The 144,179-nt window shown below is 40.8% G+C and overlaps 4 protein-coding genes across 8 annotated transcripts; 1 reads left to right on the forward strand and 3 right to left on the reverse strand.

The window, feature by feature from the left end:
* The first annotated feature begins 45,626 nt into the window (after positions 1–45,626).
* On the forward strand, positions 45,627–75,959 carry snphb (syntaphilin b). 4 transcript variants are annotated; one of them, XM_069526917.1, is made up of 7 exons: positions 45,627–45,873; positions 58,069–58,207; positions 59,754–59,906; positions 64,929–65,108; positions 66,016–66,123; positions 66,833–66,982; positions 67,129–75,959. In XM_069526917.1, the coding sequence occupies exons 2-7, from the start codon at positions 58,158–58,160 to the stop codon at positions 69,152–69,154; spliced, it is 2,667 nt and encodes an 888-aa protein (XP_069383018.1). In that variant the 5' UTR covers positions 45,627–45,873; positions 58,069–58,157; the 3' UTR covers positions 69,155–75,959. The 4 variants fall into 4 exon arrangements, with proteins under 4 accessions (XP_069383018.1, XP_069383019.1, XP_019944543.2 ...); XM_069526918.1 differs by lacking the exon at positions 64,929–65,108; XM_020088984.2 differs by lacking the exon at positions 59,754–59,906.
* Positions 75,206–90,300, reverse strand: sdcbp2 (syndecan binding protein (syntenin) 2). 2 transcript variants are annotated; one of them, XR_011243229.1, is made up of 9 exons: positions 90,073–90,253; positions 86,097–86,148; positions 84,422–84,518; positions 81,975–82,075; positions 81,169–81,333; positions 79,800–79,975; positions 77,782–79,083; positions 77,377–77,733; positions 75,206–76,778 (listed from the first exon to the last, which is right to left on the reverse strand). XR_011243229.1 is itself a non-coding variant. In XM_020089360.2 (9 exons), the coding sequence occupies exons 2-9, from the start codon at positions 86,145–86,147 to the stop codon at positions 76,724–76,726; spliced, it is 909 nt and encodes a 302-aa protein (XP_019944919.2). In that variant the 5' UTR covers position 86,148; positions 90,073–90,300; the 3' UTR covers positions 75,206–76,723. The 2 variants fall into 2 exon arrangements, 1 of the variants encoding a protein (XP_019944919.2); XM_020089360.2 differs by having other exon boundaries at positions 77,377–77,468; positions 78,912–79,083; positions 90,073–90,300.
* A 1,506-nt stretch (positions 90,301–91,806) lies between these two features.
* On the reverse strand, positions 91,807–99,710 carry fkbp1ab (FKBP prolyl isomerase 1Ab). Its single transcript, XM_020088684.2, has 5 exons — positions 99,555–99,710; positions 99,338–99,385; positions 95,524–95,636; positions 94,766–94,933; positions 91,807–93,238 (listed from the first exon to the last, which is right to left on the reverse strand). The coding sequence occupies exons 1-4, from the start codon at positions 99,589–99,591 to the stop codon at positions 94,805–94,807; spliced, it is 327 nt and encodes a 108-aa protein (XP_019944243.1). The 5' UTR covers positions 99,592–99,710; the 3' UTR covers positions 91,807–93,238; positions 94,766–94,804.
* Positions 99,711–103,452: 3,742 nt separating this feature from the next.
* On the reverse strand, positions 103,453–121,202 carry nsfl1c (NSFL1 (p97) cofactor (p47)). Its single transcript, XM_020089413.2, has 10 exons — positions 121,146–121,202; positions 115,093–115,230; positions 113,394–113,494; positions 113,178–113,255; positions 111,804–111,969; positions 111,605–111,700; positions 107,346–107,455; positions 106,801–106,938; positions 105,468–105,638; positions 103,453–104,652 (listed from the first exon to the last, which is right to left on the reverse strand). The coding sequence occupies exons 1-10, from the start codon at positions 121,185–121,187 to the stop codon at positions 104,490–104,492; spliced, it is 1,203 nt and encodes a 400-aa protein (XP_019944972.2). The 5' UTR covers positions 121,188–121,202; the 3' UTR covers positions 103,453–104,489.
* Positions 121,203–144,179: the final 22,977 nt, after the last annotated feature.

Genomic DNA, 144,179 nt, shown 5'->3' on the forward strand with positions numbered 1-144,179 from the left:
TCACTGCTGTAACGTTGCAAACTTCCCCACTGTGGAACAAATGAAGGATCATCTTATTTTATTTATTGACAATTGAGAGTAAGATTTCACTTACCTCAGTGCAGCCTGACATGTACAGGGAGATTTGAAAAAAGTTAAATAAGTCTGATTGCCCGCCTCCCTTGGGGGTTGGTGGAGGTGAATTCTTTAACTCTTTGCTGTGTTGGTTATGGTGCAGAGTTGGTTGACACATCGATCGATGTAATCCTCAAGGTCTTCCACATTGAAGCGTTGTGTAGTTCCAATAAATAAAATACATAAAGAAAAGATATGACAGCTTTATTTTAGGGGAATACAACTGTAGTAGTTTTGTCTATAGTTTATCAGCAGGGGGCTACCAGATTTGATCTTGCATCAGTTTTGTTGGGTCTCTCAGTTACACTATGGTAATCTCAGGAAGGTAGTGACAATCTGCCACCCAGGTGGAGGGAAAACCCTGTCTCTGCTTGTAGTTGACTAACCATTATCAGAAACACCGAAGAACTGAATGCAGCCTGTTCCATCTGCAGCCGCGACTGTCCGGAACATCCCACCCTTGACTGTGTTCCCAGACTCCTTCTCAAGTTAATTCAGTCATCAACAACCATCAATAGATTTACTAATACAGCTCATTTTGTCATTCTGTCCAAGCACCCCTCTTCCAAAGAGACCACAGATCATGTGTTCTCTTTGCTCAACATACTGTACTGATTACTACTATGAAGATTAGAGCACTCATGTTATAACTTCGCAATGACTTCTGAAGACTCAGACACTAGGTCTCTAGTTTAACAATGCTATCCAATAGACTGAGGAAACAACACTACGACTTGAAGTAGTAGGTTAGTTAGCTCGACTTAAACACAACAACCCACACCCATCCTGCACCCATAAAGCTTGGGGCAACAATTGACCCCTTGCCCTCAATTATCTATAAATTCGATCCAGACGTGAGCTGTTAATGCAAGTCCTGCGACCTGACTCACAACAATTACTCAACACATTGGCCACACAGTCACTCCCAATACAACTCATCCAGATTGTATTCGCGAAGTATTTTTATAATGGTTGGTCTGAGGTTCACTGCCGTTCTGTGTAGCGCACTGTCCCATTCAGATGTATAATACACTGTGGTAATCATCTTTCCACATATCCACAGTGGGTCCCTGCCCTTTCCAGGTGGCTGCATTCTCAGTTCCAGAACAATTATGAACCGAGGGGTAATAGTTTCTCAAAGGCCTTCACAATAAAAAATCATGGTGGCTAATTAGGCTTTTTAACATGATGCTGTTTGAGAGGTTTTTTTAAAAATTTATTTTTTTTAAAAAGTGTTTTTTCCTTGTGTTTATGTTTGTTTTATGCCCAGCTGCATTAAATGGTTTTTAACTGTGCAAGCAAATTCATAATAATAAAATTAAACATACAGGTCACCCAGTGCAGGACTCTGAGCTTAAAGCCCCGTTGACAGAACTTTGAGGAGGAGAAATTCTGCACTTAACTGGACCCACTCTACCTAGTCACAACTGCTAAGGCTATAATTGGACATGTGCTAGTGAATAGATCAGGCGGAGTCTCTTGCCTTGCCTTTGTTGTGGAGTAGCATACCAAAATAAAGTTCTTGAGGTTTTTTTTTTCAGATGGGACATATCTTTAATCTGATCATTAATTTAAGTCAGACAAAATGGTGTAAAGAGTCTGGATAAATATGATAATGATCTTGCAGAGAAAAAACTGTGACTAGTGCTCAAGTTTTCCCATTCATTGTTGTAGGCTGGCTTTTCTGTCAAACTTGGACTGAAATAACAGAATGACGATGTAAATATTGACATTCATAATCAGTTAGATTGTTTATTTTTTCATTATATTACACTTGTAGTCAATTTAAAAAAACGCAGATGTTTCCCAATTTGCTTGCTAAATGTGGCTTAAATATCAACCATATTTCAAGTTTAATGTTTTCAAAGGTCCATGCATAGACTTTTCATTTACCCTTATTCTAGTTCATCCAGTTAGATAAATAGGGTCCGCCTCCTCGCTGTGCCATTAGGAGCTGCATGTGAAATTACAATTCCCTCCCTTGTCTCTCCCTGTCCACTCTCTGGTCCATTCTGCCAAATGGAAATTTAAGTACATGGCAGACTACAACTGAAGTCCATATATCACTTCCGAATGAGAGAATGCTTTCTCTGATGACCAACCACGGAATTCAAGTGGCTGAATTTGAATTGCTTTATCACAGCAGGCTGACGTTCACACATGCACACAGACACACCATAATGAAAGTGAGGGAAGAGCTTTTTATCCATTGAAACAAGAATTCTAATAAAACCATTTGTCCAAACAGAAAAACAGCACCTCCTTCTTTGTCTTGTTGATTTTTCCTTCCTTTTTTCCCTCTCTTACTTTCTTCCCTTCGTTACCATGTCAACCTGATTTTAATTTGATACAATCAAACATACCTTGTGGTGTTCTCATTGTAGTAAATAGTGTGTGCTTTACATTTACTGTGTATCTGCAATCTGCAGAATTGTGTATCATGTCAACCTGTATGCACATTATGTGTAGCCTTGAGCACATAATGATATAATTCATAAGATATATTCCAAGATGTATAAAAGGCCACAGCTGACTCGAGGGAAGCGAGTCCACTGCTTCTCACAGAAAGATACTTCTTCAATATCTGACCTTCAGTACAAATTGCACCTGGTCTGAGTGAAATATCGGCTGCTGTGGATAATTGGAAAATTCCACGAGTAAGTACCGAGTTAAAGTTTTGTGAGGCTCAGAAGAACCAGTTTCTTCGATAGAAGGGACCATAATCCCTCCATTCTTGGTCTGTCAATCACATGGTGAGTTCTCCTCACCCAGCTCTGGGGAACACCTGAGCACATTCCTGCAGGGGTAAGCTGTTGTACAGTAAAGACTAATGTTAGGCTTGCTGGTCAGGATGAATGGCATGACATCTTACAGAGGAGCCTTGCAGGCAGTGAGCAGTGATGCACAGCATTTTGTAGGCTGCCTGAGGAGTGAAATTCATGATGATGCATTACAGACCACGAGGAAATGAGCTTTGTAACCCAGTAACACTGATCCATCCAAGAACCACAGAGAATTTACAAGAAATAAAAGAAAATCATAACAGACTCTTTTAATTATGGGAAACCTGTAAAGATAAATAAGCCCCCCCCCCCCCCCCTAGTAACAGGATGTTATCAAAAAACCTGTAAAGAGCCTGTTTTCAAAATAAGCAACCTCTCTTTCACAGGTTTTGTTTTGCCTGTCTTCCAAATCTTCCTCTTTGTGTTAGATTTAAATGTAAATTTTGTGCACACTTGAGGTGAGTCAACTAATGATCCTGTTGCAGGATACTTAAAACATCATATTCATGAATCTGAGTCCAACTAAAGCTGCATAAATTGCCTTAAGGAGAAGGAGAGTCAGCCACGTGCCATATTTTTGATGCCCTTATTTCCCTGACAGAGTGGATGAGCCGTAACTCTCCTTCTCCCCTTCATCCTCCTGCAGGTAGACTTCTCCACGGCGAAGGAAACAACACAGCCTGAAAAACTGAGAAACGTGTGTGAGCAAAGGATTTACAGTCGAGAAAGTAAAAGGAAAGTGGATAAACAAAGTGGAAAAGATCCAGACAGACAGACATACAGAGAGAGGTGGAGAGAAAGAGAGACGTGTTCAAGCGTATGAACAGCATGTTACTGCCCAGTCACTGGACGTAGGTAAATCAACACAGGAGGCATCCAAATCCAGTCCCTGGGAATTTGTACAGCAAATTGTTTTTAGAGCCAACACAGGAGCTTAGAGATGGCTTTCCCACAGGTTTCCATGAGGGAGCCGTCGCTCTCATTAGCTGCAGCCGCACAGAGGAGGGAAAGCAGTCAGATAGAATGGCCGGGTCACGGACAAAACACTCAACATTCCTCACTACTCTGTCAACCGACACAGTTTCCACAAATTGCCAAAAACAAAATCCCTGAAAATAATTTACATCCATCACAGAATATCATAGGACTATAATTACCACACTGCAGTTGTATGACTACGCTAACCAGTGCAGTTTCTGTGTGCATATTTCAACATACCTTTTCCCAGATCATATAAGGTCACTGTGAGCTTTGATCACTGAAACGTAATCACATGTTTGAGTGACAACTGAGCATGGTCATGTGACCTTCACCTTTTGACCTTCGACCACCAAAATCTTATCAGTTCATCTTTGAGTATTAGTGAATGTTTGTACCATACCTGAAGACATTCCCTCAAGCTGGTCTTAAGAAATCAGGTTCAAGAAGAACATGAACACACTTTGTGAGGCCACCGTGACCTTGAGTGATTCAATTCTTGACTCCAAGTGGATGTCTGTGCCAAATGTGAAAACATTCCTTGATGGTGTTTCAGAGATATCCCCTTTATCAGTTTATCAAGTTCAAGTGAATAATTGGACCAACCTTGAAAAAATTCCCTCAAGGGATTCTTGAGATATTGCATTCACGAGAACTGGATGGACGGATGGACCACCCAAAAACACGTCCCAACAGGCACATATTGAAATGACTTTGTTGCATGATGCAGAAAGGAAACTATTGCTAGGTTACGCAAGAATTGCAAGATAACACAACACTTTTGGTCTGGTAATGCAAAAGTATTGCATGGTAATACAAAATATATTGTGAGGAAACGCAGAGGTAATTCTTAGGCGCTCCGTGCCATCAAAAATGACAAGATGTTGCAACACTGAGTATTATATTTGTTGAGGACAGGTAGAGGAGAGAAAATACTGGATGAACAAGCCACTCTATTAAAAAAAAGCACATTTTCAGAAACAGGAAAGCATTTTATTGACTAAAAGATGACACAATCAAATGTAATTGATCCGTGTTTGTTTTCTGACACTGCAGGAGAAAAGTAAATGTCGAGGGGCTTGACATCAGTGTGAATAAGATAAACAAAGATGTCAATATAAAAGGTCTGCTGTAAGATTACAGGAAAGCATTTTATTGACTAAATGATGACACAATCAAATGTAATGCTACCGTAATCTTACAGCAGACCTTTTATATTGACATCTTTTTGTTTATCTTATTCACACTGACGTCAAGTCTTGTTTCTCGTTTTGTTTTACTTTTCTCATGAAAAGTGAACAAGCTGTTCAACACAAGCACCTAAGGTGTGCAAGTGAACATGAGCTAGCAGAATGGCAGGTGGTGGAAGCTGTTATTGAATAGGTGTCAGATGACAAAGTCCAACACAACAAATCATGTCCCTTGATGTCACGTCAGTTTACATGGAGGGTGACTGATTAATCTTGTTGCAAACAATCAACCCGAACTGTGCTGTGTGAATTGAGCTGGACAGGCAGTTTCATAACCACAGAGCGGGGCTGGTGATCTCTCTTGACTTCTCTGTTGTGAACTTGATGAAAGTTTCTGTTTCATAAATGTCTTATTACACAACAGGGCAGTAAAATGTCCTGTATGTCCTGAGTGTGTTTCTATTGCTTTTAAAACATAATCCATTCATGCTGCCAATCATGTGTTATCATGTAGTAAATGATGTCATGATGAGGTCATTATGAAATGGCATTACAATATAGAAAGGTTGATTGATGAGACAGTGTGGGTGCAAGGTATGCATTACCGCTCAGAGGCTTTTTATTGGCTGCTTTGGTTTTGAGTTGTACAATCAATTTGATATTTACCCATAAGAAAGTTATTGCTTGTCTGATTAGTGAGAGCAAAGTTTTGTATCAGAGAAATGATTTTAGGGATATCTAAACTGGTTTGATTAAATGTTGGACAGCTTGCACAGGAGTCAAGATTTGTCTCATAAGGCTTAACAAGGTGGGACATCCCCTGTCCTTAACAAGAGTAAGGAAAAACTATCAAAGGGGGGGGTTAGGGGTTAGAGGGGGTAGAAAATATAGCGGCTCAATTTCATTTTAAATTGGGCCACTATATTTTATACTGTTACTAAGAATACTAAGAATAATCTGCACAACCCTTGTACATATTGGAGTTTTTTTTGTAGAATTAGTGCAGTGCCTGTTCTAGACATGAATGGGCTGTTTGCTTGGCCTGTGTTAATGCTGGTGGCAGCTTTCTTTCGGAATCTGTGAAAGTGACCTGCAGTCATTGAGCTGCAGAAAGTAAAGCCCTGCGGCTGGACTCAGTCCACAGAACCCTGCCACTGTCAAGGACTGTTCATCTGTTTTAATCAAAGTTTGATTCAGTGCACAGAATCCCCGAACTGGAGAATCAGTCGCCATTGTCATGACGGCACTGTTGTCGTGATCAACACGTTGATGAGTCCAAGCTGGCACTGCATGTGTTCCACATATAAATAGAGATACCTGAAATTACATTGTTAAAAATAAATTTGACAAAAAATGTTATAAAAACACATTAAACAGTGTCAAATATGAAATGTACTGATGTTATTATTTTTCCAACTTTCTTATGTCCACAATAGACAACACAACAATAGTTAAGTGAAAATCTCAGAATGCACGTAGCTGTGAACGGTATGTGGTGAAGCAATTTTTCATTAGTTGGCTGAATCTCATACCACTTGGGATTAATGATCTGTGAATATGTATGTGTCTGTTATTTGTCTGTGAGACCTTTTTAATATGCGCCCCAACAAAAAGGTGTCAGCAGCACACTCACACTAAAGGACATAAATTACCCCTGACAGACGAGCTTCCTGTATCTTGTCTTATTGCCAACACTCCATGGAACAGATCCAGCAGAGAGGGAACATAACAGAAAATTGCAGTTAAAGGATGACAGAAGAAAATCGCTGTCAGAACTTGTTTCATTATAGACACAGGGAACAAAACAGTTGACCATGGACAAGTGAATGTCTCACCCTCTGAGATGTTTTCGAAAATACTGAGGTCCTTTGTCCTAGTTTATGGATTGAATATATTTTGCACCATACTGATATTTAGTGTTTCATGGCAGGATGGGGAAATAAAAACTACTCAATCACTCATAAATTTATAAAATAAAGATAACCTTCTATTAATGAATCAATCATGCCCAGATAGCATACAGATGTGGGCCACTTCAGGCAAATATGCAGCTCTTCTGTTCCTATTGCGGCTTTAACAAAATGGATCTAGGTCTAAAGTGGCTTCTTGTAAACAAATGGGAGCTAAATATCCCAAAACAAATGTGGGCCTTTTTTGGCAAACGCACAGTGCTCTAGGCAAGGTGTAATCTGGATGTGAGCCTTAGGTGGCCCATGTGGTAAATGATTAAATAAAAAATCTAAATATCTCCACGTCTCCTGCACAGTGGTGAGTACTAGAGCTTGAGTATTTAACAATTGCATGAGTGTGAGGGTGAACAAATAAATTGTTAAGTAAGACAGAGATGTTCTACTAAATTCAACTTTTTGTTTTAAATCATTACATTTTGTCAATAATTATGCCCTTTTCTCACTTGAGCCCCTGGCCCCCAAAATGTCTGTGCCCGTCCCTGTGCTGTAGCACCAGCTCCATCCAAACTGGAGTAATTCTTCACTGAAAGAAGAACAAAGAACAACACTGACGGCTTTCCTCAATGGAAAAGGTGTGATGGATGGTGATTCATTCTCCCTTCAATCACCTGCCAAGTATCTTTTGAGAGCACCTGCACCCGTTTCCCACAAAGCCCTCCCAGATGGTTTTACACATGAGATACCATCTGCTGCTGCATCAGGTTAATAATAATTGGGATTTCAGGGAATCGGTTCATATTTTCACCATTAGATTTAATGTACCAAACTGTATGGCACTTTTGATTGATAATGTCTGTGCCCATGTCACTGGATTGAAAGAACAAATCTGACACTTGAAGTGCAGACGAGTTGAATATAAAATGTAATTTATCCAGCAGTCAAAATCAATTACCTTACTGCTGCAGGCAGTTTAAGGCACACTGTGGCATCCCCTCTTTACTGAGTGCTGATATTGAGCCTGTGAATGACCTCATCATAGAGGGTGTCACATTGAAAATAAAAAGCAAGCATCAGATTGTGTGGATTGTTAAAGTGGGTGTATGCAGAATGTAATTCAAACTAATGCACCCATTATTGTAACCATGCATTATCTCTGTGTGTGTGTTTATAAAAAAGTTAAACTTATTATAACTGAATAGCTTTAGCACATTTTTCAAGCTTCTATCATCACAGGTTAATATTTAAAAAAAACATTCAGCTGTAATACAAAAGATACAAACACTTAAACTTAAAGGAGAAGCAGGATGGTTCCCAATTCAGGAGTCGCCTCCTTCAGAGGTCGTGGGCTAGCTAGCCAATGAAGGAGGTGGTCTTCGCCAGCTGTGTAGACCCAAAATAAGACTGGTCTATTGAGGCTCTCAGTGATTGGCATCACTAGCTCATTCCGCCCTTAATTGCTAATTTGGACGAGAAACATTTAATGCTCCTTGTTACTGTTTTATTACATGTGTACGTGTACCCTCAGCTGTTCATTTGAGTTGAAGCATGACAGGGTTTTCATTTCATTAAAAAAAAAAAAAATCCTGGGTTAGATGAAAAGAAACAGATTGCAAGCCATCTGGACAGAATTACAGAAAAGGTCTAGCAAAATCAAGCTCAGAAAGTTTGTGCATGTATCTTTGACTTGTCACTCTTGTGTCTGGAGGAACCAAACTTCCAGGAAATGTCAGGAACAAAGCCAGATCTGGAAACATCCACTGTACTGATGTCACGCACCGGCTGTCATCAAAGCTTTGGATAAAAGTTACCAAAGGTTAAATAAAGGTTAAGGCAAATAGATAAATTTTGAGTGAGCCATGCTTTGCATTAATGTGTTTCTATGGTGCATCAAGTGTCACGGCAAGTTTATAGAAATGCTCAAGAACTGTCCTTAACAACAAGCTGGAGCTTCAGGGAAGGTATCTGATCCTGTTGTTATTTATGGGTCAATATTAAGGGTCAATACTATTATTTAGCTTTCTGTAGCTTTTTCACAATGTAATAGATCATTTAATTTCTGTCACGGCAGAAGTAGCATTATTATTGTGAACATAGAAACACAAACTGAACTCAACTCTGTTATCTTACTGGCAAGAAACATAGAAATTGTAATACATCATTTGAGATCCAGACCTGATTTACTGAAATGACATCAAACCCATGTATTCAGCTTGTCCCATGTTTACAACTGTGAGGTTGGACCCACAGGCTAGACAGGCAGAGAAGTAAGCAGAGTTGAATCAAAATAAAGGCGGGCTTACTGTCTTCAGCTGGTGGCAGACAGGCAGACAAAAGAAAAGCACAAAAGTAAGGCTGGAGCTAAACAGGAGAGAAGCAGGTGAACTAAGCTGATAAACTGACAAAGCAGACTGGGGAGCAGAGAATAAAGGGATCATTGAACAAAGACAATATCAGGAGGAGGGACATCTGACAAAGACAAGAAAACAGGAATCAATAAAGACAATGTCCAAACAACTGAAAAACAAAGTCTATGAATTCAACAATGAGTCCAAACACAAAGTTTCACAAAGTAAAAAACAGATATTCAAAAAGTCCTCAAAGTAATTCTACGACCTTTAATAAGATCCTAATAATGATGTTCATTTGTATGGCAGGGGAGATTATAAAATGCACTGCATGCTGCCTGTTATCATCGCAGTGTTCATGGGATATCTCCTTATCACAAACAAAAATGAAGCCTTTGGGCATTTGTTAATGAGCACAGTGTGATTGCTGTAAAGCAAAAGAATACTGGACAGGGAAATCTGGTTCGTGTGCAGAGTGTAAGATTGTGTAGTGGGACTAGACTTGTAATATTATGAAATGAATGTTGCAATTAAAGGAGAAAATGAGTCACAAGAATAAAAACATTAAAAAATATATATTCAGCAAGGAGACCCCGTTCTAGGTGGAGTTTCACTCCCTCTGGATCCAGCATCAATCTAACTACAAAGCCCCTTTGACATAAACACAGATGTAATGATAACCTCTCAGTCAACCACTGCCAAACATTTCCTTCTCCACAAAAGAGGCAATTTCCTCCAAGTCTGTGTGGATCTTTCTTTAGAATACACACATTTCATTTCACAATCTTTTCAAGGTCCTGACACTTCCTGATATTCTTCCTGTGAAAAGGAAGGTTTTTGAAGTGTTGACTCGTTGTGGGAATGAACCTTGAATATACGGAATGAAACCTTGAATATATTGAATGAAACTTTGAATATATTGAATGAAGTCTGAATATATAGAATGAACCTTGAATATATGGAATGAAACTTGACTACCGTCAGACTTCACCGCAGTGCCTGCGGACATCTTGTGTAACGTGTGGATGCTATAGCTAAAAGTGAGTGACAATGAGCTCACAATCTCGTTGTAGCAATATTAAACTATGAGGACATCATTAACACACTAGCGAATGCGTGTTTGGGCCAAAATCCCCCCGATAGCCCTGCCCAATACTGTTCTTCTGATAAGGAGGTTCGCTCCCTTTTTAATTGTGGCAGATCTACTACAACAGGCGGCTGTTTACCAGGCCAACCTCAGCATGTCTTCAACCTCACAGGAGTGCCCGACAACACCCAGGGTACAATCTCCACCCGTACAGACAGACAAATGCTTAATGAGATAATGCCGAAACGTTGAATACATGGAATGAAACTTATATATTGAATGAAACTTTGAATATATACATTTGTCTGTGTGTCCGCAGACCGCTGTGTGAGTAACGTGCCCAAAGCTGTGTCGTGGGTCATCAAATACGTTCAATACTAAACTAAATATTCAGCCTGCATTGGTCTATGAATGTGGGTGATTCTTATTGTATCTAAACAAATTATTAAGAGCTTCTCTTTCAGTTCATGAAATCCCTGTAGCCGCAGCAGCTTCGCCAGTGCCGGAGAAGTGCCGCGTCAGAGCGCAGTGCCATTACGCACGGCCATTCACTGTGTTTCACCTTCATTAAATCACCTGCAAACTATAGCAAGCTAACCATACAGTGTCTTGGGCCCTTCCTTGTGTACGGGTGGAGATTGTACACTGGGTTGTCGGGCACTCCTGTGAGGTTGAAGACATGCCGAGGTTGGCCTGATAAGCAGCTGCGTGCCTGTTGTAGTAGATCTGCCACGATTAAAAACGGAGCGAACCTCCTTATCAGAAGAACGGTATTGGGCGGGGCTATCGGGGGGATTTTGGCCCATACACGCATTTGCCAGTGTGTTACTGACTCACTTTTAGCTATAGCATCCACACGTTACACAAGATGGTCGCAGACACTGTGGTGAAGTGTGACGTCAGTCAAGTTTCTCTCCATATATTCAAAGTTTCATTAAATATATTCAAAGTTTCTTTCAATATATTCAAAGTTTAATTCCATATATTCCAGGTTCATTCAATATATTCAAAGGTTTAATTTTCTGAACGGCATGCCATAATATGTATATATATATATACGTATAGTGAAATATTGTAAGGTCTCGACCTAAACAGAATGTATATTGTGATTTGGTGCTATACAAATAAAATTCAGTTGTAATTGAACTTGAGTTTGAAACATCTGTGAAGTAAAATCACTGCTGATTGCAAGTAAACTTGTCTTTGTTTGAACACATTAAGGGAAGAGTTTTGCATATACCTTAGTATTAACATCATAAACACCATCTCCACCCAGATGTGTTTCACAGAAAATAATGTAATTATTTAATGAGCGGTAATAACAAGTTCTCTCAGGTGGGGTAGAATTGTTCTCACTCATGAAGTGGGCTATGAGCTCTCCTTGGCTCGCATGTGCGTCACAGAAGCTCAAAGGTAAATTGGTTCTTTATATAGAGCTTTTCTTTTCTTAATGACCACTCAACGCACTTTACAGTACATGTCACACTCACTCATTCAAACACACATTCATAAAGTTCAGCACAACGCTTTGTTTGGGAAAAACAGAGACCTTTGGAAATGATGACGCAGTCATCCAGATTCACTTCCTGATTGGTCCGAGCGGTGAGTGCAAAGCGTTGTATACACTTGTAACAGTTACACCTCATTGTAAGAAGAAAACTAATCCCTCATCTTACATCTTACACCATGTGTAGTTTATCTTTAAATAAGCAACCAACTGCAGAGTAGACAATCTGCTTCCTGTTTACACTGGCACACACGCTCAGTGTCCATGAATGGATGGGTGTCTTAGCAAGGATGACAATTTGTTACTGGTGCAGATGTAGCCCGAGGTCCTCTCCCTCCCTGCCGCTGTACGGCACTGTGCCAGCTTTTCAGCACACTGATTACTGGGCGGTGCCAAGTGCCCTTTTATATACAGGTGGTGGTGGCTGCAGCCTGGCATGGAAGAGTCTCATGATTGGTGTGGCTTTCTTTCGGCGTGGCCCACAATCCTCTCCCATTGCTTCGCTTCATTCCTCTGCCTAAGTATTAATTTTATGTCACTTTATTAGTGTAATTGATCCTGGTGTTTGACATTCTAATTTCTGTTGAAAATTATAAGTTATTTTTGTTGAATAAAGTTCTTCTTTTCTTTTTAACCTGAAACCCGCCCTGTGGTATTTGATGAACCTGTGTGACTTTGCTTATTCAAAATGTAGCTTTATTACCTGGGGGTAAAACTCCCCCATGTGGTGTTGTTACAACAACTTTCATCCCCTGCTCACGCTACACAGATCTAATTGTGTGGATTATGATTATTATAGTTTCAAAACACTTTTAAAATAAGAGCATATATTATGGAGTGTGAAAAAACTCAATGGCCACTATGGTGCACCACTTAAACTATAGTGGTACATTTACACTTTAGATCCTCTTTTAATTCTAGGGGAGTGCTGCATTTTGTCTCCACACGTACAGCACATACACACACAGTGCAGCTTGATTGTGATAAACACACTCTAGTAACATTTACAGTTACCACAACACACTGTGCCCTGCGTCCTCCTGCTTGAGCACAACAAATCAGGGACCCACTTGTATAATGATTGCTATCTAGAGCCACTTGTTGTTATAATCCTCCACTGAATTCCTTGAAACCAATGGTTCCCAAGTTGCTGTTTAGGCCAGACAAATAACTCTGCTACGTGTTTTGACTAACATTGCATCACAACAACCCACTGTCTTCCCCAATGATTCCATGGTAAAGTTAGAGCAAGGATTGTTAATCCTGGAAAAGATAGCAAGAGCAAATGCAATTGATACATTCCACCCCCTCCTATCAGCTCTCTCATCAAAGCTATGCCCACAAAACACAAAACACATGATCGCTAACGTCTGGCTATCGTCTCTGGTTCAGCGGTGTGCATCTCTCCAACATCAGGGTGTGCGCAGGAAGGTAACACTCGATAACAGACAGATACTCCAGTTGTGTTTTTTAAAGGCCTGTTAGTGCTACAGGACAACTTTTTTTTATTTTCAGACAAAGTCATTAATTGATGGCCATCTGGACTTACAAAGGATTTCAACAAATAAGATAAAAAGTCTCACAGAAATAAAATGACGAAACCTGCCTTTAACACGATTGTGTAGATGCTATATTGCCTGATACTGGGTCATTTTTGAGCAAATGGCTGTGTCCAAAATCACCAACTTATCAATATCCAGTCCATTATATAGTGAGTTCACCATTTTGTAGTGCTATCCGAATGTTTAGTAAATTTTTTAAATCCCTATAGTGCTCTTGTTGTTTCCCACATTGCATTATGAAAAGTCGTGTACAACTGATGGTCACTAACAGAACAATATATACCATCATGCATTCTGCTTGCAACAGAGAGATGTGATGAGAGAGGGCAGGAACAGCCCCACCTGTTGTATAAATGATAATGAGAGCAGAGCAGCACATTACAGCGCAAACTGCAGCAGAAACTTCTACATTTCAACAGGATCATTCAAAGTGTTTGTGGGCACAGAGGAGGCTCAGAGCGCCTCCACCTGTACCAGAGGATTGATCGGCGCAGGTGAGAGCTGTTGATTGAGCCTCTGGTACAAAAGGCAGCAGCAGAGCTGCCTCAGGAAGACACACTCAGGACTGAGACACGGAGAGACACACAGAGGACTGCAAAGCATGTCGTCCAACAGAAAGTGCTGGCTATATAACTTCAGTTTTTTTGTGAGTTTATGTTTTCACCTGCGTTAATAAAAGTATGCTGAGAAGCAACAGTTGCGTCCCTGGCTGTGTTTGGGAGACCCTGGTGGCTTGGTCAATTGCCAATGTGTTTTTTACCTAAAAGTATTATACTTTAGGGGAAGATTTTTGGATTTTCCTCAGGCCGTTGATGTTGTAAATCATAATCCTGCAGCAATGACAGAATTACTGGCTCAGAGAAAATGTACCAAGTTGTGTCCCCGGCCTTCCCCATCTGCATGCCAAAGTGTCCTCGGGCAAGACGCTGAACCCCGAATTGGGGTTCAGCGTCAAGCTCAATATAAATACAAAGCATTTAGTGTCTGAAAGTGTTTTTTTCTTTTGCTCATAGTCACCATACATAGATGTCCCTATATTGTTAGTATAGTAGTTAAAAAATGAGTGGGTGATTTTGGACAGAGCCCAAGATTTTCCGCATGAATCTAAAGTGGCAGAAAGCATATATGCAATTTAACTTGTAACAACAACAATGTCACCTGTGTAGAGATTGGAACAATGCAAAGGAAGAAGACAAAGCAATGACCCATCAATCAATTACTGAGTGCTTTTCATGCCAAGTCTGGTCTGAGCCTTGGATATAAAATGCTTGGTTGACCTTCACTATAGCGATCTGTCTCGTTGGTATGGCACTAATGAGACAGTGACTGGGTGTTATAGATTACGTGCCATGACACTGTTAGCACAAATTGGGCTACATGATAGGGAAAGCAGAAAAAAATTTCCAGCTGGGCAAAAACATGGAGTAAAAACAATAAAAGAATGGAGTAAAATAAACAGCGTACAGGATGGCATGAGTCAAAGTGATGGATGAAAAATGAATGTTTGCTTGTAACCGGTGAGAGCTGTGTATACGAGTAGCATAGGAGAGGCAATAATGGGACTGAGTCGAATTCTGGTGTCACATTTTCCCTCACAGCTCATCAGGTTAAATGGTAGATAAACATTCGCTGGTACAAAATTAATCTGTTGTCAGAACTGATAGTGATTCGCGACAGAGCTGGGAAGCCTCCGGTAACACTGAGGAAAATAATTGCTTCTCACTCAATCATAAAATGATCACAGACGCGCCTTGGAAGGGCTTCTGAATAAAAGATGTATTTGGCTTTAATGAAAGTAGGAGTTATTACCATGATAAGCATTTTTTCATCACTTATTAAAGCTTAGTTCATGTTGATAGGAGGAGGCCATCCACAAGCTGAGCAGAGATACTTGAACATTTTCACTGACATAGACAGAGTGGGAATATTAAGTGGAACTCTTTTTGCTTGGCCTGACAGATGACCATGTCCACTTGTAACACACAGATGCTCCAGACACTCGTGAATTGGACAAGTCTGCACTGCACTTTCAGAGCAAGTGGGGGAACTCTGAACAGATAGCAATGTGAGTTTTTACAGGGAGAAGAAAGGAGACAAAGAATCTGAGTTTAGATCTATCTGTGCAGATCATCAAGCCGTGTATAATACAGGATGGAGTACAGTGTCTATACTGGTCCGCAGACACATTTTAATTGCTCAGTCATGGTGAAACTATTTTATTTTATCTTGTCAACAAGTTCGCAACTTTACATCTATTTCCTAATCTCATTCACTTTACTCCCTTCCTTAGCTAATTTTCTTGACATAACCTAATAGACTAGGGTAAGTGGTGAGGAATAATTGCAGCAAATGAGCAAATAGGAAAGACAAATAGGTCACATCCAGAGAGCTGTGAGCTAATCCCTGCAGCTTGAGGTGATTTTGCTGGAAGAAAGGAAAGCCATAGCTTTCACTGAACCAGCAAAAATAAAAAAAAAACCTTCTTGGCTCTCCGCCCAGACAAATGCATAAATTCCCACACTTCCAAAGAGGCACTGTTGATTGCCTCTTGCCATCCAAGAGAAGGTATCATACATTTTGTCAGGTGGTTCCGCCCACTGTAATTAACAGATACCGTATTTAAACATAAGCATCAGCCAACAGTATCTGTGCGTAAATTTAAACACACACACGCAAGCTATTATGTTCTATCTCAGTCATCTCCCATGGTGCGTCAATCACATAGACAGCTCAATTATGTTTATCAGCTAGCCCTGTTTCCTCGGTCGTTTCAGAGTCTCTGCTGGTATAGCAGGAGTTTTCACTTATATTAATGATAGGACAAACAAAATATTGAGAGCAATTTTCTTTTCAAGAGCACTTGGTGGAAGTCCACTTGTATTTGACTTGGAGGTGAAATACATCAGTGTAATAATCACTAGAAGACGAGATATGTTCATTGCAGAGTGGATTTCCACCATTAATACTTAAACTACCAAAATGTAACTGTAAGCGTAAGAGAGAGAGAGATTTTAAATGTAGCGTGATATACTGTTTTATATGGGTTGTATTTGTAATGCTGCCATAAATACATTACAACTTAATGAAAAGTAAAATGGCTGGGTTAGGGGGCATTGTGGGGGGGATAGATGAGACTGAGGAGGGCTCTCACAAAGCCTGGAATAAATAGTGTATTTTTTTTATTTCTGATTATTGTCATAATAATGATAAATTTGTTGAGACTGAGTGTCCCTGCACTACTCCACACTCAGTTAATTCAGCAGTCTGACTGCTTGTGCTAGAGTTGGAGGCTGCAGCACCTGCTGTGAGAAAGAGCTTCCTAAAAGAAAACAAAGAACGGAAAAGGAAAGAAATCAAATTGAGGGAAAATTGTCACACATCAACACCTTTCTGCTCTCTGAATAGGATAATAAAATGAAATGCTTTAATGGGCATATGAGATCCTGGAGCACATGAATGATTTCAGTAATATTTTAAACAGTAAAGTAGTTGTCCAGCAAACAGAAGGTCAGTGGTTCGATCCTCAGCTACCCTAGTCCATGTCCCTAAGTATGAGTGTCCGAATGGGTGGGTGTGACTTGTAGTGTAAAGTGCTCAGAGTGGTCGATAAGAGTAGAAAAGCAACAGGAATAATAATGTCAGATGATCCAGCATCATTTTCAAAAGGTTGAACTTCGGCCAAGAAAACCAAACACTGAAGTGGAGAATAATTCCAATTTTAAGAGCACAGTGATCAATGAGTCTAATTAAAACAAAACTCTACTTTAGCTCTACTTTTCACTTTCAGATTAAATAGGCTTTGGGTCTTGAGGAGTTTCAGCCTGAACTGATTAAACATGTCACTGCTAGTTCACAGCTACAAATCAAACTTCTAAATCTCTGCAGCAGTCACCAGCCTCGCTCTTTCTTGCCCTATTCAACCCACACGACTCACACGACTTAGAAGTCATAAAACCAGCATTTATCTCCAATATTTAAGTGAGGAAACGTTTAAAATATCATGAATTCTTAACAGAGTTTGGTATATAAGAGGCAGCTCTTCTGATACAATAAGCCGAGGATCATGTATCCAGTGTTCAGTTGTGTTTCAGTATAGTGAGTGGGGTTATACAGTCAGAGCTCTCAACACATTGATAGACTGGTATTTTCTCTACATAAATATCAATTCTTGGCTCAGACTCGGTGCCAAACAATGAATGATCACATGTGGCTGCAGAGGGCGCTGTGGCTCAGCAAAAGTTGCATAACTTTAACACTTTAATGCATTAACATTAATGCAAGCAAGATACTTGGATAATGCTTGTTTGTAGCCAACTGTGGTTAGTCATCCGTCCGAGATCCCAAGTTTGATCCTCAACGTGCAAAAGTCCAAATCATGCTGCTCTCTGTGGGGAACATCAGATACTTTATGGGACTGTGCCATGTTCACTAAAGTTTTGTCTTATTGACGTCTACTGCAATCTGCCTAACTTTCCAAACAGCACACCACCGGTCAGACTATTTAAAGATGAAATGTCACAAATTCTCTGACTGTCTGGACATAAAGCAAACATTGTAGAAATGAAGGCCACTCACCTGTGGGCATGAACACACACTCACACACACACAAAGTGCCTCATCATTAGAATCAACACAGCCAATATACGGAAGCAGGAGTTTTGCTCAGATCTTCCATTTCAGTAAATGAGCCTAAGCACAAGTGGTTGTTAAGGATATTTATAAGCACTCACACACTTGAATGTAATTATTTAGCATTATCAGCGATTGTTAGATAGAATTATATAACATTCAAATCTCTCTTGAATAAACATGAGGGGACATAAAATGGAAGAAGAAAAGTAGAGCATGATGAGTGTGACTCACAGGCAGTGGGTTAAAATGGTTATAGTACAGGTCTTAGAAAATAATGGCACTTGGAATGTCTTTCACAGTATCGCTGGAGAGTTTATTGTATGTATTCAGAGGACAATTGTTTTAGTGCAGCTTATGTAGCATTCAGTGGCAGCTGGTCAATACAAGGGAACTGGGGCACCGCTCCCTCCAACATCCTGAGACAAAAAAGCCAGTATAAAAAGGTTTCATAAATTTTAATGATATAATAAAATTTTACATGTACGGTGCTCCTGGTTGACCTCCTACGTGCCTTTGAACATTTAATATAAGTAGCTGGCTTCAGACTCCATTATGTATGTTATGTACAGGAAACCTTCTCTGTTTTCTTCAAATGGGGGAAAAAAAGTGTAAATCTGAAATGATGCACAGAGCAAGGAAGCTATAGTTCACCTACCATTTTTTCACAGACTTTTAGGCAGATATGTACATAACAGAATAGAAATGATTGCCAAAAATATAGTGCGCATCATGCATATTGTAAACTGCATGGTCTCCACTCTATAGTTAATTTTTAAAGGGCTGCTTAGCAAGCTTGCTATACCATCCTGACAGGCTGATCTACAGTCATCTTGCAATATGGCTTAGACACTTTGACCAGCAAGGACTCAACTAAACTATCACACTTTTCAGTGAAGCAAACTGTTTTTAAAGGGTTGTCAGTTTTGAAATGTAATGATTTTAGGGGGCAGTATTTGGATCACCACCTCTTTAAACTGTAACAGTGACTAAATTCAGCTACTAAATTATTGCTACTTATCAAAATTTTGCTCATATGGCTCATGACTTTGATTTGGATTATTACTTTAAAAGGTTTAAAAGCTCTAATGTTCAGAAAACCGATCACTATCCTCATTTTGTCCATTGTTGCAGCTCCTCATTTCAGCCTCTGTCTGAAATGTTTATTGATGTTTATGTTTATGCCCATTTATTGAGATTAGTCAACCTCTTCCAGCACATGTAGGAAATGTTGGTGTTGTATATTGGGGTAGTGATGATGTGAAGATGATGAACTTTAGGGTCTTTGGAGACTGTTCAGACACTAATGCATTGTTTTTTTATACCTATTTTACCACATTAACACTACATTTGCTTTTAGTCTTAACCACTCAAAATGCTTTACACCTTCACCCATTCTGACACATTGATACAGCTCCTCTATCACAGATCACCGACAGAATTGGGGTTAGTGGCAATTTGGTGGTTCATGTATCACTGAACCACCAAATCACCAAGGACATCGCTAAACTTGGATTGGAGGAGCTGAGGACCAAATCCCAAACTTTCTGGTTATTGGACAACCTGCTTTTCCTTCTAAGCCAGAGCCACCATTTTTGAGGCCCCCTCCCCCCTCCAACCTATAGGATATTTGGAAACATGCTGCCTGCATTTTAAATCTCATTCTCTTCCTTATCAGTCACGACTTTTGACCTCTGTTGAGGGATGGTTTCTTCATAGTACCGTCTTTCACTCTTGTTTTATAAAAGGGGCATATAGCAAACCAATTATATAGTTTTATACAAATCAGGATGACCCTGATTCACATCAGACACAGACACCTCAAAATGTATTCACATCTGATGAAAAGGGGACAAATGGTGAAACATTGGGAGTTCAGTTATTGCATTGCTGCAGGCTCTGTAATGATGAAAGAAACAAGTTATTGGTCTCATTCCTTCTTTGAACAGAATTAAAGTAACTAAATTGAGCTGCTTCCTTCTGTTGAGCACAAAAGGGCTTGAGCCAGGAATTGTAACTTGCAGCCATATATTTATCATTGATTTGTGTCAAGGCTGCAGATGTACTGCCTTGAAATTGGATGAAAATAATTTTGGTTGCGTAATAACGACTTTGAGGCATCTGCAGCAGTGCACCCAGTTGTACCCAAGTCATTTTGTTGTGTAAGCTGCTATACCAGGGGAGGACTTGAACCATGATGTCCTATGGATTTACAAGAGACAAAGCAAACTGCGTTTACTCTTTGATTTGCTCCTAAATGAATGAAACAAAGGGGAGCATTTGGTGCAGAATGAGAGATACAATGAACAACGCATACAAATAAACAGGTTTAAAGGGCCACATAAAGAGCGAAGGCTAAACACTGCACTAAGAATTCCTTCTGTCACACCGCGCTCCAGTGATCTCATTACTCTCAGGCAGGGAAGGGGATTAAGACCTTATCCTGTCAAGGATGTCTGCCTGATGTTAAAATTCTCCATCTACTTTACTCCCTGCAGCTAAACTTCATTCTCTAGCCATCAACTCCCACTAAAAAGTGTTGATCTCCACTGCTCTCTCCGGTGCCTCGGCTTGTTTCGACACTAAGCCAATGAGCCATATATATTACAAGACAAGTTTATCAGAGGCAGAATCAAATTTGTGCTTTTTTTTTATTACTTTCTTTTGTATCACCGTCCCTGTGGACTCATTTTATATGTGACAATTCACATAATGAAAGCTACAAAAATCCACAGTTGCCAGCACCCTGAGGAGCTGTTCAGAGGCGCTGATTAAATAAAAACAGGAAATAGAAACATGGCTTTGCACACTGCCAATTGTAAACTTTTCATGTCAAACATTTCCTTTAAAACAGTGCTCATAAGACATCATAAGGACTCCTCAGTGACTGCATTGCTATCTGTCCATATAGCGTGGTAAAGATTTACATCCTCTGGGACAGGGGTTTTGTATACAATCTTTCACGTCTATCAGCTCTAGCAGTAGATAAACATTACAAATGTATTTTCGAGGAAAGAACTGCCAATCCTCCCATCTTGCTGCCTTATGCTGGCAAATGTATTGTTTTTACTATCATGTAAATGAATAGACCAACGGAAAAGGCCTCGTTATGTATTCATTGTGACAGCTCAATGCTGCAGCAAGACATGACATACATTCATAAGCAGCCTTTCTAATGAAATCTTACTCACCTGATTATGATATTGTTTGTTTTGTGGCCATAGATAAATTAACATAAATAAATAGTGAATGACTGAATAATCTGATCATCAAACTGTGTAAAGATGTCATTGAGAAGATGTTTGCTTTTAAAGAGCCTCTGTCGTAGTCTTTGTCTTCCATCTGATGAATGAAGACTATGAAGGCTGTTTTTATTCTTCTTTTCAAGTTTACATCTGGAGAAACAACTGCTGCTGCACTTTGGCCCAAGAAAGATTTCCCCATGGGGACAATTAAGTATGATTTTATTTTATTTGAACTGCACATAACTCATCTGTGTCTTACTGTGATGGAAATATAAGATCTCTAAATTATCTTAAATAGGTAATTTATGTCTACTGAACATATGATTCATTAGATCTCATTCTCAAATATGCCTCAGTTGTTTTCTTGAGCTGTTTAATATATGAACTCTGGACTTTCTGCCTTTCTAGAGATTTCCGTGTTGTGTGATTTCTGCCGTTCAGATGAGGGGTGGTGAAGCACAGGCACCTTCGAAAATGTTTTTGTTTACAGCACATTGGCACCGGTGACTGCTCCTTTCACCATAATCTCTCAAATGCCATTTTCTTTCCAAGTTGACATTTTCCTTTGTGTCTTCTGTATTCTCCTGGTGAGTTTCTAAAGGGGGGCCTGCAAAATAAACTGTGGGGAAAGTCCACAACAACTGACTTGACCCAACATTTGCATTCTCAGAAGTTCAGAACATTATCTGGAGTTTAGTGCATGTCTGAAAACAGATTTATTGAAGTACTTAAATCACATTTTAAAAGTACTTGCACTTGAGTGTTTTCATTTTAGAGGAGTTTTTACTTTTACTCTCTGCATAAAAATTCTGATAGCAGGTCAGATCTTGTTTCAAGAGCAAGTTGTCAAGTTTAATTGATGTATTTGGTATTCCACTGGATATTTCTCAAGTGCTGGGAAATAAACTATAATCACTAAAAGTGAGTCAGTAGTAAACATGTCATTATGACAAATGTTGAAGGCAGTCTGGAACAAATATGTCACCTCTGATGGAGCAATAACTGAAGCCTCCCATTAGACAAATAACTGTGCCTGTACATGCTCACTGCAAATGGTGCATGTTTGTATTGAGGGCATTAGGGTATGTGTATGCTGCAGAAGACAGGACTGCTCTCTTTATACATTGTTTGAGAAACAAACTATTATGCGGTGCCACTTTAATTATTCATCCAGTGATATAATGTCAGAGTCAGCAGAGTGAAGCTAATAAATCGTTTTGCTTGTTATCAGTCAAGAGTGTCTATACAACATAACAAATAACTTTGGGAAGGAACTTGAAGTTTGTTTAAAGTCACAGTTGAATCAAGATCACTTCTAGTTCATCCCAGTTATAGCAGAAGGGGAGTGAATTATAATACAGGTGCTTTCAGCTTTCATTTCAGGTGTGAACATGGAGATGCATCAGGGACTCACTAGAGGTCTGATCACTCAGACCACATTCAGAGGTGATCTGTGTTGTGTGTGCTCTTGTTCCTTTAGCTGTGTGAAAGCAAATATGTCTTGGGCCATACTGAGGTAGCAACTAGTCGGCTGACATCCTCTGACCTGCTATGGATGCATAATGAGATTTATAAAAATAATTTTCAGAGATGCCTGACCATTGCATAGACATGCTCTGTCTCCCAGACTGGTGTCAACATCCACAGCCCAGCCGGAGACGTTGTCGAGGGAAGGCCAGATGCCACACGTTCAGTTGTCTCACTGAGTTCTTTTGGTTGTGGATTAATCCTGCTGTGCACTTCTCTGTAGCCTAATGATAGCTGGCATGGTACATTAGCTTGAAAGATTGTGTTTCCCAAGCAGGAACCTGTGATTGTTGTTGCAACCAATCAATCAAATTATAACACAACGCAAGTGAGAAACATGCAAGTCCAGCGTGAGTGATCATGAACTTTGTGTGTTTCTAGAGGCCAGTTGCTATTGCAACCTTCTCTCTGCTGAAGTCACCAGTGGGATCATGTTGATTGAAAGATGTATTTACAAAGAAAATGTTTATTCAGTTTGCTGTGTTTCATCATCAATACAATTTTAACAGGAGGAACCAGAAACCAGTGAAAATGACAAAGTGGAGGCAGAGAGAGAATCAGAGCCACTGCTGATGGAGTGCTTAGGTCAGAATGCTAAGTAATCTTATTTTAAATCATCTCATGCACCTGGTGCTTGATAGTCACAAATGTTTGCAGAAGCCATTTGAGGAAATTGTCCCTCAGGTGTGAAACAGCCACGGTTTGCAAAATCTATTCATGTGTTTACTAAGGAGTCCTGCCATTAGATAAGTCTGTATAACCAGAGAGAAGTTAATAAGAATAATAATAATACACTTTATTTATATAGCACCTTTCCAAAACAAGGTTTACAAGGTGCTTTACATGATCAAAACAACAGGAATCATAAAAGTGTAATCACAAGAGTATCAATAGAGCAGTATAACAAGCAAAAACTTATTAAGAAAGCAAAATATATAAATACATAAATAAGACATTAAGAGAGGCTCAGAGGAAGGTTAGGAAGGTTAGAGACTTTAACGAGGTGATACATTTCGCCATCCTCCTCAGGCAGGTTGTTCCAAAGTCTGGTGGCATGAATGGCAAATGCTCTGTCACCTTTATGTATAAGCCTGGGCTTTGGAACAACCAGGAGGGCAGCATTTGAGGATCTTAGGGCTCTCGATGGTATATATATATATATGTTCTTAAAAGGTCAGTAATGTAGCTTGGAGTCAGACCATTCAGGGCTTTAAAAGTGATAAGTAAAATCTTAAAATCAATTCTAAACTAACAGGGAGCCAGTGCAAAGATGTCAGAATGGGTGTGATATGTCCACGTTTTCGGGTATCTGTTAAAATCCTGACGGCTGCATTTTGGATGAGCTGAAGGGAGGAGAAAGAATTTGTGCTGCAGACGGAGAGAAGGGAGTTGCAATAATCTTACTGTGTTGCTATAAATGCATTAATGACTGTTTCTAGGTTTCTGGCAGAGAGAAAAGGCCTACATTTTGAAAGTTTCCAGAGTTGAAAGAACCATGGCTGTGTGATAGATTTGATATGGCTGTTGTTGTCAAATATAACACTGAGGTTTCTACACTGAGGAGGAATGAGATGGGATTAAAGACCTGGAATGTTTGTGAGTTCGATGTGTGAGGAGTTTGTCCCCCACACATCGAACAAGTGTAAGGAGAGCAAGTCTTTTTTGGGTTCAGCTGAAAGAAATGATGTGCCATCCAGTTCTGACAATCTGTGAAACAGTTTACAAGTGAAGAGATTTCATTTAAGGGGTGGCTGTGGCTGAGGGGTAGAGCGGTCTTCCTCCAACCAGAAGGTCGGATGTTCGATCCCCAGTCTACCCATCTGCATGCCAAAGTGTCCTTGGGCAAGATGCTGAACCCCAAATTGCCCAATAGAACAACAAAAAAAAGTGCTAGCTATAGAAGCACTGTATGTATGAATGTGTGTGAATGGGTGAATGGAAAACTGTAGTGTACAGCGCTTTGAGTGGTCATCAAGACTAGAAAAGCGCTATATAAATACAACCATTTACCATTTAAGTTATTGGGGTTACAACCGAAGTAGACTTGAGTGTCATCTGCATTAAACTGAAAACCGACGCTGTGAGATCTCATGAGGTGACCAAGTAGTAACATGTACATGATGAACAGAATCGGACTGAGCCCCGAGCCATGAGGAACCCCACAATGCATCGTAGAGGTGGAGGACCTAGCTTCCCCAATGCTGACACAGACAGTCTTGTCTGTGAGGTAAGATTTAAGCCATTTCAGGGCCATACCACTGATGCCCACCCACTCCTGTAAACAAGAGGATGGTGTGATCGATTGTATCGAATGCTCCACTAAGATCCAGGAGTATTAAAATGGAGGGGTGTCCAGCATCGGCAGCTAAAAGCAAGTCATTCATTACTTTCAGAAGGGCAGTTTAAGTGCTGTGGTGGTCTCTAAAACCAGACTGAGGGGATTCAAACAAATGAGTTTTCTGATATAAAAGCTAAAATTTGATTTGCAACGATCTTCTCCAGGACTTTCGCTAAAAAGGGAAGTTCAGAGCTGGGTATAAAATTGTTAAAATCATTGAAGTTAAAAATTGGGTTGAAAACAATTTGGCACAGTCCCAGAGGAGAGGGAGCTATTTAAGATGTTCAATATAAAATTACAGATTGTATTAAAAACTTCTTTAAAGAATCAAGAGGGAAGAGGGTCAAGTGGGCTGGGGGAGGGGTTCATTGTTTTGACTGGAATGAGCAGTGTAGGCTGGAGGACTGGAGTAAACACAGAGAAGCAAATATGAGGCCTAGTTGGTGCAGAAACTGACTGGGGATCCATGGGTTCAATAATACTCTGACGGATGTTGGAGATTTTTTTGGTTAAAGAAGTTTGAAAACTCATTGCAGGCTTGAGGAGCCTCTACAGAGGTGATAGGAGGAACAGCATCGGCACGGCTTACAGTGTTAAAAAGCACCTTGGGGTTTGATTCAACAAGATTTGCAAAAATAGACATGCCTAGAGTTTTTCACCTCTGTACTAAAAGATTCTCAAGGTGGCCCGGGAGCTCAAAGGCCTTCCACTGACGCTCCGTTTGTGCTTTAGAGCGTGAATGTTCTCATTTAGTCAGGGCTGAGATCAGTGCTTAATTTTTCTGCTCTCAAATGGTGCAATTTGATCGAGGATAGAATTGCAGGCAGAATTAAAATGTGTCAGGTGCTCATCAACTGATGCTACGGGTTCTATATGGATAGAGTTAAACGCTTTACTAAAGGAATTGGCAGAGGTAGAATTAAATAGACTCTAGGTTGAGACTGAGTAGGAGAGCTATTAGAACCAGGGTATAAATAACATTAAAACATAAGCGATAGTGATCAGAAATACAACATAAAACATGTCACATCAGATAATGTAAAACCATAGGTTAAAACAAGATCAAGAGTGTGGCCCAGACAATGAGTGGGTCCAGTTTGAAAGAGAGGTAAATTGAAAGAATCAATCAGAGATTAAAAAAAAGGTAAGTCAGGTCATTATTTCCCCTCTCTCCTAAAACAACTTAACACCAACAGCAAATACATTGCGTAGGAAACATAATTGAGCCTTGATTACATTTTCTATAAATGCAATGAGCACATGTAAATACACTGATACGGACTGTATCAGCAAAATGTATTTGTTTTCCACCAAAATATCTGATCTTCCCACATAATGATAATTATAATAATAATAGGAACTACAGCATTGTTCAACTGCTTTGTAGTTATAGTATGTTTTGATTCTGGCAGGGAGAGATCCTGATTCCTGGTTTAATCTGGTTTAATACAAAAAAACAGTGAAAGGAGTGAGGAGTCTCATTCATTCAATATCCTCTCTGACTAAACCAGACAGTGATTATGATTCCTCCCGTGTGTGTGTGTGTGTGTTTTATTTTTGTTTTAGTCATTTATACTGCTCATATCTCTTATGTAGCCAATCTCTTTTTATGCAATTGCCTTGTCTGGATTTGTTACAGCAACCTCAGCTTTCCCATGTGTTTTGCGGTGTTTCCCCTTGTGTTCTTCATTGTGTGTCAGGAGTGTCTTATCAGACTCCTAGCCTGGTTAATCCTCCTCCTCCACCTCCACCGCACCACACAGCTGCTTCCCATCTACATCAATCCTGCAATGTATTTAAACTCAGTCGTTCCATCCGCTCTTCACCAGCTTGTCTGCAGTGGGAGTGAGAGGCAGCCACTTGAATTGTGTATTAAAGATGTCAGTTTGCTTCAGTGTGATTTTTAGCAAGTCTAATGTGTTCTCTTTTTAGTGCCAAGTGTTTTCCTTCCACTCATCCCTCGTCCACCAACTTTACAGGATCAAATCTGCTGCTTCTGTTTTGGTGTGTTGCATTAGGTACAGCTACTATTGTAAAATCATAAAATATTTTTAAAAAATGTTCTTTACTTCTTGTGAAGCATTTTGTAACATTTTGTAATACAGATAACATTAATAATCATTATAATTATTATCACATGGTGATTGAGAAATATCGAATAAACTAACATGTACAAAAAATCCCACAAAACTGCAAGAAGACTATTTGGGAGCAGAAGCACAGCAGCTGCTCCGTGTTCATCTTCAGAAAACACACTCCAGGTTGATAAGAAAAATAAGGGAAAGTAAAGAAATGTTCTGCCACAGTCCCCACTGAGGTTGAAACTATCTATTTGCAAGGAAAGCACTGTTTGCAGTGATGTCTGTGTGTTCTGAGCCAATGTGAATTCCACACAAAATATACAATGAGAAAATGTTGACATTCGACTCACCTCCCTTTAAGGCAGCGTCTTCAGCCCGCATGGAGATTTAACAGCAGAAAGCTATTATGTGAATGTCAGCTTTGATTCAAGGTTCAAGTTCAAGAGTTTTACTGTCATATGCACAACATTTACATTTAGTAGTTGCTGGCAATGACATGCTTGAGTTCCATGCCCCAGTTTAGACATGCTCTGAAATTACGAAAATAAAAATAGAATATGAAATATTTTAAAAAATTAAATAGAATATAAAAATACAAAAGTATTTGCAAATATTGCGCAAATATAGTGGAAGGACAAATTATGACTGATGGGAGGAGTTTAAAAGTCTTATGGCCTGGGGGATGAAACTGTCTCTGGCACCAAATGGTAAATGTGTTGTTCTTATTTTCCTGAGATCCAAGGTGGTATATATTTACTACTTATAGATTCACTGTGTGTGTGCTCCATGGAGCCTCTGAAGATCATGATCACCTGCATCACTATAATTAATGGGAGTATTGGGGGGGATCAGGATGAGGGTGTTTATGCTTTTGTGTTACATATTTGTTTTCACACATTCCTGTGTGTGAGTCCAAGTGAGATGCTCAGAATGAAAGACATAGACAAATAGAATAATACTGAGTTTAGCAGAGGTTTCTTCCAGCAAAGAGGGAAGTTTTTCTCTCCACAGTTGCTTGTTGTGGGAATTGTTGGGATTCTATATTATTTTTAAGGTCTTGAACTTACAACGTTGAGTATATTGAGATATTGTATGTTGTGATTTGGTGCTGTACAAATTAAATTTTTGATCAAACGCAGGAGAGCAAAGGCACAAGCAAAGGCACAAGCAAAGGCTTGTCATGATTAGAGCAGCTCAGCTTGAGTTGGCCACCTGAACTAGCCCACAAGCATTGCTCCATTTCATTTAAATAGATGAATATGGCAAAACCACAACAGGAAGGAAGGTTTATGTGATAATTAACAGCTATTATTAAGGGTAATTTTCAATGTGTGCATAAAAGCCTAAGAGGAAAACATCACTAGGATTATTTTATATTCAATATCTGTAGATTTCACCTAAATCTTACAAACCGGACCTTGTAAAGGGCTCGAAATGAATTTTGGGCTCGAAATCTGTAGCACTTAAATACACCCAACCTTCCAGTTATAAATGGTAACACTATATTTACCCATCTATACTTTATTTACTTTTTTAAGCTTGACGACCAGTCTAAGTGCCTTACAGTACAGTTTTGCCATTCACCTACTCAGGAACATTCATACAGTGCGTCTATGTGCAGGACTTTCTCTATCACACATCACTCAAATGCAGTCAGGGGGAATTTTGTCATGCAGAATGGAGGCGCTGAGGATCGAACCACCGACCTGCTGCAATATTCAGAGGGATTGCACGCAGGGGTCTGTTCATAGCCTGATATAAAAAACATTAATACAAAAATGTTTTATAGCTTATTGATGGATGTGGTAATTGTCTAGTCAGTTATAAACTGGGGAAGTTGTATAGTTATATCTATTAGTTCCATTTTTTACCCTGTTCACCTCTAGTGTCTCTTCCAGTCACTATATCCACTTCCTCCCCCTTTACACCATTTGGACTATGTGCAGACATGAAGCATGAGTTAGTCTCAGCTGTCAATCATTATCTTTTTTTTAAGCATCAAATTATTATTTCAAACTTTGACCTCCATTACGACTAATGCACGATTAATTAAATGTGTTTTAAAAACATGTTTCATAAATTCTCGAGCGAATCAAACAAACAAAGCAAACTTTTGTCTTGTACATGTCGTAATTTCTGATCAGTGTTGGTGCTTATTGTTAAGATGCAAAGTGAGTGCTGCTCAACAGGGGAGTGAGGGTAATACAGCACGGTACAGGGTACCTGAGCAAAATGAATGTAGGGGAAACCTACAGTTTATTAATGCACGTGTCGGGGAAAGTATAAACAGAATGAATCGACATGAGCAAGATTAAGTCGATTAGAGGTTATAAATGTCCAGGTCTCCCCTTTTTTGTAGATTGTGATTAGTTTGACCATACACTAATGTTTACAGGCCTTTTACAGTTTTACTGTTACTGCTCAGCTGCAACACTCTAAAAACACCAGACTGTTCTGTTCTGTGTATCTGCAAAAGTCCGACAGGAATTGAATTTTGCAATAATTATTTCTATTGATCCATTCGTTTAGTTATGGTAGACAATTTACCCTGTGATTCTATCCTGTGCAGGGTAAACAGCAGGGGCAGATCTATAATGTCCATGAGAGAAGAATTGATATTAAGAATACAAAGAAAAAACTGTGTGACTGCGTTTTAGAAGAGAGGGAGTGAAGTATGAGAATGAAACGGATTAAAGGCTGAGCTCCATGGTGAGAAAATTCAACTCCAACTGTGTCATTCATCCACCTAGGAGAAAGACTGTACCACATCAATGGTGAATGGTTTGTATTTATATAGAGCTTTTCTAGTCTTGATGACCACTCAAAGTACAGCTTTACAGTACAGTTTGCCATTCACCTAACAAACACGAACTGGACATTCACTGTGGCCTGTATCTCACACCAAATAACAAATACACACATAGACACACAGTAGTGTCTCCATGTCTTCAGAGGACATCACACTGACCCACAATGATTTCCTGGAGAGTTACACAGAGAATAGTCATATTCCTATAAGCTCCACCACCATGTCCCGTCAGTGGGACCAAGAACACGGGTGGGCTGGTCTCTGGGACTACTGGGGCTTTTCTGTGTTGGCCTCAGCCCAAAGTGGGCAAAGTGGGCTGACTTGCATGCTGTTTTGGTCTGGGTTGTTCTTACACTTATACATGCTGCCTCCAGGAAATATCCATATCCCCTTCCTGACACTTACAAAAGCTCTCCCTTCTCCTGCCTCCTCAACTTTTATATGTTAGCAGACAAACTACCAACCACAAAAACATAAACCCTGGCTTTAGTTACCAGGATAATATTACTGAGCTCAGATTTCAGCTAATTATAAAATGCCCACGAGCAAAAGTTCTGTTTGGCTCTGACTTAATTGACTTACTAAAATAAATGATGTGTGTGATGTGCCATCAAGTTTTAATTCTAATCTTGGTAGTAGTGAGATGGGGTAAGAATATAAATGCTTACACACAAATTACAGTAATGAAATATAATGCAAAAAGAAGTGCAGTAATGTTTAGTCGATTCGGTCTTAAACAGCCTAGTGGGAGATGATTACGCCTCAATTTCTGATGTGTCAGCACGATGAGCAGTTTCTTACCTTAACCAGACACTTGCTGTCGCCTCCCTGGATAAGGAGAGATCTTGACCCAAGAGAGGAGGAAGGAGTACCCAAAAAAGTTTTATGATTTAAAACAAACTTTCAGCAACAGGCCACACACTGAAATTTAACAGAGGTACAGCACCTCGTACTGTCAGCACATAGATCACTGCTGCAGCCCAGAGCAGCACTGCTACAGAGCCACAGGACTAATGCTTATTTGTCTGAACTTGTGCCTCTCAGCCAGCAAATGTAAAGTATGGAGAGAAAAATAGACAGCAGATGTGCTTTCTCATGTTACCTATGTCCTTCCATGTCTCCTTATCTTCTCGTGTGTGTGTTCCTGTACTTATTCCTTTTTGAGGAACATTTTTGGAAAGTGAGGACATTTTGTCCTCACATTTTCAATGAACTGTTTGAAGGTTAAGACTTGGTTTTAGGGTTAGAATTAGGTGTAGTCTAGGTATTTAGTTTGGATGGTTAAGGTTACTATTAGGGACTAGGGAATGTGTTCTGTCAGTTAGTGTCCTCACTAAGATAGAAGTACAAATGTGTGTGTATGTGTTCCACTACTTGACGTCACTTGCTGCCGCCGTCACACAGACCGTCAGACCTCACACGTTTGCGAGCATTTCACTGTAATATGTTTGACTGGAGCTGAAAACCAAAGTGAGGTGGACGTCTGTATACAACACAACACGGTGTGAGAACCTGCAGCCAGAGCATGCTGAAACAGCTTCAATGCCTTATACTGTAGAGAAATGTTCCTAAATTTATGATGAAACTTATTAGATTAGTAGATTGTCTTTAAACGAGAGTTGACAAGGCGTGGAGGGTGTAATTACTCTTCTGATAAATCTGTCACTGGTGTCATTGCTTAACTTATTTCAGTCTTTCTGACATTTTAGTCGGACAAAAAGGTTTGTCTTTTTCTTGCTGTTTGAATATTTCCATAACAGTGTCTCATTTCAAAGCTTCTGTCTGCATCTTGCACACAAAAGACAAAAATAATCAAATGATCCACAAAGCAATGGACTATTATTATTATTATTATTATTACATTTTACAAGAGTACAGTGTCTCAGGTCTGAAATTTATATTTCTCTGAAATATTGGGTCCAACCATGAATTCAACTTCAATTTGAAAGTTTTGGCAGGGGAGTGAAAAATGAGAATATATATCTTTGTTCTCTGTCAAACTCACAGAAGATCTTGTTCTCAGTCTGTCCGGGTGACATAAACAGCCAGCAACATGCAGCATGTGACGCACGCACATACACACATCCATACACACAAACACACACACACACACACACACGCACACACAAACTTCAAAACCTGAGATGAGTAAGCAATTAAAGAGAGCAGGAGAAAAGAGCTGAAATGATCGCTGAGAGAAATATCAGAGGGAGATTATCACTTTGCTGGGAGAGTAAACATAACCTGTTCTCCTGAATTAGGCCTTTGTGCGTACATGACCCGTCAGTTTAAGGGCGACACACACACACACACACACACACACACACACACACACACACACACACACACACAGAGTGTATAAACCTGATCACAATTAAGCTCTACTTTCAGTTCTTCAATAATTCAGCCCAACATGGAGGTGTTTTCAGGGATACTGAGGGAAATAAAACTTTTTTTGACGTTACCATGGGAACGTATTAAGTCCTCAGACCCTCGGATCAAAGTGAATATGATTTTCCGAATGGAGCGGCAGACAGAGGGTCACACATTGATCACAATCGTTTTGAAGGTCACTGCAGTTACAGCGTCTTTCAAGGTTTTATATTTTATCTTTCTGTTGTTTTCACTTCATCACACTTTAGTGTGTTGCACAAATTGAATAAAGAGAAGCCTGTCAAGGTTAGGCTGAAATTAATAAAACAATAATACAAACGTTTATTCCTCCTTTTGAGGTGTTTTTTTAAAAGTAATTTTTCCATTGAAAAAAACATCATATCCTTCCAATACATTGTGTATAAAGTTGAACCAATAGACTCTTTCAGTTATGAAAAAAATTTAATTTGACATAAACAGTGGCTTTTCACCACTGATAAAATTAATAGGACTAAGCGGCCTATCTTACACCAAGTGTCTGGTTTCAGGGCAACACAGTCGTTGCTGTTGTTTAAATTGACAATGCACAAATAGAAAATGAGGTGTGACTAGTTGTTTTGTTGGAGCATCTATCTTGAGGCAGCAGAAGGTGTTTGACCAAACAAAATCTGGACTCAAAACAGTAGAGCTGTGTCTCTGCTGATTTTATCAAGATAGTGATATGAGCCTGTATGATTACTACACATGACAGAAACCACCTTTATGTTGCATTTGTATTTTTTCTTGTGTGTAGAGTATGAATACTCAACCAGAACCTAGAGAGTTCCGATGGGTTGGGTCAGGTCCAGACATAAATGTATAAAGGATGTTGGGGATCAGGTCGAGTTGGGACACATTGGCCAAACAACTCAGGAGTAAACCTTTAAATTATAAGATGGGCTGGCCAACTGAACATGGTGCGTCAACTTCTTTTCTGATTTATAGTTAAATATGTGAGCAATAGCTAAATATACTGCTAATGTTAAACACAGAGCAACTGCAGCCTTCTGTATGTGTGAAAACAATGCTTTGGTCATTCTTCATGGTCATTTACAAGGTCCTCAGTCTGCTCATGCATGTGTGACCAGGGTAAGCAGGAAAGCTGTAACCATGGTAACAAGAATTGCATGATAGTCAGAGATGAAGGAACAGGGACTCGTCAGCGTCAGGCTGAGTCACATCTCTCTCAGGTTTGGGTCAGGTCTGACAGAAAAACCAAAGTGCCTGTCGGGCTCAGATCCAGCTAGAGGCACTATTTGGTCGGGCTCAGGTCGGCCTGAGAAAATTGTGGCCAGAGTGATGCTCAAGTGCGTTGCCCAAATCACATCTATTAATTTGGAAGGGGTGGAGTTTATGACTTGTACTGCAGCCAACCACCATTGAGATGTTTTGGCTTCACTTTTGGGAGCTGTCATGTCATCCATCTTTATACACAGTCACTGAGTCAGACACAAACAGCTGACAGATTGAGCTAATTTATGTGAGTAGTGAAGCTTTTAGCAGCTAAATAGAGAGAGGAGTTGATGGAGCCCATAAATAAACATGAGTGAACACAGCACCGAAGAAATACTAATGTAATTGTTTACCCACAACTTTACTGTATCAAAACAATCAGGTGATAATGTGTCAAGGCCATTTTCACAACTTGTTTCTGATGCACCCAGTGGCAAAAAACAGCTAGTGCAGCTAGTCCATTACTTCTTGCTAAATATTCCATATTATAATGCTCCATCCATCCATGTCAGAAGTTTAAATTACTGTGATGCAATGCTACACATTCACGTCCATGTGGGGATTCCCGGGCTGGATTCAAGTCCCTGACCTGACACTGTGACTAAACCCCCCCCCCCCCCCTTTATTTCCTTTTGTTCCCCTATATTACTTGTTCTTTCTCCATCACCCCAACCAGTCCTGGCAGAGGCCGTCCACACCGAGCCCGGTTCTGCCGGAGGTTTCTTCCACTAGGGAGTTTTTCCTCCCCGCTGTTGCTCATGCTTGCTCGGTGTGGAACAAGTTGGATTTTGTGTTTCTTAAGATCTTGGACTTTTGTGCAGCACCCTGAGACAACTGTTTGTTGTGATACCGTGCTATATAAATACATTTGATTGATTGATTGACATATTGTTTAAGCACATTATGTAATAAAATATCAGTGCATGAGTGGACAAGGCAGATATCACATTAAGAACAGAGGCGAAAGTCAAACCAAACACCTTTCACTTAAATAAAGTTAGTCACTTCAATCCTGAGTCCCATATTAATGATGATTTAAAAAAAACACAATGCTCACTCTTTAATACATGTATGCAACACAAAACGTTTCTCTTCAACTGTGGTCCTCACTGGCTCTCACTGATAACAAGATAATAAAATACATTTTCAGACATGAGCTCTGGAGGATGTTTACAGGATTGGGTCTGGACTTTTTTTGGAGCTGACCTTTTTTTAATCTGTTCTCATACACATATAAAATGGGTGATTGAACTTGTTTGCCTTGTCGCATTTCACACCCATTCAATAGAAATGTAATGTGTTCTGACGATAGGAAGTGTTTTCTCTGTCTCTCTGTAAACATTGACAGAGGAGGACACATTGCGTGTGCACAGAGAAAGGAGGTCAGTCAACTAGGACTACATGAACTATACACCAGCATCTCAGCCATCTTGAAGCTTGAACAGTGCAGTGAATTTGTCTGTTGGTATTTGTATGCATTACAGAGTCAATGCATTTCTCTCAACCAGTCTGTTGACTGCAGAGGCTGCCACATGGAAAGTTGTCATTGCTAACATGATGACAGATGGTCTGTATTTGCAGCCTCATGACATCACATTACATGACTGACGCTCTCAATTTGGGCTAAAAAGGTGATGGGGAATGTTGGAGCTGGGGCTAAATAGCAGAGCATTGTCTTACCAAACACAACACATGCTTATTCCACCACTTTAATTAGCAGCTTGTTTACTTTCTCTTAAAGTCCTGAGCTCCTCTGCCGTTATAAACCTGCCCCCAACTGATAACTTTCTAATTGCTGTCATTATTGCTGCTGTAATGTAACAGCACGATTGTTAATTTGTTTGATTGGATGATTGGAAATTTTCTGTCAAGCCTACAGAGGTGAATGGTTAACTCTAACAATAAAAGCATCAATGATAAATCTGTTCGGTCTCGGACAATGCAGCAACATATTCAGCTCGACATCGATGAGCTGTTTAATAAATGAACCTCCAGAATAGCTACATTCTGAACAATCTATATAAAGAATCAGTTCACACCAGTTCACAGGACTTAAACATGCACTTACCAACAGATGCATATCTTCCATCACATAGCCATCCTGTCTAACACAACCTCTAAGCATCAACCGTTGATTTTGTAGTAAGTTTATTGAATAACCTGCAACAGCACTAAAAGAAGAACTCTCTCCTCCGAATAGCTTAATTATGCAAATATATACAGATATGAGTTAGACAAACTTAGAATATCTAGTGTTAATGTCAAGGCCACTTTAGCAAGGCATAGCAAAAGGGCTACAGACAAGTAGGTCTCTGGAAAACTCTGGAAATATGTTTTTTTCAACATCTGCACCATTAGTTGTAGGGTAAAGTTGAAGCCTTAAATAAAAAAAATGTTTAAGATGTTTCTCCTCCTTTCTCCTCACTGTCAATCCTGGAATATGTTGGAAGGATCAACTGAGTGGAACCTCTGTTGCTCTGGGATGGAAGGACATATTTGTCAATTGCATTTTAAGGAGCCTTCGCATTGGGATGGTTGAGTGAAGACACAAGAGGCCAACAGTACTGATCTCTCAGAATCATATTTGATTGTCCCTGTGTAGGTCAGGAAAGATACTGATCTCTGGAGATGAAGAACATACGATTTCAAATTAGAAATAATTAAGTGGCAGTCTGAGGGCAGTCCATCAACAATAAAACCAGTGAGAGAGAAACAAAAGTAGAATATATAATTGAAACTATGTTCTTGGAGTTTCCATGCTACCACAGCTCAGTTCCCCGTGGCACCCCTTAAGACCCCGTAGGACTACCTAAGGAGGTTGAGTGAGGAGGTTAATAGACACTTGGTGAAAGAAAAACCAATGTGTCCATCTGTGGTAATGGTTTTCCTTTTTCCATCAAACCTCTGATGGCCCCTTTACCCCACACACACAGAGCTATGATCAGAGAATTGTTCCATGAAAAACATCAGCCATGAAATTGAATCTTGCCACGACATGGTGAGATGCATCCAAAAGATGTGCAGGTTTGAAAGGAAATCTTGGGTGTGGACACATATCATGACATAATGCATGTCCCTAATGCAACCTCATAAAACCTTAAAAAATATGGAAGACGTGGAGGATGCTGCAATACAGACCTGTTAAGGTCTAAGATGTCTGAGGCACTGACCCTCTAAGGAAATAAAGCATTTTATTGCTGTGGCGTTTTATTCAACTCTTTTTTCATTAATGTTGTAGCAACTATCGCACACTCCATGTGAACACTCTATGAGAAACTCAACTTACAATATATTCAATAAAATATCTAGTTTTATGTATAAGATACAGTGAAATGACGGAAAATCTACCAGATGGAAATTCTTCCAGATCATTTCTAGTCTTATTATCTTATCGCGATCCTCCCAAACATCTAACGAGCACGGGTCAGTTTTCAGTTACTTACTTTGGTCCTAGCTATTCTCACTTGATTAAAATTGGTCCTCCTTAAAATAGACTTTGATTTTCCATTATTGTAAGTTTCTTTTCTTTAAGTTTTTGGATTTCATATACTATTTTAAATAGTATAAAACAATTTTTTTATTTCTCATCCAAATTTTTCCTTCTTTCTGGTTTTGTTGAAATTAAACAACCACATTATTAAATCAGTAAAGTACACATACGACAGACTTTCTGGTGCTATTTGATTCTTCATGTTAACATACTTACAGAAAAAACACAAAACTATGGAGGCAATTGTAGCAGACACTGATTGACGTTTACAGCAGCCGATAGTGCTCAGTATGTCTCAGTTCCAGATTTCACTGTAGCTCGCAGCTAAACATGGAAAGTCACTGTTGATGACTTCCTACTACCACAGTGACCATGATCTAATGGTTTTTGGAGTGAGGCCATATATGTTCAGCAGAGTACATTTTCCTTGGACACAAAATCAGTAAACACGCCTTAGGGTATGAGTCATTAAACAGTTACACTGTTTTATAGACACAGAAACAGCAGAGAGTTAGACATTAACATAAGCTGATATTGATTGTTTTTTCTATTAACTGAGAGACACAGGATAACAACTGGGAAAAATGTTTTTTTATTTCATTGGGCCTTTAACAATTTATGAGGAATTACATATATTGAGTTTCACACCTATAGTGGCAGCTGATGGTAAAACTATTGTATTTTTGCCATGAATAAAGAATCGTGGTTCAATTGTTCTGCTGTCTTTTTTTCTTACACCTTGACAAATCAAACACTTCATTTCGACGCTGTCGGAGAAGTGCTGCATGTCAAAAACATTCACCCAAACAGTTTTCTGTTGAAGGATAAAGGGTCATTAATTGCAATAGGCTGCTCGTCACAGGGTGCTCCCCAATGAGACAAGTAGCATTGCATGCATTGTAGCCAGAGCTCATTAAAAACAGACTAAAGCCAACTGACACAAACAGAGATGCCATCACCTCCTGATGATGAGAGCACAACCAGGCAGCGACATGTTTACTGAGCATGACTACTGACTGTTTAGGTGACAGTGTCTGTGATAGTTGCATGTGAGTCACATTTTAACAACGTTATTTGCATTTTTAATATTATGAACCCAGGAGTCACATTTATGATGTTTAAACCAGAAACCTATAACCACATTTTCCTTTTACCCATGGCAGAGGATGGAAAATACATTTAAGAATTAAATGTAAAACAGTTATGAAATCAATACAACTCAGCAGGAGAAGTCATTAGCCTGAACATGTGTTGTTGAAAGCGACAGGCTATTTCAGAAGAGCATGGATCTGTCCTCCACGCTTAATTTAATACATTCCGAATCTCATCTATAACTTCAGACAGGACTCACATTACTGTTTGGTTTGAAATACAAAAAGCAGGGGTTTTATAAGAAAATGTTGATATTGGTCGAGTGGTTTGTCATAATTTATTGGAGGAAATCCAATTTATTTGTCTGTGTACTCTATAATTTAATTGAGAACAATTCTAGAATACTAAGTATATGAAGCCTATGCTTCAAATCCCTGAAGAATACAAACCTTTATACTATCTGTTATTTTATTGTTCACCTTTAATTGTTTATGGCTTTAACAAATAGCATACAAATAACTAACTAAAATGAAGGGAAGCAGGTTTTCAGAAAGTTAACAATAATAATAATAAAAAAAATATATTTTTCAGTTGGGTGTTGGACAGTTGCGCTGATCTTACAGAAGCACTGGCTGAAGTCTGGAGAGAGAGAAAGAGATGGTACTGAGGTGATAGATGAACAGGTGAACTGGCCTGAGCCTCACTCTGACTGTGTCCCCCTCCCGAGCTGAGGACATTCTGAACTGTTCTGTTGCTTTACATGAATAACATTGAATATAGTCTATTTAAAAAAGACAAACTTAAAGGTGTGGCTGAAAAGCTTAGAGAAAAGCAGTTAAACACTGTGGCCACTGATCATGCGTGATATCATTGGTTTTACAGGGGAAGCTACATGAGCTTCACTCACCACATATAAAAATGTTCCAAGATCACATATCACATATGTAAATGCGATAACAAATAAATACATAAATAAATAAAGTAGAAACAGGTCTGGAGTCAAGGAGCCTCTGCATTCAGCATACTTATTATATTTAGCAAAAAAAGTTGCTTTATACATTGGTTACATGGTTGCTCTCCCCGTTACTTCTATAGCGCCTCACACAGGGCAAAGCTCAACGTGCAGAGGGTTGGTAAGGAGTACAGGTTTCCATATTTACCAATGAAATACCTTTCACCTGATTAACAACAACACTAAATTCACTCAACCTACTAACTAGATACAGTCTCTGTGGCTAAGGTGCCATTCAATTATTGATGTTTAGGAAAAACACACACAGAGATTTTTAAAATGACTATTTTCTGCTGGGGGTCCAGTGATGGTCAGTGGGTTACAGTTCATCAGAACTGTCTTGAGAGTTGCTGGAAGTCAACAAAGGTGATAAAATGAACAACTGGTTTTAGAATATAATATTCATATGTTGCACCTTTCACAGACACTGTGACATGTTGGACAGAATACAAAAGTAAGATTCGTGCATATGGTCTCAATATGTGCCCGTCTGGCTACAGTTCCAACATCAGTTCCAAATTTTAAATGCAATTTGGAAGAGGTCACCAAGATCCACAGCAATAGGTGATAAATAGTTATTCCAAACATCTTCCATACATTTGTCTGATTAGCTCTTTAGATTATCAATGACTTATATGTGAGTGCTGTTGACACATAAAAAACCATGTCAGAGTAAATGATGTGGTCTGTTTAAAGAATGAAATGATTGAGTGACCTCTGCTGTTGAGGGATTAGCATTACAGTCAGAGAGACAACAGAGAAATGTCTCCACTGTTTATTCATGAACTGTATCTGTGATCTACAGAAGCTTGTATAAACTCATCTACTGAATATATGTCCTTATGTTATAAATAAAACATTTTCTGTATTTCTCTCTATTGAGTGTCGGCAGGCTGCATACAGCTCACCTCAAACTAACAAGCTCCCCGTTCTGTCGTGTGTGCAGCCCTATGTCTAACATGCACATCTGTCTGTCTGTTTGTATGTGGCACGCATATGTTTTGAACCATTCATCTTATCAGCATCACACTTGACGTCTGTTATAATTGCCCAGGGAAGTGCAGTGCTGAGATTGGTGTGATTTGGTGACTTGATGAACGCGTTTACTTCTACGTCCTCAAATAAACTACAGCAGCGGTGGGTAATGGGTCAAACCACAGGTCAAAGCTTTCCGCCAGATATTTGATATAATAATTAAAATAATTTCTTCATATCAGGAGTCGTTGGTGCTGATCTGGCAACAACTTTTATAGAATCACTTCCTCTTAAGCAATTGATCTTCAAGGTAAATGCTCAATATCTGATTTCTTGCTACAGTCCTCAGTAAATCATTCAAACTTATATATAAGCCACACTTGGAGCGACGCTTGCGCCCTAGTCCAGGCGTCTGCACTGCTGCAGTCACGTAACATGACCCACTCTCCACAATCCTCTATAACACACACCCTCCCAATTCAGTGTTCTATTCCAGCTCCGAGTGGACTCTGCCACTGTGCCACAGGGTGGTACACCAGCTGCAGTGCAGAGAACAAAAAGGCCCTGGTCCAGGTTGTGCTCCCAAACCTATGGTGTATGCTAGGCTACACAGCAAGGGTAGCAACATCAGTAAGGACCCAACCCACCCAGGACAGACTCTGTCTGTCCCCTTGCCATTGGGGAAGAGATTCAGAGCCATCAAAGCCTGGACAAGCAGACTGAGCAGCTTCTACCTCAGAGCTGTAGCCTCCATCACTCCCCATCCTCCCATAGCTAGCATTCACATCGCACAATCTGCACTTTTATAAGCTCTATACAGAAAACTATAGAGAAACGCTTACATCAAAATCATCAATTATCATTTTTATCCCGTCTATTTCTGTTGTTTTTATTTACTGCTGCTGAGTCCCCAAACAAATTTCGTTGTATGCCTAAAATGACAATAAAGTATCTAACCATCTATCTACTTAAAAAGCAAAGATTTCCCATCACCCCCTTTGCTTGGCCCCCGCTGCTGCTGCACCAGTACCTCCACCACCCCAGCACCCACCTGTAGGCTCAGATGAGGGTCTATGATATTTAGCTCATCACTTCCATTATGTCATGTAATCATATCTGGGGGGAGTGATGAAGTCAGAGGTTAGAACCCAAACACTAACATGTGCAGGTAAACCAGGTAGGAAAAAAACCACAAAGTTTTCTGACTTCACTCTTCATAGACTCTTTATGAAAAGCTCAGCACACAAACAATAAAAAGTGACAGTATATTGTAGAACTGGTTGAGGAGGACTCATTAATGACAAGGAATAATTCTGAATTAGTTGCAGAGCTTTAACACAGGACAAGAGAACAGAACATTCTGAACAGGCAGGTTTAGAACGGGCACTGTACAAGAACAACCGATAAGCCATGTGTCATAATGAAGTTGACAAATCCTCCCACAAGGAACTAACCTGCAACCTATTGGATATTTGTGCATGTTTTTGCAAAAATGTTACTCAGCCGTTTAGTTACAATTAACTGAAAATGATGTGCAATAGAAATGTGATATGGCAAATTCTCCACATAATATAACACATTCTTTACAGACAGTTTAGTAGAACAGGTCTTGGCTTCCCTCTGAGACATGTTGTTAAAGACTGCTGTTACAAACACACTGAAATATCACACATTTTGTGCATTAATATTAATAATATGCAATTATTTGTAAAACTTCACAGTCGCACCAGGAGCAGTGAATGAGGATATGTTTGGGCACATTTGTTCTGTGTGTAGAGTAGTTAAATGTTGACTAGCTCTGAGATTTATAGCCTTGAGGTGGTGTCACACACTCGGTGGTGATTTCATTAAGATTACAGATTTAATGGAGGATGAAAAATAGTCTAATTGTCACTGACAGATTTATATTCATATGCAATCCATTAACTTTGGATTTATAGCTTGTAAAAGCACTTTGCTTCTGTGGTGAGGGATATAACTAGTTTTCAAGATCAGATTTATACAATACATCTCTCCATGTACTCTCTTGGGCAGAGTACACCATGTACTGTGTCTCATAATGTACTGAGCTCCAGGATGGTGACATTTTGGAGACAGGTAATTCTGACAAGGCTTTTTACAGCCTAGATTTGGCAAAAACTGTTTTCTTAGCATAACAAGCAATTTCAAGAACCCATCTGGAGCATAAAAATCGAGATTTCAAAACTTATTTATTTGCTCAAAAAAGGTTTTCTATGTACATAACAATCCTTTTTTTCAAAAATGAGCAGCAATCAATTAAAAGTAATACAAATATATAAATGAATACAAGAAAACTAAAAAGAACATAAATTAGCCCAAGATAGATGAAAAATCAGGTCGTTAACAGAACAAATAACAAATCTGAATTCTTCCAGATTGTTTGTCAAGCTGTAAAAGTTGTGGTACATCACAGTTTGCATAGTTTTCTATTTTGCTGTTTGTACTGGTGTAGATTGCCATTTTGGATTGACCTACAACAAAGTATAACAGTCGACCTTTAACTTTCTGTTTTTTATGCATTTGTGACCAAGGATGAACACCTGCACAGAAAATGTTTTCCCAAACCTCCTGAATATTTTCTGCAGCAGCTGAAACAGAGGAACCAGTCTGCCACAGTCTAGGAAACAGTGACAGATGGTTTCTCTCTCTGAGCAGAACGAGCATCCATCACTGACATTGGGGTTTATCACAGCTACAAAAGCATTTACAGCTCTAATACCATGCAGGATTCTCCACTGCGTCTCCAACTCTTTAGTCACTGGTAGTTTGTAGATTTCTCTCAGGCTGGACCCCACTGTGAAGGCCTAGGTGGGTTCTCCAGGGAGTGTCAGCTCGACCATTGAGTTTTTTTTGTTGATTTTGACCAGCAGTTTGTACATTCTTTACTTCCAGGACATTGAAACTGTTTCTTCGGGCCCCACTGGATTTCAACAGCTGACCAGTACAGGTTTTGAAAACAGGAACAAGAGTCAGTGCAGGGAAAGGATCATCAGCATTTGGCTGACAGTGTCCATTACAGAATGTGTTTACCGAGAAAAGTTCTGTTTGTATCAGCTCAAACTTCCAAAAGTTGAGCTGGTGATTTATTTGTCTGATGGATCGAACTCCCAAACAAGAGGCCAGCTCTGCAGCATTTGTCAACCGAGGTCCACATACTTCCACCACGTGTCTGAGGGTAACTTACAACCCCTGCCGAGCAAAGCAGCCGCTGCATGGAGGGTCCTGCTGCTCGCTCTGCGTTGAGACGGGTGCTGAAAACAATGGGCTCTTTTAAAAGCCACGTCAGGGAAACACAGTCTTTTTGTCTCTGTTTGAGGAACATCGCCCACACAATCAACAATCCTTGGTAAAATTTTAGAAGATGAGACAGTTTGTGAGAATGATCACCTGCATTCTGGACAGCAGGTTTGCAGGAGGGTCTGTGCACAACAGCCAGTGCCACAACATGGAGGACACAAGGTTGTTGATGATCAAGAGCCGACCTTTAAAAGATAGTTTTGGTAAAATCCATTTCCACTTTTTCAGTTTTCCTTCAACATTTTCTTAAATGCCATCCCAGTTTTGAAAAGAAACTTATCACCAAGAGGAACCCCAAGATTTCTAAAGCCTCCTCTTTTCCACACGATTCCTATAGGTAAAACCAACTTGTTGATCAGTCCTTCACCTACTGCTAAGGCTTCGCTTTTATTCTAGTTCACTTTAGCAGAGGTGAGTTCACTAAAATTAGAACACTTAGAATGTTGATGTCATGTTGGTTTTTTACAAGAAAAATAGCATCGTAGGCATATGCAGATAATTTAAAACAGTTTCCATACCCAGGTGAAGATAGCCCAGACAAACGTGACCTTAGTTTATGTAAAAAAGGCTCAATGGCCAGAAAAAGAGCAACCCTGTCTGATTCCCCTCTGAACACTGAAAGGAACATTTAAACCACCGTTAATCTTAAGTACACTCTCAATGTTAGTTAACAAGACCTGGATCTTGACTATGAGACCAGAGCTGAACCCAAACACTTGCATCGTGTGCCACAAGTACCAGTGTTCAACTCGGTCAAAAGCCTTTTCTTGATCTAGAGAAATGAGACCAAGCTCATGACCAAAAGAAACAGAGGGGTCCAAAATGTCCCGGATTAGAGTAATGTTGTCAGATATCAACCTGCTGGGTACATAGTATTTTTGGTCACTTTCTTTAGTCTTTAGACAGCAGTTTGTAATCTCTGCATAGTGAAGACACGGGACGCCAGTTCTTAATGTCCTGCAGGCCTCTTTTCTTTGGAGGAAAGGTAAGAACAGCTCTCCTGCAGTTCAGGGGCAACCCCCGCTTACTCAGGCTGTCTCTGAGAACAACCAACACGTCTTCACCAATGACCGGCCAGAGAGTCTTGCAAAAATCTGTCGGGAGACCATCTATCCCAGGAACCTTCCCGCTCTGCATGCTCTGCAGGGCCTCCTGCAGCTCCTGAGCAGAGAGCAGCGCCTCCAGCTCTGCATTATTCTCCTCAGAGACTTTAGGAAGGCCTCATAGAAGGACCGCGTTGGTTCATTCTGGAACTCTGTTTTGTAGAGTTCCTGATAAAAGGTAAGGGCACACTGACAAATTTCGGCTGCCTCCTGCAGCAGCTTCCCAGTGTTGGACCGCAGAGAGTGTATCAGGGTTTTTTGTGTTTCCTCTGACTGAGAGGAGTAATACTGTGGTTCTTTCTTTGAAACCTTATTAGTATTTTCAGTATTCAGTTTCAGTTTTCTTCCTTTCCAGACAACTTCATCAACTCATCATCCATCACACATTCTTTATCTATACAAACTCACTCAAACTCACCATCATACCTTTTTCCATATAACCCTACTGCACTCCCAGAATTCAGGCTTACTTGTTGTCACTAAAGTCTCCAAAAGTAGAGCTAGAGCCAGAGCTTTCAGCATACAGCTCCTCTCCTGTGGAATCATCTACCAGTTTTAGTTTGGTGGCACCCCCCAAGAGTTGATTTAAAACTTTCCTTTTTGATAGAACTGAAATAGTTATAATTATATATCATTATATTATTTTTTTTAAATCAGAGCTGGTTCAGGTTCCACAGTGCAGGCCTACACAGGTCACCTGATGAGTGTGTACAAAGACTTTGAGTAATTATAACAATAAAATGAACCAACATTAAAATGCACATTGTTTGTGAAGCTGCTGAATCACAGTGTTCTTGTGAGTGAGGAGCTGTATGGGCCTGAGGCTTTAACAAATGAAGTGGAGTTTCCCTTTAAAAGAAAAGCACGACGTAACGTGACGCACATGCTTCCGTCCACATCCCCTTGTGCCTCTCCTCCTCACGCAGCAACCATCCTCCTCCACCTCCAGCGTCCCCAGCCTCTCCCCTCTCCTCTCCGCCCCTTCTCTCCCCCTCCTCCCCGGGCGTGTGCTCCTGGATCACGGCTCCATCCAGCGGAGCATCCCGGTGAAGAAGCGCAGCGGGGAGACGGTGAAAAGCGAAGCGATGGAGCTACGACAGGAGTGAGAGCCACACGCAGGACAGCGGGCACAGGTAAGGCCAGGGCGCGCGTTGAAATCACCAGTGTCCGCTGCAAAGCTGTCATTTTACAGAGGATGCTGCTGTGGAGTGAGACGTGTAGCGTGCATTAATGATAACCCATGAGTTGAGTATCCTGCGGGAAATGTGTGGAGCATTGCCGTGCGTGTTTCCCATGGCTCAGACTATTTCCTGCAGCGTCTGTTTATTTTGATGCAGCTGATCGAGGGATGCTGCGCACTGCGCTCCTCCAGATGTTTGCGCGTGTTGTCATCCTGTGCGCCCGTGTTCAAGCGCGTAACCTCCTCCAGGGCCTGTGCGTGTCAGAGCCATGTTTGCACCGGAGCAATAACAGGCAGTGTGTTCGTAGTAGTATTCTCTGGTAGATGTCGGTGGCTGGAGAGAGAGCTCCCTGTGTCTTGGAGCCAAAGTAAGTGTCATCCATGTTTGCAGGCAGTGAAGTCGTGACAGGTTGGCCGCCGCTGCAGTTTGACCTTGCAGCATTTCTGTTTTTCAGGAAGGTCTCTGTCCCACCTGACAGAAAACAGAGGTACACCTCTTTTCTCCATGACTGTCAATGTGAACAAGTCACTCTAATCATATCAAAGCTTGATCCAGTTTGGCTGTGTGGGGTTAGGCCAGTGTTCATTGAATTGACTATTTCAGTTCCATGTAGTTATAGAATAAAAGCCTGGCAGTGCATTTTTTAATGAATGAATGACTGGATACAGTGTAAGAACTGAATGTGGCTCTGACTCTGTCAGATCTTCTTGAATAACCTTGACACAAAAACACAGGGTATATTTTAAACAGCTAATGACAACCGATGGTCCTACAGTCTACTTCTCTATGCTTCCAAAATGCTTATCGTCAGAATTAGGCATCAGAGATAGTCTGTTGTAGACCATATACAAGCAAGCATCTGCAAATGAATACATATTATTTTGGGTGGAGAGAATGGTTTGATGGGAACAGACAAGAGACAACATAGGAGCCATAGTCATTTAGTTTTTCCTTGATCATTTTGGAGCTTTTCTTTGTCTGTTGGTCTCTGTGTAGTTGTTTTAAGTCTCTTTGTGAAAGAGAGTGTTTGTTGTTTCTATTCATTTTTTTCTAAGTCTCTATTAAGTAGTTCCCCGTGGTCCTGCACTCGTAGTCCTGTGCTGTAATCCATGCTTTTTATCTATAAGTTATTATACGCTGTGTAGTGTGTGGATGCAGGGAAAGAAAGCAAAACAAGTGTGGAGCTCGGTGTTGTTTACTGTCCTTTGGTGCAGGTCACTCTTGTCCTTTGCAGCATGGCCATCTTGTCGGCAGCAGGTTCCTCCATCCTGCCCCTCAGCATTCACAACCAATGGCAGCTCTCCTACTCACACTCCTCTCAAGTGGTGGACTGACCGTCACCATGGTGACTTGGCATTCATCTGCACAGCATGGTGTTTGATTAGATGCGCCCATGCAGGGAAAATCTCTAATTCAACCCTTCTTTTTTCCTGCAACAATTACCATCACAAACTACAATTGACCCTTAAGGGTGCAACACCATTGCGGTAGTGTCACATATGATCCAGTAAATTTCAGGTCTCTGTCTGTGCAAATTGTTCAAAAATGCATGTACCCATGCAGTCTCCTCTGGATTTGTGTATTGCTCAGCACACCATGGCTGCAATCGCTGCCAGGGAGGAGCATCATTCCCATCTAAGTGGTTTTATCTGAATGAGAGGCAACACGGGTCACTGTTTAACTCAGTTGTTTGCACAATGTTAAATTAGAGAGGATGTTACCTCAAAGCAGAGCAGCTGTGGCTTGGAACAGGGCATGTGTGTGCAAGCTAAATGAGATTGGATTTGTCACCTTTTAAAGACCATCAATGTCTACTCAGGATTCCTGGACAGGACTGAAAAGGTAATTTAAAGGTTGATGTTCTGCTCTCAGACTGTTGTGTTTGAAGAATTTGTCAAAGCCTGAGCAGTTGAAACTATATTTTACTTGTACCTTTCTCGTAGGGGTGCTCTAATATTACATACAAACAGTACAAGAAAAGTTGTGTCTATGTTTTCAAAAATGCCTTCCCAGAAAATTGCAATAACCTGTGAGAAAACAGATACTTTGGTCTCTTGGATGGAGCTGAAACAAGCTGTAAATATAACAGACACATTATCACCTTAATGTTAATATGAGAACTTGGAAGAAAAACCTTTCCTTCACACACATCCAGCAGATGTCGGGCAACATCAGCATGACCACTCAAGGCTCTGTTTTGGTGCTGGCATGATTGTCATAACAACCAACAACCAATCACAGTCTCCCAGACACACAACATATCCAGCATATCACAGGTACATACCAACAAACAACCAACTCACATTCACACTTATAAACATATTTAGAGTCTCTAATTAAGCTAACCCCAATCTGCACGTTTTATAATAATATAAGCACCTTTGTATGGTTTATTTGTGACTCTTAAAGGGGCATTAATAAATATCTTTAAATTATTACAGTTAAACAAATGATTTGTAACATGACTATTATTCCTCTCAGCTCGAGAGTCTATCATTTTAGTGTCTGTGTGCTTTACTTGACTGTTTTGGTTTTACAGTCCACAGCTTCACTGTTTTGGAACAAATCAAATAGTGAGTGAATATGATGCCCTCTCCGCACTAAAGCAGATAATTTACAAAAGGCCAAATGGCATTTTTGAGTCACTAAAACAGGGAATTTTGCAAATGCCTTCTAAAGTGCAGATTTGCAAAAAACTAGTTTCCATGCATGTGTGTGTGCATGTAAAAGGAGTATTTGGAAACAATGATATCACTGCTTTGTGTAATGAGCCTGTGCCAGAAACACCAACAACACTGGCGGTAAATGGGCGGTTTCTCTGATTGGTTTGCACTGCCAGGTCTCGGTTAAGTTTGCAGCAAAATTTTGCATTATTGCACCAACATTCTCAGTCTCCAATGTTATTTGGACCACAGTGTTCTTCTTTGACGGATCATCGATGTAGACTTCATCACCACCTACTAGCATAGCATGTTTTAGCGTTTTCAGTCTTTTTTTAAATGAAGGGGGGAAAAATACCGTGCCATTCAAAAATATCCATTCAAAAATATATCTACATTATTTAAACAAGGCATGAGGCCAGTGGCCATAAACACAACTTCAAATTCTATTGCTGTTCAATGTCTATTGGATGTGCACATAGGCAACATATCTTTGCTATATCATCATGAGGATATGGTTTTACTTTCAGCATGAACATGTCTTCATCCTGAATGGAGCCTGATGAGGAGGAGAGTAATGGGTGTTGCCCCCTGTCTCCTCCCACATGGCATTAATGTGATTGCAAACATTGATTTCCTGTTTTTATCAATGCTTTGATAAAAAATAGTTCACACAAGGCTCTAGCATGATCTCTTAGGCTGCTCAGTCGCACTTTTAACCGCTACTGCTTGTCTCACTAATGACAAACTCATGACTGAAGATATTTTGAGGTTTTGGCCTAATTAAGCTCAGATAGGAGGTTCCAAGATGGCTCACATTAAAGAGCTGCAGTGCCTCTGCAGTCAAACCAATGTCATGTACTTTACCCACAACTTGCTTCCAAATGAGGGTTAATTCCTGTGTGTGTGTGTGTGTGTGTGTGTGTGTGTGTGTGTGTGTGTGTGTGTGTGTGTGTGTGTGCGCGCGCTGTGTTGACTGTTGGCATAGTAGTTGTTATTGCTGTGCTCTGCTGGATCTTAGCTCAGCAGCTCTGCATCTGCTGCAGCATGAGGATGACTCTGCAGGATTGGTCTGATCTGTGTGCACGGCCAAAAACCAAAAGTCATTGTTTGGGCTTTTGTGCTTAACATTATTTCCAACCTGCATTTACAGAGGATGGCTGTGAGTATGTTCTGGACTGTGTGGACGCTTCATGCCGGGACTTAATGCATGTCCACGGAGCAGTCGAGGCTCGTGTAGTTTTTTATTACGCTACTATCCAGCCTACTCAAGTGCTTCATGGTTTCCATTAGAAATGAAGCTGCTTTGGTGGCTTTTAAAATAATTGATATTCCACAGCTCAAATAGCCTTCACTGCAGTGTACATGTACCAGCATGCACTGCACATCAACTGCTCAAAATCAAACAGTTAGAGTCGCCCAGTTTATGTTCCTTATCTTATGAGGAAGCTGGAAAGCATCCCGCTCACTTGGGTGAGAAAACACACGTTCCCTTTACTGTGTACAGCAAATATTGGAATTTTGTTTTTTTATTATGCTGTGCTTCTATTTTGGTTAAAATTACACCTCTGTCTTTGGGGTCTACTTCCTAATCATGTGTTGCTTATGAAGAATTTTATTCTATGAGCCGGCTCCGCTTCTCCGACGGAAGCCTTGCTGCTGTCACACACTGGCAGCTGGACTTGACTAAACAGCTGGTTCATGCCTTGAAGAAAGGCTCTGACTTACAGATTGAAAAATGTTTGCACTAATCTTGAGTGTGTACATGCCTCTTTCCCCTCAGGCTGAGTAAATGACTATTGAGTTCATTATAAGTGCACGAAAGAGGCACCGATTGCTGCATAAACCAACACATTAATACTAATAATCATGTCCAACTTGAATATATGAGAAAAGTGTCAGAATGTGAGACGTCACACAGGCTAAACCAATAAAAGAAGCAAATACACATTTTCAAATGATTCTAAGAGTCAGCTGTGCACATGTACAAATCAAAGGTCATAATATCGCTAAATGTGAGTTGATTATAAAAGTCAACAGTGAATGCAGAGCAGTTTGTGAGCTAAAACTGACTGAGCAGAGACAAATGTAGTAGCTTATTTGAAAGAACCAGAATTCCAATCACGACTACTTCTGGGCAGCAGGTTTTCATGGAGACAGGTGTGTGCACCCTGATGTCATGTTTATATCACTGCCTGATCTTAGCGTCATTAGATCCGCTCACAGGTTTGCGTATTCACAGATGCCGACCAGAAATGTCCGACTCTGTATGGGATGCATTTCAAGGGGATGTCTGCATGACGTGATATTAAGTGTGTGTGGAAATACACGTCTCCGCCGGGGTCTCCCCACGGCAGCCAGAGATGAACAACTCACTCTTTAGCATTTCGACTCGTTTTTATTCTTCATCACAGTGTACTAGTAGTACTAGAAGAAGAGAAGCAGTCTGATGGAACATTGCTCTGATTAGTGTTAGTAAAAGATCCTTGATCACATATTTATAAGGTCTGAGTTTGCGGTCACGAAAATGAAGGATGGCTGAATGAAAGCTCAGGGTCCTGTCACTGTGCATGCTGGCTCACTTGATGTAGACCAGGGGTCTCAAACTCAATTTACCTGGGGGCCGCTGGAGGTAGAGTCTCAATGAGGCTATCGAGTACTTGGCTATCAAGTACTCCACAAAAAATTTTGTCGCCTCAGTAGACATGTTTCACATAAAATTAACTTGACTTGATAAGGAGCAGTTTGTAGGTATTACTGGTCACACAGGCAGCCTGCATGAATGTAAAATATTGATTAGGCAAACATGGTGTTTCGTTTATTTTTTGAACATTTATTTAAATTAAATACTTCAGATCTGAATTTGACAATGCATCCTTGTTCATATTTCACCTTAGATTTAAAAAAAATGCAAATCATTCTCTTCCACACATCAAAACCAATCAGATAAACTCAAAAGTGCACTGTCATAAAATTGAAACACTATTTTAGCATAACTCATTAGATATATATATATATATAAATATCATGATGATTGAACATCATCATTCAAATTATTCAACAAAACAATATGTAACAAAACAATTTGACAGTGACATACTCTGTCACTGTTATCTTGTGTTGTGTTCAGCTGTTAAGTGTCGTTGTTGCTGAAGCACTGTTTTTTCCCACATCATTGAACGTGTCAGAGGCACATGGCCGTTTGGACCAGTGGTAGGGGTGGGATGGCATGGCTGGGTCCCCATTGGCCAGTTGTCAGCAGGTTGGGGCGTGAATGACAAATGGATTCTGCTAATTCACTTTGGCTAACTTGACAACAAACGCCACCGGAAGCTGTCAGGGCACTAACACTAAACTTTGATGTCGAGTAGGGGGCCAAGAAATTGGCCTGCCAGTTTGAGACCCCTGATCTCTGTTGTGAAAAAAGCCCATTCATAAATAGGTTGTTTTATCTGAGAATCAACAGCCGAAATCCAGTGCGTCACCAGATTGTACATTTTATTTCATCTTTTCTTATTTTGTGAGATTATTAAAATATTGCATGTATCATATGTTATCTTCTGCAATTGTTGAATGAAAATTAAATAATAATGTTATCATTTCATTTTTCAATTTTTTGTGACTCCTCTTTGTGCCATCGTGCCAGCAATGGCCAGTGGCCAGAGGCATTATGTTTTCGGGTTGTCAGGTCATCCCAACGTCCGTTCGTCCCTTTCTCGCGAACACGATATCTCAAGAACTACTTGAGGGAATGTCTTCAAATTTGATACTAACATTCACTTGGACTCAAAGATTAATTTATTAGATTTTGGTGCCTGGAGGTCAGAGGTCAAGGTCACAGTGACCTCACATCCATATGAATGTAATATATTAGGACTGCCCGTTGGGAATTTCATTACATCTGTTAGAATTCTACATACATCTGGCCTCTTAAATGTGATATCTCAAAACTATCCGAGATAATTTCTTTTTTTGATCAGTTGTCACTTGGATTCATACATACTTCTATGTACATCAAAACTACACTGGCTGGCGGAGGCATACAACCAAAGTGCGGTAATTCTAGTTTTCTTTTCAATTTATGTAGACTACAAGGACCAAACCTGACTACATGAACTGGCAAACACAATCGCTGCAAGTATTTACAGGAGAAGCACAAATGAAGGGTAACACTGTCGTGTTTCCCTGACAGCATGCTAATAGAAGCTGCTGACTGTGCAGTCTGTCCAGATAAAAGAATGAATCATCATCTCTGCAGACAGAGACACTTAGACTCTGAGAGATGCAGCTCTGCATCCAACTCACGGATGTATTATTAAAGGACCTTCTCAACTTATGGAGTTGAAACATGGGACATGGCGTACAGGAATGGAACAGCTAGCAGGTGACCTGACTAACAGACCAGGGCAGCACAAGATCTATGTATAATGTTTATAGTGTGGGGTCGTTCCTGAAGAGATCATTATTATTGTTGTGTTGTGTTTACAAATGCAGAGTTGGACATATAGAGTAGAATAGAGATTGGGTAGTTTTTGGGTTCAACAGTTTTCATAATTTACAATAAACCAAAAGGCCTAGTTGCAGTTTTCAAACACTTCATTGTATTTCAATTCACTACAAAACAAAGTATTATTTTACTACTTAGTCTTGGGACAAATTTCTAATAAAATCAGTTACGAAAAAGAAACTCCTTTAGTGAAGCACAACGCAAGTCTTGAGTTGCATGCTGGGAAATGTAGTAATGGTATTGAACAGACCTTCCTCACTGTCACGAATGACACTTGTTTTGTTGTTGTGACAGGACATTTTAATTTTATTATGCACATTATGTAAACTTCTGCTGCTCAAGGTTTTTAAGTTAAAACAGCCACAGATGAAGTTTGGTGACATCATAAAGTAGCATGAGATAACTTAATTAAATGTATTTATTTACTATACTGTTACTATACAAGCAACCCCAGTGAGAGAGGATATATGCAGCATCTTAAAACCCAACATCTTAACAACTGCTAGCTCAGTTTACTAATGTCTCATACAACATGGAAGCTTCTGTCAGGCACCACAGCAGCAATAACGAGATGATCAGGCACATGGCTCAATACATGATCAGGCACATGGCAGGAAGGGATCGGTAATAACACCAGAGGAGCACCAGCTACTGGTTGACAGAGCAATCATACGAGACTACAGCTGTAATATATAGAGAAATTAAACAAAAGTTATAAATAAACTAAAGTTTAAATTGTGTTTTAAGAGATAATAACATCATGCACCATGTGACCTCACAGCCCAGCTAATAGGGTTTGTTATCAGTGACTGTTTCTCACATGTCCTATGGCTCCTCTGTCGTGTGCGAGTGGTGACAGCTAATGTCAGCTCCTGTAGGACATGATGACAGGGCACCATGACTTAGCACATTGTTGATCTCTGTTAATACAGACAGGAGGTAAAAAAAAATCCCTGTCACTGATAAGACTCGACACAACACAAACACACACTCATTGTTGAATGGGTCTCTGTTGCTAACAGCAGTGAATCAGTGTCGCAGACCCCGCGGCTGTCTTCCAGTCCCAGATCCCAGTTGGGACTACACAGGTACATCAAGGACTGTAGAGCGGAGCTGCTGTGAGTCACACTTTCCTTTTACACACATGCACAGCTCCTCCCTTCCACACGACCCGATGACACTGCAGTCTGCTCAGTCAGGACGACGAGGGGAACTAACTCTCTGTTGTACATTCTGTGCTCTCAGTTCAACTTGTGTCACTGTCAGCATCATCACCACCAGTATTTGTGTATTCTCATGCATGAAAACAGACCTGCACCAACACTATCTGTTTTGTATGAACTAAGATTAGTCAAGGCCACTTTGATCCTACATGACAAGGACACACTGTCTTTCATAAGAGAAACCGCAGCATCTATGCTGCAGACACAAGGGAACAATGGCCCTGTGTGAGTGTATGCGTGTGTGTGTGTGTGTGTGTCTTTTAAACGTTTCCGACACGTGCCACCTCCTCCTCCTTCCTTCATCTCATTGGCTCCTCTCTCTCTTCCCTGCCTTCTTCTTTACACACAAACACACACACACACACACACACACACACCCTCTCAGTGAATCTCATCCATTCGTGTCGTTGTGTCAGCACAGCAGCTGTGTATGTGTGTGTGGCCCTCAGTCAGGCCGTCTGTGGCTGAGGGCCGAGTTACATAACTTAATAAATCCTGTATGATGTGCTGTCATGTGGTTTGATCTGTTGCGACAGCAGCCAGAGATGGAGAGCAGCTGCCTTCGTGGGCCCACATTAAACTGAGTAAGATTTCATTAAGAAAATTGAAAATAGAGAAAAGTCTGTTTTTAGTCACACTGCCTTGATTCATGATGATTGTTATAGCTCCTTATTACAGACAGAGTGATAATCAATTCAAATGAAAAGGCCAATTAAAACAGGCTGGAGGCATTATCTCTGTTTACTGCAGGTCTAACCAGGTTGAAAACACATGGAAGCACAAAATGTGCAGCACCTAAACTGGCCTGAAGTGTGTTCGTGTGCACATGGGTTTATGTGTGTTTGTTACTCTGTGCATACGATTGCAAGAGGCCTGTGCTTATTTTCTGGTTAGAAATCTGGGGTGGAGGTGTTGTAACAGAGTAGGGAGGTAGGTTGTGTGTGTGTGTGTGTGTTAATATATTTCACTGGTTTGTCTGTAAACATTGAAGCTGTCAGACTGCAGGAATTTTTCTCTCTATGAAAGTATAACCCATTAATGAATCTGGGCTTTTTTGTGGTTGACTGTGCAGAGAATTGATCGTCTGTCTGTATAATGAAAATAGTCTGCGGTGGCTATTGTTTCTGAACTATACCTTCTTCCAGAATACTTGAGGTGTTTCTAATGACTCTATGAGTCTGATGTTGGTCTCATAATATCATAGTAAGGCAGATTTGAAAGTTGAAAGTAGATTTTAATAAGAAATAATCTGTTTGCTGGCAGAAACCAGGGTTGACAAGAGCTGGAGTGAGGTTTGGATGCGTCGGTGGTGGTGGAGTTTTGATGGTGTATGATGATGATGGTGTAGCGACAACTAGCTTTCTTTTTGAAAGCAACAACATTCCCACATAAGCAGCACCTTGCAATGGGAATCTTGTGCATTCCTGCAACAAGCGCTGTGAATGAGTGGGGCGCATCATTGAGGCGAGAAGGAGTCGCTATTATTATTGGAATGTTCATGTGGGTGCACGTCTCTAAATTGGAGAAAATGATTCCTGGGGTACAGTATTTCATGTGAGACAGTCAAAGGATTTGGTCCCTGTCCAAACGTACTTAAAGACCGACAAAGCAGTCAAATGGGCAACAACTGAAACAAGGAGGGAGTTGATTGTCAGCAGAGAGAAAACACAGCTGTTAGAGCCGGTGCCTTCCATCCAACCACCTGCCCCCTCACACACAAACGCAGCTCTGAGGAGCACACTATGTAGTTTATGATGTATTATTGATGCACTCCTGGTTTCCTCTCTTTTTCTTTCCATCTCTGATTCTCAGTCTTGCTCTCCTTCTGACAACTGATGCCGGCAGGGTTTTATTTTTCATTTATTTTGGATCAACATACAACAGAGCTGTGCAGTTGCTCACACATTTTTGCATTTGGCTTCTCCAGCTGCCTTATGAGCTGTGCAAGGTGATGAGCGTAACGATGACATGTTAATGAGAATGGAAGAAAGGCATTTTTCCATCCTTAAACACTGTCTGTGCATGCTTGTGTTTGTGCAAATGTGCCTGTGAAGTCTAGCGACATCTGCGTTGTGTTTATTTGATGGTAAGGTCGGACCATGAATCTCTTTGAAGGCGATCTCCGTTAATTTGGACAAATCTAGCAAAAAATGTAATCCTGGTCAATTTCTACATATGTGGAGCCCCTCTCCCCCTGAGTAAACACGAAAAAGGGGAGATGTGAAATGGGAGTTGCACCCTCATAAGGAGGGGTCCCCCCAAAAAAATTTGACGTAGTTTCATGACTTTACCAAATGATCCACATTGACAATACAGGCCTATACATGCCAGGTTAATATGCACAAAGGTTTTGTGTTAATATGACAATACAATAAAATGCACATTGGATTCTGTGATCTGGGATACTTCTGTATAATCAACATGCTATATGAATAGTTAAGAGGTAGATGGGAGCTCTTGCATAAGGTCGCACACCTTCAACAAACACACTAAACACACTAGCAGTCCACACACACACACACACACACACACACACACACACACACATACATACAGATGCAGGTTCCCTTTGCTCACTTGTCCTGCTGCTTGCACCAGAACTTTACCTGAGATGAGACAGATGAGCAATGATTGGCTACTTCTTCCACACGGCTGGAAGGTGATTGGCTGCTGAATGGTGATGATCTTTGCAAGCATCAGCTTGACTCAGCAGTGTGTGTGTATGTGTGCGTGTATTCACAAATAGCAGTTACGATCCTCAGATGAGGGCTTGACAATTGTTTCTGTATTTCGTTTGACCCCATCGACGGTGATATGCTGTGGCTTCTCTCCTGTGACAAATGTACTTATTGTAAGTCGCTTTGGACAAAAGCGTCTGCTAAATGCCCTAAATGCGTGTGCGTGTGTGAGAGGTATTTTGGAATGTCATATTTATTCAGAGAACAGTAAGTGTAAGATGAGGAGAGAGAGCAGGGAACACACACAGCAAAGGGCCCAGTTGGAACAGAACCTGCGGCCACTGCAGGAGGACTTTTGTATGTGTGGAGCCCTGTGTGCGTACATGTCTCAAATATTCCCTGCTCACATACAAATGTGCTCCTGCTCAGAACTGTTCACTCAGATAAACTTTCACTGCACAAATGTCCTGTGCTATGCTTTGAGTTCATCTCTTCACTTTGTAAAAATCCCCCAACCAATAGAATACCTGGTACAATGCTGACCAATGAAGTTGTCACTTCACAGTTCATTGCGAGTGGCACTTCACTTCTTACGCAACACTCACACGTACATGTTGCTTTCACACTTGACATTGGGAATGGCTGACACAAGCTGCTGGTGAATTGTCTTAAGGACAACACCAAAATCACACTTTGTTATGTTCCTCTGCTTCCTCTCTTCAGGCCTAGTCATACCTACACCACACGTAATGCAAGGAAATCAACAGAAGCACAATAAAAATCTTTATTTGAAGGGGCACATATTTTGGTGAACTGTAAACCAACCTGATTTAGTTTGAAACAACTGAGTACACTTTTAGAGTAAGTATTATATATGAAATCATGCAGCTGTCGCCAAATCTTTAGAAACAAATAGCACAATATCTAATTATTATCTGTGTCCACTGCCTACTAAATTGGTTTCAAGAGGTTAAAAACAATGTGAACTTATATTATATAGATTATGATGACTTTTATAAATGGGCCACTTTTTGTACTGGGTGGGTGTGGTCACTTACCGTATCTGTTTCCTCCTGCAGGCTCCAGGCCATAACCGCTCAACTGAGGAACAGAGAAAGAGAGAGCGTGAGGACCACAGAAGAAACATAAGGTTGTGTTTTCTGACCACATGTCTGCACCTGCTCCAGCCAATCGGAGGTCTGGGTCGGGCTCTCGCCGGTAGGTGGCCAATGAGGAGCCCTTCTTTTCCATCTTCTAGCCCTAACCCTCATATTTCCTAAAAAAGTATAATCCCAGAGAGATTAACATGTTTAATGTGAATAATTTGTTGCCTAATTTTTATGTTTGTTATTTTGTGATGTATTTACGACGGGTTCATGGAAAAAAGTGGTTAAAAAATTAGGATATAAACTGCGATTGTGTGCATTGCATGCATCAACATACACATGGTCCTCCAGACAAAGCCATGGGTTAAATAATACAGCGGAGATGAAAAACAAGGTAAAAGGATGGGTTCAAGTTGTTATCCAATTTCACAGATTTTGATCTTTTTGGTCTAAAACGATCAGTCAATGTCGAACTCACAGATTTTACGGTCCTTGATGACCAGCTTGTTTTGTGTGTGATCTCCACAGTAGAATGAATTTGTTACATCCTGCCTCTGCCCCACCCCTGGCCTGAACATTCCAGATATATCTGTTGTTTTGAACACGGCTGAGCGGAGAATCTCCGGCTGCGTTGTTCATGTGTGAAAGACAAACTCTGGAGAAAGTCTTGACCCAATTCTCCACACCTCCTCCCAAATTCATGTCTAAAGAAACAGCTCCTCTCTCTCACTCTGTCTTCCTTTGCAGTCATGTCGTGTCTGCAGGGTTTATTTTTTTCAGTTTGCTCATCTGATGCTGCTGCTGGAACTGCTCTGATATATTTGACAATGAGGTGGGCTTGATATAAATTAGAGGCACTCAGCTACCTCCTACACGCTGACCAATGAGCACCAAGTTTACTGCAACCTGAACGCAGTTCATCAAGTATGTATGTTGATGTATTTTCTCCCACAGCTACTGGACTTCCTTGGCCGGTTCACTGGACATGGGTTAAAGGATGAGAATACATTATTGAGATTTTATGGTCTGTAGGAAACAGTAATGACTTCTCCATCCATTAGGTCATGTAGGCTCGGACGTCACTATTCTGTCTTTGCAACACAGATGCTCCAGTAACATTGTATAGAGCATGTTTATGTTAGGGCCCGGTCACACATACGTGAACGTATCAGTGGTGAAACTTTGCTTCCCTTAACTTCCAACCCGTGAGAGCAAGGAGGCATATAAAACATTCACTTCCTATGGTGAGGGAAATCATCAGCTTTGACCTGTGATATTCACTTCACATTCACATATGTGTGGACGTGCCCTTATGCTTGATATTTTCAATGATAATAGATATCTTATCATTCAGTTTGACATCATTGACTCAAGAGCTATATAATCACAACCTAAGAAATTCTCACATATTGCCAAAACTCCACCTATAATAAAATTTCTCAAGCAATTGTAAGTGTTTTTATCACTGTTCTCATTCAGGTGTTGTAAGGTGTAAGGTGTTATCTGTGGATTACAGGCAGATACATTCCCTTTAAACAATAGGGCTAAGATGTATATTTGTTATGGTAATAGTGGTTTTATTGCCATGACGATGTTCAGCCATCAACGGCTCACTCTGTAGCTGTGGTGTCCTCCTCTCTCTCGTCTCTCCTCCTCAGATTCAACCCTCTGAAGGTTCTGCAGCCCAAACGGCGCTTGCAGCAAATACTGGCGTCCTCGCCCTCGCCGGTGCCCAAGCCGGCGACAGGGTCGGGGGCGACTGCACCAGCGGCTACGGCACCAGTGGCCATTCCTGTGCCCCCGCCTCCTTCGTGAGACACACTTATAGTTACAGTCTCAGAGAGCATGCTCCGTAGCTGTAGCTCCGGCATGCAATGTAGCCACTAAAACAAGGCCAACAACAGCACACGGACAACGTTCATGCTGCCTGTCTGTCCTAGACATAGATGTCCCTCTATTTTCTAATTGACTAATGAAGCCCAACCTCCTTTACTTAGTGCACCTGTCAAGCTTTCCATCTTAGCACTGTACATCTGCACCATATAATGATGATGGTGATAGGTTGTCAACCTGAAATTCAGAGTGCTTTTGAAACGGTGGGTTCTTGATTTGAGACAGAAGTAGATCCAAAAAAAGGTTCTTATTTCTAGATGACTCAGTCAGTTAAGTTAATATTAGCTACATGAAAACACTGTTTATAGATGACTTTTTAATGTGTCTAATTCTTTTGAAACAAAAATAATGTAAAAGGGTCTTAAACATTCACGTTATTACACACTGAGAGATAAGACATGGAAATAAATCTTGGATTGGAGCACACTACTATTGATGCGCCCCCCCCCCCACACACACACACTTTTGAATGAATGTTTGAATAAAAAGTGTTAGCCCTCACATAGATAAACACTGTTTAATTAATTCTATATCACTTTTACACTAAATTTGTACTTTTAGTCTAAAAGAAAAAAAAGTCTTCCGCACCCTCTTAATGCAGAGTAGCTCTCTCACTGCAGCTTCATGTGAATCTAAAGCTTGACAGGCCTGCCATGCACCAAGGTACGCTCACTACGTGACTGTGACTTGGGGGTGAGGTTTATTGAACAGCTGAACTACCGTCTGAGTTTAAATACCCTCCAGGGTTTGAAGTTAGGTCAAAGTTCCATTGTATGTAACATGAACACAACAGAACTTAGTGTTAATATTCAGCTCAGACCGTTAAACAGCATTCTTCTGTGCTGTGTAACACTGCCCCCGAGTCCGCAGGACAAAAGTGTCACCAAATTCGAACACTAAAATTGGAGGGTTGATTTAGGGTATTCTTTCAAAGCATGACGTTGTTTTTAGCGGCTACATGCACATTAGAAATAGCACTGCTGTTTTGCTGTGGCAGCATAATGTGTTCACTGCAGCCGCTCAATCAACAGCACCACTTTCTTTTACAAACACAAACCAGTTCCACAGCAGATGGCTGGTGAGACACAGACGTTGCCTGAAATGAGAATGTGCTCTTGGAACTATTAAATTTTGTATCTGGGATACTTCTTGAGCAAAGTCTCTGTCTTACTGGAAACAAACCACAGCGTAAAGGAATATCTCTGCACTTCACCAACTCACACTTATCAACACCTGACTCTTGGGAGGCACCTACAGTTTACAGCCAACCACTGCCTCCACCAGACGGATGGGATAGAGTGTCACACCTCAAACACTGTTGTGCTGTTTATTCTGTTCTCCCCCAGGCTCACCGCTTCAGCTGCTTCTCCCGGCCTCTCTCTGATCTGTTGATGTCTTGGCTTCTTGTCACATATTGATCTTCAAAGAGATACCGAGTAGTCAATATCTGGCCTCCTCCCACACACAGGACACGTTCTCTCAGCACAACTCTTGCAAGATACTTGGGAAAGTTGGTGTAGCCCAAGTAAATTTGATTTATTGTGTAAAATTAGATGATATGAAGTCGCAAATAGGTCAGAACCCCAAATCATAGACCTTATTCACACGTCGGCCATTTTCCTGTGCTCAAGCTCAAATGCTGTTATGAACAGAATCTGCTGCTGTGTTCCAGGTTTACAAATCCTATAAACACAGAGAATCTGACAAACTGTTTTAATTTCATAGGTCCATAACTGCTCAGTAACTGAATGCAGAATAAAATAAAATAAAAGGGACATGGGACCATGTTTTAAGGGTAAACTACATATTTAAACTACTATGCACATCTTCAAGTAAAATGGACTGGATGTAATCAAGGTAGCAATGTAACTTTAACTATTGAGTCTTTTCACCTGACCTCAGATATATAGAATACAGTTTACATTAACACAAATGTTAATTTCAACCACTTTAGCATCGGATTGATCATTGTATTGTCTTCCAGGGACATTTCACAACACTGTCAATGTTGTTCATCATTATCATTATTATATTCACATTAACACAGGTAAACAGTCTATATTTCTATTCAACCAGTTTCCGTTAGCAAATTCAGTTAAACACAATGTATGTGACACCGACGCAGATTGTTCACACAGGCCTCACGTAGAGTTTAGCAACATGCTCTTCAGCTGGTAATGCTCCACCCAGTGTTCAGATAATAAATCACATATTGTCGTCAGAGTACTGCATACATATCAAATAAATCAAACAAAAACTATGTCGTGGCTCCAGCATTTAGCATTCGATTTCAAGCTAGATTCCTGTGTTTTTTTCTTCCAGGCTTCAGTCCCAGAAGTGCAGCGATATGAATTTCAGGATTAAAAAGTCTTTCTCATTGTATCGCGTTATGGTATTGAACAGTGATGTCAGCAAAGAAGTGGTTGAAGGCTATTGTTAGCTGTTTTTTCATGGAAGCTAGAGCTATATGTTGATTATCCTTGAAACATATAACCTTGAGAATTTCAACTATCCATTGTCTTTTCAGTTCCTGATCCACTAGGGGCAGTGAAATGAGAATAGTTTGTCAGATTCTCTGTTTAAATGACTTGCAGCAGTACAACATCTGAGCTTCCCACGCCGTGCATGGTATCAGAGGAAAATGGCCGCAATGTGAATTGTTAATTGTGTTAGTGCCTCAAACATATGATTGTGTGTTTCCATGTTTTGCTCTTTTGCTGAGTTATCGTGTCCTGTGTGCAAATCACCCATGGCTGCTGATTGGCCTGCTTGTCCCTCCCTCTATGGAGGCCAGTGATTGGGCAACAGTCATGTCTTAAAGTAACAGATCATTAACATTCACTATGTGTCTTGCAGTGTCACTGATTATTAAAACATGATGATAATTTATATGGTCAGCAAGTAATGTCCTGACAGAAGTTGCCCATCACAGATCACCCTTCCCTGTAGTGGCTACCACGTATGTAACTGTACTGTGATGCCCAACAACTTTAACAGGAGAGTATCATTGGTTGAAGTGTGTGGTTAGTTAATATTTTTCGACATTGTGAATGTGTGCATTGTTTAGCATCAAATAGTTTAAATGAATAGTTTGGCCGTAATTTGTTTGTCTTGCCAAGAATTATATGAGTAGATCACTATAAGTGTCAATGAACATCAAGCATGAAGCTAGAGCCAGCAGGTGTTTAGCTTAGCTTAGCACAAATACTGCAAGCAGGGGGAAACTGCTAGCCTAAACTCCACCTGCCTGTTGGTAGCATGAGGTCAACAGAGATAAGTTCCTGACGTAACTCTGTAATCGCTCATTTAACATTTCTTACATCAACCTTTCCAAAAACAGTAAATTGCTTTCCATGTAATAAAACAAACTGGAATCATTGTAGCTCCAAGATTTTCAACTATGGCTACATTCATACTATACGCTTACAATCTCCACACAAGCATTTTGGCTCTGTATCAGTTTTAATCCACGTCCATACCAACATGCCTGAAAATGTAAATCATGAGACCACTCATGTACACTGGGTATGCATGTGCTGGATTAAACCTGAAGCATTTGTTTGTTAGTTACAAAATTGCTCGAATAAAAGCTCGTCTTCTACACATAACAGTTGTGTCATTGTAAAATGCAGAATCTGTGCAACATCTGCCAGCAAAGACAGGGTTGTTTGTATTGGATTATCCATGTTGCATTTTACACTGGTAGCCACAGAAAATAGGACCCTGACGAATCAGTGAAGGTTACGTCATAAAAGACCCAATCAGGAATTGGTTGGGAGGCTCTACTTCATTTGCAAACACCTCCGTTTCTACCCATCCAGACTAGAATGCTGCCCAGAAGTTTTAAAACTAAAACAGGGTCAGCAGTGTCTACAAACTTCTCTGTCTTCTTAGCAATCTCTAAAACTCCAGGGTAGTGCAGGTGACAGGCGTATCCTTAGCAGTTGATTTTCAAATTAAAATGTAGTTATATGAATGTAGCCCTTGTTTGAATTATTTTGGCGGCTCACAAAAAGACTCAAGCTCCATATTCATCCATTTTCACAATATTCCCCACTAGCTTCAGTTCTAAAGTGTTCATTCCCCATATTTATCGCAGACTCCTGGAGTTTACTCTGTAGTTGCCTAGCAACCTCATTGTGGAGTACATCAGCTGCTTCCAGTTTTTATGCTATGTTAGGCAAGCCTCCTGAATCTAGCTTTTCCTGCATCTTATTCTCAGATCAGAAGTGAATACAACCATAAGGGACAACCATAAGAGCAGGAGAGGCTGTCCATATTATGGGCTGGGGAGGAGCTGAGAACAACTACATTATAGATCTATTCAGCAGTATTTATTCTGTAGAAGAAGAAGGGTGATATCTTTTCAGGTGGTGTGTGGAGAGAAAGACTGATCACTTCACAGCTGGCTGTGTCTATACAGATATTAACAAGCAATAGAAAATGATTTGGTGTGCATTAGTAAATGATTATGTTCTGTGTAAAGAAACATTTGTGTGGAAGCTTGTTGGAAGTCAGATGCTGTGCACGATGAGGCTCTTAGAATTAAAAGCTTCTTGTGACTCCTTGTGAATGATATTTCAGGATTCAATGTTAGTTTGTGTTCTGTGCCAGTAATTGCAAATGACCTTGTGTAGATGTTTTTTTTTTTTTATGGGATGCAAGAGAGAAACCTCGGCGATAAAAAAAGCACTGTGTCTTTCCTCTTGTAAAGCTTTCAGGGAGCCAGCTCTCTTGGGCCACTTCAGTGTTTGAGTGCTTGTTGATATTTGGCATCTACGCTGCTGGTAGCTCAGCTCTGAATGAATCAGGTTAATGTTATAACATGCCACATGCTGGACAACTTTGTCTCACCTTTGTAGGGCAGTGTGCACCTTTTGTAGCATGCATGGTTTGGTCTTCCTCTGTGATTTAACATGCTGTTGTTTCTGCTTGGTAAGGTTTGACTACTGCAGGTTCATAGAGCTAGACTACGTTCCCATGGAGACAGGCTATATGGTCTCAATGCGTCCGACTAAAGGCTATCCATCGACCAAGTCACCAAGTAAAGGATACACCTCCACCAAGTCTCCGGACCGCCACAACCGTTCCGCAAACTCTCCCTCCACCCCTCGTTCTCGGTCTGTCCTGAGTCCCTCCTGTTTCCTTCAGATCAGTGTTGATCCCCTGAAGCATGTGAATGATGAGACTGTTTGACTGTTGGGAATGTTCCATGATGTTACATTGTGGAAAACAGAATCGTTTCCTCAGCATCATGTCCACTCTGACCTGTTACTCTTCCTTCTTCCTTTCAGTTTGTTGCTATACTCTTCTGTTTTTCATACTCTCTAGTGATTTGTTTCTTTTGATGAATGCTTCTTGTAGTTATGTCATTGTGTGGGTAATTTGTTTGGTTTCCATCTTTGCAGAGCACATTGTCTTTTTGAAACCAACTGTAGAATCACCACAAGTGCACAAAGGAGTGTGTATGTGTGTCTCTGGCAGAACTTTCCATCAGTGGTGTTTGTAAAGTGTCTGTGTGTATTTGTGCATTTTTGTGTTGTACTTGCATGTTAGTGGACTTGGACAAAAGTTTGCTTCATTCATGTCTACTCATATTTTTTGTATTCGAATAGTGTGGTTTTGCTCAACAGATCACAGAGTTCACTGTCACCTCAGTGTCTATTCAGAAGCAAACTACCATTCTCAAGCTGACGAAGTATCGAAACAGATCTTTTACTGTTTTTCTTACAGCATCTTCACCTTTGACAATAAACACAACTCTTTCACTATTTTAACACTTCACTTTAGCTAGCATTTTAGGGAGCTGACTAGTATGAAAGATATCTTATTTTGGAAAACTTGGGACTTGTAGGAAATAAGTAAATTGAGAAACCCTAGTGATCACATTATGCACCAGCTACAGAATAAAACAGACTGAATGTTTACACTGAATAAGGTAGTATGACTCAATCCTGAACTAATATGGGAGAGGGGAAGAGGGGTGTGATCCATGAGATTAACACGTCTCCTCTTACTTTGAACCAGACGGACTCCGGCGACACCCAGTAATAGAGATCCCTATGGCAACGCCTCCTTCAGCAGCAGCAGCAACTCAGGCTCTTGTAAAGGCAGCGACTGCAGCCCCACCAAAGGGTGAGGCATCACACACTGAATGGCCTGCTCAGTAAAACACATGATAAGCTTTCCTAACTCAGTTCTCTTGTCTAATTAACTCCCAACATGATCAATTCTATGCATTTCAATCCAAAAGTGAACATACTGTATTTCCATTCCCTTGCTGTTTAATTAGCCCGATGATCAGACTGAACTGTTCTATCATTGTCACAAAATGATCAGAATCACTCAACAAGGTATGGGCAGCAATTCACAAGCCTGGAATCATGCTCTAATTCTACACCTTCATCTTCCTCTGCTTTTTAGTGATTATATCACACAAGCAAAAGTATTATATAAAAGTAAATCAAACACCTTTGTATTTGGTCAAAATAGTGAAAAACAATTATCTCTACTTTCTGCAGCTCTTCTTTATTCTATACAGACTTGTAGTGTCTTTTTACTCTTTGTTTTGGTTTGTTATCTCAACAGTAGTTTTTAATGATAGGAAGCAACAAAGTTATAAAAACAAATCTCTGTAAACTGCTGGACCAGCACAAAAGCCAGCTATTGAGCAGCATTTGACCCCTAAAGAGCCTGGTATTTCCATCAGAAGCAGGTGAAGATCAGAACCAAATTGCTCACGATTATAGTCCTTATATCAGTCCCTTAAACCTGATGCTTTTAATCATGAGCTCAACCCAGAAACACCATCATTCTCTTGATTTACCTGCCCTGTGTGTCCTAGACGTCACCAGAAGTACACTTCATGTACAGACAACCATGGTATTCGGCCACCTCCACCAGAGCAGTACCTCACACCCCTACAGCAGAAGGAGGTGTGTATCCGACACCTGCGGGCCAGGCTAAAGGAAACCATGACCACACTGCAAGACAGGTGAGATACTGAGAGGGGAGTAGAAATCATCAAATTTGATCAGAAAGTCTGTTTAATTAGTCAGGGTTTCCCTTACTAAAATCTCTATCCTTCCTCCTCATTTGTATTCACGCTTACTTTTATCATGTGCTTTTTCATCCCCATAGGGACACAGAGATAGATTCGCTGCGAGGGCAGCTTTACAGGATGCAGGAGGACTGGGTTGAGGAGGAGTGTCACCGTGTAGAGGCCCAGCTGGCCCTGAAGGAGGCGCGTCAGGAGATCCAGCAGCTCAAACAGGCTGTGGACACTGTCCGGTTGAGGCTCAGTGATGCAGGGGGATCCAGTGGGGACATAGGTGTCCAGAAGTACTTCCAGGACATTAACACTCAGAATCACAAGCTCGAGAACCTTTTGCTCAATATGGAGTTAGCCCAGGCTGGATTAGCCAAAGAGGGGGAGGTCTTCCCAGGCTGTCGAACCCGTGTTGGAGGTTCGGCACCAGCATCAGTGTCTGGGGAGAGTCCAGGGGGAATACCCAGAACTGCAGCAGGAGGCAGGGGGTCTTGCTCCTGCGATGGTTCCCCAGCACGTTCTCTGACCCGGAGCTCCACCTACACTAAGCTCACTGATCAGGCAGACCAGAACGGCAATGGACACGACTTCCCTTGTCTGTCAGGTGACGGCACCCAGGACAGTGGCTTTGTGTGCTGTGGGGAGAACAGCATTCCCAGCCGGGCCGATTTGCTGCTGGAGGCTGCGTTCCTCTCTGAGGAAACAGCATCACTACTCAACTCCTACTCACAAGCCTTCTCCCAGTCTTTGCCCAACTATATTCCCAAATCTCTGCCCAACTCTTTGCCTAACTCTTTGCCCAACTCTCTGCCCAACTCTCTGCCCAACTCTCTGCCTCACACCTTCTCCCATACCTTACCTCATTCTTTCCCTCGCAATTTGTCCCACTCTGTTCCCCACACTATGCCACACTCCTCCACCTATGAGAAGCTGTGCCCAAGCGAACGGATTATGCCCTTTCGTTGTGGCCTGGGGGGAGTGGGCTGTATGAGCCACCCCTGCCTGTCCCACCACCACCTGTACCTGCATCCCCTTCGAGAAATGGGCATTCAGACTGAAAGTTGCCCCATACCTACAGCAGGTTACCCCTCTGATCTAGATACCATTGCAGAGCAACGCACTTTTCGCTCTCAGGCCTGCAGTCCTACCTCCACCTGGATGTCTGATGAAGGAGAGGAGGACCTGGACTCCATCACCACCACAACTTCAGTGACCACAGCGACTATAATGAGTACAGCAACAGAGCCAATCCCAGCCTCCAAAACACCATTGGTCCCTCCTTTACCACGGTCTGCTACTGTAGCATTCACACTGGAGAGACCTATATGTGGGGGGAAGGAGGGAGAGGAGGAAGAGGAAAAGCAGGAGATGGAAAAGAGAGAGAAGGAAGTTGATGAAACAGAAATGCATAATGACACAATAGTGATCAAGCTGGAGGATGATGTGCAGCAGAGGCAGGGCGCAGTAGGAAGAACTGAGGTGGAAAGTCAAGGTGCAGTGGAGGAGGCTGAAACAGAAAAACTGTGTGACTTATCAGAAACATCATCAGGGATGCAAGGTGAGCTTAAATTTGCAGGATGTTGTGGAGAGAGCAGGCAGAATAGAACAACACAGAAAAACCTCACAGTGGAAGAAGTTGCTCTATCAGCAGGATCAACTCAAGTCGAGGCCGGACAGTTGAGTTCAAGTCAGTCAGAATTATCTGCAGGCATAGAGACGCCACATACCTCCCAGCCGAGGAGATCAGCTTCCCATGAGGAGATAGCTGGCATCACTGTTGTGGAGGTGAACGATGAGGATGAAGACGAAGATGAAACTAAAGAACAAGGCCCAGCAGAGGGCGCTGCAGCAGAGGAGGAACAATCGTCTGACACCGGGACAATTCAGAAAAGCTACTGGAGTCGTCACTTCCTAGTTGATCTGCTAGCAGTGGCCATCCCCGTGGTGCCAACAGTGGCGTGGCTGTGCCGCGGTCCAGTCCGTGACGGACAGCCCATGTATCATATAGGGTCCCTGCTGCGAGGCTGTTGCACTGTGGCACTGCACTCGCTGCGCAGGGGAGGTGGATTGAGGCATTACCCCGCAGGCGGGGGAGATTTGGGTGGATCCCAGATATGAGTGGAGAATACTTTCAGCACTTCTATGGTCCTTAAATGTAGCCTCTCCTGTATGGGTCTAGGTCCTTAGCTTGATGCAAAATACATGTGAGGAGAGGAAGAGAAAGTTCCACTTCATATCAAGGGTTAAAGCTGAGGAATGCACCAGGAGCAAGAAACATGCATTCATGACTTAGACCTCTGACCTGTAACCTGCTGTGTGTGGTCCTACTCCTTATTGTCTTTCCCACTTGTTCCTGCTGTTGCTAACAATATGTCTGCTAACACTACTGACTTGTGCAAAACTGAATGAGTTCACTGAAATCAATGATTAGTGCTTTGATGTTTGACGCTGATTGTTTTGTTTTTAAGTGCAGGGAAAAAGATCCACTGATCTGCCAAACTACTAATCTGGCTCACATTTGGCATGTTAAAATGATCACGTGTAGATGAGTGAGAACATGAAATGTGGTATGTGTGTGTACATGATGTATGTATGTGCACATGTGTAACCAAATGGTTTTCTTGTCTGCAGTAGACGAGCTGTGAGGAAGAGGTTATGGAAAATCCACCCTAATTCAGAATCCACACGTTTCCAGAATGTTTTGGGTTGTCTCTTGAGTCTTAACATCGTCCAGATTGATAACATGAAGTTTATCAACTGTCAAAGAACAATAGTGTAGACAAAGAGCTCAAGTGGATTTATAGAAACACAATGAACACAGTAAGGCTGCCAAGTACCACAGCCATTTTTCCGAACTCAGAAATCCTCACAAGGTCATTCATTTGGTCTTGTTTAAGTGAGTTTCTCATTCAGGGCTAAAGCCTGAGTAGTGATGAACTACCCTTGATAAACTGTAGCGAGTTCATAGGAAGCTGCAGCCAGCAGGCATTAGCTTTGCTTAGCATGCAGACTGCAAGAATGAAGGCATGGCTGACCTCCGCAACTTGAGGAACCTGAACCTCAACAAGTTCATTTTATAGGACGTTACGTGCTGAAACTCTTTCATGTCGAGTTAGAGTTGGTGGGACTTTGGACACATTTGCAAACTATAATTCTGTACTAAATGCTGTTCTGAGTACATAGTCAAGACTGAGTTGGTGCTGTGACAAAAAACTAAAACTGTATGTCAGCGCAGATCAGGATAAATAATGAGTTAATTCAATCTAGGATTGAATAACCCATAGAAATCAGTTGTTTGATTTTATTGACCAAATGATGATTTGATAGAAAGACAGAAAGCAGACAATCACTTCCTTTTGCTTTTATATTTCACTTCCCCGAGGGACACGTTAATATTCTTTCTTTGAAAAAGATGTTGCAACATAATCAAAACTTAATGAATGGGAGCTGGTGGCTCCACCCAGTTACTGAGTTCTGTGTGGTTCTGCACTGACAGTATATTATCACATCTCCAGAAAACAAAAGCTCATGATGCTTTTTCCTGTGATGTTCTCAATGCACAGCATCCCTCTGAGTTTTAACTGTCAAACCCGAGCCAACATATATCAAACTCCCTTATGCAATTAAATAGTATTTTGACATTTTGGGGAAATGTGCGTATTTTGGCTTTCTTGCACAGAGTGATCGATATCACTCCCCCAAGCTAACAGCTGGTGACAAGCTTAGCTAAATTAATTTTAGATTACTTTAGCATAATGGCAGGAGGCAGAGAGAATCAGCTAATCTGGTTCAGCACTACAGCTCACTAAAGCCGAGTTCAGACATTTTCAGTCAGACATTTGTCTTTCACTTATGAACAATCTATTACTTAAAGGTTCAGTGTGTAGATCTAGTGACATCTAGTGGTGAAGTTGCATGTTGCAGCTGAACACCCCTCACTTCACCCTCTCCTTCCAAACACTAAAGAGAACCTGTGGTAGTCTGCAGTTGTCTTAAAAACTCAGTGTTCAGTTTGGCCAGTCTGGACTAATGTAAAAAACATGGCGGCCTCCGTAAAGATGACCCGCTCCCGATGTAAATATTGAGTATTCTAATATAAAGGGCCCATTCTAGGGTAAAGAAAAGTAAAATTTGTACAATTTCGATGAAACACGTTAGTGAAAACATCACCAGGATTATTTTATATGCAGTTTCTGCTAGTAGATCCCATTCACCTAAATCTTACACACTGAACCTTTAAGTATATGAAATCAACCATTACTGAAACATCAACACAATGTCCCAGGATATAAACCAAATGCGTTCACTGTTAAACCACCAAACAAGGCAAAAACTTACATTTTCATGTACACAGTCCAAACTTTGAAGGATGAGGCCTCCACCATGAGACCAGCCAGGTGAGTTTGTTCAGGTGAGCTGACTGCCTGTATAGGGCGGAGCCACAGGGAGCAGTGGGAGGTGATTTTCCACAGGCTTTAGTCTGTGGGAGACAATACTGAAAACAACAGGGAAATTATGTTTTAGGGTGGAATTTTGCCAGTCCTCAGCCATAGGCCATATGATCCTCATACCCTGAATCTTGCATCTGAAGCAAACAGAAAACATTGTCAACCGATCAGGTCGAACAGGAAGTCATGTAACGATCAGACGTCTGTTTGAAGATACTCACTGGCTCAGTGTGACACTTGACACTGAATGAAGTGAGTCGTGCTCAGTCCATGCGCTGTATATTTCTGCTAACTTTAATGCTCCTGTGGTGTAGTTTAACCGTCACTCTGGTCGTGTGTATTTTAAGTCCACTGTGCAAGAGTCAGTCACTGCAGCTCCATTCAAAGAATTTCTAGACACAGTACCACATGGTACATGAGACTCACTATGTGATATATTAATAAGGTATCTGGGTTTGGGCTCACATTTGGGATCAGGATGTTCTCTTTGTGTGAATGTGTGTTTTGAGAAGACTTTGATGAAAGTGACATGTTGACTTGCTGCTCTTGTGCAGAATTTGAATTTTAAGTGAATGATCCGCATCTGGAAAAAGAAAACTTGTCCAACTGTCAGAGACCCTTGAGCCAACTGTGGATCGTTAAAAAAAAAACACCTGGACACAAACCTGCCAAAATAGCCACCAACTGAACTGAATAAGCAGCACGAATCATTTATTAATCATTTAGTTATTTATTTATTTTTACTATTTGTTTGGCATATTTGCACTATTGTTCACCTTAAGAATTTAAAGCAATTACTTGAAGTTGAGATTGTTTGGAATTGTTGTGTGTCCACTGAGTTCTGATCAAACGTTCTGTTGGTCTGTTGTGTCAATCAAGTTGGACACAGTGCTGATGATGATTGTGGCAAAATACATTTTTCAGGTATTTTCATACCTGAAATGCAGATATTTCAGGAAGAAAATAGTATAAAATATGTGTCATTATAAATGTGAATACTGCAAACCAGCTGCCTTTCATTTGTGAGAGGAGCCTTTGATCTGAGCTCAACATGTATCTACAGGCCACAGAAACTCTCCAAAAACGTTGAAGTGTAAATGCTGTTGTAAAAATCACACACAGGTAGAGAATAAGCAGTGTTTATGCTAACTGGTCAAAACAATGTGTTTGTCAGACGATTGTCGTGATGATGACACCTCTCCTTTACGTCTGGATTTGGTTTCCACCTCCACTGATTTGAAGGAATCACGAATGCAACAGCAGTCATCAAGAGCCATGAAAAGGTTGAGTGGACGGATGCCTCCTTTTCCCCCCCGTCCCACACTTCACCCACCACCCCTCCTCTTCGTCACCGCTGTCAGTGACACGAGTCTTGGCTGAAGTGGATTAGCAAGTGATAGAGCAATTTCATGTTTTACAAAAAGCCATACAAGCCTGTGATGGAGCAGGTGTGAAAATATTATTGTTAATCTCAATATTAATGTTCTGTGTAAAGAAATGATGACTCAAGTGAGAGATGGCGAGTGTTTGTCAGCACTGTACTGTGGTTTGAGTCTGGAGCTGTCACCGAACACAGGCTGTGGGAACAGCAACGGTGTCAGAGGAGAAGAGAGGGTGGATGCGATGAACTCATGATGCTGTGTTAAGAAGTTCAGAAGTTCAGGTTTGTTGTGGGTTGCAGCGATCATCTCTGCACCGTTAATTTACCTCTATGCACAGCGGCATTATGTGGTCATGTGTCTGATAAATGTAATCTCTGAAAGCCCTTATTGTAAAGTCATGTAGACGAGTGATTATCAATAAGTTTAACAAAGCCCCTAAAGTCCTGAAAGGTTTTTAGTTTCATTTCATTTTTATCTTGTTTGCACAAGTTTGGCTCAGTGTCTCGTGCACCAGGCTCTTTTGGATCTAGCATTTCTAATGGATCTTGTACATGGAGTAATTGGTGCACAATATGTAACTAGTTTGCATGAGACCCTTGTCTCACAAGATTATAAATTATATATATATATTATGTAGCAGAGAGATTGAGCTTTTTTGCACGTATTATCATTTTTGCACCAGTTATTTTGTTCTTACCACGCATCTTGTGCACATTAGTTAATATCTTGTGTGTATCTTCCACACACTATGGACCATATACACATAAGTAACACACAGGTTATAATCAAATCTCTTTAATAATGCTAATGTTTTTTTTGTGCAGAAGGTAAGCATGGATGTTGCTTATCTTGAATTTTTTACCAATTTATTGTTTGTGTCCATTTAAAGGTCCAGTGTGTAAGATTTAGGTGAAGGGATCTATTGGCAGAAATTTAATGTAGAATAATCCTCATGATGTTTTCACTAGTTCATTTCATCTAAATTATATGAATTGTAGTTTTCTTTACCCCAGAAAAGACCCTTTATATTCAAATACTTTATATTTACATGGAGGGGGTCCTCTCTACGGAAGCCGCCATGTTTTTTACATTAGCCCAGACTGGACAAACTAAACACCTTTTGAGTTTTTATGACAACTGAAGCTGCCACAGGTTCTTTTTCATGTTTGGAAGGAGAGGGTGAGGTGAGGGGTGTTCAGCTGCAACATGCAACTTCTACACTAGATATCACTAAATTCTACACACTGTGCCTTTAAGATGGTAACAAGTGAACATTATCCTGTAAACACTAAATCTTTTTTTAATGGGACTTTGGGGACTTTGTATTCATTAGCTTGGTGTCTTTTGATTGAATATGTTTAACCTGTGCTGGACTTTCTAACAGTGTTTAGAGAGGCCAGTTTTAAACCTGTATGGATTCACTTACTCGAGCTAATAGGGTTTGGTGACAGTCGCATCTTAAATCTCCTACATTTAGCTGATAAACATTCAAACACCATGACCTGCATTGTTCTTCTTTGGGATTCAGTCCAGTAATGTCAAATGTTGGAGTCCCTGCAGAGGCTTCAGACTTGTCCGGATGTGACTGATCGATCAGTTCATTGATGCATTAAAAGTTTCCTCCACTCAATCTTGACTGTACAGCACTTTATCTAAACATCATTGTAACGTAGGGTAAGCCGTGCGGCTGTCCCTCACTGTACCTCTACAGTGACCCCTCTCTGTCCCATAATACACCTGAACTTCCTGCTAGTGTGAGGTGTTGTCAGTGTACGATGTGAGGCAGTGACTGGTTGATTATATACTACGTATATCCTTAGACATACATGATGCTGAATATTTCTTCAGGACGACAGGAGGAGGTGGGAGGGGAGTTTGCCTTTTTTTGTTATTGCCAATATTTAACATGTAATTTCCTTTTATGCTTCATTTCTTGTCCAATTGTCTGAATATGTGTTCCATAGACTATGTAATGAAAATTAATGTATACAGTTTATATCCAGTCTTTTAACATCCTGCCATTGAGGGCATCCAATGCCTTGTTTAGTCAATCAGCTGATATCATTAGTATCTACAGATAACGTATTGTAAATGAACTATTTTAATGGCAATAGTAGTGTGTACAGTAAAATACATCAGTAGACTACTTCTCCATTCACACTCCCACCACACTGTGTAAAGAAAGAGCAGAAGCCCCTATATTAAACAGCATGGAGGAAATGTTTGTTGTCTTCATCTGTGTCTTTGTCTGTGGATGTTTATTTTTGCTTGATATTGTGACGGTGTTGTGTTACTTGTAAATATACATGAGATGAAGGGTGAAGACAAATACCACCCAGTTAATGTGAACAGAAAGATTTTTTATTTGTTTTACAATATTATCTTGGTTACATTCGTATATAAACTTATTTTTTTACAGAATGACAGTAATGTTTATCAGATAACATACCTAGAAAATTAAAGGAAATGCATGCATGAAGAGCATTTAAAGGAGCAACTCTATATATAACAAGTAGAAATTCATAACTACAAGCTCTGCTCAGTCTCAATGTGCTCATCAGTAATCTAATCAAGTAATTTAAACTGAGCAGATGATTTTTCAGCATCAAATCTTTTGTACAGTTTGTTTTCATGAATTCACCATGAACACGGCCATTGAACTTGAAATGGATACAGGAAATACAACCTCTTAAAAGGTAGCGGAAAGTGCACTTAGTGGGTCTGCCCAGCGCGGACCCTGTCCAAACAAATACCAAAGACTCCCTTGAAAATAACACAAGATGAACACCCGCACACTGCACCAGGATCTGGTCTGACTGTGCTGCTCGTGTGTTTATGGACAGGGCCTAGTCCAAACTGCTTAGGACAACAAACATGTACTGCTGCCCACCTCCCTACACTTTGCCCTGGAATGTGCACGAGCCGTTCCCAGTACCGACACGCCGAACACATCAGTCTCATTGTAACATTTACCCACAGAGACAGTAAATGTGATGCAATGATTCATCGCCATCTCAGGGAGGAGCTGGAAATTCCCACATTGTATCTCTCACTTACTGTAAATGTTAGAATCTAGGGTCTATAAATGTAAGGCGTCAACAAGAAGGAACAAAATAATCATAACATGATCTCGGTGCCAAAAATCAACGCTTATATTCACCATTATATGATCTAAAGTAAAATCGACGAGTTTGTTAAAATCTGTTAGTATTAACTGGCCAAGTAAAAACAACTGTCCACTGGGATCTATAACAGAGTCAACCAAGTTTTCACATGAGGCCCCGGGTGTTAGTTCAGCTGTGATTAGATATGTAACCTATACACATTTAGGGGCCAAGTGATGGGACGGAGGGTGCAGCCGTGATCTATGTGGTCCTGTAGCTTTTTGATGACTGACCACTGGCTTCTACAGCATTTTGACAAAGTGAAAAACGTCTTTTGCCAATGATTCATCTTGACGCTGAGGAGGAAGCTCTGGACTCATGATCATGTGCATGACGTCAAAAGACTTTTTGTACTGTCCTCAATCTCAAATACAAAATAAGGGAAAAAATAAACATGTAATAATCAGACTACAAGGTTAATACATATAAAAAGTAAAAATATCAACAGGGGTAAGGTGAATGTGGTAAAGGTAAAAGAATCAAATGAACAACCAAAGAGTAAAAAAGGCAATTTTATGCTTTTGTTAAGAAAGAGAAAAGATGAAGAAGGTGATTGTGACACAGGAGCTCATTTTGGTATGAAGACAGAGAGCAACGGGTAGATGTGAATTTAAAAAAAAAAGAGAGAGAGAGATAGATAGAGAGAGAGATCTGTATAGTAGACATCCTGACAGTTTACAGTTGTCCTGGTCTTCACACCTCTGGGACAGAGTGATCCATGGATGACTGCAGGAGACTAGTGGACATCCTGGAAAACAAAATCACACTTATAAAATTAAAACATATTGCAAATGACGACACAGACAAATAACACGTGAACTGGACAGTTCTGGTGATGTCACTCAGCTTTGTCACTCAGCTTACTAAGCAATAATTAGGGATATTTAAGGACCCTAGATTCTATTTAAGGCCCGGTGGTTGTAAAAAATATGACTAATAAAGAGCCACTGTGTTTAGAATATATATGCTAATAAGTAGGTAGTTAACAGTGAAAAGGTGTATCTTAAAAAGTACTCAGTATATACTGTTGAAAAAGTGTTCAACTCTCAAAGCTTCATTTATTTTTCTATTGCTACAAGAAAGATGTAAGTTTACCAATTTCTTCATCCTCTTATTTTTTACCAGATACCTTTTTACTATTTAAGGTTAATCACTAGACCTCAAGTGAAAAGAGAGGGTGTAACGTGGGGAACCAGAATACCAGGTTCATCTGTGGACTCACAACAGACTTAGAGCTGAGCGAAGGCCAAACTGAACTGTAACTGGATCATCTCTTACTCACTGACATGAATTGACTACATGACTGATGAGCTTATTACACTAGATCAGGTTAACTGCTGTCTCACCTTTTAATCATGTGTTCATAGATGAACGAGGGCATGATGGTGATGGTCATGGTGGTCGGAGAGGTGGTCAGAATGTCCTTGATCTGAGAATCCTGGAATTTACACACAGTGACATCATTTTTAATTAAAAACAAAAAAAAAACGTTCAAATTTATTTGAATAAATGAAATTAAAAACAAAGGTTTTGTGAAAGACATTTACTTTAGTTTTTCTCCAATGTGTTGATAGAAAATAAACCACACTGGTATAAAAAAACGAAAAAACGAATCAGTTCAAACCTCTTGTCTGATAGTGGAGTTAAAAAAGAAAACTAATTGGAATGAAGTATTTCAGGCCTGCCTGATTCCAATTTGTTTTCTTTTTTAACTGCTAAATACTTGTATCATTTACAGCAGGTCATTGAACGTCATCCACATCTACCTGCTCCTTAGATAGAAATGCTGTGTGTGACTAATCCAGAGCTCATTACAAGCTTTGAGATAGTGTGTATGTATGACCCAGTGAATATATGTATAAAGATGAAGGACAGAAAAGTGAAGCCAAAACATGGCTTGCCCCCTGGCTTGCCCCCTGGTGGCTGGCTAGTATAGGTCAGAAACACCTGATAAGTCTGGTTTGATAAGTTTGTTTTTCTTGGATATTTGATCATATAAAACATGATTGACAGCTGCATCTCCAAATGACCTATCACCAGCTCAAAATAGCAGAGTCTGGACCCATGATACTTACATTTTCGTTTTTGTACAATTGTGATCTGACATGAAATTCCTGTTGCATTACATTTTCCAAAATCTGTCTTTTCTCAAGTGATGCACTACAGTCTCAAAAAACCTCAAACCATCCCAAAACAATTTGTTGTTCATCAAAGATTTGCCCAACTTTCATCTAGTCAGTCAAACATCTGAACCACTTTCTCTACTTTTTTTCCCCTCTGTTTTTTTGGTAAACCCCAGGTGACTGAGATCTGCTGAGTCTCTGTCCTTTCTCATTCTGATGATGGAATCTAAGGTTTTGAACCTTGGTAGCTTGTCACACAGTGAATGAACCAACATAGAGATTCCTTCAGACAAAAGCCTCTGGTGTAATCTGCACAACATGTTTCCTTTTGTTGTATGAAAGGAAAAGAGAACTGCGTGGTGTTGTGATCATCGAATGCATCAATGCAAAGGAGAAAAACTATAGAATCACAATGTAAAGTTGAGACTAAGATCTAATCACAGGGCAAACAAAACGACATGCCTATAGCAAACTGCTACGTAAACATTGATGAAACTTGGGAGTTGGTGATTGCTGCACTTACTTTAAATCACTGCACTTGCCCATGTTTTATTACATTCTGCTTTAATAGAAGCAGCCATCCCAGTGCAAACTTAAAATCAGCCACCAAACATCTTGTGAGAATCATTATAATGAATCATTTTTCTCTTCTCAAATGCAGATCACATCAAACACATTATTTCATACCCAAATATTAGCTTTCACTGATCAAACTATTAGATGCAAAGGCTCATATGCATAGAAACAATTTGTTTTACCTTGAGTCCAATAACATTCTGTCCATTGATTTCACAGATGAAATGCCCAGTAAGCAGACCATTGCGGGCAGCAGAGCCATCCTTGACCAGTGAGGTGATTTTACCAGACTTGTAAATGAAGCCCACATGACCTGAGCTGTCTTTTTGCATGGTGATAGTGCGCTGGTATGGCCTACAGACATAGAGATAAACAAACAAACACAGAGAAAGAATTAGGGATCCACAGGTATAAAGCTTTGATACAAAGAGTAACAATAAGACTCTTTGACAGAATGTCTGTACATTTATAAATGTATAACCAAAGAAAAAAGAAAAAATAGCTGAGAAAATGCAGGATAAAGAAAGAGAGAAAAAAAAAGTAAATAAACATGAGCTGAGTAGAAAAGAGCAAATGATGGAGGAACCACCAGAGGGAGCCAAACATTGAAGCCGCTACAGAATACTGTGAGACTCATAGGAAACAGACAGATGGGGTCTAGGTTAAATATATAAATACATAAAGAAATGCAAGTTTTTATGCACATGTAATGTCATGTTTGAATGTTTTCTTTTTACGTTGGAGAATTGGAGATTATTTGTTAACTACACTGTGCTGACATGACACGTACGCAGCCCTTGGGGCGCCGGTGATAAAAGTCACGCAACTTGGATCAACCTGTGATTTCAGTTTTTTGTCTTTGATTTTCAGTATGATTTTGGTTAATGGTTAATGGTTTTGTTATCAACTAATTATAGAATCTACATCAATACATTTTTGAACTTGAATAAATCATTGTTGATGTGTGATGTAAGTGTTCCCTTAATTTTTTAGAGCAGTGTATGTGTATACTTATAACGACCGAAAGAAAGAAAGAGGAAGACTAATCAATGAATCAAAGACTCACACACCTGTCCCTGACCACAAGCTCCATGCGTGTCTCAGATGCAGCCTTCAGGGCCTTGTGGGCCTTGTCTGCACTCCAGCCAGCACAGTTCTTTCCGTTGATCTGAAGGACCTGGTCCCCAAAACGCAGACCAGCCAGGGCTGCAGGGGAATTAGCCTGCACCAGCTGGATAAACACTCCCTGTGAGAGGAAAGAGGAAACAGATAAAACAGTGAACATGGCTCCAGGGAATGTAAGAGGGGAGGGGAAGAGACAGAAGACAGACACTGACAGTGGAGAGAAAATCACTGACTCCAGTGGAAGGGGGACACAGGAAAGAAGATGTTAAATATTCATGAAAAATAAGAGAAAGAAGAAGTTCTAGATGATTTAAAACAATCAACGACTGAAGTGAATGATGCAAAACATCAAAAGAAGGCTCAGGTTACTGTTTTACTTGACTAGAGCGATAGACTTTTTACTGCCTTTTTTGGAGGACTTGAATATTGTTGAATAATACAAGACATAACAGAGCATGTTGTTTCTTCTTTGGTTGCTTTGTTATCTGAAGAATATTTTGCATTGTGTAAAAAATCAGTGATTGTTTGGTATGGAGGGGTAGGGGAAGTGTTTGAGTCCACAAAACACTTTAGGAGTCTCGGGGGAAACAGCGTTGCAGCTGAATGTTTTAAGCCTAAATGTCCTCCGATAGCCTCCTCGGAGGCGCTGAAACTCCTAAAGTGCTTTGTGGACTCAAACACTTCAACCACCCCTCCATCGGCATAATGGTGAGTAGATAATGAGGGAATCTTCCTTTTTTCGATGAAGTATCCCTTAAAAAGTGCATCGTTATTGTAATTAATAATTCTCATTGTTAAATATATGTCTTTTCTTAATTTCTAAAATAATTAACTATTACCGCATTGTTTGAAGAGAGGGTTTGATGCCCTGCTGGCAATAACAATGTCTACACTGTGGAGAACACTATCTCGCTAAGGACAGTGGTTTAAAAAGGGTTGGTATGATATGACACGCTGAAATGAAGACAAGAGGGAATTTCATAACCAGGCTTGATTACTTTCAGTGTGTGTTTGAACCCTGCATTCTAAACAACAGAGAACGATTGCATGTCCGCTCCTACAAAAACACCAGAGTTGCTGGTTCCTGTACACACACAAATAATGTCCATAGTTGGACTCGCAGCACTCATTCACTACACGTGTGTATCGGTTCAGATACATTTACCGTTACACCCCTACTTTATCCTGAACATATATGGGACGTATATGGAATATGGAATATAATATGAGAGAGTGGAAGAGGCGGTGTGGTTTGTGAATTGGACTTTAACAACAATGCAGGTCCCTTTTAAAGAGGACGTGACGCTGACTCACGTTGTCAATGGAGCGGAGCCGAAGTCCCACCTTCTTATCCTGGTCCTTACACAGTATAATCTCCCGCAGCCCAAGGCGGATCATTGACCTCTTTATGCCAAGGTCTGACCCAGTCACAGGCCACATCGCGTCCCCAGCACCTGAGCTGGAGGGCACAGCCATTTGCTGAGGAGTCAAAAAACGAAGGCCAGACAGGAAGGAGGGTGAGAAAGTGTGAAGAGGTGGGGGGTTTGGGAGAGGTGACAGGAAGAAATGGAGAGATGACAGGAAGAAAAGGTTTGAAGATTAACATTAAAATTCAGAGATAAAATGGAATGCTGCATCAAATAGAGGTGTGTGGGAGGATTCAATGTCATCTCCTTCTCCACCAGTGAATGGGGTCAGGAATGCTTCAGGCACTGCTTTTGAAAACTCCATCATTAATATGCTATGCACTAACAATGAAGAAATAAAAACATATGTTAAAAAAAGAAAAATAATGGCAGAGGTGAAGACACGAATAAAAGGCTGAGATCACAGAAATGCCATCTGACAAGCTCGGGTGCTGCAAGAGCCTTGACATGTGCAGGATCCACACACACACACATACATACATACACTCAATTGGAGCAGAGTGAAGAGCTCACACACTCCCACACACTGCTCCAGGGCTATGGTGAGTCATTCAGTAATGTAGATCACCAGGAACCCAGTACTGCTGTGCCTGGATACATCTACAGCTCATGGTGCCTTCTATTTACAAAACAATGGCCACTTGGAGGCAGCAGAAACACCAAAAAAAATAGGACCACACAACAAACACTTACATTGTCAGCCACAGGCATGAGGGCCAGGTTCCTCTGTACTTCATCACTGTTGAGAGCAAGGCCCATGTAGTCACCCAGTTCCTCCAGATTTGGGTACAAGCCTGGAGGGTGAAAGGAGGAGAAGAGCAGATGGAGATAGGACAAACAGGTGGGAGAGATGGAGAGTGAGAGACAGTTGGTTGGTAGGAAAAGAGGGAGAAGGTGGAGAAGGAGAGAAAATTATTGTACCTTTTGGTAAGAAAGAGACAGCTTTGTTTCAACAGCAATGACTGTGCAATGATTTTGCAAGATAGCATCAACTCTAAGGTCAACATGGTTTAAGTCAGACACATCAGCCACAAATGAACCACACCCATGTGATCAGAAGGAAAAAGCTCTGGTCATAGTACAAAACAGGAAAGGAGCGACATGTTAGCTAAACACAAAAAGTGCAAATGATCAGTCAGATCATGACTCACCATGTACTACTGAATATTTGTTATTTATTTCAGAAAACAGAAAAGGCCTTGTCATTTCTCATGGCCTACCCCTACTCTTTTTTCCACATTTAGATTTCTGCGCTTTGCTGTTTCATCACCTTTTCTTTCATTCACCTCTCCCACACATGCCTACACCACATCCAAGCACACCGAATAAAACAAATGGCTTTTATTCAAAGCTATACACTTGCCCTGTTCTTACAGTTTAGCCTTATCTGTCCCTTTTCTGCTATCTTTAACAACAGTGTGTGGGAAACAGCCCTTGAACTCAAACATATACTTCATAATTAGTCAGTAAATCTGGGCCTGGATTAATATCTCTACTACCTGATTATAAATGTTGCTTTACCAGGCAAATGTGTCCTATTAATGCTTTAAGGAAGAGTAAAATCGTGAATGAAATGATCTTTCAGCTTTGAAAATGCAGATGAAACGAGAATGATAAAAGAAAACCTTGGCAGGCAGAAGAAAGACCATGTTACTAAGCCCATTTATGTTCAGTGATCACTATTTACAGACTAAGTGAATCAATTTAGATTGACTCATTTGGTGGATGCTTTTATCCAAAGTGACGGACAACACAAAAGCTTCAGTACAGCAGTAAACCTTGATGTACTGTACTGAGTGAAAAATCTGTTGTAGTGTAGTGGTGTACCTCTTTTACACCAAATTTGGTGGGTAGACACAGGTTATTTTTAACGCATCTTAACCCACTAAAAAATACGGCAATAAACTAAAGAAAAGGAGTTTGCCCTGGTCCTGCGCATTCACCTGGATGTCATGTTTCCGTCACTAAAAATCTGCATGATCATTTGACCCGGAATTGAATGCTGAATGTATTCATTCCCATTGCAAACAAATGCAGCCAGATGTGAGTGCATTTTTTTGAGCAGTGGAACAGGGGCTTTAATTAGTTAACTTGTTAGGGTGTTTAGTGAGAAGAGCTGGAGAAGAGCTGCTCTTGGAATAAGTGAGACTTCAAAGGTTCTTGAAGATAAGAGGGACGGACATGCTCTGATAGCTTTTGGTACCTGGTTCCACCATGGGAGAGCCCCAATCAGTCTGGACTGTCATTGCCTTGTGTGCAGGGATTGGACATCTGAGAAGATGGAACAGAGTGGGCTGTGGTCCAGCACGGATGTGAACCAGGCCATCTCCTTTCACCTCCCTGTCTCTTTCTTTCCTCACCACCAAGAGAACAAACTCTTCCTTTACCCCTCGAGCGAGCTACTGCCCCCGCCCCCTCCCTCCTCTATCTTTTTCAAATCAACTCCTCCTTCTCTCTCTGTCTCCCATCATGCCCTGTCCTAGCACAACTGCCAGAGCCAGTCTCCATGGTTACTTCTGGTCACTGCTAAGATAAAAACAAAAGACCAAAAGCCCACAGGACTCTGCATCCAAACAGAGAAAAGAGAAGCAGAATGAGCTGGAGATTTAGAAAATTGGGGGATGTGATTGAAAATAAGCTGAAAGTTTCTCTTCTCTAATCTCTCTTTTACACACTTTATCTTTTGTGGGTGCCTCATTTGTCTATCTCTTTTCTTCCGTCTGAGTAAAGCTTACTGCAGTTCAGGCCCACTTTCATACAATCTCTAAACACAATATCCTCAGCCAAAACACAACGGGTGAGACAGAAACAGAAAGTCACAGAAGGAAAGAGTGAGAAATCATAGCCAATAAGGGGGGAGGGCATAACTGCACCTCCCACCCCAGTCCTCTCACTCCACACATCTTCATCCGCCCCCAACACTTGAGATCTGTTCGTGTTCAGGGAACAACCGCAGACCCCCCACACAGTCACACTATTTACGAACAAGAAGTGGAATACAAAATAATATTGGGGAGAGCAGGTACAGGTGGAGGCATTTCTGCTTCAAAGATTGTTTTTCACTTGTGTAAACACATTTTCCACATAATAGAGAGATAAAATACTATATAAAAGCTTTTGAAACTGCTTATCACACTCACTTGACCCTGGCATCCCAGCAGTAGCAAGCTGAGGCTGGTTGGTTCCGTCAGAGATGGCCGGCATTGGGGTTGTAGTCTGACCAAACTGGGCCTGGGCCTAGAGAGTAATTAAATGTAACATTCAGTGGATGGCAGTGAGATGCAATCAATACAACACAAATGAGAAGAAAGGAAGAATCACATGAAGTTTCATAAGAAATGCATGCCCTTTAAAAAATGTAACTTTATGTCTCAAACCTTGTTCACACATTGTAAGCAGTCTACCATCACACACGTCTAAATGAGACAGTGTATGATGAGCCTAAGGAATACAGCAACTGAGATATTTATGTGATGCTAAAATGACAAGTTCAAATGATTCCAAGATTTAGAAGTTAGTGGCTTTCTAGTAGGGCTGCACAATATTAGGAAAACGTGTGATAATGTTGTTTAATATCACGATGATGATATGACTTGCGATATATAAACAGTCCCTGGCTACGGACAAAGGGGCCAAGGACAGTTTCACAGCCGGGAGAAGGCGCACAGCCCAGCCGCAGTGCCACTAAGTCCGGGGCAGACACCAGGGAGCCATGCAGAGCTCCACTCAGTCAACCTACAGTGTTAATTGTGGGTCTTTTCATACATTTTAAGGATTATTTACAGTTTTTAGTGGATCTGTCAGTTATCTGCTCCTCTCTAAGTCTCTATATACATTTTTTGCGCCGTTCACTGCGCCAAACGCGTCAAGTGAAACCAAGAGCGCCGCCATCTCCTTCAGCTATATACATTTACTAATTTTACAGATTATGTTGTTTTAACCCAGAGATTGAGTTTACACATGTGTCCGATCACGAGAGAGGGAGGGTGGAAAAGAGCAAGCGGGACGGTTAATGAATGCATGCGCTCCTCTGAAGAAAGATTTAACTTATTGAAGAAAAGTCTTGATCATTATGTGATGATCAGTGTTGATCTTGTGATTTTAAACAGATCAACGTTTAAACTGTTGCGAGTCAGCTGAGAGAGAGACACACGGAGAGAAAGCAAGCAGCGGAGTCTGTGTGTGTGTATGCGCTGTTAGTTTTTCCGCAGGTTCTATGATCATAAATAAGCTACTCAATTATTTTATATAATCAATTACACATAGTGATGAATCTGATCGGGTGCAAACGTAATCACTAGAAGTTTCCACAGTAGAATTTAGTTGGGAGGCGGAGCAAGATTTGACAGAGGCTCCTTGTAATTATCTGTTGTCTCTCTATTCTCTTCTTCCAACAATAATTTGTTGATGGAAAAACCATCAATGATCTGAACATCTTTAATTTATTATCTAGGGCAGCAGGGGTCCATCTGATTGGCCAAATATATTGACATGCAGACCATTTAAGTCGTCTTTTGCGATACGTATATTGCAGATGTTGATATCACGATTGATGCAATGCATGCAATTAATTTTCGATATATCATGCAGCCCTACTTTCTATTGACTTTTATTAAGTTAGAGGACTCATAAGAGACAGATCAAACAAAGAATATCGAAAAATTAAAGGAGCCTGATTTGTAGATATCCAGTTCCCATAAAACCACTATAGATGTTTATAGTATTTCTATTGGATTATCATCAGACTTGTAAAAGCACTAAAGTTCTAAAAGTGTAATTACACAACTAGTAGAATAAATAGAAAACAAAACTTACCCTGATGACCTTGTCGACCTTCAGGTCCTCAAGAGATGGATACAAAGACATTCTAAAGAGAAAACACAAACAGCAGTGAGTGGATGACCTAAACAGGAGGAGGACAGAATGGCTGAATCAGATAATAACCCTGCTATATAGGTCTCAGCATAGGCCTTAAGTTATCCATTACCTTTAAAATTTATCAAGCTCCATTAAGCTCCATCCTACATTAGTGGGTTATAACAGAGACACAAAACCACTGTCTTGTTTCGATCATATAAATCTTTGAGTCTAAGACACCAAATGAATGTGAGATTAAAGCAAAGGGAAAACAAAGAATCCTATGAGGTGTTTTAAAGCTTGGGGGGGGGGGGGGGGGGGGTGTTCAGCTGCAACATGCAACTTCACCACTAGATGTCACTAAATTCTACATACTGTACCTTTAAGTGCAAACAGGGGCCATTTTACTGCTATTGATATTGTTTTATTGCCCAGCTCTAATAATTAAAGTATAACTTAACATGGGCAATATTTATGGATGGGTGCCTGCATAGACACTGTTAGTCTGAGTAAAGCACAGAGACAATAAGAGGGACACTTATTCTAATGTGACTTTGTGACTTCACAATGGATCACTTCACCCTGGCACCACATCTTCTTATCTAATCTTGTTCTCACACGGCTAATGGATGAGTGTGATGACTTTGAGCTTGGCCTCATTACTGCAAATGACTAACATTTGGACCAAACTGAGAAAGGAGGACAGAGGGAACACAGGCAGAAGTAGTTCAGTTACGTTGGGCAACTGGACTTCTGCGCTGTTCTCGCTCTATGTGTTGCTCAAACACAAACAACGCACACTTAAAACACAAAACCTGTGCACACGTGACAAATACAAGCTGCTGCAGATCATATATGTGTAAACATGGGTGGAGCTTTCTAAAGCATGAAAGCACCACAGCACAGGCAGTGGTTCATGGCTCTCAGGATCCCATTATGTAACAAACCATGGTGGTTTCTACATGACATTGTGAACTCCCTGTGGTCTAGCTCCAACCAAAACTAGATTCATTAGTACAGTACAGAAACTAAACAGCAGCCTGAAGAAGAAGTAAGAGATAAGTCAGTCAGCTGACTGGCCTCACTCCCACATAACAATAACACAAGCAGAGACATGCAGGGATGATCTGACAGCTAGTAAACACAAGTATGTTTGAGTCTGAAAACAGTTTGTTTGAATCCAATGACTACATTTTTCTCTGTGCCATAGTGTCTATGGTGATTTGTAAAAAAATATATGGTACACAATCATTACATCTAGTGTTATATAAACTATGCAATGTCCCCAGCTTGACTTAAGCTAGACACCCCTTCTCTCCACGTATTTTCTGTCAGTCTCCACTGTCAATGTTTTGGTGACCCTGTGGTAGCCTTCAGTTGTCATAAAAACTCAAATAGTGTTTAGTTTGTCCAGTCTAAAAACATGGTGGCCTCCTTAGAGAGGACCCCTCGTTGTAAATATAAAGTATTTAAATATAAAGGGCCTTTTCTGGGTTAAAGAAAACTACAATTCATACAATTTAGATGAAACGAACTAGTGAAAACATCATGAGGATTATTCTACATTAAATTTCTGACAATAGTTCCTTAACACCTCAATCTTACACACTGGACCTTGAAAATTGAATTTAAAATTAATCACACAGCTAAGAACTCATTCTAGGGGCCACAGGGCCAAATTGAGTTGGCAATTCACGATGACTATGATCTGATAAAGAAAACACTGAATTGTATCAAGAAAGTGACAAAGAAACCATATTCAATGTTGTCATGTGGTCACAGCCAATGCATGATTCGCTTGACCTGGGAAGTATCAGCACATACACAAACCCAGTGTATTGAGTCACTCAAATAGAGATAAAATGAAGGAACATAAAAAAACAGAGAGACTCCACTTCAGTTTTCTCTTTCCAGACCCTCTACTAATGGAACCGAAGCATCACAGATTTTCCTCAGTACACTGTGTCACCATCACAAGACATGTTAACACTTATCTTGCTAAAAAAAAATACAGAAAAACAAAGCAAGGAAGAGAACAGTATTATATAAAAACAACAGATATGTTGAGAATCCTCCAAAAATGAATAGGTACTGACATTCAGTCACCCCCTTATATTGACTGACCTCATTGTGCATAAATCCCACTAAAAGATCATTACCAGACTGACCCATCAGAAAGTCAAATGCTTTTAGGTGTAAAAACCATCATGAAAATGCCACATACGTGGCACTGAACTCCAGATATTCTCTGGAAATTATCTAAAGGGGCTGTATGTGAGAACGCAAATCACTGAGTCAGAGGCTCCAGACTTTCTCCAGGCTCTCCTGCCAGCTCCCTTGTAAAAAACTCTGGATAATGTCTAAACGGTCCGATGAGAAAACATAGCAGGCTATCCTCCAGAGGATTCACAGTGAGTGAGTGGGTGTATTGATGTTTCTACAAAGCGACAGAAGCAAAAATGAATGCAGTGCCATACATGTAGACAAGAGAGCTTTTGGCCACATGGTCCGATGCCTCCGTCTGCTCGACCACTGCTCTGAATGCTCCAGAGATGTCTGTGTTGTTGTCGTAGTTCACGTGTGAAAAAGTAAACTCAAGAGAAATTGTGCAGACATCATACAGAGTTCATTTCTGAAAAAAGGCTACATACCAAGTGGTAAAGATACAAAGAGGTCCGAAATCTGACACAGGACATCACTATATGAGGTCAAAAGCCCAAGTCTTCCCTGAAATAAACCACAAGCACATCTCACTCTCCAAGCTACTCCAGCCACTACTCCATTCTCAGATTGTCAGTGCTGGCAGACAAGTGCATCATTGTGTTAGTGGACACAGAGAGGCATTTCAATACCTTCTAGTGTTTAATTTTCCGCTGTGTTTGTTTGCTCAGTTTATTACCCTCACCCTTCCACCTTCACACTTGGAGGCCTGAGGTATAAGTAAATAAGCTTGGGGAAAAAATGACTGTTTGGATTTAGCTCTTGTAATGACACAATCGAATCCCTGAGTCACCTCTTCTACTGCAGCTCAGATGAGAGGGACACGTGAAATGTAAATTGTAAATACAATTCTCAGAGGAGTTTAGCTGTTGTCCTCCTTGTTCCTCTGCCTCAAGGTGTGAGGCAAAGGAAGCAAAGCAAAAAGCTTTTGGTGGATACTGGGAAGGAAAGACGGAGCTAACTTCAGCAGGCCTGAACAAATTGGTTAAATAGAAGAATGTGGTCTGCTTGGCAACTTATTCCGGTCTATTGATATGGCTGGGAAAGAGACAGAGGGAGTGGGAGGAAGGAGGAGAAGGAGGAGGACTGTCGATGTTAAAAGAAAAAACAGAAGTGACGCACACCCTTTCGTTCCTAGTGTGCACGTTAAATAGACCAGATCATATAATACGAGTTCAGAGGCTAGCATACAATTATCTCTTGTAAACAGGCTCAATGAGTTGTGGTTATGACGCTGTAACCACACAGCAACTCTATTAGCATGAGAGGCAAAACACAAGGCTGACCACACGTTAGCTTCATATGAATACATTTCTTGATGTTATTATACTGAGGGGAGGTGTATGTGTAATGCTAGGCCGGTATAACTGCCCTGTGTATGTCATATGACTGACTTGCTAATTAACGTGAGCTAACGCTGCAGTGCCCCCACTCCACTGTCATTAAAAATTTACCACAGGCTGTTATCTGATCCGGGCAGACACACACATATTCTACCCACAGCCTAGCCAACAGATGTGTGGAATAAGCCCCCACTGAGGACATGAAGGACGGCAGAGCAGGCTGAGGGCTGCGCGTCTTTGTTCCGACACAAACAGCGGCGGAGCAGGGAGCTAACCTTAGCCTTAACGTTAGCTTGTTCGGTAAACCTGGACGCAACCGTTAGCGGCTGCTAGCCAGGCTGGGGGAGCGAGCGGTTGATGGAGACACTCACCTTTAACGTGTTGGCGGTTGAATCGGACTGAGACACGTGCGGACGGCTGGCAGAGGCACTCTCCTCTCTTTATTTCTCCGGTTTCGCTCTCCTGAGTCGCTCTGGCTCTCCTCGATGAGACGCTACTGGAGGGGGAATTCTGAAAAGTGATGTCACTGCTGGCTTCCTGGTTCGCGGAACCCACGTCAATCACTGTGGACGCTAAAGCCACGCCCCGTGTGGGTCACATGAGCGGTGACAGCCTGATGGCCTCACTGTGTCCGTCTGAGAGGATGAACGGGATGAACCATAGACTGGGATGAACACATGCTTCCAGGTTTTGACAGTGATGGGGTGACTTAAGATATTAAATTCTTTTGAGCGATTGTTTTATTATCAACCCAGACTTCACTTTGATCTGCATCAGTATAGCACCACATTACTAGGACTCAAGAATAAGACGGCAATAAAACCCACACTTTGTTTGACGAATACCTACTTTTAGTTTGTTTTCTTTCTCTTGTTCTGCCTTTCTTTATCTATCTATTTATTTATCTATCTTCTAGAGATGTGTGGATTGGCTCTGACTAATCCGCATGTATGCTTGACTCGTCCAACCATCACCCACCCAAAAGTTTTATTTTCTCCAATTTAGAGAACCACTTCCAAAAATAAAATAGCATTGCTGTGCCAGGATTTAGCTGACTCCACCTCGCCTCAGTGGTGCACCAGGCCATGTTCGCTCTCTTTACACGGCCTTGTCCTCTGATGACTCATCCAATTGGCCTATTTCAGCCAAACCCAACCACTATTATTATTAATCATATTTCGAGAACCATTCATCTTATCAACTTTATATTTGGCGTGTATATTGTTAACAGCCCAGGGAAGGGCAGTGTTGAGTTTGGTGCAAATTGGATGCATGATATGTTGAATAATGATAAAATGTGAATGGCTACTAGCACTTTGTAGCAGTCACTGGGGGCAGGGCAGTTTGCCTTCATTCTGTGGACCAAGTTGAACTTTTTTACTTCCTCGGACAAACTGGAGCAGAGGTCAAAACTGCTGCCACGTCAATTTATTCTTTTTATTTCATCATATCAGACTCACAAAGGAGTGGCGGGTGCTACCCGCCGTCATGGGTAAATAACTTCCTCTTTAGCAAAGTTATATCAAAGTAAAAGCACAATGTTGGTTTTGTTGCTGCCATGCTTTATATCTAGCTGAATTGCCGATGTTTTTATTTTGAAAAGTTGTGAACTCAGGTCGAAAGATTGCATCAAAAAAATAACACCAGTTAATGGTCCAGTGTGTAAGATTTAGTTGAAAGTGATCTATTGGCAGAAATTTAATGTAGAATAATCCTCATGATGTTTTCACTAGTTCATTTCATCTAAAGAAAAGACCATTTATATTCAAATACTTTATATTTACATCGAGGGGGTCCTCTCTATGGAGGCCGCCATGTTTTTTACATTAGTCCAGACTGGACAAACTAAACACCTTTTGAGTTTTTATGACACTTAAAGGCTACCACAGTTTCTTTTTCATGTTTGGAAGGAGAGGGTGAGGTGAGGGGTATTGGGGCCATATTGTCCAGCCCAAAAGTATTTTAAAAGTCAGCATGGTTTAAAGAACCACACCACCATCGTTTCATTCATGACAGATTTTAACAGCATAAACACACATTTCTAATAACTCAAATATGTGGTGCAGTAGAGAGAAAATATGAGGAAAAAATCATCCATAGCCAGGTGGAGAGTACTTCTTTTATTTTAAATACATCATCATTGGTTCAGCCTGCATACAGTAACGTATCAGCACATAACTACACAGTACAGAGGTGGACTGCTGCCACACCGGTTGCAGCTTGGCCAATATGTAACATCGACAGCCACAGTCAATATCTGACAGCCAGGCCAGCATATTCCTTCATTTAAACTCCATTTAAAACTATTCATTTGAGATACAAAACCGCTAGGATGCCTGTGTGTCAGTATTTTTTTTCTACAACCACACAGACGTTAGGTAGGCAGCGTGGTACTTTACTGACCCTGGCAGGAGAACAAAATACAAAAAAAAAGAAGAGCATCATTTATCATCATAGGTTACATGTTCATTAACGTTGATTCTCAGAAATAGAAAGTTGGCCTCGGAAAAATACATAATTGAAGTTGTTACACAAAATAAGGTTTGGAAAGGTCACAATTTGATTGATTCCTCAACCCCCTTTTGTAAATTTCAAGCATTTCCCTTTTTTCTAAGACAAAAAAAATCCAATTGTTGTGTGTTGGATTTGTGCATCACCACAAATCCTATCTTTGCACTGTTCGACCTGTGTATGGCTTTAAATGGGGTTTAAAGACTTGGCGAGATGAGAAGGCGGTACTAACGCAAATCAGATGCAAAGCGTTCAGCGTCTACATACTAACATTTCCATCGGGGCCTCGAACATGCAGACAGGGTAAGGTAGGAACCATGATTCTGGAGAGAATACTTGGGAACACATTAGCGCTATCTACAACTGGGACTGCTTCTCCTTTTTGGCAACTACCCCTGTGGACCTCACACTTCAGTTAACAATTTAAAAGAGAAAGAAAACACAGTGGCACTATATTTTATATTTAGGGCACAATAGCTGTGTTGCACCATTAAGGCCTCCCATGACTTGACATTTCACTCAAGGTCACTGCTAAATTCAACACCAAGTCATCTCGCGAACAGAGAATCATTGCATTTGTTCTGGTTTTAAGCTGGATACTTGCTGTGTGCTTTTCATTTGCGTAAGTGCGCTTTTTTTTGTTTCTGTAATATAACAACCACCAGCTCTCAGACATTATAATACCACACGCACTGACTCATTAAGGACGAATTTCGCTGCCAGTGGTTCAATGCTATTTTGTACTTCTCAGTGTAACCATGCACAACCAGCACTTCAAAAGAAAAAAGAAAAGTAAAGAGCAATCCAAAACAATTCAAGATTGAGAACATGGAGGTTGTGAGGTTATGGCCCATACTTCTCACGAGGAAGGATATGATGGAAAAAATATAATGAACTCAGTCACAGAGACAAAAGAACACAAACTGTCATAGTTTGATGAAATAAGTAACTATAGACTCAAGCCTCTTATAGAATCAAGTGCAGACTGTCCTAGCTTCTCTCCAAGTCACCCAGGTAGGAAGTCACCTGTGAAGAAAACAAGAAAGGAAACGAGGATTACACAGAAGTAAAAGCATGCTTCAGGTCAGGTGTTCCTCATTCCTCTTATCCAGAGGGTTTGATCACGCTGTTACTAAACCTCTACTTTTTAATCTACTAATTCCTGGGAGTTTGGTCCATAACTCACTTTAGACAACACTGACACAAGAAGGTACCAAAACATAATCCTTTACTGTTAGGCACCACGGACCAGTGTACATTCTGATGCATTAGTGCAGTTCATTTGTTTCAATGGCTTTCGGGAAAAAAATGGTTTCTCATTGGCTTAGGTGGTCAGAATGAGTGTATATCTCTGATCTTTTAATTCCCTATTTACCTCTGCTCAACTTGCAATCCTCAGGCAAGGGTCTGCAGTCATTTCCTGAATCTAGACTGAAAACTCTGGTGGACAGAGCGTTTGCCAACAGGACCCAAAGGAACTGGAATTAATTACCACAAATATTTGTTTCATTTCTCCATTTAAATATAAAAGAGCCTAGTCTGATTTTCACACGAACATTAAGTCCTACTACTTGTTTATGCTTGTGTTGTCAAGCAGATGTTAAGTGCCGTATGTCGATGTCGCAAAATCCTGTGAACACTCCAATAGAACGTTATAATGTCATTGTAACCACCTTATAACACGTCTAAAAGCCTAAAAAATCCCAATATGAATGTATTTGATGTTGCTGATTGTGAAAATGTCAAACAAAACTATTACGTTCCTATCGAGATAACATACGACAGCACAGAAAGAGAAGCTAGAAACAGGCCCTTCATCCATCATTCCTCTACGCATCACAACTACACAGAGTCAAGAGGCCGCTTCAAGCAGAGTCAGTCACATTCAGTTACACCAGGGAGGAGTCAGCAGCACAGTTCAGAGGAAAACAGAAAATATAGGCCTCTGAATGACCAGCTCTCAAATGCTCCCTACTTGCTCATGTGTTAGCTGTTAGTTCACCCAAAATGGCTACACTTCAGTACACTAGTTCACCAGCTACAGCTTTATGAGTTGTCAAAATGTCACTAAGGCTACATCCATACTACTTTGTTTCTGTTTGTGAAAATGGCTCTTTCTAAACGAAAACAATCTGTCATCATAAGCGTTTTAGATCTGTATCAGTTTTAAATCCCTAACTTCACTTGCCTGAAAACACATAAGGTGTAACCACGTGTGAGTGCCAGTGTAAACTGGAAATTCTCAGCTGGTCTCCTACACATGTTAACAGTTGAGCCTTACGTATCAGCAAAGGCTACGTCGTGACCAAAACGACTCAATCACCAATAAAACGTGGCCAGCAGCATTTCCAAACGTATCTGTTTAAGTGGCTTTAAAATAGAAGTGTGGACACCAGATGGATCCGCAGCAGAGTTGAGGCATTTTCAAACGTAGTAGTGTGGATGTAGCCTAGGCCTCTGTCATACCCTGATTCACGCTGAAGACTTCTGCTCTGCCACTTTCTGGCCTGACCTAAGAACGGTGTGATTTGTAGCAAAAACTAAACTCCTTACACAACACAAAAAAAAAGAAAAATAGGCTGAGGATCTGTTTCATTCCAAACCCAGCAGTTCAACATCAAAGATGAGGGTGGCGTTGGGAGGGATGATGCCCGGGTGGCCTTTGTTTCCATAAGCGTAGTCAGGCGAGCAGGTCAGTTTGGCCCTTTGACCAACACTCATCTGGAGGTAGGAGGAGGCACACGATACACACACAGGGGGGAGAAAGAGAGAGAGACAACGGGTGTCAGAAAATAACATGAGAGAAATACAATAAACAGTTCATTGTGTCATGCAGACTCAATACTCAACTGTCGACAGTAACAGTGAACAATAAGTGATGTTCTAACCCATAAACAGAATATAACTAAGGATCTCAAGCTACCATGAACAGGAGCTTCACACAGACAGGACTATTCACCAGCCACCAGGTCTGCAGGGCTGAGTGTGTAAGACACAGAGCTGTGTCCATGGCTGTATGGCCCCATGTTTACAGAGTTAATGAAAAGCTTGTTGCGTGAAAACCTGATAATGGAACCTTGTCAACAAATTAATACATTTCAGCAGATTCACAAATGTGTTTACTCCAATCTCTGTGTACTGGTGGCATAAATACAGCAAATACACTGTATTATGTCGGGTGTACTCTTCTCTGTCAGGCTGAGTGAGTGCAAACTGCAGAATCTATATCATTTCACAAACCTAATAATCAGATTCATCGAAATATATGTGCATTTTAGATACACATGTATGATTCATGCTCTCCAGCCCACCTGCACCACCCCCTCCTCCCAGCCTCGGATGACTTCCTGCTTGCCAATCTTGAACCTGAAAGGTTTGTCCCTGTCACGGGATGAGTCAAACTTACGTCCATCTGTCAGGGAGCCTACGAACAAGGAGACAGAGAGAGGTACAGTCAGGACAAAAAGTGGAGCCGCTGCACAGGTTGAAAGAATCCAGCTCTTACACCTGAGCATTACAGGTCGTTTGCGCAGAAAACTTCAGCCTGAAGACATTAAATTAATAACGTTTCATAAAAAGCACAGGAAACAAATATGTCTTCCAAGCTGGGCTGACATCCGCCTGCCCTGCTCTGTGTATATTGAGAGCACAAATGAAGGGATTCCAAGGATCTCAGAATAACCGCTGCAGCTGTCTGCAGGGTGGGTTTCAGTGTGACAGTCAGGAAGAACGAAAGCATCAATCTGCAGAATAGCACCCCCTCCAAGACTATTTATGCCAGCACTATTACTGTCATTAGCACCAGAAAGGCAGCATGTGTGTGTAATGGTTTAGTGTACTGTGATGTGAGTGTGTGTGGGAGAAGGGAGAAGGTGCAACAATTGCGCATGTTGTTGGGCACATCAGGGGGCGTCTGGCAAGATGCAGCCTTTAATCCAGGCAGTGGAGCGGGTGTTCTGTCCTCTTCTGGACATCTAGATATCATCCAATAGAATCATGTGCAGGAGCTGAAAAGTCCTACCCAAGTATCAAAGACAATGAGCATCAATACACAGCGCTGACATTTTCTCACATCAACCATTTCCTGCAGGCAGAGCCTTTAAAAAAAAATCCAGCAAATCCAAGTTTTCATCTTTACATGTGCATCTGCATTTCAAAAGGCTTGTGTGAGGGACTGTCCTGTTTCATGTCCCATTTTAAGGCTGCTTTGTGGCGCTGACAGGAAGGGATACCGCCCAGAGAGGAAATCCTGTAGTTTGTTATTGTAAAAAACAAGATTGCAGACTCATACCTCAAAAGAAATTAAAAAAAACATATTTCACTGTGCAAAGCCTAAGCTGGATCTTGCTTCATGTTAAACTCAGGCTTGTATTACATTGAGAGTTATGTCTGTCTGACCAGGAGAGAAGGCTGAGACCAGCTTTGCCAAACCAAGAACAGGTGCAGACAAATATACAGTCTAAGACATCTGAAATCCTAATTTCTACTGATGCTACATGTTTCCTTACTGGTACTGTATTCAAATAGTAGTGAATTTTTTTCTCGACTAGTGCAGTACCTGTTCTAAACCGGCCTGTTTGTACGGTTCTGTTCTCCTGTCCTGTATCAATGCTGTACTTCAGAATTATTCCTTGTCATTAGTGAGTGATCCTCAAACTGTTTCACAATATACCTTTTTAATAAACAATTGTCTTTCTGCACCAAAGATTTAATAGTCAATGTTTTCATAAAATGAAGCTGAATTTGTGGCTTATGTATATAAGTCTGAGTGATTTACTGAAATGCTGCTATTTATTCATACATGACATGTCAGATATTTCCGAAGTCTGTTTAGCAACTGACACAATCTTCAGACCACAATTTTCACAATTTGTCCAAATAAAAGTTCAATAATAATAATAACAATAATTGAGCTGCTGTGGTTTATCTGAGAACGTAGAAGAAGTTCAACTTGGTCCACTGACTGCTCTGTTCATTACCCAACCCCCCCACCCCCCCTCGCCAGTTTATTCAATCTTAATTCAAATTGAACATATATTGTGTTCAAAAAATGCACAAAACTCAAAACTGCACTTCCTTTTGCAATTCACAATACACATGCCATGTATGAAGTCGATTAGATGGATGGTTTACTGGAAATGTGTTCCACACACAGACAGTGACAGACACATGTTTGTGGCATTAGTGGGTAGGTTTCTTACAAGCAACCTAGCTCTAAGAATGGCTTGTCCTGTTTGCAAGTCGCTCCACCAAGCTGTTCCAGACAAACAAATCTCAACTGCTTAAAATGAATAACCATATTATTTTGTACAAACACTGATGGTCAGCAGAGGATGAACATTACAGACCTTAGCTATCCCTTGACTATTCCCCATAGAGTTGTCTTCAATCAAATGTCTCAACTACCACTTTCCACTTATGTCCACCTCACGATGAAATGTCAAAACTGGTGCTCCACTCCCACAGACGTCACCGACATCTCAAACTTTTATTTGTCCATCTGCAAAACTAATAGCACTGCCATAATCCCCAGCTGCACAGTGTGTTAGTTGATAATTAGCAAACACTTGATCAATATGGATAATCTGCACACAAATCATTAATTATGAGTTGCTTCCCTAGTTATAACCTAGTATTGGTCCTTTAAAATCTGTACCGTGATGACACAGAGAAGATAATAAGAATCAGACTGATACTATGGGTCTCTACAGGAATAATTTAGTGCAATCATATACATTTAAATATAGTGGGTGTGTGCATGCGTGCGTGCGTGTGAGTGTGGAGGGAATGTGACAGGTTTACTACAGTAAGTCTGACATTATTTCTGTGGCCCAGACGCTTATAATCCGCTCAACTAACCCCCCGCCCAGAACCTCCAACAAAGAGAGAGGCGCTAGAAATCAGACAGGATTTAAAATCCGGCTGTCTGAGCTGTCTGTCTGAATTGACTGTCCGTCTGAGTTGACTGTCTGTCTGCCTGTGCTGTCTGTCTAGTTGACTGTCTGTCTGCCTGTCTGTCTGTCTGTGCTGTCTGTCTAGTTGACTGTCTGTCTGTCTGCCTGTCTGAGCTGTCTGTCTGAGTTGACTGTCTGTCTGACTGTCTGAGCTGTCTGTCTGAGCTGTCCGTCTCTTTTTGCATGTCTGCCAGAGCTGTGTGTCTGTCTTCCTGAGCTATCTGTCTCTCTCTTTCGCTCTCTCTATCTCACTCTGTCTGTCTGTCTCTCTCTCTCTCTCTCTGCCTGTCTGTCTCTCACTCTCTGTCTTTCTCACCCTCTATATCTGTCTGTCTATCTGTCTGTCTCTCTCTCTCTCTCTGCCTGTCTGTCTCTCACAACATTTTGGCCCAAACTGTTGCATCCATTATCTTTTTGCATTAAATCCAGAGTGCTCATAATTACCATCACCACCATAACCACCATCATAATCACGATCACTATCATCACCATCACTAGCATCACCACAATAACCACCATCATATTCACCATCACTATCATCACCATCACTAGCATCACCACCATAACCACGATCATAATCACCATCACTACCATCACCATCATAATCACCATCACCACCATAATCACCATCACTAGCATCACTACCATCACCATCATAATCACCATCACTACCATCACTACCATCACCATCATAGTCACCATCACTACCATCACCATCATAATCACCATCACTACCATCACTACCATCACCATCATAGTCACCATCACTACCATCATAATCACTAGCCTCCTCCACATACCGTGGACACCAGTGTGCTTCCAGAGAGTGGTGATGTGTCGAAGGGGTTAAATCTTCATGCAGCTGACTGACAGTCATTTTACTCTTTGCCCTACTGAGGAATCACTGCCTGCAAAAGAAATGTCTGATCGCACAGTCGAACGCGCTGCAAGGCGTTGAGTATCAGCACATCCCTGCGTCCCGGTGAGGATTTACAGTGTTCGCTGTGGCACTTACAGGATTACCACATGCCTCGGTATTTGTCAGGCGGCTGCAGGAGACAGTTGCCCGCGGCCGTCACTCCACTTGTGCGGCCTTCATTAGTAGAAAATGCCCAAGTGCAGGGGCTAAAATGTGCAGCAGAGTTTGATCCGTGCACGCACAACTACTCACCCACATAATGCACCACGCACGTCTGTCCCTTTTTGGGGAAAGTCCTTCCTGTGGAGAGACCAAAGAGGAATAACAGGCAATTAAGGCGGTGTTTTCTGCGCCTGTATTAGTTACATGCAAACAGAAGTGCAAACATGCGCCTAGTGGTTGACACATGCACGTCTCCATATATTACATTCTATTATTATTATTATAGTTATTTGTGCAGTCGCTTTACCGTCACCCGGGGTTATAGTCTCGATTTCAACTCCCATGTTTGAGGCGGTGTGTTGTGGAGCTCTCCTTGCGCCCGGCGACACTCTCCTTCCCGCAGCCTGTCTGTGAATGTGCGTGTTCCTCCCGCGGTCCTCTCTCTCTCTCCCCCTCCCTCCCTCTCTCTCTCCCTCTCTCTCCCTCTCTCTCTCTCTCTCTCTCTGCAGGGAGACCAGCGTCACTTTATCATATTACACCACAACACTTCCGGCCGCCACCTCCAAAGTAAAACCTGCACAGAGACATGTCAGCCGCTAGGAGGCAGTGTATATGTACAGCTAAAAATAAAGAGAGAGATTAAATATAATGTTAAAATAATATTCAGATATACAATAAATAACAGGAAATACAACAGACTACTTTCATGGCAGCCATTTTGACATAAGACACAAGGTAAACACAGGTTAACTAATCAATTGAACTAAAGCCCAACATACCTAAATACAACAGAACCTTTATTTGTGTCAGTAAAACATGTAACCTACTGTTTCATGACACAACGGCAGCAGAGAATAAGGCCTTTTGTTCACAATGGTCAAATGAACCCATGTATTATATCTACTTACAATCCCTGTCTGTATGTGGACAGCAGAACTCGCGAAACGTTCAATTTATGGCCTATACACTTGGCATGTGTACTGTTGATTGCTCGATTTAGACATGCAATATGTTCAGTACTAATTAGTACTAATTTGAACTAACAGGTGACATGTCTTGAACATGTCTTCTTCGATGTCCTTGGAAAAACTACAGCTGTTGTGTACTTGGGTCGGAGGATTGTGTTGATCGCTTTTCAGACCTCTGAAATAGCTGACTTGTAGTGTATGACAAAATAACATACTCAACTTCACACATAAACACTGACTACAAAATCTGCATTTTAGATAAACAAGGTAGGACGAGCACAAAGTTTTTTAACTTCACTCTGGACCGGATCGTTTGTAAGACTGATCTCTGTTCTGTTGTAATTCTTTTATCTTAATTCTTTCATGATATTGCATTAACTGTGAAGTGTGACACAGAAGTTCTTCCTCTTACATACGTGTTTATGTGTCATAGATTCTCTTCAAACATCTAGGGAACACAAATGTTAGGCCTTAAACATTAACAATAATTCTGTTCTATTCATGTGTCCCAGTGATTCATGACAGTATTGAGTCAGCATAAGCAATACAACAGGCATGAAACTCAAGCAGCTAAATCAATTTGTCTCATAGAGCTTAACAAGGTGGGACATCCTCTGTCCTTAACCTTCTGCAAGAGTGAGTGAAAACCTACCAAGAAAAAAATGCAGAAAGCATGAAACCAACTATTTACTGGCAACAATTTTGATTATTCCGTTTGAGGGATGCCAGACAACCAGTTTGTTCAATCTACTGTGAATATGTGCCAGTAGTTAGTTGACAGTAAACTCAATGTTAAAACTCAGACAAAATGAACTTCTTTGAAAATGTTACCTTGGGCCTCTTTATTCCCTGGTTTAGTCATGAAATAACAAATCATTAATCACGACCTTATCCAAAGTCTTCTGTGTATAATTTTAACTGGCACAGACCTTTTTAAAAGATTTTAACAGAACTGACCAGAATATAAATTTAAACAATTCAGGATTAGAAGATTTCTACTCCGATCTTATCACAACTTCAGTAGTGCATTGTTGAAATTTATAATTAATCAAATTTTGTATACCTAAACTATATGAAAAAAACATTAGGGCCCCTGGAGGTCTGGGGCCTAGAAGATTTTATATTTGATCAACTGATAATCCAGCCTCGCTTCCACTTCTGGAGCACTGACTGGAGTGTTAGCTGAGAAAAATGCTTTTATTTTGAAGGTACAAGAGAAAGGGTTTTGTTTCGGATCTGTGATTAACTTGATATTGGGTGGCCACTGGCCAGTGTGTACATTGTGACACTGTCAGTGTGTGTGTGTGTGTGTGTGTGTGTGTGTGTGTGTGGTCCAGCTATTACTCATATTAAATCTGTTTACACACTCACATTAATGGGACTGGTCTTCCTTGTGGGGACAAAAAGCAAGTCCCCCAAACATAAAGCAATACATAAGGTTTAGGGTGAGGTTAAGTTTAGGTTTAGTCTAGGTTTAGTTTTAGATTTGAGGTTCAGGTGAGGTTTAGGTTTAGGTTCAGGTGACTGCAGCCATCCTTGAGACCACTGCAGCATAAAATGAAAAGAGAGTGAACAAGGTGAGCAGCCAGAGAGAAGAGTGGCAGAGAGAGAGGATGCTATTCTAGGTGAGGCGCTCCGAGTCAAAGCACAGCACTGTCCCAGCAGGCACTCACATCACCGCAGCAAATGTGCAGCCATAGCAACACCTGCATCTGAGCCACTCACATTCTATTTTATTCTTATCGCCAAATATTTTCACTGTTTAACTTTTCAATTTCTAACTTTCCTTAATATTCAGTAAATTGCAGCTAAATAGATTTGTTGGTGTGGTTTTTTTGCTGTGCTGAGGTCACAGTGAAACAGCAGCTAACTGGCTCCAGTGCCACGGAGTGTTCACGTGGGTGTCCACAAGCGAGGAGATAAGTGCTGATTCAAAATAGATTAAACTGAAGGAAGAAAAACATATGTGAGAGTGAGATTGTTACTGGAGATGGCACATCCAGCACAGCAGGTCAGACTGAGTTTGATCAAGTCAATAAAACTCTGCAGAAACAACCAAAAAGATATGATAGCCTTCCAAGAGTCAAAGTTGTACTGAAGCATTTAAAGCACATGCATTATAAAGCTTTTCAGACATGAACTCCGCAGAACAGAGTGCAGAACATTTTCTGGACTTTTGCAAATGAAGAACACAGCAGGAGATTCTCCGCTCAGACAAGCTCACAACAACACAGACAACTCTGAAGTGTTCAGACCTCGTCACCAAAACCGATAACACCATTTTGCTAAGATTGCTCCTACTGATTAGTCAAGTCATGAGGTCAGATGAACAAAGATAATTAAGATGTATATTCACCTGATTCTCTGACAGCGTTACCAGAGGTGACCCTCAAGCAAAAATAATGCAGTAAAATACTGTTCTTATAACAAAGACAGATATAAAACATGATTAAAGGACCGATTTTAATGTTAGTTTACTTTTTTCATTCAAGTTTTCTTTAAGAGCAGGTCTTCAACCAGTAAGGTGATTATTGGGTTATTAAATTATGCAGCATCTATTGCTTTTTTTCTTTTGTATATACTCCTAATCAGTGGTAAGATATATTAGAAATGTGATGGTAGATAAAAAGATATGAGGCCTCTTTTATACCGGCACAACAGAAACATTTAAATGATCAATGAATGAGTCAACATGCTCAGTGCCAAGCGTTGGTAAGTTGTTTCTGAAACAATCGTATTCATTGAAATCCTCTTCACGTCCCTATAGCAACAATAAATCCAATCTTCTGAAAAAAGCCGTTGTCTGTGGACCTTGCAGGATCGTAATAAACGTGTCCAATTATTTAATTCAGATTGTAATGAAATGAAACTGTGAATGACTAGTCTTCACAATGTGGAGACACATACACCAGAGGCAGAGACGATAGTCAGAGATTATCCTGCAAGTCACGTAAAAGTCGGCTTCCAGCAGTTGTCGGTCACTGCATGTTCATGTGTTTTGGTGTCATAGCTTTGACGTGAGGACTGATGGGAGGTGGTGGGATGCATCGGTTGCATTTCTTCAAAATGTAGCCTGCTCTTGCTAACTCTTCCAGGATTACCGACCCTAGCTTTAACCCGGAATATAAACTGAATCTGTGCGCGCACACAAGAAAAATCTACAATCCATGTTTCTCAATTCACAAACGGCTTAAAAGGTATTTTTTCTAACTATAACAAAGACACAAGACAATGAAGTTCTTTATACATCAACCATAAAATGAATTTATTTTACCAGAGGTCCAAACATATTTCTGTGTTGCCCCAGGATGCATAGAAGATGTCAGTGTGTCATAGGAATCCACTACTACAAACCAGAGTTTACAATCTATATGATCTTTTGTTTGACAATAAAGCCTTGTGTAGCTGTGACGTTACACAATATCAAAATGTGTAACTGGGACAATCTTACAATCTGTAAAGGAAAAGAGTTAGGAGGAAGAAAAGGCAGCTTAAAAAAATAATTCCATCTGGATTTTGAACAAATGTGTTGTTGGAGGTGAATAAAGGAGAGTAAGGCTACTGGTATTGGTTAGTTTGGAGGAAAAACAAACCCTGGGTGTTTTGTGACGTCGTTGTACTTTTCTCTCCAAGCGGAGTTTACAGAGAGAAAAGGAAACGTTCACAAAACCACACTGTCAACATGTACTTTCAGTGAGACTAGTATTCCTTATGTGGTTCTGGTTTGTGCAGTTGGAACTAACTGGGACTCTGCCGGTGGTCTGGTGAGGGCTCCAGCACCTGACCGTAAACACAGCTGAAGGGCTAAATGAAGGTTAATAGAAAAGGAAAAGAGGGGAGCAAGTTAATAGGGAAAAAAGAACCAGGTTTAGTGACGATCTCTGCAACCAAGCTGCTCCTCAGAAAGCTGGACTGCTGCTTTGTTTTCGGATTAGACCATCTACTGCTCTCAGGTGAACGCGTCCCCATCACGACCACAATCAGGAACAGCATCTGCAGCTTTCCAGAACTTTGAGAGATCTACGTTCCATTTAGGAAGGTTTTTAAGTTTCCCCCTTTATAACTGCCCGTCACAGACCACGCAAGGGTGGAGGGTGAGAGTGGTGGTGATGGGGGGAGCAGAATGTTACATTTGACTTTAGAAAAACAAAACTCAGAAATTAGAAGTCCGTATATAAGTCCATGTTTTCTCCTCCCTCAGAAGGGGCAGCAGGTTTCACGTGGCTGCAGTACTGGGCCGCACCAGCAGGGATCGACCGTACACTCTCCGCCCTTCACTTTAGCAGCTGAACGATGACAGCGTTGAGGAGGTTGGCCTGCTGCAGTGTCTGGCTCTCGTCTGACAGCTCCTTGTTGGGGAAGGTGGTCATGAGAACAAACTCCCTGGCGGCCATGGCAGGCCGGGCCGCGACCACAAACTCGCGCACATCAGATACCCTGAGGGACACATCGATACATCATGCAGGGCTCTTATTCCATAGCTACAGTTCAGATTTTAAAAGAACATTTTGTAACTACAACAGCAACTCTGACTCCTTACAATCATATGGAGGTGTGTGCTCAAATTGTGTATAACCTACTATTTGGCATAAAAAATGAAAAACTGAGGTAGATATATTGATGATCGAGATGACTTCTAATATCTCAGGATAAAAAGTGTTGCCATACATGGAGAAGACTCCGACGCAGATGTCAGGGCAGCTTTAGGTGATAAAAACATTGCAGTCCCCGCAGCCGAATTAATACATTACGTCCTGTCCCTGTCTGCTGCACCACCCTTCACCTGAACACTTCAGTCAGAGATTTGGTCAAGTTAAAAACAACAACTGAATCAGGTTCTTGTCATCGACATAACTGTACGTTGTCAGATAACTGAGCAAGAAGGAAATTAGCTGTCAAAGTAAATAGTAACTGGCCAACGGTAATTCAGCTTGCATCTTGCATCTGACAGAGCCTGACATGGCTGGAAACAGCGACATTTACTGTTAAGATATAGTAAAGTATGATTTACTGATTCATACACTTTGCCATTCCTTTGGTTCTTGTTTGTGAGCAGCTGCTACAATGACCCAAGCATAGGTTGATTTCTCTACCTTTACAATCAAACATACATTTAATGCTCGTGGTGTTTTATCAGGGACAGAGCTAATGATGATTTGGGGTTTAAAAAGGGGGAAACACCTGGCAGTCATTTTCAGCTGTCTGAAATAGCACAGTAAACCTGCAGGAACACAAGTATTTGTCACAGTCACCTGTGGGTATGGTTGAACTTTTGGACCAGCCTGCCACCGTCGGCCAGTCGGATCTGAATGTTGGTGACGGGCTGGGAGGGGTCGAGGGCCACTGAGGTGCTGGCTTGGGCCTCATTGGCAACCTGGTCCTGCTGGGGGGTGGCCAGAGCTGAAACCAACTCTGGGGTGGCACTACAGGGGGGGAGAAGATCACACTTGATATTTTGTGGAGCTCTGGTCATGAAGGATCACATTTACTCAAGAGAATCATCTCAGTTTGTCATATTTTTTTAATGTTGTAATTTTGTTTTTAAATTCTCTCCACTGATCATTTTTATCTTGTGGACTTGGTAACTACATTATTAAAAGTGCTATAAAAGTATATTACTCGTCATTTTATTAGTATTACTTTCTTACAAAGAAACACTTGAGCCTTTAATGTTGATATATATATTTCATATAATAATCACATTTAGAGATATGTTGTTTTTTGCTGGACAGTTTTTACAGAAAATGTACAAATTCCAGAAAAAAGTCTCCTGCTGCACTATCGACTGCCAAATTTTTAGTTTACATGACATTTCCCAGGAGCCAAAACCAAAATGTCATATAAACATTTCATGCTTAACAGTTTTCAATGCCTATATGTAATCCTTTTTCACCAGTGGGCTTCCAATATCCCACAGTGACATAAAAAAATGTAATTAAATTAATGCAGGTACAGAGAAATATGAAGTTACCAACTGTAGACTCAAGCTTTAATATAAAAAATATAATAAAATAGGAACTTTGTAAGAAGAAATTTGAATACTGTGTAAGGCCAAGAACAGCTTTCAGTGGTTTTGAAAAGGTTTTCATAATGTGATGATGTGTTCCTGCTTTGAAACTTCAAGTGATTTGGCATGAGCTGCCCTCAAAGATGAATGATCCACTTTGCTGTAAGCAGGAAAAGTAGCTTTGTATTGTATTATTGTATAAGTTGGCTCTCTAATTCTTTAAAATTATCCATGTGCTCAAAGTGAAAGAAGCTGCACAAAGTGGATATTAGATTTGTATTCACTCTATACAAAAAAAGCATGTGCTATTTGAAATGTATTGCTTCTTTATGAGTGCTGTGATATTTTTAGACAGGACAGACAACTCTGATTGAGAGCTGAATGTGCTCCAAGAGTTCGGAGTAAAAATAACAATGTCATCTGGCATTCAAGACCTAGAATTAGGATGATTCATTCCCATGTGGAGCAAGTAAGACTGGTTGAACAGCCTTTACTTACACTGAAATCAGCTGCTGCTTTTAGAACTGTAAAGATATGCAAACCATGTTAAATAGAAAAAAATGACTCAGCAATCTCACCTTCCCAACTTCTGTCCTTCACCTCCAAAGGCCTTGAAAGCCAACTTGGGTTTGCTGAAGTCTTCATCTCTGTGGTCCTCCATGTCCAGGTTGACCTGGCCCCCTCGAGACCGCTGCCTCAACTCCAGTGGGATCTCTCTGCAGGGTGACAACCAACAGGAACAGGGGTTGAATGCTATCAGTGTTGCTAATGTGTGCTGTTCAAGCAGACGATGATTATTGGTCAAATATAGTTGTCAGGACACTTATTGACATAATGCATTACCTAGCCCCCTACCCTAACCTTCGCAGCTAAATGACCAAACCTAACTTAAACCTATTTCTAACCCTCACACCAAGTCTTAACCCTCAAACAACCCATTGAATTTGTGAGGACGTGCCAAAATGTCCTCACAACAATGGTAATGAACCAAAATTAGCCCTCATAACTATAATAGGACGTGCGCATACACACCACAGACATTTTACATTAAAGACATAGTGTGTTCTCTAGGGTCTATGATGACCATGTTTTAACTTAGATTAAGTTGGTAGGATGTTCTCACCCCCTTCTGATTGCCTCGAGGAAGTTGGCATTTCCAGGATCGCTGTAGTTTCTGAGTTCTCCATTATCCAGACTGAAGCCCGTCTTCCACAGTTTGAGCACAACATGTACCTAAAACACACACACACACACACACGTTATTCTAGACAGATATGAGGTAGGAAGCCAGTGTGATAAAGTAAGTAATTAACATTGACCTTAATTGTTGCCCATTTAATGAGTTTGCCCACCTGATTGTAAACATGTAATGAATTATTGTAGAAAAAGAATTTGGTTTCTCTTAAGTTTTAGCCCAGTCTGTAAATAGCTATTGATATTTTAAAACCACAATCTGATTGAAGCCTTTGTAACTAAGAATCATTCAACCTTAAGTACCATTTTAGATGTATATATCATCACCTTCAATGTGGAAGAGAGGAGAGAAACGGATGGCCTTCAGACCATATATTGTAAGTAAGACAGTTTGTATAAATGATTTTTGACATGCAGCGAGGTCAGAGAGTTTTTCTTTTCAACCATGCAAACGATTTTCTACTGATCCACACAACTTGTTCGTACAAGCTGGTTGTTAGTTTCTAGTGTGCACAGCTGCTTTTTCAAAATGTGACATTTCATTTTGACAGACCTTCGATATCTTTCTGAGGGATTTTTGCCATTTTTGAGCCTCATTATCTTTTTCACTTGCATGGTCACCTATTAGAACTTTTAACATATCAATTGTAAGTTCCAAACATAATTGAACACGTGGTTACTAAATGTTTCTTGAGCAGCTGTTGTGGCCGTGCAAGAGAAAAAGATCTCCGACGCAGTTATTTCAACAGTGAAATAAAACCCACTGTTACTGTACATAAAGTAGTATCCATTATTTAATTTCAAATTGAAGAACAAAAAATTTGCAAATGTCTCCAAATAAAGTTTAAACTATTTGAGTTTGTGACTCTGCTCATGTGATGCTCCGAAGCAAACCCATTTAAGCTTGACCTGTTCCCTGAACTCAAATGCCCCAGAAGAGAATAAGACACATGACAATTGAACAGATACTGTAAAGACGTAAGAGTCCCTAAATCACATCAAAATGCTAAAGAGAGAAGAGACCGCAGAGGTGGAGGTTTATCGTCTCTCAAAGGTAGTCTGTAAGATGTGCTGTACAACCAAGTCAAACATAGGGGTGGGTGTTGTTTGGGTTTTCCTGATACCAATGCTAAATCGATTTTATTTTCTTCAAAAAAGCACCTAAAAACATTTTTCCTTGAGCAAATTGGAAGTTGAAATATAACATATTGAATTCTTATAATTTTGAGTATTTTTAAATGTACAAATAGATAAAATTGCTAAACACACCATAATCGCATAATAAATAATAAAAAATAAAAAAATCACATAAAACAACCAGCCCCCATCCAAGAGCATCACCAACACCAGCTCAGCAGGTGTGTGTGTGGGTCCGAACACCTGCCCACCACAGTGCCCCCTTCCCCCTCTACCACAGTGTCAGCTCTTTCCATCCTGGGGAGGGACATTAACAAGCTCTTCAGGACACAGAACCCCCACAAAGCAGCCGGACCTGACTCTGTCTCCCCATCAACGCTGAAACACAGTGCCAATCAGTTGTCTCCAGTGGTCACAGACATTTTTTAACACATCACTGGAGACATGTCAGGTGCCAGCCTGCCATCAAATCCTCCACCATCATTCCTATCCCCCAAAAAACCAAGGACCAGAAGACTTAATGACAACAGACCAATTGCCCTGACTTCTGTGGTAATGACATCACCAACCCCCTCCTAGACCCTCTACAGTTCACTAACAGATCTGTAGACGATGTGGTAAATATTGCTCTCCATCCTCCAGCACCTGGACTCCCTAGGAACCTACGCCAGGATCCTGTTTGTGGACTTCAGCTCTGCATTCAACACCCCAATCCCTGCTCTGCTCCAGGACAAGCTCTCACAGCTGAGCGTTCCTGACTCCATCTGCAGGTGAATCACAGACTTCCTGTCTGATAGGAGGCAGCATGTGAAGCTGGAGAAACATGTCTCTGATCAGGATGACTGTGGACTTCAGGAAAAAGCCAAGTAACTCCCGATCCCTGGACCCGGTGTGGCTCTCCATTGGACACCATGGAGTCATTCCACTTCCTGGGCACCTTCGTGCCAACGACCTGAAGAGGGAGCTGAACATCGACTCCCTCACTAGCAGAGGATGTACTTCCGGGGGCAGTTGAAAAAGTTCAACCTGCCAAAGCCGATGATGGTAAACTTCTAGACTGCCATCATTGAGTCCATCCTCACCTCTTCCATCACCGTGTGGTACACTGCTGATACTGACAAGGACCGGGGCCAGACTGCAGCGCATCATTCGCTCCGCTGAGAAGGTGATCAGCTGCAACCAGCCCTCTCTCCAGGAACTGTATGTCTCCAAAATTCTGAGGAGTGCAGGTAAGATTGTGGCCGACCCCTTCCACATTAGACACAAACTTGTACAACCACTTCCCTCTGGCAGGATTCTGTGGGCCATCAAGACCAAAACCTCACGCCACAAAAGCATTTTTTTCCGGATTGCTACTGCACTGATACCCCTGAACTGCACTGATACCCCTGCCTGTGACATTTTGACTTCCCGTGGCAAATAACACACTAATGGTACATATTGCACAATCCCTCTTCTGGTACTTATAATAATATGTAATATTGTTGTTTTTTATATAAAATTTTTGTTTCCTATTTATATTTTTGGATATTTATACCTGCACAAACAAAGCAGTTTCCTTGGTATGTGTAAACCTGATTCTGATTCTAAAAACTAAATCTGACCCAAATACAATTATTTAATGACAGTTTCACTGCTAAATACAGCAAAATACTCCAACTCCGAACTTTTCATCAATCATCTCCCCTCAACCGGGTTGCAGTTAATGTGCTTGCAGGGCTCAAAACTTACTTTTAACATTGGTTGCACAGGCGCGCCTAACTTATTAATTTAGGTGCACAAGCACATAATGTAGGTGCATTATTAAAAATATTAAGGTAGGCCTGTCACGATAGCAAATTTTGTTGGAAGATATGTTGTCCAAGAAATTATGACAATAAATTATATTTTTGTCATTGTGAAACCATTCAACTACTGGTAAAATTATATCGCATAATCATGCAAGTTCACCTTTTCGTAATAAAGTTAATTCTAAAGAATGATCAATCTGAGATTTTAATTGGAGTTAAACATATTAAAATATCCAAAATAAATAAAACATAAACCAGACCATCAAAACAATAAATAAAATGGACTCTCTAGCTCTGTTAAGACACATTGCTCTTAAATAAATACTAACCATTTTGCACATGATATATGTTACCAGCTCAGTCAACGGAATGGTTTTGATTTATATGAGTTTTTAGCTTTATATTGTATTAGGTTAATATTCCAGCGTTTCTTCTAGAATTGTGTTTGTGTCTGCTCATCTGTCGCTCTTCACCGCGACAATCATATTTATTTAGCTATTAATAAATGGTGTTGCATCATGAATCTGGATCGTTCTGGTAAATAACACTGATGTCCTTGCTGTGCGTGTCTCGTCTTGTGTGTAGCAGAGAGTTAGTACAAAATGTTGACATCAAACAAACCCAAAGTAAGCGAGGAAGTGACACTACTCACTCATATATAGACACACCAGCTAAATGTTTGGTGCACTGGTCCAACCAAGGAAAATATTTAGTCTTTTATTTTGGATTTTTGTTTGCATGTGCACTTTGGCTTGGAATGGGGTCACACAAGCATTCAAAGACGGAGCATCCCTCTGCTTTCAAATGTATCACCAGGTGCTCCATTACATTTGTCATGGTCCTGCCTTTACATGGAATTGTTTTCAAACATTTGCTGCACCTGGTGTCGGAATCATTTGACTTGAAGCACAGGCACACCTTCGACGATTTAGCTTTAAGCATTTTGTTGTTGTGTCAACTACTAGCTAATTGTACGCTAACATTATGTGCTGCCAGAGCCATGGAGAGTGTGAAGCTTCCAGAGTTAAGTGTAATGTTAACTAGCCACATGTGGTGATGTATTTTGTTGCCAGTAAACAGGCAACTTCACTACAGAGCTCAGGTACCAAAGTGAGGCACTGAAATCAGCATTGTTGTTTGGTCCAGTAGGTAACCTCCATGTAAGAACTGGTGCCTGACACTAACCATTGGTGTCTCATAGTGCCAAAGGTAACTGACAACAAAACAAAAAAAAACTCAGTCCATTAGGATGTATACTCACATCCTGCTGGTTGCTGGAGGCACGTCTCTCTCCAGCCACATAGGCGGACTCCTCCTCAGGAGCTGCTCCTAGCCTGTAACCTCCACCCAAAAAGGCCTGGGTGATGAGAGGTGATAATAAGACACAAAGGGATTGGATCACCAAGAAAAAGGAGAATTATAAACAAAAAAGACAGTCATAAAATCGAGCTTTCTCTTACCTTGGCTTTACTGGTTTCTCCTGGACCTCTCCCGCTCCGGTCCAGGGGCACGGCTCCATGTTCTCTGGCTCCTTTGAACAGATCCTCCACCACCTCATTGGAGCTCTTCTTCTTGGGAGGCCCAACGATCTGCTGTCCACTGCGCTCTGATCCCCCTGCAAAAAACCTGGAGGGGGACATAGAAAGGTGAATCAAGACAGAAGGGAATTCTTCTACAGAACACGTAACAGAGTAGAGGAAAAATAAGTAAAATGAATGATCAACTAAGTCAAATAAGTAATAGATAGATCTATGTGGAATGCATAGTGCTGTGGGTTGTCATGCCTGTGTGACTGGAGCACGACCAATATGGTTACTTGGGGGCTGGTGCTAATACCGATATTAGAGAGACCATGATTAAACAAGATTATCATCATCAAAGCTTTATGACAAAGAAATATATTTTCTTTTTCTCTGTGTCTCTATCATTTGCACGACACGCTGCACCAACCGCCTAACCCCACCATCTCATCCGGCTCTCCATACATTACAGATTCTGTTGTTTTTTTACCCAGTCTGAGTTTAAACATGTGTCCGAACACACTGTTTGTGTGTTAGAGTCTTAGAGAGACAGACAGAGATATCATATCATTGACGAAACCTGTCAATGATATGAATATCTTTCCTTTTTTATCTAAGGGAGCAGGGCTTCATATGATTGGCAAAATATGTTGTCTTGCAGAGCGTGAAGGCAACACAAATTTTCGATATATCGTGCAGTTCTAATGTAAATTATGTATAATTGATTCTAAATAAAACAATGAGTTCAGCTTGCTCAGGGACTGCAATGTAAACCATTACCAAACCATTAGCAACATCACACAGTCCCTTAACAGCCAGTCCACTGCACTGCTCCAGCATCACAATCTGCTGATGCAGCAGAAAAACCGTGAACGACCTGTCCACAGTGAATGAGGTGAAACCTAAAATAGTTTGGTGCATTCTGGACTAACACCCGCTGAGTGAGACTTTCTACCATACAAACACTGTGGATGTAGAGCGCAGACAGACAATTCATGAGACAAAGAACTTTGTCCCAACGAGAGAGCTACTGATACTACACACACTGAGCAGTCATTTTATTTATCTGTTTGTCCCTGCGTCTATATCAATCACTGATCCCTGAGGTTGACACTCAATCTCTACCAGGACCATGAAGGTTCTTCGTTAACATTTCTAATACCATGATTTGTGAGTTTCTTGAGGAGGAAAGCACAAATATCTCCTGTGTGGCGATCAAAAAAAAAGTCATGGCAGAAAAACATCTTGTGCTTTATCATGTACTGTCACTGTTAAAGTGAAGACTACTGAAATGACGCTGGGGCTTTAACTCACCTTTGACCTTCCTCCTCGTCACTTTCCTCCTCTGCCTCATGCATCAGATCTCTGAAGGACGTCACTCTGGGCTGCGAGCTGATATTAAAGAAAAACATGGGGTTCATGCATTGAATTGAATGTCATTAAATTATACAGATGATTAAGAGTGAGCCAGGTCTTTGTACCGATGTGGATACCGTGGCAGAGAAATAATAAAAGACAATACAAACACACCTTGGACCAGCAGAACGGGAGACCGAGGAGCCTCCCTCAGGTTGAGGGAGCGTCACTATGTCGTCATCAGCTCCATCCTCAAAGAAACTGGCGAGTGCGAGCTGTGAAGAGGCAAAGGTAACAAGTCAACAGATGCATTCCACTTAACGTGGCTCTGCTCAGCGCAACTTAACATGATGCACACTGATCTTAACACAGGGCATGCTGGTTAGAGGAGCAGTTATTATCCTCCTGCTGCAGCACCTGGAAATCTCCTCTCTGATGACACAACTTTGTTGGTATTGGCTGAGGACTTCACTGACATGCATGACAGTGAGTTTTTATTCTAAGTATTGAGATCCATTACCAGCCATTTGTTTCTCTCCAGACGAGATGTATTCAATCTTGTACTGGTATTTTTTTACTGTAGTTTAAATTTTCAGCTTTAAAAACATTTTAGCTCAAGAGCTTGTTGGTGCAAAATAAGTAATGATCTTGTAGGTTGTATTTTATCATTTGAATCTTATTCTGATGTGTTTTTAAACATATATCAGAACCTAGAATCTAAATTGTATGAATTTCCTTACCCTAGAACGGGCCGTTCAAATTTAAATACTTTATATTTACATGGAGGGGTCCTCTCTACGGAGGCCGCCATGTTTTTTACAGTAGCCCAAACTGGACAAACTAAACACCTTTTGAGTTTTTATGACAACTGAAGCTACCACAGGTTCTCTCTCATGTTTGGAAGGAGAGGGTGAGGTGAGGGGTGTTCATCTGCATCATGAAACTTCACCACTAGATGTCACTAAATTCTATTTTTACTCTGAAGTCTTTGGTTCACAATGAAACAGAAATAAATAAACATGTTCTCTCTCTAACAGTGTTCCTCTGGCAGATATGACTGAATTTTGCCTCATATAGGTTTTCATGAAACAAGTCTCTGATTTAGATGAGACGTGTTGTCGACTCACTGACGCTAAAGGAAGTAGATTTTGTCCGACTTGTGTGTTTTCAGTCCTCTCCTGCAGCCGCAGTCTGAGAAAGTCCAGCTCAAACACATCACACATCATCATCATCCTGACATCACACCGACTGTCTAACAAGTGACACGTGTGATCACCTCAGTAACAGGACTGTGTGTACCGTCTGTTCCCTACAGGGCTGATGTTTACAACATGGCACCGCAGCTGATTCGTGTACTTTCTCTTTCTAACAGAAGAGAAAACGAATCACACCAGTCATTGGGTTTCATTCTCTATGTATCTAACTCACAGTAGAATTACAGCAAGAGTGGCCAAGTGTCCGACTTCATTTCTCCTGCCCACAGACACTCATTTCAACAGTAACGTTTGCTAACCGGAGTTGTTAGCTAGGTTAAACCAACATAAACTCAGGCTAACGCTAGCTAGCACGACTCAATGGACGCAGTCTAGTGTTAGCCGCACTTAATGGCAGCTAATGTTGAATGAGGCGACAGGGCAGGGACCTCTTGGAACTAAGAGCGTGTCGGCTGCCGAGCAGCGCAGCGGCCGTGTTGTCGGTGACAGAAAGCGGTCGGGCCATTGTCAAAGGGTGACTTGCACAAATTACCGGCAACACGGGTTAGCGTTAGCCGGCGAGCTATCCGTCTGACACATGACATGTTGCCGCCGTTTCCTCGGGACTGGCCGCGGAACGCTCCGCCGCAGCTCGGAGGAAAGGCACATAGAGGACGCACCTGCAGGTTCCAGCCGGCGGACTCCAGGAAAAAGCGGGCCCTCTCCTCGTCCACATCGGTCACAGCGACGAACTCCCTCACGGACTCCTCTTGGCTCGCCATTTTGATTTGCTCCTCCGCCGACTCGTCCGGCTCCACCTGAGGAAACAAAGCAACAGATGATGGTTCCTATGTGGTTTCACAGCAGGAACCAAAGTCACAGAGGCGTAGACACACATAGAAAGTATAATAACACGACTGACGTGTGGATCGAACGCGTGTTTGTCGTTTTTATAAGAATATTGGGGATTAGCTATTTTAATGGTCTAAAGTTTATCACGTTCACGATTTGTGGCGCTGTTATTGTTTTGACCGCTAGGTGGCAGTCTATCCACGGGTCACAGAAGAAGTCCTGATCATTGTCTGTGTAGAACAAAGGATCTGAAGCGTTGATCATAGAAGAGGTGCATGAGAGTTTAAAGTCTATGTTTGATAAAACAAACTGAGCAGCACTAAAAAAAATAATGCTCATAATAGGAATGGTGCAGGCAGGGTGGCACGGTGGTGTGGTAAGCACTGTTAGGTCAGCCATAAGGTTTGAACCCCAGTTCACCCAGGGTCTTTCTGTGTGGGGTTCATCTCCTTCTTTTGCCTGGTTCTCTCCAGGTCGTCCTGCTTCTTACCAGAGTCCAAAAACATCAGGGAACAATTAACTACAGTTAATTGTTTTCTTTAAATTAACCGTAGGTGTGAGTGTAAAGAGTTGTTGGCCTTGTGATATGCTGACGACCTGTCCGCGTACCCTACCTCACGCCCAATGTCAGCTCAAGCTCACCTGCAACCCTCAAATGGATAAGCTGTACTGATTTACAGATGGTTGATGGTGATGAGGTATGTGTTTTGTGACGATTGAGTTGCATGTTTTAGGGTTGTAGGTATTTTGTGATTGTAAATGTATTAATACAGGCAGAGTCTGGACTGTGGAGCTTATCAGGGGGTGTCCCATTTCCACCCATCCTATATTTGTTTGCAGGACCTTACTTGTACTTTAGTCTGATCTGTGAAAGAACTGAAATGGGACATCTTAGTAATAAACCGCAGAGCTTCTAATAGAGCAGTCAGATCATTTACGTCTTATCTTAATTTTCTTGTCAGCCCCAGTCTTAAGTTTGTCTCTTTGTGCAAGTCCACAGTGCAACACCTCTGTCAAAACTGTTCCAGTAAACACCTGCCTCTGATGTCAGTGCCACAAACAGATGGAGAGAGCATTGCCATGGGAGATACCCTGGTTCCCAAGTTGTGATAGCAGGTTGGTCAGATGGCACAAAGCAATAAGCACTAAACAGATTGGGAGCGTCTTAATTGTTTCTGGTGGGAAACAGGTCCATGGAGTTTCATGCATTCAGTGTTGGTTGTTTGATCTTTGAGGCTAATTAATCTGCAGCAGAGTGCGAAAACCATGTTGTCACATCACCTCATGGAGCCCAACCCCCATTTCTCCTCAGATGCACACAAAGAACAAAAATAAAGTCAGATGAAAACGCAGTGCAAAACACTGAGGAGGTTTAAGCAGCAGCGATTTTACAAGTTATTGTTTCCCCTTTGGATGTTTTAAGCTTCAGGGTCTGTGAGATGAGGCAACAGCAGCCAAAATCAGGGCAAGAGAGGGAAAGACACCAGGAAGACATTGGAACGAAGAGAAAGCTGCAACCACAGACTGAAGCATTGAGAGTAAGAAGAAGTGTGCAAGAGAAACTGAGAAAGAAACCAGACAAATAAAGCACGACAGACAACAGGGATTAATCACACATTGGTGTTGTGTAACTATACCTGACACTGATCACACCAGGTTAGGAGAGTCTGAGTCAGCCATAACCAAGGTGACAGGTTGACAGCTGTGGATGTCGCCCTAGGAAAGCCTCGAGGGCATGTTTGTGTTCATGTATGTGATTTATCTTCCCTTAAGGCTTAAGGCAAGATATTTCTGGTTATTTAAGTTGTTTGAGACCAAAAATCAAGCTTTTTGTATAAACATAAAGCAACGATACTTTAAATTGAATACTTCCCCACAAATGTTTTTCTGAGAAATACACCTTTTCACTTTCTTGTTGAGATTTAGATGAAAAAGTCTATACCATTCTCATGTCTACATGTAAAATATGAAGCTAAAACTGGGAGTTGATAAGCATAAATTAGCATAAAGACAATGTGTGGGCAAACTGGTAGCCTTGCTCTATCTGTACGAGCTCAATTGGGGTATGTGCCCAGCGAGCTTCTTCCATCAGAATGAATGAGACTTCATCTTTGAATTCTCCTGAATCCTCACTCACAACAAGTTTTGTCTCAAGTCAGGGGTCTTCAAGGCCCACAAAGGAGGCGGTCCTTGTGGGCTGCATAGAACGTGAAGGCTAAACCAAAGTGAGACTGTCTGGTCCACAGGGGCTTTCCGTCATCCGGGTCACCAGCTCGTCAAGAAAGTTTTAATTAAAGTTTTTCAAACGTTTTTTTAGCATATATATATATATATATATATATCCACTGCTGTTCTGTTGAATTGAGGCATTGGAGCCTTCATTTTTTCAAGGATGGTAGAAAGCATTTTTTCAGTCACATTTGATGGAGCCTTCGAAATGTGACAACCAGTAGCTGCGACACAATCTGTCTTCAAATGCAGCCTCAGAAGGATTCAGCCCCTGAATTGAGACACAGCTACATTCACCCTACTAATCTTAGGGAGATGAATTAATGTCTGCAAGAACATCTCTAAATGAACTTTAGGTATTGTTAAGCATATATTTCAGAATTTGAGTGAGCCAGGCTAGCTGTTTCCCACCACCTCTAGCCTTTATGCTAAGCTGATGAAATAAATATCTTTACCAACATATTGAGCTATTGATTTAAAAATATAATGTTGTGCATACAAGGTGTAAAATACAGATTGATCAACCCAAAAAATAGTTCCTATTAAGTTACCCTGTAGTTTTTATATACAAATCCCCACTCATCATTATGGCTAAATATTTTTGCAATATTGTTTGAGTTTCCCGAATATCTGACCTCTTGCACTCTACCATCTGAGGAGAAAGACATTCCTGTTGTGAGATACCTCACGCAGCCAAGCAGGGTAATTTAACCTTGAGCTACCTGCAGGTCAATAACCAACAGAGCCTTGTGAAAGATGGTTAAAACAACAGCTTGTTAAAGTGAACATGTTGTACCGAGCATGATTAGGACAAGCATCCATAAACCCTGACCATCCCTCCATATCTGTGTACCCCACCTCTCTAAATCACATACGCACAAGTTGTGAAATAATCTTGCTCTTCTTTCCTTCCCTGGCAGCGCCATGTCGTAAAGAGAACCACAGCATTGTTTATGTCTCATCACCCTAACCCGATCTCAACCTGGTTCAGGAAAACACCGAACATTTTGACGGAAATGTACTTTGGAATATTATGTTATGGGAATCATAAGGAAGTGAGGGCACATTAAAATCCGATCTCTTATCTCTTGTTAAATTAAATATGGGAATTTCTGATCTGATCTGAACAGCAAGCAAATGTACATCAAGTATAGTCGGTCAAATAAAACTGATTTCCTTATACTTACCTTTCCTGTTGCCTCATAGACTTATTGTTGATAACTATATTAGTATATTTTGCTCTCCCCACCTCTTGTTCACTCTCCTCCCCCTGCAGGAGTGTCAAGCAGAACAATATATCTCCCTCGCCTTTAGACAGTAGCTAATAGTGGCAACGTTTTGTGAGGGGTCAAGGCCTTGTGTTAAGTTAACTGCCCTGCTAAAGGTCAACAGTCACAAACCATTGGTTCTTCAAAGTGGGAATCTGAAAACAAGACTGCACATGATGTATGAGCAGCCAGAATGCAGGGGGGGATTCTGGGCTACACGTGTAACAGAAAAAAAAACATGTTTGGCAATAACACCTTATCCAATCAGTTATATTTACCATGAACTCTAGTACCCTGTTTTGTTTTCCTTGGAACATGATGAACTATTCTTTACTAGTGCACTCTGTTCTAAACCTGCCTGTTCTCTTGTCCTGTGTTAAAGCTCTGGAGCTACTTCAGAATTATTCCTTGTCATTAGTGAGTTCACCTCAAACAGTTCTACAATATACTGTCACTTTCTATTGTTTGTGTGCACAGCTTTTTATAAACAGTCTATGGTGCAGAGTGAAGCTAGAAAACTTTGTGTTCATCCTACCTAGTTTGTCTGCAATTACGATTTTATCGTCAATGTTATTCATAAAATGAAACTGAAACTGTGGTTTATGTATAAGTTTAAATGACTTATCTGGTGTTGTTTTTTCATACATTACATGTTGGCTATTTCACAAGTCTGCAAACGACACCGTCTTCAGAACCAAGTTCACAACAAAATAAAAACTCTGTAATCCTGCTCATTATAAAGGATTGCAGCAACAAAATGAATGTTTTGCAACAGGAATGGATTCTGTGAATGTTGTTTCAATAGCTGTGTTCGCATCACAGTCTGATATGGTGAATTAAAAATAATCTAATTATCAAAAGGATCTGGTGACTATTCTGACCGTGGTTTTTACCCAGCTGTCTACAACAGATGTAGTTTATTAAAAGACATGGAAGAAGACATGGTCAACTCAGTCCACCGTCTGAAGACACACTGCCTCGCCCCCACTGACTGCTACAGGTTATTGGTCGTATGTTTATTCAATTTGTATTGATGTTGAACGTATCACATGTTCAAATAGCACAAAATTCAACTGTGCACTTCTTTGGCCCATTAACAATACTTATGTTAAGCAAGTCAGTTCCCGAGGTATGCGTTTCACAGACAGACACTTAACACTCCTCATCCACACAACACATTTATTCATTCACTGCAGTTTTTTTTATGTTTGTGGAATAAGAAGTAAGATTAGTGGATCATCGTATTCATTTAGTTTACCCCAGAATGTGTAGCCAACAGGCTGTTATTATCTCTTTAGTAAGGAGACAGAGGAGTCTGTCTGTATCAGTGTCATTTAGTCCGTTGAAACCATTTACATTGTTACACTGGTATTTCCCTTTAGGAGACATTTTTGACCACCAGACACCATCATTGAAGTCCAGGTGAAGTCAGCTGCCCCGGGGGGGTCACTGTCACTGTGGGGCTTTGTTCTCACCCATCAAGAGCTCAACCATAATTACAAACTTTCAAATCTTTCTCTTGGGGTCTGGCTGATGTAATACACCAGGGACATACCTTACATCATTCTATAATGTGTTAAATATGTGGAGAATTAGGGAGTAAGGGGCCCAAGAAAAAGCTTTTGCGATGTTTCACCATTCATGAGATGCAATAGACTAATACCATCTACAATAACAAATTTACTTTCAGAACATTTAGCTATAAAGTCATGGAAACAGGTTAGAAATAGAATGAAAGACAGTTCACAAGTGATTATTGTGTGACATTGAGTCCTGATGCCTGAACAGAAACATAGGCTTGACATAGATTAGCTGCAGCAAGTTGTATGATCTTAAAACTTGATGACATCAACCTACAGTGGTAGATAAGTGCTAATACTCAAAGCAAAAGCATTCAAGTATTTATATACTTGATGCCCTCAAAATTTCTGGTGGAACTTTAAGCCTTGGTAAAGAAATCTCTTGGTCAGTTGACCACAACTGTTGGACACTTTGCTGGGACCAGACAAGTTACCCACAAGATGGCTGTTACAGTTATAACTTTGGAGATTGGAGAAAAAAACAGCAGTGGTTCAAGGATTTTTCTAGATTATCAGAGGCCACAATTTACGCAGGGGGGCCAATTATATGTCCAACACCCATGAACAATTTCTGATTCAGTAAGGTGCACATTTGAGCCATTCCTTATTTACTGTTCTTTATAGTTTTGAGCAAATAAATACATTTATTGGGGTACAGTGAAGTATCATTAAAATGAAGCATGTAAAGACATGCCTAGACTTGAATGTACTTACTTTCCACAACTGTGAAAATCTTAGAGATCATAGAGAAGTAACACAACGCTGCTGTAGGCAACGATATCTGTATTTTCAATCACTACTTACCCTTGAGTGATGTGAGGCGGGGTGGTAACCAGACAACATCATCTCTAGCTGTGGTTCAGCCCATGAAGCTGTACAATGTGAAGAAGAGAAACAATCTGGTATCAACAGGAAGAAGGGAAGAGGAAGGGGCTCATTATCTCTGTAGCCATTATGCTGTTGAGATAGCTCATTAGGTTCTTCTGCATCTCACAGGGTGCTTCTCTGCACGTACGAATACTCAAAATCTGTCTCTCGCCAAAGAGCCAGCTCAGTGTTTTTTTATCTCCATGGCAGCAGACAATCACTTGATACAGTTGGCACAACCGGGTCTGCAGAGTGGAGCCACTGACCTACATATTACAAGAGTTTGAACCATGCTGGATGTAACAGTCTGCATAATGTAGCAGATCACAGAGTGTATAGATCATCGTATAGCAGCACTGAGGTTACTCTGATATTGGCTGCAGGCTGAGCAACGTTGTGAAGGGGGCAATTGAAGAGGATCCAATCCATTCTCTTATTACCCCAGCAGGCAGCGATAAATCTGGACACAACCCTCTCCTCTCTCATCTGCCAGAGAGAGATTTACTACAACCAGCGTGCTGTCTCCCCCTTCCTCCCCATCGTCTCTCCCCCTTCCTTTATTTTCACACCTTTGTCTCTTCCTTTCTTGTTTCCCCCATTTCCTGCCCCTTTTCCTTATTACATTTCCTCTTTTTACTTTGTACGTTTTCTCCCTCCACATCAGTGTCACCAAAGGTCAAGCGCCCACCACTCCCACATTGTAACACACTGACACAGCAGTGTGCAAGTTTTAATTAAACCCACAGTGATTTACAGCTGACACACTTTTATAGTAGGATTTGCTATCTTGAGCACTTTCAAGTCTAATTTTAGGCAACGTGGATACAGAGTCAATCTATGTAATTAGTGTCTGATTGACTTGTTCGTAGAAAACAAGTGTTTGTCTAAATTAGTTCATCATATTCGATCTAAGAATATTTCAATTTAATTTGCAATAATTACTTAATGTGACTTCATGAGATGAGGGAAGTGCATTATAATTAATACTCAACATTTGAGACAACATCATTATTTGTTGTTGTTGTATAAAGCAACAGATTATATATGGAATACACAAAAAAACAGAAACCCCCCATTTGCTCCTTATGTCACAAGAGTTTCATTATCTTTCGTATGTTCAACACATACAGATATACAGTATACATATATGTATACTACTGTCATGAAGTGTATATGTTTCACAAATTCAAGCATTGTCTTAATAAGGGGACATTTGTCTTTCACCCTAAGTTCTATGTTTGATTCTGAGGACATCCTTCAGAGTTCATGTCTGAAAACAACTTAAAGGGATAGTGCATCGAAAAATAAAAATTCACCCATTATCTACTCACAACTATGCCGATGTAGGGGTGGGTGAAGTGTTTGAGTCCATAAAATACTTTAAGAGTTTCAAGGGTGTACCTCTTCTTCAGAAAAAAACAGAAAAAAACAATAACATGACACCGTTTCAAGTCAAATATGAATGTTGGGGCTTCCGGACACTATGAAGATAAGCAACGTTGCAGTTACCAAATTTTAAATAAAAAATATTTTTCTAATAAAATAAATATTACAGGCATGACACAACCCATGATTCAAACAATACAGGACTATGTGGTTTACAAGATGGCAGCATCCATCACAGCCACCATAGCAATGATAGAAACTTTCAAAAACTCTACAATTTGTCTGGTGAGATCTGAAAAAATATTCAAAAAACATCATAAGCATAAACTGGCTGAAGATTGTGAAAGTACAGGATACATTTCTACCTAGAAATGTTGTCAAAATGTATTTTAATGCCCAAACTATGTTATAAAATGACATTTGTATCTGATTCATGTTTTCATTTTCACAGAAGTGAATTTGAAAGTCAGGTGACGTGGGCTCAGACCAATGCAAAACAATGGGCAGACAAAACCTAGGCATCTCACAATTTGGCTTTTCAAATTGTGAGATGACTTGGTTTTGCCCAGTGGACCAATTTAGCTATTACATGTTTTGAGATGAGACTGGGTTGCTGAAGAAGGGGTCACAATTTATTTCAACTGTATTGGATTCGGCTGCAACACAGTTTACCCCTGAGACTCGAGAAGTGTTTTGTTGACTTCACCCACCCCTCCATCTATATAGTGGTGACTACTCACCACTATATAGATGGGGCATTATTAAGTAAGCATTTATTTTTGAATTAAAGTGAGCCAGCTAGCTGTTTCCTGCCTCCTCTTTCCTTTCTGCTAAACTAAGCTTTATGCCTCCGGGCTGGGGTAGCTTTAAAAGAATATGATGACTGAAGAGAGGACATATGAATACTCCATGTTTTAATGTTTATATTTGTCTTTTGGTGCTTGCAACTGCAAGCAAGAGTCATTAGGGAAATGCAGGAAACAGAAAATGTGGTCAGGGTCACATGTGTCCATTTAAATAGCACCTAACACTTAAAAAGAGAGTCAATGAGCCTGTGTAATCATCAGGGCAATAAAGCCCCCAGGCGCTGTGCGCTGCTCTTAATGGCTACTAAACCTAAATCAGACACAGATAAAAAACTGCCTATAAACACACATTAAATAGCCTGGTCTCTTTGTGTGTGTTTTATTACCACACCAGAGCATCCAGACAGCCTCCAAAGCCCTTTAAAACCCTTTAAATGTCCAATACTGACACAACATGTGTATGCACACACACACACACACACAAACATACACACAGTTTGGGGGGTAATACCACATGACATTCCTCTAAATGCCTCCCAGACAATCCCCCCTCTGCAGCTTTCCAGCATTCCCATTGGTGGTGAGGGAGAGAGACCAGGGTCACCGTGGTAACCACATGCTCTGCTAGATACAGGACCTCATCTGGCTGCGTATGGGCGTCTGTGCCATGCCTGCGAGGAAACTGCCCTAGATCTCAGTTGACATTTGGCAGCCTTTAGTGTCTGTCTGTGTGTGAGTTGGTGTACAGTAAAGTACAGTGGATGCGTTTGTGTTGGGGGAGGGGCTGGTGACCCTGTGGTGAATTCGAAAATATTTCTTTTTTCTAGTGTGACTTCAGTCAGTGGCTCCTGAGTTTTACTTCCCATGTTCCGACACCTTTTAAATGTGTTTTTAGTAGTTTATTATTTAAAGCTGTATGCTTATTTATGGATCTGGGTAATATACTGATTTGGTTTATCCAGACTTGGCCTTTCAACCCTCAACACATGCTCCGAAGCATCTTCTTCTCATTAGAATCAAAGATTATCTTTCACTTTTACATTTTTTTATTTTTTGGTGGGGTGTCTTTAATATTTCTGGTTCAGCCATCGCACTTTAAAAAGGCTCAACGTCTCTCCCTCTTTATGCATGTGCTTATGTAAGCCACCGACATTTCATTGTTATAGAAAAGCAAGATGCAGAGTGAGGGAGAAAAATGGAGAGAGAGAGAGACAAAGCACCGAGTTGGAAAGACTGAGAGCAATTAACAGGATTATACAGATGCATGACTGTTGCTAAAGCCCAACAAATCACTGTCCACACTGATGAATAAATCAGCCGAGTAACGAAATCAATTAATACCTCTGTAGCTGCGGGCTAGTCATCTGTAGTAATGATGGTTTCCTCACCGTTACAGAGCGTTTGTAATTTTCTGTGACAGCTGATGAAAACTTTCAAACACACGTTAACAGATGCAGATGGAATAAAAAAGTCAAACATTTTCAGCAGTAAACTGTACAAAAGCATAGCCTCAACACAACATGCAAGTGGGCTGCTTTGTGGGAAATGTAGGATCTGTGTATTTTTTTAAACTTGACCCATATAACGGTTATGTAATCAACATATGTCCGCTGCAGCATGTTGACCATTCTGTTTTTAATCTCTCTCTTACGTACCAACACAAAATAGCTGAAACTATTGGAAACACCAGAATATCACTACCTCATGAAAAAAAAATGAAGGCAGGATGTTTGCATTTATTTTTCACAGGGAACTCACCTTTGGATTCCACAAACAGCTGTCTGTCTGTCTGTCTGTCTGTCTGTCTGTGGAACGCATATTTCACAATTCATCTCATGAGCTTTACACCTGGCATGCGTGTTGTGAATACAGAGAGGGTGCAGTGCTGAGTTTGGTGCAATTTGGACACATGATATATTCCTTATTAATACAAATTTAATAATAGCCGACAAGTGCTCTGTCAGTGCAGGCGTCGGTGTCTTGACTGTGCTTAACAAGTCTTCTTCTACATTCTCTGATAAACTACAGCGGTGGGTAACTGGGTCAAACCACGAGTCAAAAATTGTTATGCATTATGCAAATTTCTTTTTTTTTATTTTACCATCGTACTGACTCACAGACATTCAGGGGAGTCACAGGAGTTGATCTCTATCATGACGACATTCATAGAATCCCTTCTTCTCAAGCAATTAGTCTTTTAAGTCAAAGCACAGGGTTCACTGACGTAATGCTTTGTATCAAGCTGAAATATAGAGCTTTTATTTTGAAAAGTGCTGAACCGACCTCTGAAATAGCAGACATGTAATGTATGAAAAAATCATTAAATATCATTATATCATCATAAATATCATTCAATATATATATATATATATATATAACACACCGCCTCCATTTCTTCCAGAACAGACTGCAGCGTCTGACCACAATACACATTTCCACTGTGTTATGGTTCATCCCAGATGCCTTCAATCCAGAGAAGTTGACTGTGCTTCTGGACACAGTTAACATAAGAATTCCTTTCGGCACAGTTAAGTTTTAACTGGTATTTGTGGATGTAACTACATATTGTTGTGCTTGGCAAATGTTTGCCAAAGTAATCCTGAGCCCATGGTTATATCGCTTATGGATGAATGAGGGTTCTTGATGCAGTGTCGCCTGAAGGGATCGGAGAGCACAGTTAGTCTTGTGCACTACTGCACATAAAATAGTTACATTTCACAGTAAAATCAGTATAAAAGAAATCTGTCTGAATCTTTGGTGCTGATTTGATCTTTGGAGCACTTTGACAGACATCGCACAGCACAATGGCCACAGCAAACTGTCCCAACAGTGGTGACCTTTCAGGGGGCAGAGAGCCAGACAGACCAAGCTGCAGTGTGCAGCTTATTAGAGATGTGAAGTGGGATATCCTGCCTCCAGAAGTAAAAGTCAATCATTTTTTCCCGTAGATGATGTTACACCCGTCACAGCTAGAGCCCCTCTCCAGCTTGGATGGGCATGAAAGTCTCCTGGTGGAATCATCAGTGCAGCACTCACTTGTTCGTATGTGTTTTTGAAAAAAAGCCAAAGGTAGAAGCCTGTGGACATATTAAACTTCAAGGGACTTTGTGCACACCATTATAATGGTGAGGGAGTAAATTATAATGAGAAACTGGAGGAACCCAGGGGAGCTGTCTTTCCAAGAATGGTTCACAGAGTTGGCAAAAGTGGCATCATATGAACTAATCTCTTTCAGCCCGGGATCTGTTGATTTGGACAGATCTTGAAGTAATGGACACACCATGGACATACAGTAATGGTCATTCACATTCTTCCTGTGACTGAAAAGTCATTAAATGCTATTTATTACTTGGTATTTTAGTATTTAGAGCTATACCACCATGCCTAACTGAAGGACGAGATGTGACTTCTCCAAATAAGCAAAAATAAGTAAAATTGGTGGTCGTACTGTAAACCTTTTAATTTTCCAGGGTTGCTTAATTTTTCTATGTTATGTATTATTAAGAAAATTGTCGAAAGAAAAAACTGAAATAAAAATACGTAACGGGAAAATTCACTTTTTAAAGTAGAAGTTTTAAGACAGTTATTGGACAGATGTCAGAATTATGAATATTTCTCATCAAATATACATATAAACTGTGTGCCATTTTCTCCCATGACCACTCTGAGTGCAGTGATGATGTCCTGGACAGATGCCATGTATAAATCAACAATGGTAAGAAGAAATTGTTTGGTCAACTTTCTTCTATTGACAAAGATCAACTTGCAACTTGCAAGACAAAGGTTTCCAGGCGCCTTCAGTAAATTAGATGATTCTTTCCTACCTCACTACGGTTAACCATATGAAAAGGGATGAAAAGACTTTTTCATTCATCATCCACTTTTCTTCTTTCAGACTAACAGACAGAAAACAAAGAGGGAAAGACGCAGCAAAGGTCCACGCTGCAGTTATATAGCATTTGCTGTAAACACTTGTCCATCATTTAAATGGTCTGTATTTATGTAGCTTGATGACCGCTCAAAGTGCTTTACAGTACAGTTTACTGCCATTCACCCATTTACACAAACATTAATATGCTATATTCTATTAAATGATTCTGACCTCTGCTTTCACTGGAGCTTCTCTCTGGAATTTATATTTCCAATGCACAAGCAAGTACATTAAATCATTCAAAACACAAACTACATAAACTTTTTTATTTGCTAACTGCCACCTCAACAGAGCTCAACAGTGGGGTTCTGGCAGTAAAAAAAATCTCATCTGTTCTCTGAACAGAGGTTTACATTATCAGCCTTAATGTTGTAACCATCCAATGTAGACTTACCACAAGCTACAAGATTGTGAAACACTGTTATATGCTCCTGTAAAAAACACATGACCATATGATATCAAGTGTGTTTTGAGAAAATTGTGTTTTATTTGCTATGTCAAGAGGAAGTACTACACACCCCATAATCCTCAGATGTAATAGTTGTCTGATTGGTGGAGCTCACCGTTACCATGGAAATGTTTAAGGAAATCATGTTGGCTATGATTTTCTACATTTTCCACAGAGCCACCATGATTTCTCTTCTAACATGCTGAGGTTTTTTAAAGGTGAGGAAAAGAGTCCAAAGGTGAAAATCACTTCAGCGGGAAGTCACATTAGAAAAGCTGTTTCCATTCCAGAACCAGATCCATCCTTGGTATCCTGTAATATTATTTAACTAAATGTCTGCTGCATAATATTCTCAACATGATTTAACAATTGATAGTCAGTCTAACATTTGATCATGTGATCGTAGTTGATCAATGAATTTAAATTTGCCACTGCTATAATTATGGTTATGTAACATTTGCCACAAACAAGCATGTGTGCGTCATAGATGAACCCAGTACTAACAAACAGTACCACATCTCCAGCGACCACCCCTGTTAAACAGAATCTCAGAGCTCCATCTCTGACGCTGAACAACACAGGTCTGAGTTTTACATTTCAGCCAGTCTCTCATTAAAAGGGAACTACTGCAGTTGAGGGGATTTTACTGATGTAAATGTGCAGGTTATTTGATTCACAGCTGTGAGCTTTAAGGTGAAATAACAGTCATTTTGAGGGAGTATCTCAAGAGCATAATGACGCTGTAAAAGAATACCCAGCGTTCATTAGTCTACAACATGACGTTCAGGCAATGGGACCTCAACAGATGTGTATTATCTCACAGACATCACTGGTTCAGGCAGAGGATGGATTTCAGCCGCCCGATGACATCATGGATTCAGGTGCAAGGGTCAGATCTTTATGATTGTAGACACTGACTGTGATGTACCCAGTCATCAGGATATTACCATGTCAAATGTTAAACAGCTGTATGTGTCCATGTTCTCTGTCCATGTTCTTTGTCAGAAGCTGCAGCATCTTGAAAATACCAGAGCCTGGACCCAGACGCATGTCACCGCTTAAAGGGATAGTTCACCCAAAAATGAAAGTTCACTCATTATCTACTCACCACTATGCCAATGGAGGGGTGTTTGAGTCTAAAGTTTCAGGTGTAAACAGTGTTGCAGCCAAATCCAATCCAATTGAGGTAACTGGTGATCAAATTCTCAAATAGTAAAGTAGAAGTAGTAGTTGAATTTTCATTTTTGGGTGAACTATCCCTTTAACAACCCCATAATAACTTCACAATAGCAGCTTACTTTACTTATATATTTGCTTATAGTTCTTTGGCAGCTATTTCATCAGCTGTGACATCATCATTTCCCAAATACTCCATTTACATCTTTACAGAGAGAAACCATGAGTTTGTGAAAATCTTTGGAAGGCATTTGTATAAATCTCTCTTTCTTAGAATTTAAACATATTTTGCAAAATATCTGCATCAGTCTGGACAAGGCAAAAAGTTCCTGTGTCAGGGTCAGAGGGAGGGGCTTCCAGCAAGGGGACTGCCGGTTTTGCTGCGCCTCAGCCAGTGATTTTTTACAATGTATTGTGTTTGTGTCTTGTTGTGTCAATGAATCCCATGATTGTGGTTGTTTTAAAGGTTTTCTGTAGTTAAATCTCGAATCACTTACAAACTCCTCCTCACAAATCCCTCCATGGCCTTGCTCTGCAGTACCTATTCCATCCACTGCTACCTTACACCCTGTCCAGGAATCTGCGATCCTTCATCTCGCACTGCTCATTGTCCTCAACACCAGATTGTAGACTTTTGAGGACAGAGCTTTCAGCGTGGCGGCCCCCACGCTCTGCTATACTCTGCCAATGGAGATTTGCAAAGAAAAAAATATATATATACAAAACTCATCTGAAAACTACATGAAATCTGTCCAAAATAACCCCCATTTCTGTCCTCTATCTTGTCTTCATCTTTGTCCCCTTAAATATGTCTGTCCCTTAAACATGTAAAGTGTCCATGGGTTCCTTAACAAATTTCAGTTATTATTATTATTATTATAATTATTAATAATTTGAGTCAATGAAAACACACTCTTAATAAGAGGAATAAAATCTATATATTCTCCAGCCGAGTAAAGCCCCAAACATCTCTATGTGGAGTTAAGTTTTTGGAATGCATAGCTGGCTGAGGGAAGCAGTCCAGAGTTGTGTTGCAGACTCTTGGTGTGGGTTACAGAGTCAGCCAGAGCAGAGCGAGCGATACCCGGCCTGTGCACGGAGATAACGAGGAGACGGAGGCACAGCCCCAATCACACATGAAAGGGATTTTGGAGGCTGAGTCGAGGCTCTTTCTCTCTGGAGTCACTCCACCCTCAGTCTCACACACACACACACACACACACGTTCACACACACACAAACATACACACCAGGCATCACACACCTCATCCCTTTCTTTCACACACACATGCAGCTCCTGACTCCCTCCTCCTCTTCTCTCTGATTCTCACAAAGACAAAACAAGTCCTTGGATCTTGTGACAGTCGCTATCTTTATATGTTTTTCTTGCTGCCTGGGTCTCTGTAGCTCTGCTTTCTCAAACTGTCTATCATCCCTCACCCTGTCTCTCCTGTTATCCCCTCTCATACATACATAAACTCTCTCCCAGCCTCTTATCTGCTTTGATTTGATTAGACAGTTGCATGGCAGCTCCCATTTTGTCTCCAGAATAACTCAACAATGGTTGTAAATATATTATATTCTGAATGTATCCTTATAACAGCGTCTCCTCCAATTTTCTTAAAATCATCATTTTTTGTTTTTTTCACCGAGCAGTGAAGGCGATGCCCCACCTTCCCTTTTCCTCATCCCTGTTTCTACTGGTGCGGTTTCCTCTAGTCTCCCACAAGTCTGTGTTATCAGACAGGAAATACAGGAAATAGTGGAGAGTGGCTTCCTGTCCCATAAACCCGGGGCAGCATAATGGTGCCCATGTAAAAATGAAACTCAGACTATTTATCAAATATTCATCGGATACATCCAAGAGCTCACCAGAGCATTACATCAATGTTTAATTGAGGCCCTCAAGAGGCACCCTTTGACATTTCTCTTGTATCTTATTTGTGTGTGTGTGTGTGTGTGTGTGTGTGTGTGTGTGTGTGTACAAGATGGCCATAATACATTTATCTCCATATCGGCTAGAAGAATTATGTTGATGATGGTGAGGAACAGTACAGGACTGCAGATGTATTGTATTTTGCTCATTCTCTTGAATGTTTGTTTTCACCATTAACTGCTGAAAGCGAATAGTCAATCTTAACTAAAGGGTTGAGTACCAACACAGGTTCCTAGATAGCCAGTACCTATCGGATCGGATCATTATGCAGATATCTGTGCCTCGTTTCAGTGCCTGAGGTCTGTACTGAAATAGTTGCCCTGCTTACAGGCAACGTATAACATCACCACAAGTGTCTAGTTACCATTAAATTTAACTCCGGTGGCAACACACACTACAGTTAGTGAGTTTAACAACAAAATGCATAAATGGTAAAGGTCCCCGGGACGTGCATATCTGAGCCAAAGCAGAGAGCAGGGGGACCAAGAGTTGTGACCTGGCAGCTTGTTGAGTTGGTAGCAATATGGCACTGGTTGTTTGTGTCGGCCAGTAAGCCATGAGAAGAAGAAGAAGTAAGGGAGTAATGCGACAAACATAATGAAAGAGGGAAGCACCTTGTTTGACTGCTTGTGTGACGCCAAGTTTGGAGCTGGACTATTTTGCTGCATCAACGACTAAAACTGCTATTTAGAGTTAAATGACCGTCGCTATGTCAGCTATGCATCCCACTGACTACTCCACAAAACTTAACAAGCCCATTAAGTGAACATATAGAGGAAGACAGAGCAACCATTAGCCTGTATGACGTCTGTTGAGGCTGGTCAGACTGAATGACTTTTTAAAACGAGAAGTAAAGGCGCAGAAAGAACAGGGAAGAACCCTCCAAAGTTGATGGAAAAATAGGAAGTTCATAACATTTTGGGAAGTTGTGCGAGTGTTGCATCGGTTCTGTCTGGGTGTACAGACGCTGAATGATTTAGGGCTGATCAGACACTCTGTTTACTGTGTGTGTGTGTGGGGGGGGGGGGGGGTGTACATGTGAGAGTGTGTAAGCTGAACTCTTTAGAGTGCGTACAAGAGTGTGTTTGTGTTTTTGTGTGTGTGCCGTTTGCTCAACTCTACCCAGCTTAACTGACGTCACAGTGACGGCCAACGGTGATTCAGTCTCTTAGTCGATGTGGGAGTGTGTGTGTGTGTGTGTGTTGGAGCATGATGTGTTTTGATAGAACCTTTTAGAGGGAGAGAGCTGGAAGCGGGAAGGATTTAAAGTAGTTGACAGCACAGTTAGGATGAAAAGATGAGAAGTGAATGGGATAGAGGATGGGAGAAACACCCACTGCAAAGAAAAAACCTCAAGAACCCATTTAGCCTTTAGCCTTCTGTATTTTTTTTAACTATTTTTTTTTAATAAGTCACACAAATCAAGCTCTTAACTTTAACGCTGATTTCAGACATGCACAGAACTACAGATAATCTCCTGACAGTCTCCACAGGAGCTGTATGTGAGAATGCAAATGTCCAAGTGAAAGTAAGTAAGTAAAGTAAGCTTGCGGGTCGATGCTGGTGTTTATACGTTACATCCTGCCTCTGATTACTGCACCTTCCCTTTCTGAGTTGTTGTGAACGTTTTGGACCAGAGAATATTCTGCTGTGTTCTTATTATGGGAAAGGCAAACTCTGGAGAAAGTCCAGACCACATAGTCCAAACTTTGTCCAGAGTTCATGCCTGTAAACAACTATGAAAGTCCTTTAACAGTGTGTGGGACTCAGCAGCAGTTGTTTTCCCCCAGAGCTTCACTTGTTAAAGGAATCTTCTTCAAACATGTGACCGCACCTTGACAAGAGACAAAACACAAATTATCTCACTGAGGTCATGAGAACGCCACGATTCAAGGATATTCTGGGCATAAACACACTCACATTTTGAAATTGTCTCATCCCTCTGGCTTGTTTCTCAGAACAGATTAACTGACAAATTCAGATGGTTAATTTGCATTGAGAGAACACGTCTTAAAAACACAATGGACTGGAGGACAGACAATGACTGATAGAAGCTCAATCAGGGTCAGACACATCAGGTTTTGGCTCCGACTGTGCAAACATCCATCCTGCTGATAAGTCACTGAGCAAGTCTCTCCTGCAGTGACCCCAGGTCCTGCTGCTCTGAGGCTCATCCTGACCTCGTCTCAGCTGCAAAGATACTGTCCAATCATTTTGAAGACCGATTTCAAAAAAATGCTTTACTGTGGAAAGCATGACGTGTGCATGTGTTTGTGGTAATGTTCAGCTCTGACACAGCTACTGGATCAGATCTCTCACCTGGCTTTAGTGACGTGGGAACACGAGAGAGAGAGAGCGGAGAGAGGACGAGGCCCTACAGTGTGGAGCGGATGACAACATGACAGACTATAATAACATGTATTAAACTCTGGGTGGGAAGAGAAACCAGCACACTGTGATAATAGCTCTCCTTTGCCAGGAGGAGACCACAACAACAGTACAACCACGTCCCCAGTAGAGACACACATGCCCAACAACACACCCCTTAGAAAGACACAACACACATAGCAATCACTTCCACACACTCACACACACACACACCTGCAGACACACACACTCTCTCCAGTGAAATTCCACACCATCCCTCTGTCCTGCCTCCGGTTACACTGTGGTACATGAATAGCAGCTATTCCACTGATAGAGACCGACTTAGAAAAACAAGACAATGATGAAAACGATTCTCTTGTTTTAATGAGGAAGATTTTAAATGAGTGAACTGTTTAAATATAATATATTTAAATGCATTAATGCAATTCACACTTCCAAGCACAAGAGCTTAAAACATTCATAATTAGATTGCATTCATTACAATTTTGCACACTTGATTATTCCAAGTTGTTGAACTGACACCTCACCTGAAAGGTCAACACACTAATGTGTCAACCAACACTTCAGCTGCTTCCATGTAAACTAAAGTTTTACTCTTGTTTCAAAACAAAACCATCATGTTCATCTCCTTCTTAACCTGACAATTCAGGTTCCTCCCCAGATGACAGTGCCACTGCTTTTACTTCTTATTCTTTTACTGGAAGTTCTCCTATGTTCAGTGATGACACTTCAATTAGCACATCAGACGCTGTCAAGTCTTCGGTCTTCACTTTTGAGGGATTTTATTTACTCTGAGGGCTTTCAGCTCTTTACTCCATCACAGCTGCAGGTGGAATAGTCTGAAAACTCTTGATTCTCTGGATTCAAGAAGCTGTGCGGAGGTGAGAAAGCACCAATTCTCTCTAACTCTCCCCACCTCTTCTAAACAATTCAGTATTGGGCGTTTACAATAATCCAATCAGATTGATAGGGTTTCCTGTACTATGGAGCCCCACTGCCTTTCAACCTTGATGACATCAGGAGGTGTCACATCACTCTCTTCTCTTATTGTGAACAGCAATACATTTGGTTTATTTCTCAATGGAAGGCTCAGCTCATTGAACTGTCGATGGCACTTTTCAATGAACGACCAAGAGCAACACTTTGTGAATGTTTTCCTGGAGACTGTCATTGCAGAGTGACACAGACACACCATGCTCACCACAGTGTAGGCTCTGTGTTGATCCTACACAAATATTTACCTTAGTTTTAACCTAACAAACCATTCCAGCTCAGTTTATCATTCCTTCTTTTCCACTCATTAATGCACTTTCACTTTAACTGACGTGTAAACTTCAACACAAACTCTTGCTTTCATTTTAGTTTCATCTTTGAAAATAAATCAGATCTGCTTCATACATACAATACCAGCTGTTTTTGCCAACACACGATTCGAGCCAAAGCTGTTAAATCTGTTTTTACCCTTCAGGTGAATTTGGCCAGATGAAGACAATTGATACGAGTACAAACTATTCCTGGAAGCACTGACGTTAGAACGTTTGGACAGAAATGTTTGCTCACTCATTTATGCACTTTCAATTTAACTGACGTGTAAACTTCAACACAAACTTTTGCTTTCATTTTAGTTTTAACTTTGAAAATAAATCTGATCTGCTTCATACATACAATACCAGCTGTTTTTGCCAACACACGATTCGAGCCAAAGCGGTTCAGTTTGTTTTTACCCTTCAGGTGAATTTAGCCACATGAAGACAAATGATATGAGTACAAACTATTCCTGGAAGCACTGACGTTAGAACGTTTGGACAGAAATGTTTGCTCACTCACACCCTCGTTATTGATCTTTCCTGTTCTTTCTGTAACCTTGGATATGTGAATCTGAACGGTAACTAACACTGAGAAAAATGTGGGGGAATTTTCCACTGATGATTCACAGAGTGGCAGGATCCCTCTGTGTGGACATTCCGGAATGAGTCAAAGTACCGTATTGCAGAGTAACACAAAGCCCCAGTGCAGTGAAGGAGTTAACGTGTGAATAACAGACACGTGATGAATGTTGTGTGCCCAGCCTCAGGTCTTCCATGAGGGAACGCTGAGGTTAACAAAACCTACTCCTTAACTGAGGGAATTTCACAAGTGTAATCAAAGTCAGATTTTCCTCAGCATTTCAATTTCACACACAAAATAATCATGTAGGATGAGGATCATGGGACCATGTGGAAAGGTGCGTGTGATGTGTTCACACGTACTGGTAATATTCTCTTTGGTTAAGGAGAGGCATAGACTGTGGGGGAAGTAAAATGACAGAGATGTGATTAACACGTCCGCTCACTCACTGTTAATTTCTCCAGACATTGACCTGCTCTGTCCCCCAATAAGCTAAACCTGAGTACTGTACCAGGGGCCAGGAAGAGTACAGTCCTGTTAATGTCCGGTTCAGGTGATTTGAGTATTTACATACATACACATCCCCTGGGTACCGTCAAGAAAGGCTCAGGGTGGGCATGCATGTGTGAAAGCAGGATTAGTGGCTGGATGGGGAAAATTGTAGAGCTGCTAAAGAACCATTTTTTTTCACGATAAGTTTAGTGGAGACCAAAACCTGAGCTAAAAAAGGAAAATATAAATCAAAGTTCGTCCAAATCCACCTACTAACCCCACAAACCTCTGTTTGTCTGTTGAAAGCATATCTAGGGAACCATTCATCTAATCGGCTTCACACTTGGCATTTCTACTGTTGTGGTACATTCAATATTAATAAGAATTGAATTACAGGTGACCAGCGCTCTGTAGCTGTCAGTGGGGTGGGACAGTCTGTGGACCGAGTTGAACATTTCTTCTACATCCTTGGATAAGCTACTTTTTTGGAGCAGCTGATCACTGTCATCACAATGATAACCATTACATAACCAGTCTTTGGACCGTGGTGGAAACATCACACAGACAGCAGGCAGATTTGAGCCAGGAGCCTTTATGCTGTGAGGCAACAGTGCTAACCACTGCTCCAATATTCAGAAAACTGGACATAACATGGTTAATAACTTCATGAAATAACATCAGTTCAGTAAATCATTCAAACAAATTCAAACCACAGACATATACAGAAATAAGCGAAATTCAGTTATTTATAATGAAAAACTTGACATTGACAATAGAATCTTTATCATAAACTAGGTAGGATGAACACACAAGTTTTCTAACTTCACTCTGCACCATAGACTCTTTATAAAAAGCTCAGCACACAAACAATAAAAAGGGACAGTACATTGTAGAACTGTTTGAGGAGGACTCAGTAATGACCAGGAATAAATCTGAAGTAGCTCCAGAGCTTTAACACAGGACAAGAGAACAGAACATTACAAACAGGCAGGTTTGTTTGACATTTCAACTTTATATGTAAATAAAGCTTTGATAAATGAAGGTAAATGCAGCTTCAGCCAACTCCCCTCTGTGTAAGTAACTTATTCAGTTATGTCTACACATCTTGGACAATATCCTTGTTTGCTGTCTGAGAATGTCGATACAACTCATACCATAACATGTCTGTGGATCTGCCTAAATCCCCTACTGTAGCATCTTAACGTCCTATTCAACATATCACTTGTTTAACGCTCAAAAACTGTGGGTGAGCCAGGGGCAGACATTATTATTTCTCCCCCCATGAAGTTATTAACCATGTTATGTCCAGTTTTCTGAATATTGGAGCAGTGGTTAGCACTGTTGCCTCACAGCATAAAGGTTCCTGGCTCAAATCTGCCTGCTGTCTGTGCGGTGTTTCCACCACGGTCCAAAGACTGGTTATGTAATGGTTATGTTAATGAGAATCTCTAAATTGACCATAGCTGTGAATGTGAGAGTGAATGGTTGTTTGTTTCTGTCAGACCTATGATACACGGGTGACCTGTTCAGGCTTTACCCTGCTCAGCATGTGAGCTGGGACTGGCTCCAGCTCCCCCGTATACACTATATTGCCAAAAGTATTCGGTCACTTGCCTTGACTTGCATATGAACTTAAGTGACATCCCATTCTTAATCCATAGGGTTTAAAATGATGTCAGTCCACCCTTTGCAGTTATAACAGCTTCAACTCTTCTGGGAGGGCTTTCCACAAGGTTTAGGACTGTGTTTATGGGAATTTTTGACCATTTTGACCAAGTGTATTTGTGAGGTCACACACTGATGTTGGACGAGAAGGCCTGGCTCTAAGTCTCCACTCTAATTCATCCCAAAGGTGTTCTATTGGGTTGAGGTCAGGACACTGTGCAGGCCAGTCAAGTTCATCCACACCAAGCTCTCTCATCCATGTCTTTATGGACCTTGCTTTGTGCACTGGTGCACAGTCATGTTGGAACAGGAAGGGGCCATCCCCAAACTGTTCCCACAAAGTTGCCAAAAGTATTCACTCACCCATTTGGATGGGTGAGTGAATACTTTTTGCAATATAGTGCACTATATTGCAAAAAGTATGAATATCCAAGTGTTCAGTTTGGAGACTGAGAGCCAGGCCTTCTCGTCCAACATCAGTGTGTGACCTCACAAATACACTTAAAATTATAAACACACTCCTAAACCTTGTGGAAAGCCTTCCCAGGTTGTTGTCTCTAACTCCTATTAGCAAACCAAAAGGTTTTAGCACACATAGCAGGTCAAACGTTAGGAGTAATCAATATTTCGTCTGAAGCATTGATCATTATTCTTCAGTAAAATGGAAGGGCTAAAAAGTGAGAGTGGCATCAGTGTGTACTACGGGAAATGGTTCCAATAAAATTATTTTCCAATCAACGTCTGCTGCAGGTTAAGACTCTGCAGTGAGTGTGGAGCTGACTGGGAATCAGAGGCCAAGGATTAGGTGGACGCAGGTCGGGGTACATGTAAGAGGATTGGTCGCGTGTCCAATAGTCTGTGGGGAAAACAGACAGATGAACAATCAACCAGCTGTAAGCCTGGAGTCAACAACAGTTAATCATAATCTGCCACCATCAACCAGCAGTTCTCTTTTTTTTTTGTCTTTCTTTTCACCCTCTCTTCTCATCCTCTCTTCATCCCCTCCACCCCCCTTCTCTTACGCACCAATCACACAATATGAAAGAGATTTAGTATAATCATTACTCCAGTCACCCTTTACCCTCTGAGTACCCCCATTCCTCTTCTGTTAATGAGGGAAATTGTAGGTCATGAGGCAGAAGCCTGTGTGATCTGAAACAGGCGTTCACATCCCCCATATCCAAAACAGAGAGCAGCACTGCTGATGTTTTACACTGGATACCTTCTGCTATTGTCTACTAGTCACAATGATGATATCTTGATTGAGTTATTTGTCTTATTAGCCCACTTCTCATCAAGTATCAATAGTAATTCAGAAAAGGAAACATGAATTGAAATGTACAGTAAGATACAGTTTTGACAGATATAAATGTGTCAAGGATTAAAACTCTATCAGAAAAAAAACAAAAGTAGCATTGTGGTTAATTCTGCAAGCAATATGAGGAGGAAATAAAATAACAACAGAAACGTGTTTTTTGGACAGTATCTTAACACATGATAATGATAGTCGGAATGTCAATGGTTGGGTTGCAGTGACTTTCAGATGATGTCAGAGGGGCAGGGGCTCAGATTTATAGAGAGGCCCTCCAGAGAATGTCCGGATCACCAGAGTTCAGTGCACGTCTGAGAGCAGCTTTTCAGACATTAGAGTGTATTGATCATCTGACTCTTGGAAACAAATCGGAGAAGCATATTTCCCCGTTGATCTGTTCCTTTAACATGAAATTCTTGTGGTAGCAATCTTTTTCGTTCCAGATCAATCATTCCAAATCCTGTTTTTTTTAATTTGCATGCAAGTATTTGAAGCTGCCATAGATGAAACTGGGTTTCATCTCTCCCACGAGGCAAAACAGAGAGAAATGTTCCCAGTTCAAAGCAGAGCTGAAGATGGCAGTGTTTCAGTTACAGGCCCGCCACCCTCTCGTCACACTGAAGCTGTATGTTCACATTAAAATCCTTTTGAATCATTTCTTCATTGCATCTGGACTCACACTCTGGATTTCAGCTCCATGTTTACCTGGCCTCTTTCTTTCACTGCACACATGTGCCACACAAACACTCACACACACAAATACAGTACGTCACACCCTCCCCCTGCCTAACATGTTATGCACGAGCAGACACATTCCCTGCACGTGTTTTCTCACCAAAGCTTTTCTTTTAATTTTATGGAGTGTTCAAACAACCTCTTCACAATCCAAAGCCTCAGCTTTCCATTTTCATATATCACAAAGACAATGGAATACTCATAAAATCTCTCCCACATGGGACCCACGTCTCTTTTCTTTCTTTTTTTCCTCTAATCCTCTTTTGTTTGACCCCTTTGCCTGCCCCCCTCTACTCCTTTCCCATGTTAATGTCTTCCCTTTCACCCTCAGTTTTCTGTCCACCTCCATGTTCTCACTCCTCAGGCTGATAAACATCAGTGTTTTGTCTCCTGTCAGCACCATTGCTGTGGTGATATGATACAAGGTTCACATGCTTGTGACCTGCTTTGATTCCCTACTCTCGCCTTCATCAGCTTCATCCTTACATTTAAGTTTTTTCCTCCTGTCACAATTTAATTTGTGACAGTAATTGCTTAAAATAAGCCAGTTAGACTTTCTTATTAAACTCTTAGTGTGTCTATAGGCTCTTTCTTTTGTCAAATTATAGACTGTAAATAAAGATTGACAACATGTCGCCACTTCCTCCCAATATATTAAAAGGAAGCCAAAATATCTTGGACATGGATGCCGCCATTTTGTGCTTTTGATTCATTTTGAGCAAGAGTCTGTGCAGCAGTTATCGTGGAGTAAAGCTGGAATACAAAACCCCTGCTGATACATGCACTTGACCAAATGCAAGTCAGTGTCAACTGTCATCATAATGTTTCACCCCATTTTATAAAGCATCAAATAACTGACTAAAACCAAACTTACTAGAAAGTAAAAATGAGCATACAGTCTGATGAGAACAACTGACAGAATCCATCTTTGAGAGAATTTAATTAGACATGTACTTTGACTTTTTAATTTGCAGTCCAATCTGCTAACATGGAGCAGATGGGGTTTATGACCTAGACTGCAGCCAACTACCAGGACGTAATCCAGATGATGTGGGTTCACTTTTAGGAGCTGTTGCTTATATCCAGTCTATGAGTCAAATTGGTAATCCAGCAATTATAATTTAAAGCAATGTACTTTAAAGTCTTCTCAGACATAAATGCAACAACCTCATGTACAAAGCACAGAAATAAAACAGGATGTGAAACTATGTCACTGACCTGAACTAGCTTATTCTCATCTTTCCAGTGAAGCTCTTACTTTCCCACCCTCCCCCTACATGCAGTGCATTCATTTTCCACCATTTTCATGCATCAGCCAAAGGGCTGAAATATGAGCTGTAATGTCTGCTTACTTCCAGGCCATTTTATTAACCAGTGCTATTTGAGGCTTCTTCTTCTCACATGAGACTTTTTGCATGAACAACCACCAGAATTCATCATTTTCTGCTGCTTTTGATCCCACAGCCACAGCGTTGGCTATGTGGGGAAACCACGCTAATGGGCTACATACTTGTCCCTTCACCAGTAAATTCCTCAGTAAAACCTTATGCATTCATAAATGAGCCAAATCTGAAGTTTCTGTTTGTTTTCTTTAGAGACGCGTCTTCAGATTTATATTTAGAACACTAATAAACTTCTAAAAGCTAACACATTAGCAGAGTCTGCTAATTGGATGTATCAATAAGTTAGGCTGCGTGTTCACTCTGGTCAATGAATATAAAACTGCATGCATAGTCAACCTTAACCATGATCATCAGCAGCTGCAGCTCTTCTCTGTTGGCCTAAACTCAGAAAACCAGTGCCTCTCTATAATTCATTAACACCCTTTCTACACATGCATTCATGCACGTACCCACCCATGCATGCTTGCAGGCACACATTCACAACTGTCAACACACACACACACACACACACACACACACACACACACACACACACACACACAGGGCTGGGCTTACAACAAAACCACTTACACATTCTCTGTTTACATATTTCATGAGTTAGACATCCAGGTCTGAGTCCTAATGGAGGAATACAACTGATTTATGGGCCCCCAGGTGCCATCTAATCACGCACATTCACAAGTTTAATGATGTTGTGACACACTTCTGCACACGCACACACACCAATACTTTCATACTTTTTCTCTCTCTTCATACTTTCACTAGTTTATCTGTCACAGACTGATCAGTTTTATCGTTAGTGTATCTAAATGCTGTTGCTTTTCCACATGTCCACGTCTTGTGATTGGCTGTTATTACTGTTTATGTTAAGGGGAGGGAAATCTGGGCACAAAGATATGGTAGATGGTCTGTATTTATACAGAGCCTTTCTATTCTTGATAAACACTTAATACAGTTTCACCAGTCATCCATTCACACACACATTCATACAGTGCATCCTTTTCAGCAGCATTTTCTCTATTACACATCACTCACACACTGCTGGCACAACTGTCAGAGACAATTTGGGGTTCAGCAGCTTCACCAAGGAAACTTCGGCATACTTTTCAACAGCTGACCCGCTCTTGTCTCCTGAGCCAACAGCTGCCCCAAGACAGAACAAAAGCTATCAAGTATGACTCCATTTCCTTTATTTGAAGAAGAGCTGCCATCAAAACTTGTATTGTTCACAAATGTAATGTCACTATTAACACACAAACACACACACACACACACGCACACACACACGCACACACACACACACACACACACACACACACACACACACACACACACACTACACCCAGAGCTGACCTTTTAATGGTACGACACCTTTTACGGACAAGATAATGTCCATCAGGCAAAAAAGATTGTGATTCGGTGGATGGCGAAATCGATGAATGCCATCATCATAATTTTCCACTTCACACACAGGAGGCAGTGGTGCATATGAATGCTCATGCACAAGGAGGTTAAACTTGCCCTCATCTGGTTGCCTGTCCTGATAGGAGTTGTCTGAATTTGTTGGTGTTGCTTGCAGAGGAACATCGTGTCCTCTTTTCACGCTGCACGCCTCGTGATTTCACCCTCATCTTACCTTCAACTCTGCCTCACTTTTACGTAACACTCAACAAATGATAGAAACATGCCCCTTGAATAAACAAATGCATTTATGGCATTTCTTTAAAGCACACAAGACCCATTTAAAAATGTCCCCCCAGACCCAAATTAATCTAACCAGAAGGCCTGAGCCATTACACCTTAATAATGCACTATTCTAGCCTGCGCACACTCATACGCAAACTTTCTTTCCTGTCTTGCAAAATTCCTTGGCTCATTCTGGCGACCTAGTTTACAAGTCTCGCCTCTGAGCCACGGAGAGTTGGTTGCTTTTGAAGATGCTTTGAGCAGCACAGCATGACAAGCCCATTATAGAGCTGGAGGAGGAGAAATCGCTCAATTACCAACTGGCAAGACTTGAGGAAAAAGCAATGTTCACTATTCACTTAACCATATCAGTTTTTATGACTCTATAATATTTATTCTCCAGGGGTGAGAGCTAATGATCTATTCTCTCTGCAGCCTGACAGAATAAATAGTAAAAGCTTTATTTACAGCCATCTACTTGATCATATTTGGCTGTGCTCATAAATATACCAACACACTGTCTCACATTTCTTTCTGGCCTCTGGTTCGTGCAAAAGTTGGAAAAGCTATGAAAATTTATAAATATGAGATGGTGAATTAATGACACAAATTAATGAGACAAACATGAACAATGGAAAGTATTTCAATTTTTTCCAAACTTTTGGTCCGCTTGTGTTGTGGATTGAATAAATTGCCATTTTTTGATATTCCATTGTATCTGAGAAGATCCTCATAAGTTGTGCATGTGTATGTAAGAAGCTGGACTTGCTTGTGTTTCTGACCAGTGGGAGGTTTCAGGGTTGGCCTTACAGGTATCGACAGCCATTCACACCTTGACTCTGAGGACCCCAATGACCTATTAACTACTGGGGAGGTCAACAGCCTGCCTGTTTAATGTAACGACCCTCAACACAGATACAGACCCATGGAGGTGAAATATCTGAAATCTCCCCTTACTCAGTTAGAACTGAAGCAGCCTCTTGGACGAGAGGTGAAACGTCTTCAAGAAACACAAACTAGTCCAGCTGCCTACGAACACATGTACAACTCCTGAAACAATCCCATATCTAATTACTTACCCAAAATAGAAAGCTTAAGCTTCGATAATAGTGAAATCTGTCATAAATAAAATATAAAGAGATAAAAGATCTGTGAGTTAGCTCAGTCATTAGCTGTGATGACCAAAACACAGAATCTGATTCAGTAACAAGGATCACACATAACAATGAAAGGAGATTCAAAAGTTTCAAAGTTTAGTTCAACAAAAACTCACTCAGTATCAAAACTCATGCATCAGGCAATTTAAGTCCACAAACCAGGCAGAGGTCAAGAGGAAATACTTACAATACAAAAGTGGCTGGAGAGCTATATGGCCAACAGGAAGGGCAACACAGGTGGTATAAAAATGTGGTTGTCTAATAGGATGATTGAAAACAGGTGAACAGAAAAAATGTCAGGGAAACTGAACAGGAAGTTGAACTGACTGAAATGCATTAGGGGAGGTTTTAACTAAATAAAGCAGGAAATGAAGTCAAGTCTGGTCCGTATAGTGTCCATGTGAGTTGTTCCACAAGCACTGTCACTAATAAGAATACACACAAGTAAATAGAAAAACAAATTTGCTTCATATGTGGAGCAGTTTATACACAGACTGCAAAGGTAAATTTTACGCTGTCATGAAGCCAAATTAAAAAAGATGCTGTCCTCCATTTTGGACTCAA

The sequence above is a fragment of the Paralichthys olivaceus genome, chromosome 6 (assembly GCF_024713975.1).
Source record: "Paralichthys olivaceus isolate ysfri-2021 chromosome 6, ASM2471397v2, whole genome shotgun sequence".
NCBI lineage: Eukaryota > Metazoa > Chordata > Actinopteri > Pleuronectiformes > Paralichthyidae > Paralichthys > Paralichthys olivaceus.

What these genes read in the sequence shown, in the direction of transcription:
- sdcbp2 (XM_020089360.2), bottom strand. Translation starts at nt 86,147, where the DNA reads ATGTCTTTGTATCCATCTCTTGAGGACCTGAAGGTCGACAAGGTCATC. An exon ending in TGCTGGGATGCCAGGGTCAA is followed by an intron (nt 82,076 to 84,421) that starts GTGAGTGTGATA and finishes TTCACCCTCCAG; the next exon opens with GCTTGTACCCAAATCTGGAG. An exon ending in GGCTCCGCTCCATTGACAAC is followed by an intron (nt 79,976 to 81,168) that starts GTGAGTCAGCGT and finishes TTCCTCTCACAG; the next exon opens with GGAGTGTTTATCCAGCTGGT.
- nsfl1c (XM_020089413.2), bottom strand. Translation starts at nt 121,187, where the DNA reads ATGATGTTGTCTGGTTACCACCCCGCCTCACATCACTCAAGG. An exon ending in TCCCGTTCTGCTGGTCCAAG is followed by an intron (nt 113,256 to 113,393) that starts GTGTGTTTGTAT and finishes CTTTAATATCAG; the next exon opens with CTCGCAGCCCAGAGTGACGT. An exon ending in GAGAAACCAGTAAAGCCAAG is followed by an intron (nt 111,701 to 111,803) that starts GTAAGAGAAAGC and finishes CTCATCACCCAG; the next exon opens with GCCTTTTTGGGTGGAGGTTA.
- snphb (XM_069526917.1), top strand. Translation starts at nt 58,158, where the DNA reads ATGTCTGCACCTGCTCCAGCCAATCGGAGGTCTGGGTCGGGCTCTCGC. An exon ending in CCTGTGCCCCCGCCTCCTTC is followed by an intron (nt 59,907 to 64,928) that starts GTGAGACACACT and finishes CTGCTTGGTAAG; the next exon opens with GTTTGACTACTGCAGGTTCA. An exon ending in CCCTCCACCCCTCGTTCTCG is followed by an intron (nt 65,109 to 66,015) that starts GTCTGTCCTGAG and finishes ACTTTGAACCAG; the next exon opens with ACGGACTCCGGCGACACCCA.
- fkbp1ab (XM_020088684.2), bottom strand. Translation starts at nt 99,591, where the DNA reads ATGGGAGTTGAAATCGAGACTATAACCCCGGGTGACG. An exon ending in GTGCGTGGTGCATTATGTGG is followed by an intron (nt 95,637 to 99,337) that starts GTGAGTAGTTGT and finishes CCTTGTTCGTAG; the next exon opens with GCTCCCTGACAGATGGACGT. An exon ending in GGGAGGAGGGGGTGGTGCAG is followed by an intron (nt 94,934 to 95,523) that starts GTGGGCTGGAGA and finishes TCCTACCTCCAG; the next exon opens with ATGAGTGTTGGTCAAAGGGC.